The 140,020-nt window shown below is 46.8% G+C and overlaps 26 non-coding genes and 9 pseudogenes across 26 annotated transcripts; all 35 read left to right on the top strand.

Annotated features, from left to right (window-relative positions):
- The first annotated feature begins 20,625 nt into the window (after positions 1–20,625).
- On the top strand, positions 20,626–20,697 carry TRNAW-CCA (transfer RNA tryptophan (anticodon CCA)). The gene has a single exon. It is a non-coding gene; the product is annotated as a tRNA-Trp (tRNA).
- Positions 20,698–28,255: 7,558 nt separating this feature from the next.
- On the top strand, positions 28,256–29,540 carry LOC146183033 (uncharacterized; annotated as a pseudogene).
- Positions 29,541–37,912: 8,372 nt separating this feature from the next.
- Positions 37,913–37,984, top strand: TRNAW-CCA (transfer RNA tryptophan (anticodon CCA)). The gene has a single exon. It is a non-coding gene; the product is annotated as a tRNA-Trp (tRNA).
- A 275-nt stretch (positions 37,985–38,259) lies between these two features.
- TRNAW-CCA (transfer RNA tryptophan (anticodon CCA)) lies at positions 38,260–38,331 on the top strand. Its single transcript has one exon. It is a non-coding gene; the product is annotated as a tRNA-Trp (tRNA).
- Positions 38,332–38,606: 275 nt separating this feature from the next.
- Positions 38,607–38,678, top strand: TRNAW-CCA (transfer RNA tryptophan (anticodon CCA)). The gene has a single exon. It is a non-coding gene; the product is annotated as a tRNA-Trp (tRNA).
- Positions 38,679–38,953: 275 nt separating this feature from the next.
- Positions 38,954–39,025, top strand: TRNAW-CCA (transfer RNA tryptophan (anticodon CCA)). The gene has a single exon. It is a non-coding gene; the product is annotated as a tRNA-Trp (tRNA).
- A 275-nt stretch (positions 39,026–39,300) lies between these two features.
- Positions 39,301–39,372, top strand: TRNAW-CCA (transfer RNA tryptophan (anticodon CCA)). Its single transcript has one exon. It is a non-coding gene; the product is annotated as a tRNA-Trp (tRNA).
- A 275-nt stretch (positions 39,373–39,647) lies between these two features.
- TRNAW-CCA (transfer RNA tryptophan (anticodon CCA)) lies at positions 39,648–39,719 on the top strand. Its single transcript has one exon. It is a non-coding gene; the product is annotated as a tRNA-Trp (tRNA).
- Positions 39,720–39,994: 275 nt separating this feature from the next.
- On the top strand, positions 39,995–40,066 carry TRNAW-CCA (transfer RNA tryptophan (anticodon CCA)). Its single transcript has one exon. It is a non-coding gene; the product is annotated as a tRNA-Trp (tRNA).
- A 275-nt stretch (positions 40,067–40,341) lies between these two features.
- Positions 40,342–40,413, top strand: TRNAW-CCA (transfer RNA tryptophan (anticodon CCA)). Its single transcript has one exon. It is a non-coding gene; the product is annotated as a tRNA-Trp (tRNA).
- Positions 40,414–40,688: 275 nt separating this feature from the next.
- TRNAW-CCA (transfer RNA tryptophan (anticodon CCA)) lies at positions 40,689–40,760 on the top strand. The gene has a single exon. It is a non-coding gene; the product is annotated as a tRNA-Trp (tRNA).
- A 275-nt stretch (positions 40,761–41,035) lies between these two features.
- On the top strand, positions 41,036–41,107 carry TRNAW-CCA (transfer RNA tryptophan (anticodon CCA)). Its single transcript has one exon. It is a non-coding gene; the product is annotated as a tRNA-Trp (tRNA).
- A 275-nt stretch (positions 41,108–41,382) lies between these two features.
- On the top strand, positions 41,383–41,454 carry TRNAW-CCA (transfer RNA tryptophan (anticodon CCA)). The gene has a single exon. It is a non-coding gene; the product is annotated as a tRNA-Trp (tRNA).
- Positions 41,455–41,729: 275 nt separating this feature from the next.
- On the top strand, positions 41,730–41,801 carry TRNAW-CCA (transfer RNA tryptophan (anticodon CCA)). Its single transcript has one exon. It is a non-coding gene; the product is annotated as a tRNA-Trp (tRNA).
- Positions 41,802–42,076: 275 nt separating this feature from the next.
- TRNAW-CCA (transfer RNA tryptophan (anticodon CCA)) lies at positions 42,077–42,148 on the top strand. The gene has a single exon. It is a non-coding gene; the product is annotated as a tRNA-Trp (tRNA).
- A 2,248-nt stretch (positions 42,149–44,396) lies between these two features.
- On the top strand, positions 44,397–44,468 carry TRNAW-CCA (transfer RNA tryptophan (anticodon CCA)). Its single transcript has one exon. It is a non-coding gene; the product is annotated as a tRNA-Trp (tRNA).
- A 333-nt stretch (positions 44,469–44,801) lies between these two features.
- LOC146183018 (uncharacterized) lies at positions 44,802–46,083 on the top strand (annotated as a pseudogene).
- A 2,444-nt stretch (positions 46,084–48,527) lies between these two features.
- Positions 48,528–49,650, top strand: LOC146183017 (uncharacterized; annotated as a pseudogene).
- Positions 49,651–50,593: 943 nt separating this feature from the next.
- Positions 50,594–50,665, top strand: TRNAW-CCA (transfer RNA tryptophan (anticodon CCA)). Its single transcript has one exon. It is a non-coding gene; the product is annotated as a tRNA-Trp (tRNA).
- A 275-nt stretch (positions 50,666–50,940) lies between these two features.
- TRNAW-CCA (transfer RNA tryptophan (anticodon CCA)) lies at positions 50,941–51,012 on the top strand. Its single transcript has one exon. It is a non-coding gene; the product is annotated as a tRNA-Trp (tRNA).
- A 275-nt stretch (positions 51,013–51,287) lies between these two features.
- TRNAW-CCA (transfer RNA tryptophan (anticodon CCA)) lies at positions 51,288–51,359 on the top strand. Its single transcript has one exon. It is a non-coding gene; the product is annotated as a tRNA-Trp (tRNA).
- A 2,257-nt stretch (positions 51,360–53,616) lies between these two features.
- On the top strand, positions 53,617–53,688 carry TRNAW-CCA (transfer RNA tryptophan (anticodon CCA)). Its single transcript has one exon. It is a non-coding gene; the product is annotated as a tRNA-Trp (tRNA).
- A 333-nt stretch (positions 53,689–54,021) lies between these two features.
- On the top strand, positions 54,022–55,303 carry LOC146183012 (uncharacterized; annotated as a pseudogene).
- A 2,443-nt stretch (positions 55,304–57,746) lies between these two features.
- LOC146183011 (uncharacterized) lies at positions 57,747–58,869 on the top strand (annotated as a pseudogene).
- A 944-nt stretch (positions 58,870–59,813) lies between these two features.
- Positions 59,814–59,885, top strand: TRNAW-CCA (transfer RNA tryptophan (anticodon CCA)). The gene has a single exon. It is a non-coding gene; the product is annotated as a tRNA-Trp (tRNA).
- Positions 59,886–62,284: 2,399 nt separating this feature from the next.
- Positions 62,285–62,356, top strand: TRNAW-CCA (transfer RNA tryptophan (anticodon CCA)). The gene has a single exon. It is a non-coding gene; the product is annotated as a tRNA-Trp (tRNA).
- Positions 62,357–62,660: 304 nt separating this feature from the next.
- LOC146183008 (uncharacterized) lies at positions 62,661–63,879 on the top strand (annotated as a pseudogene).
- Positions 63,880–68,712: 4,833 nt separating this feature from the next.
- Positions 68,713–68,784, top strand: TRNAW-CCA (transfer RNA tryptophan (anticodon CCA)). Its single transcript has one exon. It is a non-coding gene; the product is annotated as a tRNA-Trp (tRNA).
- A 6,378-nt stretch (positions 68,785–75,162) lies between these two features.
- On the top strand, positions 75,163–76,203 carry LOC146183006 (uncharacterized; annotated as a pseudogene).
- Positions 76,204–76,284: 81 nt separating this feature from the next.
- Positions 76,285–76,356, top strand: TRNAC-ACA (transfer RNA cysteine (anticodon ACA)). Its single transcript has one exon. It is a non-coding gene; the product is annotated as a tRNA-Cys (tRNA).
- Positions 76,357–76,631: 275 nt separating this feature from the next.
- On the top strand, positions 76,632–78,142 carry LOC146183004 (uncharacterized; annotated as a pseudogene).
- Positions 78,143–81,932: 3,790 nt separating this feature from the next.
- TRNAW-CCA (transfer RNA tryptophan (anticodon CCA)) lies at positions 81,933–82,004 on the top strand. Its single transcript has one exon. It is a non-coding gene; the product is annotated as a tRNA-Trp (tRNA).
- A 276-nt stretch (positions 82,005–82,280) lies between these two features.
- TRNAW-CCA (transfer RNA tryptophan (anticodon CCA)) lies at positions 82,281–82,352 on the top strand. The gene has a single exon. It is a non-coding gene; the product is annotated as a tRNA-Trp (tRNA).
- Positions 82,353–82,622: 270 nt separating this feature from the next.
- TRNAW-CCA (transfer RNA tryptophan (anticodon CCA)) lies at positions 82,623–82,694 on the top strand. The gene has a single exon. It is a non-coding gene; the product is annotated as a tRNA-Trp (tRNA).
- A 267-nt stretch (positions 82,695–82,961) lies between these two features.
- Positions 82,962–92,297, top strand: LOC146183000 (uncharacterized; annotated as a pseudogene).
- Positions 92,298–140,020: the final 47,723 nt, after the last annotated feature.

Genomic DNA, 140,020 nt, shown 5'->3' with positions numbered 1-140,020 from the left:
CAAACCAAAACAGATGATAACAGCACATCAAGCGCGCAAAATAAAGTGTACTTACGGCGAGTGTCACTTACGAAAAGTGCACTCTACCGCTGATAAACAGCGTAACATAAGTGCACTTGCCAAAGTGTGCACTCAGGTCGGAGTGGGTTCGCAATACAGACTTCGAGGGCTGAGCGCGTAGCCTCGCTGGCAGAAATTTCTTCGTCACAAATGCATTATGTAATAAGATATGTATACAAGTTGATTTTACGTGTTTTGTTCATATTTTCATTTGATGAAATGTTTTATGATAGCGACGGGCAAAATATCAAATACCAAAACGTGATGTAACCGCCTACGCAACTTCCACATTATGAGTGGTGCGCTACTGCGGCTACGCCATTTTCAGTTAGGGGACGGTGGTTATTGTTCATGGTGTTCGTTGATAAGGGGTCTAGGAATCATGGCCCGGTGTCAAATTTTAAGCATTTTTTGAATGTTTTACTACTTTAAAGAGCAGTTCCCTGAACTTCGCACTTGGAGGTTCCAATTTCTTTTTTAAAACATGTTTTCCAGTTGCTAGTTTCGTACCAACGAGTGCTTATGCGAGTGCACTTCGCTTTCCCGTTTAGCACTGCGTAGCGTAAAGTTTCTTTCAAGCTGCGAAGTGTACTCCGGGGAAGTGCATTTTAGCCTGCACGCTTGACTAGGGTATTAATAACAGAGGAATGCAAAAAGCCAGGTGGTTTCAAAGATGACGTGAGGAATATAAAACAGCAATTACAGCTGATCGAAGAAGAACGTTGTCGAGGCGCGCTGGTGCGAGCTAGAACAAATGCACTAAAAGCGGGCGAAGTACCTACGTAGCGGGCTTTACGTTTGGAAAAAACGAACGCCCAACGAAACCACGTACGCGAGATAGAGCGGAACGGCGTTGTGGTGACAGATAACGACGACATTGGGCGAGAGTTCGTTGAGCATCACCAGGTGTTATTCGCGTTTCATGAAGCGGACTTAGACGGTTTCAAAAAGATGTGTGTGGGTCAGATGCCGCGACTGGCCGACGAGGTAAAAGAAATTTTGGAGCGGTCAATAACCGAAAGAGATGTGTGCCGAGCAATTGAAAACTTGAACGACGGAAAGTCGCCTGGGTCCAATGGCTTGAGTGCCGCGTTCTACAAGTTTTTCAAAGATAAGTTGTCTGCAGTGCTTACAGCTGTATTCAATGAGGTATACCAACTGAAAAAATTACCACCGTTATATAGTACATCACATATTGTTCTCATACCAAAAACTGACGATGCAGAAAGACTTCGCCTTGTAACAAGCTACAGGCCCATCTCTTTAACCAATGTTGACTATAAAATACTAATGAAAGTCTTAGCAACTAGGCACCAGATAGTGATTAAGGACATAGTAGGGTGCCACCAGACATGTGGAATCAAGGGAAGGTCTATAGTAAGCAACATACACAAGATGCGGCGCGTGCTTGAGTGCTGTGATGTCATGCAATCTGGCGTCGCGGTTTTGCAGCTCGACCTAGAGAAGGCCTTTGACTGTGTATCACATGTTATCCTTTTCGACATTCTTGACCATAATAATGTCGGTTCGGTTGTCAGAGAGGATGTGGCCATGGCGTACAGGAGTTGCTCAACGCGGCTTATTGTAAACAAGTCACTGGGGGCCCCCATTGCCGTGCAGCATGCTTTACGCCAAGGCTGCCCCCTCAGCCCACTTTTATTTTGTCTGTACATCGAAACACTATGCTTGACTATTATTAAAAATGATTCTGTTAACGGTTTTCGACTCCAACCTGCCGAAGTGAAGCTCTTAGCATATGCCGACGACGTCGCAGTGTGTTGTATTGACAAAGAAAGTATCATAGCAGTGGTCGAAGAGGTAAAATGTTTTCGGGACATCACAGGGAGCTTGATCAATTGGGAAAAATGCCTGGGATTTTGGCATAGAGAATGGGCGTCAACCCCAGACACATTTGCAGGCGTAACGTGTGTGAAGACCCCAGTGAAGTACCTGGGTGTCCCTCTGCAATTCTGCGAAAGCAATGATGACCTCTGGAGAAGCCAGATGCATGAAATACGTGAGAAAGCAGGCAGATGGAAGGGGGTTCCTCTCGTTTTTTGCCAAGACCTCTGTGTGTAATCTTTTTTTTTATAAGTAAATTATGGTATCTAATGCAGGTTCTGCATTGCTCGCGGCTAAATGGCTAAATGTGCAAAAGCTGCACAGTGTTTGCTACCTTTATTTGGGCATCGCAGTGGAAAAGTGCAGCCGAACAAATTTGTTAAGAAAGGTGGAGGACGGCGGTTTTGGTCTGGCGCACCTCTTTGTGCGACAGCTTATTAGCAGGTTTCTGTTTTTCCGGAACACAAAAGACTCTTTCTTACGAACTGTGTGCCAAATGAGATTAAGACGCGCGTTGTCAAACTTTGTGATCGGCACGAATGAAATGCCAGGGCCAATTAAGGGCTTTTTCAAGAAGGTGGTGATGAGCGTATGTTTCTTGTCAGTACGAATTTCTAACGATTATTTGTCTGCGGTGAAAAGGAAAACACTGTACAAAGATGTCTGCGACAGCATACTTCCTGTACCGATGTACAGAGCCATGCACACTGGAGGGCCGGGCCAGAATGTGTTAAAACGGGTGACGAAAATGCAGGTGACACCAGGCATGAAGTCCTTTTTTTTTAAACTTCATACTGAGACACTTCCAGTCAAAACATTCCTTTATTAACGAGGTTTTTTCTTGCCATAAGGAACTAATTGTCAAATCTGCAAGCTACCCGAAACTATAGATCATGTTTTTCACTGGTGGGAAGGAGTGTATTTCTGGAGTGTTATGCAGAGAACAGTGAAAAAGGATTTCCCGCTAGATCCACACGGGATCAGATATTTGACGATAGATAACGAAGGTGGTTTTCCTTTCGATCTTGTAATGTTGGCTGGCCTCCACTCTGTATGGCGCTCCCGCATGGCCGGCTTCTATTGTGATCCTGATCCAAGGCCTGCATGGTTGTATTTTCGGGAGAGCATTTCACGCTTCGTTGAGGTGCAGAAGACACTTGAGTGTGCGCCGCAGTGGCTGCCAAGGGTGGAAGCCTTGGCACGGCTAAAGGAATTTTAAGTGACAATGTCAGTACAAAACTGACAGCGTTTCCTTTTTGTTCCACGTCTTGCTTGTGTTTGTATATACTGTACTGTGATGTACTGAGTTGGTTGTGGGAGCCCGGCAATAAAGAAAAAAAACGGTGGCGCAACGGTAGCGCGTCTGACTCCAGATCAGAAGGTTGCGTGTTCGAATCACGTCCCGGTCACTACCTTTCTGCGCTCTACATTTTGTCTCAGATGCGGCATATCATAAAATCGGAGTGCTATACGAAGACCTGACACCTACTCCGCAGAGATAGGCAAAATGCCAAACTCGGTGGCGCAAATTATTATGCTCCTGGGTCTCCACGCTGTGTAGAAAGCTCGAATGCAGTTCGCACACGCTTACGTCGGTGTTCGCTCGGTTCGCGAACATTTCACTGAGGGCGTACTGCGCTTGAGAAATGTGTACAGCGCACGACCTGAAAAAAAGACTCGGTGGAGGGATTCCGCTTCCGGCCGCCACAGCGTACGGACGTGTAATGACGGGTTCCGCAGGAGCGGCTTCAGCGGCTATGTCTTGCCGCGGTAACAGGGCTATGGAGCAGGACTCTGACTACCAGGTTGTTCTGCCAAGTCTTCCAACAGGGCGTTTTGTGTTAGAGTTTTTTTGCACGCGGATATCAGGGCCCGCCCGTACCGGGTGGAAGATTTCCGTGACGCGTTGGCTCAGCATTCGCTGCTTCCTGACATTATCGCCATGGGGGCGTATCGCATGAGCCACGTCTGGGCCATCACCCTGAAAGACTCGGATGCTGTGAAGAAGATTGCAGGAGTGGGTGAGTTGTGTGTGAAGCAACGTCGCTGCCTCATTATTGATCCGGCGAACCAGGATGTGAGGCTGAAGCTCCACTGGTTGCTTCACAATGTTCCGGATGAAGATGTGCGTGTGGCCTTCGAGCCGTACGGAAAGGTTTCCGAAGTGGCCAGGGAGCGCTGGCGCGTGCATGGCATATCTGATAAGGGTTCGACTACAAGGATTGTCACCTTGAAGTTGAAAGCTGGGGTCAAACGGGACGACTTGCCGCACCAGCTGAACGTCGGTGGTGAGTTGGCGCTCTTCGTAGTACCTGGAAGGCCTCCGCTATGTCTCCGGTGTCGAAGTACCCGTCACATTCGCCGAGAGTGTAATCTTCCGCGTTGTAGTGCATGCCGTCGTTTTGGCCACGAAGAAGGGAAGTGTTCTCGCCGCTACGCGAGTGGTCCTGGGAACAGTGAAGATTCTTCCGAGCATCTGATGGATGAGGCGGACGCGGAAGAGGCCGCCAAAACAACCGGGCAACCGGCAAGGAATGATGGGCGTTGACACTTTTGATGGGAGTTGACACCTTTAACAAAGAGGGGGACGTCCACGGCCGCTGCGGCAGCGGATTCTGCACCAGTGGAGAATGGTTCTCAACTGGTCGCAAGTAACAGCGTGGCGGACGCCAGAGAACCTGCGCTCGAAAGCCAAACAGCGCGGAGTCTCTCAACTCCGACGTTATAGACTTCGATAAAAGAGTAAGCGGCCTACCCGTTGGGAAGCGGCCCCATGATGAGAGTGTCAGTGAGCATCTGCAGCCTGGTGGTGGCAGTGACGAGGCCCCATCGAAAGCACCGGGGCTTCGACGTTCGGCGTTGAAGCCTCGGCTGAACGTTTCGTCCGAGACGCGGCAGGCGGGGAAACCGCCTCCGTTGTTTACACGTGACCTGATGCATGTGAGTGCAGGTTGTGCGTTAGCCGTCATAGCCTGTTTTCGGCGGTGGCTCTTTGACTGTGTTTATGGAAGGTGGCAAGTGCGGTGTTCAGTCACGCCTCAATACGCCTTCAGACATCCCGTTGAGAGGCCGGATACGAGCGCGTGCGCTTCGGATCCTCGGAGAAGCAGAGCCACATGGACGATTGAGGTAAGCACCACATGGATCGGGCGCCTTTTTCCCTAGACGCATGGCAATTAAGCTAGATGTCCCATTACGTGTAGCAACCTTGAATGTTAGAGGGCTTGGAGCCCGAAGGCGGCAATTCCAGTTGAATCGCCTGCTGCTAGATAATGAAATCAACTTATTAGCCGTGCAAGAGTCGAAGATAGAATCTCAAGACCATGCAGACAGCATTGTATCTGTTTTTAATGCAAACTTTGATGTGTGTGTTTGTCGCTCTGTGGGGGCATCAGGCGGATGCCTTTTCATTCTCAATACTTTGGGTATAAGCGTACACTGCGTATTTGCATGCGAAAGCGGCCGACTCTTGGTTGTTGACTTTTTGTTCTCAAATTTATTTTGGCGTGCTGTCTGTATGTACGCCCCCAATGTTGAAAGTGATCGTCAAAACTTCTTTTATTCAGTCCAGCCGTACTTGAAATGTGACAAAATTGTGCTTGTATTGGGCGATTTTAACTGTGTGTCTGCTGTTACTGATCGAGTGAAGATTAGATCAGTGAAAGACAAGAGCGCTAAACTGTTGAATGTATTTGTGCATGACTATTGCTTGGAAAGCATTGGAGATGTGTTTTCTTCTGGAACCCGTCCGGAATACACACACTTTCAACGCGATAGTCTTGCGAGACTAGACAGGCTGTATGTATCTATTGAGCTCGTTCCAATTTGTACCCACTATAATGTAAAACCTATTTCGTTTAGTGACCATTGCCTCGTTAGTGCGACTTTTGGAATGAAGGTTAAGAAATCTGTTTTCAACTGGCATCTATGGAAACTGAACGAGAAAATTTTGGAGGATGAAGAGTTTGTTAAGGCAACCCCGAACAATTTAGAATGTTTGCTTAACGGGCTTGAAGAAAGCCATGCAGATAAGTGGGAAAGATTTAAAGAGCAGGTGAAGTTAAAAGCAATACAAAGGAGCAGTGTTATTCGCTACAAACAGAAAGAAACAGAAAAGGAACTTTATGGACAACTTGAGTGCCTGTTGTGCATGGAAAGCTGTGCGCCAGGAAAGTTCACTAAGCAAATAAGAGATGTGAAATCTCATTTCGAAAGAGTCGACGCTGAGAAGTACAGAGCCGCGGTTATACGCGCAAAAAGCGATAAACTGTGGGCTGGCGAGGCGCCGACACAGCGAGCGCTATCAGAAGAAAAAAGGTACGCTTGCAAGAAGGAAATCAGGCAAATAAGACATGAAGGGCAGATTCCGAAACATGCTATAGATATAAAGTGTGCGATAATGAAACATTTTGCTGAGCTTCTGAGTGATACGCGCGAACATAGTGAAGGGTTTCCAAAAGAATTTTTACGACTAATGCCAACGCTTGAAGATCGTATGAAAGAGAGCCTTGAAATGCCTATTACAATGCAAGAGATCCAAAAGGCCTTAGATGACCTCCCATGTGGGAAAGCCTCTGGACCAGATGGGCTGAGCGCCTCTTTTTACAAATCATTTAAAAAGTATGTTTCCAGCCTTATCTTGAAAGTGATAACTGAAGCCTATGAACGCAAACAAGTGCCATTATCATTTACTAAATCACACATCGTACTTATTGCAAAAAGTGATGATCCAGAGAAACGTCTGTCGGTGAAGTCCTATAGACCAATAAGCCTGACAAATGTTGATTACAGAATATTTATGAAAGTTTTAGCGAAAAGATTGCAGACTGTAATAGCCAAATTAGTCGGACCGCACCAAACCTGCGACATAAGAGGTCGCCGCATTGCCACAAATATACATGTGGCACTAACCTTAGTGGAATGTGTAGACACGCTTGGAAGTCAGGTTGCTATGATTCAGCTGGATTTGGAAAAAGCGTTCGATCGGGTATTGCATGACATCCTTTTCTCCGTTCTAGAGCTTTGTAACCTCGGCTCGGTAATTGTGGAAGGAGTGATAATGGCGTACGCAAACTGCTCGACGCGTATTATAGTGAATGGCGATCTCACTGACAGTCTCGCAGTGCGTTCTTCGGTGAGGCAAGGATGCCCACTCTTTCCTCTGCTTTTTGCAGCCTCTCTCGAACCATTATGCTTGGCCATTCTCAATAATGAATGCATCTCGGGTTTCAAGCTGCAGTCGGCGCAGGTGAAGCTACTTGCATACGCGGACGACCTTGCAGTATTTTGTACAAACAGAGAGAGTATTTTTGAAGTGGTTAACGTTGTCGAAACGTTTTGTGACCAGACTGGATGTCGGGTTAACTGGGAAAAAAGCTCCGGATTTTGGCACGGCTTATGGGATTCTGAACCGACTTCTTTCTCCCGATTGCTATGGTCTTCCTTGCCAACACAGTATCTGGGTGTGCCCCTACAATGTTATCGCGATCCTAGCTTACACTGGAAGGAAGACACAAATAGAGTTCGAGAGAAAGCGGAAGCATGGTAGGGAAGGCAACTGTCAATCTTTTCACGCGGGTTCATCTGCAATGTGTTTTCGATTTCAAAGATATGATATGTAATGAATGTTTTATGTGCGTCACGAACTGCCATTCAAAAAATTGATCGTGTGTTTGCGGTTTTTCTTTGCACTTCGACCTAGGAAAAAACGAGGCGAACAAATTTATTTCTTTCTTTAAAAAGCGGAAGAGTCCGATTGATTCATTTGTTTCTGCGCCAAGTGGTATCGCGCTTTTTTTTCTTCGCGACCAAAATGACACCTTTTTAAGAAAAGTCATGCAAGTGCCGCTGCAAAGGCTGTTTCCCTGATTTGTTGTCTCCTCAAGTGAAAACATGAGTGGTGCTGTCACAGGATATTTGCGCGAGGTAGTTATCTCTTACAAAGTGTTAGAAGTGCGTTTTTCCCCTGAATATTTGTACAGTGTTGGCAAGAAAAAGCTGTATAAGGACCTAGTGGAAATCATGCTGCCGGCGCCCTTTTATCGGGAGCCTTACACTGGAGGCCCAGGGCATGATATTTTAAAAGGAGTGAAGAGGATGCCAGTTAGACCGGCCGCCAAAACGTTCTTTTTTAAGTTGCACTCGAACACTCTACCCGTCAAAACCTGGCTTCATGTCCCTTGGACGACACACTGCCACCTTTGCAAGAAGCCAGAGACAATCGAACACATATTCTTAGACTGCTAGGATGCAGTATTTCATTGGGACGTGCTACAAAGAACAATTAAAAAAGAACTGCCACTAAACCCTTATGGCATCCGGTTTTTACCAGTGGAGAACCAAGACGTACCCTATGATTTAATAATGCTTCTACGCCTCCACAGCTTGTGGAAAACACGAATGCAAGTAAGGCATCAAGATATCAACATTCGCAGTGTGCGCGAAAATTTTGATGAAAGTGCTGTTTAGCTACGGGAATGTATCTGTGCGCTCCCTGACCCACCACCGTGGGCAGAAGTTCTGGATGACTTGGTAAAATTGAAGAAATTTTAACCTCGCACGCGTCGGCTCAAGAGCAGCTGAAGTGTTTTATTAAGTGTGACCATTTGTTGTTCATGTATACTTCGGAAATAAAAAAAAAAAGACTCGGAGGAGTAACGGTAGCGCGTCTGATTCCAGATTAGAAGGTTGCGTGTTCGAATCACGTCCGGGTCACTTTTGTTTTGCGTCATCCTTTCTGAGCTCTACATTTTGCCTCAGATGCGGCATAGCATAAAACCGGAGTGCTATACGGGGACCTGACACCTACTCCGCAGAGGTAGGCAAAAAGCCAAACTCGGTGGCGCAAATTATTATGCTCCTGGGCCTCCACGCTGTGTAGAAAAGTCGAATGCAGTTCGAACACGCTTACGTGTGTGTTCGCCCGGTTCACGAGAATTTCACTGAGGGCGTTCTGCGCTTGAGAAATGTGTACAGCGCACTGCCTTAAAAAAGGACTCGGTGGCGCAGGGAGTGCACTTCCGGCTTTGCTAGCGAGCGGACGTGTGTGAAGTGGGCTCCGTCGGAGCGGCTTCAGCGGCCCAACAGGGCCGCGGTAACAGGTCTTTTGCCGCTGTTTCTTCAGCAGGGGTGAATACCAGGTAGTTTTACCGAGGTTGCTTACAGGGCGTTTTGTTAAGAACACAGTGTTTTTGCACTGTGATATCAGGGCCCACCCTTACTGGGTGGAAGATTTTCGGTATACGCTCGCGGAATTATCGCTCCTACCGGAAGTCATCGCCATCGGACGCTACAGGATGAGCCATGTGTGGGCGGTTACTTTCAAGGATGATGGCTCCGTGAAAAAAAAAAGAATTGTCAGTTCTGGTGAGCTGGTGGTCCAAAAGTGTCGGTGTCTTGTAATCGACCGAGCTAACCAGGCTGTACGCATGAAAGTGCACTGGCTTTTACACAGTGTTCCGGACGAAGACGTCAAGGTCGCATTTGCAGCATTTGGCAAGGTCATCGACGTCGCCCGCGAGCGGTGGCGCGTGCATGGCATGGTGGACAAAGAGTCGACTACACGGCATGTGACCCTGAATCTGAAGCCGGGAGTTAAGCTCGACGACATCCCCCACCAGGTGAGCGTCGCCGGTGAGCTGGCCCTTGTGGTCGTGCCAGGGAGAGCTCCGCTCTGCCTACGCTGCCGCGGCACCGGCCACATTCGCCGGGAGTGCCGTATACCAAGGTGTGATGCCTGCCGACGGTTCGGTCACGAGGAGGGCCAGTGCGAGCGGGCCTACGCTAAAGTGACCGGGCCCGTGAACGCTCAGGACGCATCCTCCTTGCTCATGGACGAGACGGATATGGAAGAGACTTCTTCCGCGGCGACTGAGACAACTGCGGGTGAGAGGAAGACTGTCCTGGGGTGCCGCAGCAGGAGGAAACCGTGGTTGAGGCGGATGTCACCACACGTGAACCAGCGCCTCACCAGGATGTCGGGCCCAAGTCGGAGGGCGAGGCGAAATCTTCAGTCGATACTGAGGCTCCTTGCATTCCTCCAGATTCTGAGGGCATGGACATTCTTCCCGGTGCGGCTACCTTGGTGGCCGGAAAGCGCCCCCACGACGCTGTTGACAGCGGGACGCTTCAACAGGACCACAACGGGGGAGACGGACCGCCGTCCAAAACACCAGGTTTGAGGCGGTCTACCCTGAAGCCGCGGCCGAACATTTCGGTCGATACAAGGCAGGCGGGGAAACCGCCTCCATAGTTTCCTGTGCAAAGTGTCATTTTGGGCTAAGGGTATTGGGGTGTGGCGCGAGGGCAGACACCATTTTATAAGGCGTTTTTTTTTTCTTTTCGATATGGTGATCACAATAAGTGAAGCACTGCGTGTAGCAACTATTAACGTGAGATGCCTTGGAGGAAGAAGGCGGCAGTGTCAGCTTAGTCGCCTTCTTCTAGATAACGATCTACATGTAGTCGCCGTGCAAGAGTCGAAAATTGAGAGTCAGGTTGCTACAGACCGAATGGGGTCCGCTTTCCGTACGCATTTTGATGCATGTGTCTGTCATTCTGTAGGTGCCTCTCGTGGTTGTGTACTTTTTCTTCGCAATAATCTTGGTATTAAGGTACAGTCGATTTTCTCTTGTCAAAGCGGCCGTCTCCCTGTCGTTGATTTTTTGCACTGCGGCCTTGATTTCCGAGTTATTTGTGTGTATGCACCAAACGCAGAGACTGAGCGAAAATTATTTTTTGAAGGATTGGAGTCATATTTAAACAGTGACAAAGTGATAATCCTACTGGGCGATTTCAATTGCGTGTGCCAAGCTTCAGATCGCGCCAAAAAGTCATTTGTACGTGATAAAAGTGCTGATGTTTTGAAGGAAATCGTCCATGGCCATGATTTAGAAGATATTGGAAGTTTATTTACTAATGGCACTTATACGCAGTATACTCATTTTCAGGGCAACAGCCATGCTCGATTAGACATATTGTATGTCTCATCTGAACTTGTACCACTTTGCACCTTGTACGAAGTTAGACCTGTGGCTTTCAGTGATCATACCTAAGTGATTGCAACTTTTGAAAGAAAACAAAGCAAAAATCGGTTTAATTGGCATTTATGGAAACTTAATAATAAGTTGTTGGAGGACGAGAACTTTTTTAACGAAACAGATCAAGAATTAAATATATTACTTACAGTGAAACTGTCGAGCTTCGCTGCAAAATGGGAAGATTTTAAGCAGGGGGTAAAAATGAGAGCGATTGGAAAAAGCACGAAATTAAGATACGCAGAGAAGCAAAAAGAAGCAGAGCTTTGTAAACAGCTCGAATTTCTGACGTGTATAGAAAACGCCCAACCAGGCGCATGCTTTAATGAGATCAGGGGTGTCAAAGCCCAGCTTGAAAAAATGGACGTAGGTAAGTATAGTGCGGCAGTTATTCGGGCGCGGACGGAACACCTGTGGAACACCAACAAAGCGTGCGTTATCAGACGAAAAACGACACGCGTGCCGAAAGCAAATACAAGAAATAAGAACTAGCACAGGTATTTCGGCGGACAGTAGTGTAATCAAGAACGCAATCTGTGATTATTTCGCAGATATGCTGGGTCAGTCGCAAAAAACTGAACGGGACTTCTATAGTGAATTCCTTCCACTTATGCCGAGACTTGAGGAAGAAGTTAAAACACTGCTTGAGCGGCCAATTTCCGTGAAAGAAATTGAGGATGCAATAGATGCCCTGCTAGCGGGTAAAGCCCCCGGCCCTGACGGACTAGGTGCAGCTTTCTACAAAGTGTTCAAACCTGCAATCGCCCAGGCTCTGCTGAAGGTTGTTGACGAAAGCTATGAGAAAAAACATGTTCCGCTGTCTTTCCCAACATCCCACATAGTGCTAATTCCTAAAACCGATGATCCTGATAAGCGCCTGTTGGTGGGGTCCCGATAAACCTCACCAACGTCGACTAAAAGATTTTCATGAAGGTGCTAGCGAAAAGATTGCAGGGTGTTATAACAACGCTCGTAGGCGCGCACCAAACATGCGGCATAAAAGGGCGAAGTATCGCCACTAACATACACGCGGCACGATCCATACTAGAATGCTGCGACTCATTTGATGACCGAGTGGCATGATACAACTAGACCTGGCAAAAGCCTTTGACCGCGTTTCTCACGATGTGCTGTTTGCCGTATTAGATCATGCAAATGTCGGCCGAATAATAATAAAGGGCGTTAGAATGGCACACGAAAACTGTACCACAGCGATTGTTGTGAATGAAGAACTCACTGAAAGCCTCCAAGTGCGATCTTCTGTGAGGCAGGGTTGTCCACTGTCGCCATTGTTATTCGCAGCCTACCTTGAACCGCTTTGCTGGGCCATCCGGAATAATTAATGAATAACGGGCTTCACGCTACAATCAGTGCATGTGAAAATCCTGGCTTATGCCGACGACATCGCTGTCTTTTGTGCAAATAGAGAAAGTATTTGTGAGGTGACGAATGTAGTACAGACACTTTGCAGCTGCACAGGTGCCCAGATAAACTGGGAAAAAAGCTGCGGTTTCTGGCATGGTAGCTGGGAGGTCACACCCGCACACTATTCTCTGATGCACTGGTCAACCACTCCAGCATTGTATCTAGGAGTGCCCCTTGATTCTTACCGGGACCCAGATCCGTACTGGCATGACCAAGCATCGAGGACCAAGGAAAAAAGTGATGCGTGGCAAGGAAGGCAGTTATCCATGTTCTAGCGTGCCACTATATATAATCTGTTCCTTACTGCTAAATTGTGGTACGTGATGAATGTGCTTAGTGCTTCGAGGACAAACATACAAAAACTTCACCGTGTTTTTGCCATTTTCATTTGGGCGTCGACCTGGGAAAGGACGAGCCGAACAAATTTGTTTCTCTCCGTATAAAAAAGAGGGCTTGGTCTGGCGCATTTTTTTTTGCGGCAAATTGTTTCGCGTTTCATGTACCTTCGTGACCAAAATGATGTCTTCCTCAAACAGTAATCCAAGTTCGGCTTGGTCGACTCCTTCCAAATTTTCTTGTCAGTTCGTGTCTCAATGTAGGTGGTACAGTAAGAGGTTGCTTGCGAGAAGTGGTGCTCGCGTACAGATGCATGTGCGGTTTTCCATGGACTATTTGTGCAATGTTAAGCGGAAAGAATTGTATGCGGACCTAGTGGACACAATGCTTCCTGTACCGATATACCGTTTGTCGCACTGTCCAGGCCCAAGTGGTGATGTACTCAAGAGAGTTAAGAAGATGCCAATATCACCACCAGTCAAATCATTTTTCTTTAAACTCCACACTAGCACATTGTCAGTCAAAACATGGATGCACGCTGAAGGCCTTTTCGTCCATCGGTCAACAAACTGTTTCTTGTGTAACAGACCTGAGACGATAGAACAGGTGTTTTTGGACTTTTGGGATGACATTTTTTTTTCTGTGATGTGCTTCAGAGAACTTTAAAAAAACAGCTAACTCTAGATGCATATGGCATACGATTTTTACCTTTTCCTAATACAGAGGAGTTTCCCTTCGACACAATAATGCTCCTGGGCCTCCATAGCTTGTGGAAAACCAGAATGCAGTTTAAGAATGCAGATATACAAGTAAATGCTATACGGGAACATTTCATACACAATGTTGTGCGGTTCAGGGAAGTGCATATGACACTCCTCGAGCAGCCACAAAAGATTCATGTGCTTGACAGTTTGGTAAAACTGAAGAAGTTTCAACCTGTCATGTCACGCGAACGTTTGCTGGCGCGTTTTACTGTTCATCGTCTCGTTTTGAATGTCTAAGTCGGAAATAAAAAAAAAGTGTTCAGAAGCTGCACAGGGTGTTAGCTGTGTTTGAGTGGGGTTCAACGTGGGAACGCACGAGCCGCACGAACTTGTTTCGCTCAGTGTGCAGTGAGGGTTTGGGCCTTGTACATTTGTTCTTACGGCAAGTGGTGTCGAGGTTTACCTTTTTGCGCGACCAAAGGGAATGCTTTGTTCGTGCTATGATCCAAGTTTGGATGCAAAATGTTCTACCCGAATTCGTGGTTTGTTCCTATATGACACATGAAAGTAGTGTGCAGGGATATCTGCGCGAGGTCGTTGGAGCATTTCAGATATTGAAAGAACGATGCTCTATGCAATACCTCAGTAATATAAAACGGAGGAAGTTGTATGCGGACCTTATCGATACCGTGTTACCCATTTACCGATCACTCTACGGTGAGGGCCAGGGTGGTGAAGTCCTTTAGTGGGTGAAAAAGATGGCAGTGCGGCCTTTGGTAAAAATTTTCTTTTTTCACTTACATTGTGGTACACTGCCAGGTAAACCCTGGTTAGTGGAAAAAGGGCTTTTTGTCCCGTGGACCGCGGACTGCTTAATATGCCATAAGCCTGAAACTGTAGATCACATATTCTTGGATTGTTGGGATGCGGTATTCCTGCGGGATATCCTGCAGAGAACATTAAAGAAAGATCTTCCTGTAACGCCATACGGTATACGTTTTTTACCGATCCACAGCGAAGATAGTGTGCCATATGACTTGTTCATGGTGTTGGTTCTTCATGGCGTATGGAAGACACGAATGGGTGTTCATCACGCAGATGAAAATTTTCGGCCGGCTAGAGAGTACTTTGTTGAGAGTGTTGTATACCTCAAAGATGTGTACAAGGAGAAAGCTCAGAAGCCAGAATAGTACGCTCTGTTATGTGAACTTGTTGACCTCAAGCGCTTTTAATCTACGAGTGCTGTCTTCCTAAAGATAACACCTTTTATTGTCTGTATTTGTTTTCCTGCCCAGACGGCAATAAAAAAAAAGACTCTGTGGCGCAACGGTAGCGCGTCTGACTCTAGATCGGAAGGTTGCGTCTTCAAATCACATTCGGGTCACTTTTTTTTCGGCAACTTTTCTGCGCTCTACGTTTTGTCTGAGATGCGGCACATTATAAACTCGGAGCGCTATACGTGGACTTGCCACCTACTCCGCAGTGGTTGGCAAAAAAACCCAACTCTGTGGTACAAATTATTATCCTCCTGGGCCTAAAAGCTGTGTGAAAACTCGAATGCAGTTCGAACATGCTGACTTGGTTGTTCGCCCGGTCCGCACACATTTCAGTGAGCCCGTTGTGCGCTTGAGAAATGTATACAGCGCACTGCCTGAAAAGAAGACTCGGTGGCGCAACGGATCGGCCATACCATGCTGAGTGGATTCCACTTCCGGCCACCACTGTGAACGGACATGTTATCATGTGCTCCGTCGGAGCGGTGTTAGCGGCTCAGCCAAGCAGCTGAAACAGGATTGTTGCTGAAGATAACGACGCCGGCTACGAAGCTATCAGGCTGCCGCACCTCCCATCATGTATTTTTGCACGGCGAAGTTCGAGCGCGGTCGTATAGGGTCGAGGACTACAGGGGTGTCCTGGCCCGTTTAGAATTGCTTCCCGAGGTTGTGGCCTTGGGAGCATTTCAAATGAATCATGTGTGGGCAGTCACGTTTAAGAACTCGGAAGCCGCTAAGAAAGTGCTTGCTGCCGGGAGCCTGACTGTGAATGAGCACCAGTGTCTCGTGATTGACCCCAACAAGCAGGAGGTTCGTGTTAAAGTGCACTGGGTTCTTCACAACGCGACTGATTAAGAAGTGCGTGCAGCCTTCCTTCCGTACGGCGAGGTGCCCGAGCTGTCGAAGGAGCGCTGGCGTGTGCACGGCGTCACGGAAAAAGGGTCAACGACCCGTGTACTAAGCGTGAAGCTGAAATCAAACGTGACAGTTGAAGACATACCTCACCAACTGCCAATTGCCGGTGAACCTGCACTTTTGGTTGTAGCTGGGAGGCCTCAGGTCTGCCTCCGCTGCAAAGGGAAAGGCCACATTCGCCGCGTCTGTCGGGTACCTCAGTGCTCGCGCTGTCGCCGGTTTGGACACGCCGAAAGCGAGTGTGTACCTACGTACGCAACCAAGACCGGGTCTGGAAGGAGCATCGATATGACTGAGCACGTCATGGACGAGGCGGAGGCTGAGGAAGCATCAAGGGCAGCTGGAGGCAAAGCAGCAACCGTCCAGAAGAGCACGCAGCCTTCATGTGTTGAGCCTAGCGGCACAAGTCCGGCCGAGGCGCCTCCAGTGCACAACACGTCTCCGAGAAAAAGACAAGCCAAGAAAAGCAGCCGCTTACTCACAGAGCCCCTGCTAGCACACTTGACGTAATTCACGTCGGACACTACCCTAATAATGTCTCATTGGAAGAATCTGCTGCCTCAGCCACAAAACGCACTCACCTCGAAACTGAAAGATGACCGACTAACTGATGGAGCACCCGCGGAGGAGCCGCCCACCAAGGCGGTAATGACGCGACGGTCGCCCTTCAGGACAAGACCAAATATTCCACCAGACATAAGACCTGCTGTAGAGGCGCCTGAATAGCGCTTCTACAGATGTAATGCGCTGCCGTCGGTTTCCGGATCAGCGTGCCATGGTGGAGACGATATACCATTGAATGGAACTATGAGATTGACCGCCAAACTTTGGCCACGGACTGTGAAAGTGCAAGTGACAGTTGCGAGGCGGTGCGCTTTGTGGTGCTCCAACGCACGAAACCCCCTTCAGCGCCACGGTACCCTGAGGTGAGCACTGCGCGAGCAGTGGGTGCCTTTAAAAAGGAAGAACAAAAGATTCAACTGCCACTACGCGCATCCACGCTGAACCTGCGTGGACTGGCGGCGAGGAAGCGCCAGTGTCAGGTCAACCGCCTCATTTTAGAAAATGAATTGGATATAATTGCATTACAAGAACCTAAGGTTGAAAGCGAGGAACACACAGCTCGCATGGATGAAATTTTTCGGTCCCTATACAATATCTGCGTATGTCACGCGGTTGGAAAGTCCGGAGGTTGCGCGTTATTTGTGAGAAATAATCTTGCACTTAGTAATGAAACCATTGTCACATCCGAGAAGGGTCGGTTGCTAGTTATCGATTTTACCCTTTCTGGATGCTCTTGGAGAGGGATTTGTGTGTATGCCCGTAACAATTACAAGGAACGTGTTAGTTTTATTGTAAAGGTCATAGTGTTTATGAACTGTGAGAGAAGCGTCGTTTTGATGGGTGATTTTAACTGTGTTTGCATGCCAGAGGATCGACTGCCGATCAGCCCTGTGCGTGACCAGAGGGCGCAGTATTTCGATGCGATAATTCAAGAACACGACATGGAAGATCTGTTCTGTGTGTTGTTTCGTGGCTCGCAGCCATGTTATACGCACTTCCAACGCGGTAGCAATGCAAGACTAGATAGAGTATACGCAAGCATAGGATTTGTGACAATGTGTTCCAACTATGAAGTGAAACATGTTTCTTTCAGCGATCACAGCCTTGTTATTGTAAGCTTTGGGGATAAGCATAGTAGTACTCGTTTCAACTGGAAACTTTGGAAATTTAATGTTTAATTGCTGGAGGCTGAAACCTTCGTTAAACAAATTATAGACTTAACCAAAATGCCTTGCGCCAAATCAGCGAGCTGCGCAGATAAGTGGGAAAATTTAGGAACACAGTCAAGATGAAAGCGAGAGAACGAGGAACTATCCTTCATCAAAGAGAAAAGAAACGAATCAAAGAATTGGAGTGCAAATTAGACTTTTTGACAAGTATGGAAACAGTAGTGCCCGGTCTGTACATAAAAGAAATCTGAGAAGTCAAAAGCCAGCTAGAAGCTCTGGAGGCAGATAAGTACCGAGCGGCTGTGATAAGGGCGCGCGCCGAAAGGTTGTGGGCTGGTGAAGTGCCGAATAAGCGTGCATAGTGTGATGAAAGAAGATATGCCGCACAAAATGAAATTCAACAGATCCGCTACCGCAACAGAATAACGACCGACCGCGAAGAAATCGAGCGAGCGTTTGTTGAGCATTACAAAGGACTGATAGGGAATGACAGAACCGCAAGGGGGTGTATAAGGGACGAATTTTTGCACCTCATGCCTCGATTAGACGAAGAGAAACGTGCGCGCTTGGAACAGCCTATTAGCTTGGAGGAAGTTCAGAAGGCTATTGAGGACCTGCCACTTGGGAAAACACCAGGACCTGATGGGTTAGGCGCTGCTTTCTATAAAACATTCAGAAAATAAGTCAGCCCGCTGCTGTACGATATGATTGCAGAAGCATACAATGTAAAACAAATGCCACCTTCCTTCTCTACTGCCCACATTGTGCTTATCCCCAAAACATGTGACCGAGAAAAAATGCTGTCTTTGGGAGCCTGTCGCCCGATAACCCTCACAAATGTCGACTATAAGATCTATATGAAGATTCTTGGCAAAAGTTTACAGAGTGTCATCACGGACCTAGTTGGACCGCACCAAACGTGCGGAGTGAAAAGGCGTACCATCTGCACAAATGCACACATTGCTCGAAGTATTTTGGAGTGCTGTGATGTCTTCTGTGGCCGAGTTGCAATGATACAGCTAGACCTGTCGAAGGCGTTTGATCGCGTGGCGCAAAATGTAGGCAGCATAATACAAGACGCGCTTAAAATGGTTTACAGCAGCTGTACAGTTCAAATATACGTCAATAAAAACCTGTGTGAACCCATCCCTCTGCGGTCCTCCGTACGGCAGGGATGCCCACTTTAGCCATTGCTTTTTGCACTTTACCTTGAGCCCTTCTGTTTAAGTCTTATTAACAACGACCGAATCAATGCCTTCAGGTTTCATCATCTAATGTTAAAATTCTTGCGTATGCAGACGACATTCCTGTATTCTGCAATGACCGCGAGAGTGTACAAGAAAGTGTTGACGTCGCCAAGGGGTTTTGCCAGCGAACTGGGGCTCAGATCAATTGGGAAAAGAGTATGGGCTTTTGGCACAGAAGCTGGGCAATTACACCACCGTTGTTCGCGAATCCGCAGTGGACAAACATGCCGTCGAACTACTTGGGTGTGCCTCTCGAGCACTATAACAAGAGCGCAGATTACTGGAACGAGACAACGTCAAAAGTGAGCGAGAAAGCAAGGGCATGGCAAGGACGAGACTTGTCAATGTTTGCGAGAGCAACAGTGTGCAAAATTTTTTTTAATTGCCAAAGTGTGTTATGTTTTGCAGTTTCTGTCGATGTCGCGTGTAAATGTGCAAAAAATGCATAGGGTGTTTGCTGTGTTTATCTGGAACTCAAGTTGGGAGAAGGTCAGAAGAACCAATTTCTTTCGAACAGTTCAAAATGGTGGTCTGGGACTTGCGCATTTGTTTGTTCGCCAGATTGTGTCCCGTTTTCTGTTTATGAGGGATCAGAAGGACCCCTTCAAGCGCTCAATGATGCAGGTGCGTCTGAGCAGGGCTCTTCCTGATTTTATAGTGTCCACTGTGAGATTGTCAACTTGTGGCTCTAGAAGTTAATTGAAAGAGGTTGTTGACTCGGTGCAATTTCTCAAAGTTCGGTTTTCACAAGAGTATCTCAGCACTGTAAAGAGGAAACAACTGTACAAAGATCTTATAGATATAATCATGCCAGTGCCTCTGTATCGCATAATAAACTCTGGACGCCTAGGACAAGATGTTATTAAAAGATTTAAAAGGATGCCAGTTAAAGCAAGTACAAAAACATTCTTTTTCAAACTCCACTCAGGTACCTTGCCGGTTAAGACATGGCTATCTGACAAAGGCATTTTCGTACCATGGACAACGAACTGCTTGCTGTGCAAAAAGCCAGAAACCGTTGAACATGTGTTCATTGAATGTTGGGACGCGATCTTCTATTGGGATGTCCTACAACCTACACTAAAATAGGAACTACCTTTAACACCGATTGGAATCCGCTATTTACCAACAGACAGAGATGACACAGGTGTCCCTTAGGACATGATTATGCTCATCGGCCTCCATAGTTTATGGAAAACTTAAATCGTGGTACGCACTGCAGATATAAACGTTCGATCTACAAGGGAAAACTTTGTGGAAAGTGTATGGTATATACGTGATGCGTACCGAGCGCAGAAAGACCCACCCGCGTGGATGAGTGTGCTTGATGATTTAAGTCAAATCGAGTCATTTTAACTTGTGACCGGCTGAAGCAGCCGGATGATTTTAACAATGTATCGTGCTTGTCAAATTAAAAAGGTACTTGAAAAAAGACTCGGTGGCGCTATAGTAGCGCGTCTGGCTCCAGATCAGAAGGTTGCGTGTTCGAATCACGTTCGGGGCGCTTTTTGTGCGTCAACCTTTCTGCGCTCTACATTTTGCCTCAGATGCGGCAAATCATAAACTCATAGTGCTATACGTGGACGTGAAACCTACTCCGCAGTGGTTGGCAAAAAGCCCGACTCGGTGGTACAAATTATTATGCTCCTGGGCCTCCATGCAGTGTAGAAAATTAGAATGCAGTTCGAACACGGTGTCTTGGTTGTTCGCTCTGTTCCCGAACATTTCATTGAGGGCGTTGTGCGCTAGAGAAATGTGTACAGCGCACTGCCTGCAAAAATATAATGCTCCTGGGCCTCCACAGCTTGTGGAAAACCAGAATGCAGTTTAACAATGCAGATATACAAGTCAATCCTCTACGAGAACATTTCATACACAGTGTTGTACGGTTCAGGGAAGTGCATATGACACTCCCCGAGCAGCCACAATGGATTCATGTGCTTGACAGTTTGGCAAAACTGAAAAAGTTTTAACCCGCCGTGTCACGCGAAAGTGTGCTGGCACGTTTTATTGTTCACCGTATTGTTTTCAAGTCGGCAACAAAGAAAAAAAAAGGCTCCGTGGCGCAACGGTAGCGCGTCTGACTCCAGATCAGAAGGATGCGTGTTCGAATCACGTCCGGGTCACTTTTTGTTCGTCAACCTTTCTGCGCTCTACATTTTGCCTCAGATGCGGCAAATCATAAATTCGGAGTGCTATACGTGGACGTGACACCTACTCCGCAGTGGTTGGCAAAAAGCCCAACTCGGTTGTACAAATTATTATGCTCCTGGGCCTCCATGCTGTGCAGAAAACTCGAATGCAGTTCGAACACGGTGCCTTGATTGTTCGCCCTGTTCGCGAACATTTCATTCAGGGCGTTGTGCGCTTGAGAAATGTGTACAGCGTACTGCCTTAAAAAATGACTCGGTGTGTGGGTAATCTATCACCGTCGTTTAGCAACGCGCATACGGTCTTGGTTCCCAAGACTGATGAGCCAGCCATGTTTTAAAAGTTACAAGCTACCGATCACGTTAACAAATGTTGATTATAAAATTCTGATGAAGGTGTTAGCTAGGAGATTGCAGTACATTATAAAAGATAGTGTTGGACCTCATCAAACATGTGGAATAAAGACCAGAAGCCTATTTAATAATATTCATGTAGCGCGTACTGTGTTCGAGTGCTGCGATGCTCTAAGCAGGAGAGAGAACATGGTTCAAGTTGATTTCGAAAAAGCATTTCATCGTTTGTTTCGTGAAATATTGTACTGTTTGTTGGAACATATTGGTGTTGGTGCCGTTGTATTGAAATGAGTTAAAATGCATTATGCATGTTTATCTACACGCCTTATGATTAACAAAGTGTTATCTGAAAGAATTGATGTACGGGAATCTGAGCGGCAGGGATGTCCACTGTCTCCTCTCCTCTTTGCTATATATTTGGAACCGTTGTGTAGAATACTAATTGCTAACGAATACATCCGTGGTTTTATGCTGGGAGTATGTGAAGTGAAAATATTGGCATACGCTTTTTATGTGGCGCTTTTTGTGAATATCGCGAAAGCGTTTCGGAAGCTTTCAAAGTAACACAAAGAGTCTGGCACGGGGAATGGGAAGAGGAAGCGGAAGGTTTCTGTGGAGTAAGATGGGCTACAAAGACCGGAGTTTATTTGGGAGTCCCTTTGGACAAATACGGGGAAAATACAAAGTACTGGAACGAAAAAGCAGAAGAAATACGGGAAAGGACGAAAGGATAGATGGGACGTAACCTCTCTATTTTCGCCCGTGCGACTGTATGCAATACCTTTTTGATGGCGAGAATAATGTATTTACTGCAAGTATTGTATTGTGCTTGAAGCAATATACAAAGGTTCCATCGTGTATTTGCGGTCTTCATTTGGTCGTCCAACTGGGAACGAATTAGCAGAGATAATCTCTTTCGGCGAGTTAAAGACGGAGGGTTGTCTCTAATGCATCTACATGTGCGGCAGATGATTTTAAGATTTTGTTTCTTACGTGACCAAAAAGATGCATTCCTGAGAACCTTTATGCAAATCATGCTATCCAGTGCCATTCCAGAGTTTATAGTCTCTTCATGTTCTGCTCGGGGATACACTGTGTCACGCTTCCTGCGAGAAGTGGTGTGGTCGTTCAAGTTTTTGCGCGTGAGGTACTCTGTAGAGTATTTAGCGACGGTACCACCTAAGCGACTGTACAAGGATCTTATTTCACAATTGTTCCCAGCTCCATTGTGCAGAACCTTATACTGTCAAGGCCCAGGGAAAGATGTGCTCAAACGAGTTAAAAACATGACTGTTGCACCGGACATAAAAACATTCTTTTTTAAATTGCATACAGGAACCCTCCCAGTCAAAATATGGATGCAAGAAAACGGCCTTTATGTACCTTGGGGCTCAAACTGTCTACTATGTAGGAAACCTGAAACAGTTGAGCACGTGTTCCTGGATTGTTGGGATGCGGTGTTTTACTGGGATGTGCTACAAAGGAGAATTAAAAAAGACCTGCCATTGACGCCACGTGGAATTCGGTATTTGGCAACTGTTAAGGAGGATTTTCAGTATGACCTCATCATGCTATGGGGCTTTACAGTATTTGGAGGAGTAGGATGGCTTATAGACACTGTGATGTCGATGCACGATCTGTATGTGATTATTTTGTTGAACAAGTGTATAAACTAAACGAAATTTTGAAGCAGCAAGACGCTGCGGAGGAGGTCTTGAGTCTGATTGGCGAACTTGTGGTAATGAAAGTCCATTAGACACGGTTGTCAGCCAAGGAGCATGGCAACCACGATCTTTTACTTATGTATTTGTACCAATTCATGCAATAAAGAAAAAAAACTGGGTGGCGCAACGGTAGCGCGTCTGAATCCAGATCAGAAGGTTGCATGTTCGAATCACGTCCGGGACTCTTTTTGTGCGTCAACCTTTCGGCGCTCTACATTTTGCCTCAGACGCGGCAAATCATAAACTCGGAGTGCTATACATGGACGTGAAACCTACTCCGCAGTGGTTGGCAAAAATCCCAACTCTGTGGTACAAATTATTATGCTCCTGGGCATCCATGCTGTTTAGAAAACTGGAATGCAGTTCGAACACGGTGACTTGGTTGTTCGCCCTGTTCGCGAACATTTCATTGAGAGCGTTGTGCGCTTGAGAAATGTGTACAGCACACTGCCTGCAAAAACGACTCGTTGGAGGGATTCCACTTCCGGCCACCACAGTGAACGGACGTGTTTTCATGTGCTCCGTCGGAGCGGTGTTAGCGGCTAAGCCGAGCCGCGGAAACAGGTTTGCTGCTGAAGATAACGACACAGGTTACGAAGTTATGCTGCCCCACCACCCAACAGGTCGTATTGTTTTTAATACCTTATTTTAGCACGGTGATGTTCGAGCGCGGCCGTATAGGGTCGAGGACTACAGGGATGCCCTGGCCGGTTGGAATTGCTTCCCGAGGTTGTGGCTTTGGGAGCATTCAAATGAAACATGTGTGGGCAGTCACGTTTAAGAACACGGAAGCCGTTAAGAAAGTGCTTGCTGCCGGGAGCATGACAGTGAAGGAACACCGGTGTCTTGTGATTGACCCCAAGAAGCAAGAGGTTCGCGTTAAAGTGCACTGGGTCCTTCACAACGTGACTGATGAAGAAGTGCGTTCGGCCTTCCTTCCGTACGGCGAGGTGACCGAGTTGTCGAAGGAGCGCTGGCGTGTGCACGGCGTCACAGAAAAAGGTTCAACGACCCGTGTACTAAGCTTAAAACTCAAATCTAAAGTCACAGTTGAAGACATACCTCACCAACTGCGAATAGCCGGTGAACCTGCACTTTTGGTTGTAGCTGGGAGGCCCCCGCTCTGCCTCCGCTGCCAAGGGAAAGGCCACATTCGCCGCGACTGTCGGGTACCTCGGTGCTCGCGCTGTCGCCGGTTTGGACACGACGAAAGCGAGTGTGTACCTACGTACGCAACCAAGACCGGGCCTGGAAGGAACATCGATATGACTGAGCACGTCATGGACGAGGCGGAGGCAGAGGAAGCATCAAGGGCAGCTGGAGGCAAAGCAGCAACCGTCGAGAAGAGCACGCAGACTTCAAGTTTTGGGCCTAGCGGCACAAGTCCGACCGAGGCACCTCCAGTACCGCAACACGTCTCCGAGGAAAAGACGAGCCAAGAAAAGCAGCCACCTACTCTCAAAGCCCCTGCTAGCACACTTGACGAACCTCTCGTCGAACACCACCATAATGTCTCATTGGAAGAAGCTGCTGTCACAGCCACAAAACGTGCTTACCTCGAAACTGTGAAAGATGACCGACAAACTGATGGAGCACCCGCGGAGGAGCCGCCCACCAAGGCGGTAATGACGCGACGGTCGCCCTACAGGTCAAGACGAAATATTCCACCAGACATACGGCCTGCGGTAGAGGCGCCTGAATAGCGCTAGTACAGCTGTAATGCACTGCTGTCGGTTTCCGGATCAGCGTGCCATGGTGGAGACGATATACCATGGAAGGGAACTATGAGCGTGACCGTCAAACTTTGGCCATGGACTGTGAAAGTGCGTGTGATCATTGCGAGGCGGTGCGCTTTGTGGAGCTCCAACACGCGGAACCCCCTTCAGCGCCACGGTACCCTGAGGTGAGCACTGCGCGAGCAGTGGGTGCCTTTAAAAATGAGCAACAAAAGATTCAACTGCCACTACGCGTAGCCATGCTGAGCGTGCGTGGACTGGCGGCGAGGAAGCGCCAGTGTCAGGTCAACTGCCTCTTTTTAGAAAATGAATAGGATATAATCGCATTACAAGAAACTAAGATTGAGAGCGAGGAACACACAGATCGCCTGGTTGAAATTTTTCGGTCCCGATACAATGTCTGCGTGTGTCACGCGGTTGGAAAGTCCGGAGGTTGCGCGTTATTTTTGAGAAATAATCTTGGAATTGGGAATGAAACCATTGTCACATCCGAAGAGGGTCGGTTACTGGTTGTCGATTTTACCCTTTCTGGATGCTCTTGGAGAGTGATTTGTGTGCATGCTCCTAACAATTACAAGGAACGTGTTAGTTTTTTTGAAAACGTCAAAGTGTTTTTGAACTGCGAGAGAAGCGTCGTTTTGATGGGTGATTTTAACTGTTTTCATGTCAGAGGATCGAGTGCCGATCACCCCTGTGCGTGATCAAAGTGCGCAGTATCTCGACGCCATAATTCCAGAACACGACATGGAAGATCTGGGCTGGGTGTTGTTTCAAGGCTCGCAGCCATGTTTTACGCACTTCCAACGAGGTAGCAATGCAAGACTAGATAGAGTATACGCAAGCATAGGATTTGTGACAATGTGTTCCAGACATGAAGTGAAACATATTTCTTTCAGCGATCACAGCCTTGTTATTGTAAGCTTTGGGATTAAACATAGGACTCGTTTCAACTGGAAACTTTGGAAATTTATTGTTAAATTGCTGGAGGATGAAACCCTCGTTAAACAAATTATAGACTTAACCAAAATGCCTTGCGTCAAATCAGCAAGCTGCGTAGATAAGTGGGAAAATTTTCAGAACACAGTCTAGATGAAGGCGATAGAACGAGGAACTATCCTTCATCAAAGAGAAAAGAAACGAATCAAAGAATTGGAGTGCAAATTAGACGTTTTGACAAGTATGGAAACAGTAGTGCCCGGTTTGTACATAAAAGAAATACGAGAAGTTAAAAGCCAGCTTGAAGCTCTGGAGGCAGATAAGTACCGAGCGGCTGTGATAATGGCGCGCGCCGAAAAGTTGTGGGCGGATGAAGTGCCAATTAAGCGTGCATTGTGTAATGAAAGCAGATATGCAGCACAACATGAAATTCAACAGACCCGCTACCGCAACAAAATAACGTCCGACCGCGAAGAAATCGAGCGAGCGTTTGTTGAGCATTACAAAGGACTGATAGGGAATGACAGAAGCGCAAAGGGTAGTCTATGGGACGAATTTTTGCACCTCATGCCTCGATTAGACGAAGAGAAACGTGCGCGCTTAGAACAGCCTACTAGCTTAGAGGAAGTTCAGAAGGCTATTGAGGACCTGCCACTTGGGAAAACACTAGGATCCGATGGGTTAGGCGCTGCTTTCTATAAAACTTTCAGAGAAGAAGTCAGCCCGCTGCTATACGATATAATTGCAGAAGCATACAATGTAAAACAAATGCCACCTTCGTTTTCTACTGCACACATTGTGCTTATCCCCAAAACATGTGACCGAGAAAAAATGTTGTCTGTAGGGGCTTATGGCCTGATAACCCTCACAAATGTCGACTATAAGATCTATATGAAGATTCTTGGCAAACGTTTACAGAGTGTCATCACGGACCTAGTTGGACCGCACCGAACGTGCAGAGTGAAAGGGCGTACCATCTGCACAAATGCGCACATTGCTCGAAGTATCCTTGAGTGCTGTGATGTCTTCTGTGGCCGAGTTGCAATGATACAGCTAGACCGGTCGAAAGCGTTTGATCGCGTGGCGCGCGATGTCCTGTAATCAGTTTTGGAACATGTAAATGTGGGCAGCATAATCCAAGACGGGCTTAAAATTGTTTACAGCAGCTGTACAGTTCAAATATACGTCAATAAGAACCTGTGTGAACCCATTCCTCTGCGGTCCTCCGTACGGCAGGGATGCCCACTTTAGCCATTGCTTTTTGCACTTTACCTTGAGCCCTTCTGTTTAAGTCTTATTAACAACGACCGAATCAATGCGTTCAGGTTTCAGTCATCTAATGTTAAAATTCTTGCGTATGCAGACGACATTGCTGTATTCTGCAGTGACCGCGAGAGTGTACAAGAACGTGTTGACGTCGCCAAGCGGTTGTGCCAGCAAACTGGGGCTGAGATCAATTGGGAAAAGAGTGTGGGCTTTTGGCACGGAAGCTGGGGTATTGCACCACCGTTGTTCGAGAATCTGCAGTGGACAAACATGCCATCGAACTACTTGGGTGCGCCTCTCGAGCCCTATAACAAGAGCGCAGATTGCTGGAACGAGACGACGTCAAAAGTGAGCGAGAAAGCAAGCGCATGGCAAGAACGAGACATGTCGATGTTTGCGAGAGCAACAGTATGCAACATTTTTTTTAATTGCCAAAGTGTGGTATGTTTTGCAGTTTCTCTCTATGTCGCGTGTAAATGCGCAAAAAATGCATAGGGTGTTTGCTGTGTTTATTGGAATTCAAGTTGGGAGAGGGTCAGAGAAACAATTTGTTTCGAACAGTTCAAGATGGTGGTCTGGGTCTCGCGCATTTGTTTGCTCGCCAGGTTGTGTCCCGTTTTATGTTTATGAGGGATCAGAAGGACCCCTTCCTGCGCTCAATGATGCAGGTGTGTCTGAGCAGGGCTCTTATTTTATAGTGTCCACTGTGAGATCGTCAACTTGTGGCGCTAGAAGTTATTTGAAGGAAGTTGTTGACTCGGTGAAATTTCTCAAGATTCGGTTTTCACAAGAGTATCTCAGCACTGTAAAGAGGAAAAACTTGTACAAAGATCTTATAGATGTAATCATGCCAGTGCCTCTGTATTGTATAATAAACTGTGGAGGCCTAGGACAAGATGTTATTAAAAGAATTAAAAGGATGCCATTTAAAGCAAGTGCAAACACTTTCTTTTTCAAACTCCACTCAGGTACCTTGCCGGTTAAGACATGGCTATCTGACAAAGGCATTTTTGTGCCATGGACAACGAACTGCTTGCTGTGCAAAAATCCAGAAACCATTGAACATGTGTTCATTGAATGTTGGGACGCGATCTTCTATTGGGATGTCCTGCAACGTACACTAAAAAAGGAACTACCCTTAACACCGATTGGAATTCGCTATTTACCAACAGACAGAGATGACACAGGTGTCCCTTATGACATGATTATGCTCCTCGGCCTCCATAGTTTATGGAAAACTCAAATCGTGGTACGCACTGCAGATGTAAACGTTCAGTCTACAAGGGAAAACATTGTGGAAAGTGTATGTTATATACGTGATGCGTACCGAGCGCAGAAAGACCCACCCGCGTGGATGAGTGTGCTTGATGATTTAGGTCAAATCAAGTCATTTTAACTTGTGACCGGCTGAAGCAGCCCGGGTGCTTTTAACAATGTATCGTGCTTGTCAAATTAAAAAGGTACTTAAATAAAGACTCGGTGGCGCAACGATTCTACTTCCGGCCGCCGAGGCGAACGGACGTGCCATCATGTGCTCCGACGAAGCGGTAACAGCGGCCCTGCTGGGTCGCGGAAACAGGATTGCGGACTTACCGGACCAGGATTATCAAGTCATTTTGCCTCAACTGCCATCAGGTTGGAATGTTTTAAATACTGTTTTTCTGCATGCTGATGTGAGATGTCGGCCTTATCGCGTGGAAGACTTCCGTGATGCGTTGGATGGTCTGGATATGCTCCCCGAGGTGATCGTCTTGGGGGCGTACCAGATGAATCACGTCTGGGCGCTTACATTCAAGAGCGGAGACGGGATGAAGAAAATGTTGGCCTGCGTGATTTCAGGGTGAAGGAACGACGATGCGTCATCATCGATCCAATGAACCAGGACGTGAGGCTGAAGTTGCACTGGCTTGTCTACGGTGTCCACGACGACGACGTGCGATCTGCCCTTGCACCTTTTGGGAAGGTAACGGACATTTCGAAGGAAAAGTGGCGGGTCAGTGGCGTTGCGGACAAAGCATCAACGACCAGAGTAATTGGGCTCAAGCTGAAATCCGGTGTTTCGGTGGACGACCTCCCGCACCAGCTCCGCGTAGCAGGAGAGTTGGCTCTGGTGGTAGTGCCGGGCAGAGCTCCGCTTTGTCTCCGGTGCCGGACTGCGGGGCACATTAGACGCGAGTGTCGTGTTCCTCGTTGCACCCGATGCAGGCGCTTTGGTCATCGGGAAGACATGTGCGTTAAAACTTACGCGTTACGTGTTACTGGACCACTGCAACAAGAGGACGCTTCAGACCTCATTATGGATGAAGCCGACGCCGAGGAAGCAGCGAAAGGGAGGCTGGAATTGTCCACGCGATACCCTAACACGTCTTCCGAAAATTCTGAAGGCTCCACGCAGGCCGCAAGCCGTGACACGAAAAGCGAGACACCTGCTACACAGGTAAAGACGCCTTCGGAGGCTGCTGAGAAGTCCTCCGAGAGCACCTTGTCGGAGGGCCAGCCAGACGAACACACCCAGGACGGCGTGCAGCCACCTGGAGTTACGAAGGCTGCGTCTAGTAGTGACCGAAGAGCAGCGTCAGCCGCAGGCAATGGAAGTCAGCGGGAGCCGATGGAATTTACTGCGAACTCAAAAATAACGCACGGGGACAGCGTGGGAGCAGGAGACGGCCTTGACTACACTAACAACGAGGGACCGCCCCCAAAGCCGTCATGCCACGGCGACCTAGCTTCAGACCGAAGCCGAACATCTCCCTCGACCGGAATACTGTCGGGACACCGCCCTCGTAGCAAAGAGGGATTGTGAAGTTTGTGCATAAGGAACTTGACAAAGCCTTCAAGGTGGTTCGACCGAGAGGCAAGGCCTCTTCGCAGTGTCTACGGGCTCAACCAAAAAAGCCAGTGCACATGCTCAACTGCTTCCCAGACTGCCGAGGTAAGCGCCGTGAGGTCCTTTTGTTTTGCAATTAAATGGCAGTAAACCTCCAGTCTGCGTTACGTGTAGCCACATTAAACGTTCGCGGAATGGCAGCGAGGCGGCGGCAATATCAAGTTAGTCGGCTATTTCTTGAAAACGAATTGGACTTGGTCGCTATACAAGAAACGAAGGTAGAAAGCGAAGAACAAACGAACCGCATGGTGCAACCATTCAGAGATAGGTACAATGTATGTGTGTGTCATGCTGTTGGCAATTCGGCAGGGTGTGTTATTTTTATTCGCAACAGTCTGGGCATCGTCGAGGAGGCAGTCACTGTGTGCCCTTCTGGACGCCTGATTGTTGTTGACTTTTCCTTCTCTAATTTGAAATGGCGTATGATATGCGTCTATGCACCTAATAAGGAAGGGGAGCGTAGGTTGTTCTTCGAGCAGCTCGAACAGCATTTGAAGGGTGAAAGATGTGTTGTTATGGTGGGTGACTTCAATTGTGTATGTATGCCTGAAGATCGCGTAAAACTTCAGCCTGTGAAGGACCCTAGCGCGCACTTATTAAGGACGTTAACCACAGAGTATCATCTAGAAGACGTTGGTTGGCTTTTATCACCTAGTGGACAACGCCAGTACACACATTTCCAAAGAGAAAGTCATGCGAGGCTAGATCGTGCATACATTTCCCTAGAACTCGCGCCTCTGTGCCGAAGTTATGAAGTTAAGAACGTGTCTTTTACAGATCACAGCCTAGTAGTTTTTTGCATAGGAGCAAAGGAAAATAAATCTAAATTTAACTGGGAGCTTTGGAAATTTAATTCTAAACTTTTGGAGGATGAGAGCTATGTGAACGAAGTAAAGGAAATGTTCAACGCACTGTTCGCGACCAAATCAGGGGACTGGATGAGTGAGTGGGAAAGTTTTAAGAACAATATAAAAATGAAAGCAATAGAAAGAGCAACCATTTTACGACATGTCAGTAAAGAGAACGAGAAAGATCTGCACCGTCAACTAAGCTTGTTGCTGAACCTAGATAGCGGGACGCCTGGATTGTGGTCGAAGCAGATTAAAGAAGTTAAGAATAAACTTGAGCTTATCGATGAAGAAAGATATAGGGGAGCTATTGTGCGAGCACGAGCAGAGCGATTATGGGTTGGCGAGACACCGAACAAGCGCTCACTCGGTGACGAGAAAAGATACGCGGAAAAAAACAAAATTCAAAAGATACTTTACCATAACGAAGTTGCAACAGAATGCGAGGTTATCAAAGAAGCGTTTGCAGAGTACTATAGTGAGCTACTTGGGCGGGCTAAGCAAAGGAAAGAACAATTCGAAAGTCAGTTTTTGCAGACCATGCCCAGGCTTGAGGATGAAGTTAAAGCCAGGCTTGAGCAACCAATCAGTGTACTTGAAATTGAGCAGGCTATAGAAGAAATAAGCGCTGGAAAATCACCCGGTCCTGACGGATTAGGGGCTGCTTTTTACAAGAAATTCAAATCAGAAGCCAGCAGGGCATTGTACTGCGTAATAAAGGAAGCATACCACGTTAAACAAATGCCGCCATCTTTCAAAGCTTCACATATTGTCTTAATTCCTAAATCAGAAGACGCAGTTAAACTTCTATCGTAGGGTCCTATCGGCCTATAAGCCTCACAAATGTGGATTATAAATTGTTTATGAAAGTGTTGGCAAGGAGGGTGCAAGGTGTCATTAAACAGTTGGTAGGTCCACACCAAACGTGCGGCATTAAGGGCCGCACTATCTGTACGAATGTACACACAGCAAGATGCGTTTTAGAGTGTTGCGATGCAGACGGAAGACATGTAGCAATGATACAGCTTGACTTGTCAAAAGCATTTGACAACGTTTCACAAGACGTCCTTTTCACCATTTTAGAGCATGTAAATATCGGAAGTGTTATCGTAGATGGAGTCAAAATGGCATACGCTGGGTGCTCTACCCGTATTATTGTAATTAAAAGTCTTACTGACGCAATAGCCGTGCGATCGTCAGTGAGGCAAGGATGTCCATTGTCCCCTCTTCTATTTGCCTTGTATCTAGAGCCCTTTTGTTTAAGCCTGATTAATAATGAAAGAATCCGTGGATTCAAGCTACAAGCATCCGAAGTGAAAGTACTTGCGTACGCGGATGATATAGCCATTTTCTGTGTGAACCGACAAAGCGTAAGTGAGGCAGTAGAGGTTGCTGGCGGTTTTTGCACCGCAACTGGCTGTGAGATTAACTGGAAAAAATCGGCTGGCTTTTGGCATGGTAACTGGAACGAAAGACCAGAAACGTTTGCAAACATGCGATGGACATCGTTGCCTACGAAGTATCTGGGTATGCCACTTGATAGCTATCAAGATAGCGAACAGTACTGGCGTCAAGAGACAGAAAGGGTCAGGGAAAAGACGCAAGGCTGGCAAGGCCGTAATTTGTCCATGTTTGCCCGCGCGACTGTCTGCAATCTTTTCTTGATATCCAAGGTGTGGTTCGTACTCCGATTTTTGTTCATGAAACGCAAAAATATGCAAAAAATTCGCAGAGTGTTCGCGGTTTTCATTTGGGGGGCAAGTTGGGAACGTACTAGTAGGACGAATTTGTTTCATTCTGTTTGTAATGGTGGATTAGGCCTGTCTCACCTGCTTCTAAGACAAATTGTGTCGCGATTTATTTTTCTGCGGGACCATAAAGACTATTTTTTGCGCACAGTAATGCAAGTGCACTTCGGCAATGCCTTACCTGAATTTATTGTTTCATCATGAAAATGACGGTGGACGCGCAGTAACTGGGTTTTGGCGAGAAGTTGTACTTGCATTCCAAATCTTAAAGGCTCGATTTTCCCGTGAGTACTTAAGTTCAGTGCAAAGGAAAAAACTGTACAGAGACCTACTGGATACAATGTTGCCAACACCCAGGTACCGAACAATATACTGTGGAGGCCCAGGAAATGATGTTTTAAAGAGAGTTAAAAAGATGAATATTAAGCCCAGTATTAAAACCTTCTTCTTTAAACTTCATACAGGCACGCTCCCAGTTAAGACTTGGTTAGAGGAAAAGGGAATATTCGTTCCATGGACAACTAACTGTATATTATGCAAGAAACCAGAAACAATAGATCATGTATTTATTGATTTCTGGGATCCAGTCTTCTACTGGGACATCTTGCAACGGGCTCTGAAGAAAGACCTACCAATAACACCCTACGGAATCCGTTTTCTACCAATTGAAAACGATGGAGACATTCCTTATGACCTAATCATGGATCTGGGGCTCCACAGCATATGGCAAACAAGGATGGCTGTTAGGCACGCCGATGTAAACGTCCGTCCAGGCAGGGAGAATTTCATTGAAAGCATTATGTACTTACTAGATGTTTACCGTACATTGTCAGAACCTCCAGACTGGATTGGCGTCCTAGATGAACTTGTTCATTTTAAGAAGTTTTAAGCATTCACGCTGACCACGGCATGGTCACCGTGTTTTATCTGTAAATATTTGCAGTGTATCTGTCAAAGCAGGCAATAAAAAAAAAACTCGGTGGCGCAACAGTAGCGCCTCACCAAATACGCATTTCTGGAAGTACGGCACTACTAGTCGCACCGGGGCACCCGCCGTTATGTCTGAGATGCAATAGCCGAGGGCACATCAGGAGGGAGTGTAAAGTGCCTCGCTGTGCCATGTGCAAGCGATACGGCCATGAAGAAGCTATGTGCTCTAGGTCGTATGCCAATGTAGCAGGTATCAGAGCGGGCAACAAAGTCCAGGAAGAAAATCTCATGGACCAAGTGGACGCAGAGGAAGCAGCTGGTGGAGGGGGCGTACCACCTACTGTAGACAAGGATGCCGCACTTGCTTCTGAAACAGAAGGACCAGTTAATGCGCAAACAAAGACTATATCGGAAGCTTCTCCTGCGGCGGAAAACGCTGCGGACGAGAATGGTGGAAATAGGAGCGAAGCTCCTTGTGCATCGCCTGGGAAAACTCTGGAAAAAGAAGACGCCGTGATGTCAACCATGCCTACAGCAACGAGACGTCTTCACGCCGACAGCAGCAACGATTCGCACGCCAAAGGACACGAACCCAACGAGGAGCCACCAGTGAAAGCTCTGCCCAACCGAAGGCCATCTTTGAGAGTGGCACCCAAAATTCCGCCCGAGCCGAGACCCGAGCGAAAACCGTCGGTGATGCCTGCGACGTGATCCCCAGCCAAGTGAGTGTCGGAGCCGCCAACGAGCGATGGCTAAGGCAGGGACAGCTTCTCGCGGCGATTTAAAAAACGCCGTGTCTGTGAACTGTAGGCTGCAAAAGACTGTGCAAGGGGGAGAAATTGAGATTTCGATCCGGGGCTCCAAAGTCGAAGGTAACACCATGCGGTTCGGGAGCTCCTTGAGAAAAAAATGGCAGTGTGCATAGAAAGAAGTTTGCATGTGGCCACGCTGAATGTGCGCGGCTTGTCCACTCGGAGAAGACAATATCAACTAAGTCGGCTTTTCATGGAAAACAACCTCGACGTCATTGCTATTCAAGAGACAAAAGTTGAAAGTGAGGAAGCAACAAACCGCATGGTGGAACCTTTCAGAGCACATTAGAATGTGTGCATTTCGCACGCTACTGGCACAGCGCGTGGCTGTGGCCTTTTTGTTAAGAAGTCCTTGGAAGCAACCATTGAAAGTGTTTATACTTGTGGCAGTGGCCGTCTAATAGTGTGTGACTTTATACTGCAAAGTAACAAGTTTAGAGTCATTTGTTTATACGCTCCAAATAAGGAGGGTGAACGCAAAATGTTTTTCGAGTCAGTTGAGTGCCACCTAAACACAGATGAAATGATCATCGTAATGATGGGTGATTTTAATTGTGTGTGCCGATCCGAAGACCGAACTAGGCAGGCGCCTGTTCGAGATGCGAGTTCATTGTTTTTGAACGAGCTGGTTAACGACCGCGGACTAGAAGATGTAGGGTTATTTATGTCGAATTCAACATCACAATGGTTTACCCATCACCAGCGAGGCAGCCTCGCCAGACTGGATCGAATTTATGTATCTGCAAAAGTAGTACCTGTGTGCACCGAGTATGGTTTTAAAAACGTTTCTTTCAGTGACCACAGTTTGGTCATGGTGATGCTGGGTCCGAGAAAACCGCCCAAATTCAACTGGGATCTGTGGAAATTCAACGTACAGATTCTCGATGATGAATCATTTGTTAAAAAATTCAAAGAAAAATTGACGACTTGCTTGTTCGTAGGCAGGAAAGCTACAGCGAGGCATGGGAACTGTTTAAACAAGAGGCGAATATGATTGCGATCGAAAGTGCCGGTGTAATGAGTAAAAACAAAAGGAAGAAAGAAAATGAACTGCGTACTAAGTTGGATTTTTATTTAAGCGTCGAAGCATCGTCGCCAGGCCGATTCAGTACGGAAATCAAGGAAGTAAAGAGCGAATTAGAAATAATCGACGTAGACAGATACAGGGGAGCGGTAATCCGTGCGCGCGCAGAAACACTGTACATGGGTGAAGCTCCAACAAAACGGTCCTTATCAAACAAAAGAAGTTATGCAACGCGCAACGAAATAAGAGCGTTAACGTTCGGGGACAAGGTTGTGCGAGATAACCAGGCGATACAACGCGCTTTTGTGGATTATTACTGTGAATTACTTGGTCGGGAGAAACAACTGGAAGAAGGGTTTGAAACGCAATTCTTAAGGCTCATGCCGCAAATAGAAGATGAGATAAAAACAAGTTTGGAAGCGCCAATTACCGTTACAGAAGTAGTGTGTGCAATAGACGAATTACACTCAGGCAAAGCGCCGGGACCTGACGGGTTCGGCGCCGAGTTTTATAAAGCGTTTAAAGACGAGTTCGCTATAGTCCTACACCACGTAATAGAAGAAGCATACAGCATAAGGCAATTGCCTCCGTCTTTTAGACACAGTCATATGGTACTGTTTCCCAAATCGGACGATTGTACTACGCTGTTGTCAGTACGAGGATACCGACCGATAACTCTGGCAAATACAGACTATAAGATCCTTGCGAAAATATTAGGCAAAAGACTCCAACGCGTAATACAGAGGGTGGTAGGGACACACCAAACGTGTGGTGTCAGGGGGCGTTCTATTCAAACTAACATCCACGTGACTAGAACTATACTAGAGTGTTGTGATGCGTACTGTGAGAGGGTAGCAATGATACAGTTAGACTTAGAGAAAGCGTTCGATAAAGTCGCTCACAAAATCCTGTTCAGTATCTTGCAACATGTGAACGTCGGGAAGGTACTAATAGAAGGAATTAAGTTATGCTATACTAACATGTTCACCAGGATTGTAGTCAATAAGGCATTAACCACTCCATTTCAAGTAAAATCATCTGTTAAGCAAGGGTGTCCCTTGTCGCCTTTACTATTTGCCTTGTTTTTGGAGCCCTTTTGTTTAAGCATTATAACCAACAATGCTATCACCGGTTATCGATTTTCCTCAAGTGAAGTTAAGCTTTTAGCATACGCGGACGACATAGCTGTATTCTGCACTGATGAGACCAGTATCACTAACGCGGTAAGCGCAGCAACAAAGTTCCGCAGGATGACGGGAAGCAGCATTAACTGGGAAAAATCTATAGGAATCTGGCATGGGGAATGGGGTCCCACGCGAGTACGTTTTGAAAACATGAAATGGTCACGCTCGCCAACGAAGTATCTCGGTGTGCCCCTACAACACTATAAAGACACCTCGGAATATTGGAAACTGGAAGCAGAGCAGTTAAAGAAAAAACCGCGAAGTTTGGTGGGCGGGACCTATCCATCTTCGCGAGGTCAACTGCTTGTAACCTGTTTCTCGTAGCGAGAATTTGGTATGTTCTGCAAGTCATGTGTGCTTCGAGAGGGAGCATACAAAAGCTACATAGGGTGTTCGCAGTATTTATATGGAGGTCGACATGGGAGCGCACAAGCCGCACGAACCTTTTTCGTACAGTAAAAGGGGGCGGACTGGGTTTGGCTCACCTGTTCTTGAAACAAGTGGTTTCGAGGTTTCTGTTCGTGCGAGACCAAGGGGATGCTTTTTTAAGGACTGTGATTCAAACCCGATTGTGTGATCATGTGCCATCTTTTGTTGTGTCTTCAAATCGAGTTAAGAGATCAAGTGCGCGCGGATTTCTTCGAGAGGTTATTGGGTCCATTCAATTTCTCCAAGCACGATTTTCAGTAAAATACCTGGGTGACGTAACCCGAAGGCAATTGTACAAGGATGTTGTTGATGTATGCATGCCACAGCCAATGTATCGCTTGATGTATCCAAAAGGTAAAAGTGAAGATGTATTGAAGAGAGTAAAGCGGATGCCAGTTCGACCTTCGGTAAAAAGCTTTTTTTTTTTCAAGTACACACTGCAACTCTACCAGTGAAACCATGGCTCGAGCAGAAAGGTATTTTTGTTCCGTGGACAGTAAACTGTTTCCATTGTAGAAGACCAGAGACAATTGATCATATTTTTCTTGAGTGTTCTGATGCTGTTTTTCTGTGGGACATACTACAACGCACTTTAAAAAAGGACTTACCGCTAACACCGTATGGCATCCGCTTTCTCCCTACATCAAACGATGGAGGGGTGCCGCATGATATGATAATGGTACTATGCATGCACGGCATATGGCGCACTCGGATGGCGGTACATCACGCAGATCTAAACCCCAGGCCCGCCAGAGAGTACTTTATGGAAAGTGTACTGTACATTCGTGAAGTATGTAAATCGAGCACAGACCCACCAGAATGGTTGCCGGTGTTAGATGACCTTGTTAACTTGAAGCGTTTTTAAACACATGTGCTAGCCAAAGGTTGGCAAGCGCTTTTAACTACGATTGTGTGTATATGTAGACATCTATTGTATTGGCCGCAGATCAGGCAATAAATAAAAAAAAATCGGTGGCGCAACGGTAGCGCGTCTGACTCCAGATCAGAAGGTTGCGCGTTCGAATCACGTCCGGGTCACTTTTTGTGCGTCTTCCTTTCTGCGCTCTACATTTTGCCCGAGATGCGGCAAATCATAAACTCGGAGTGCTATACGCGGACGTGACACCTACTCCGCAGTGGTTGGCAAAAAGCCCAACTCGGTGGTACAAATTATTGTGCTCCTGGGCCTCCATGCTATGCAGAAAACTCGAATGCAGTTCGAACATGGTGACTTGGTTGTTCGCACTAATCGCGAACATTTCATTGAGGGCGTTGAGCGCTTGAGAAATGTGTACAGCGCTGCCTGAAAATATGGCTCGGTGGCGCAACGGTAGCGCGTCTGACTCCAGATCAGAAGGTTGCGTGTTCGAATCACGTCCGGGTCACTTTTTGTGCGTCTTCCTTTCTGCGCTCTACATTTTGCCCGAGATGCGGCAAATCATAAACTCGGAGTGCTATACGCGGACGTGACACCTACTCCGCAGTGGTTGGCAAAAGGCCCAACTCGGTGGTACAAATTATTATGCTCCTGGGCCTCCATGCTGTGTAGAAATCTCGAATGCAGTTCGAACACTGTGACTTGGTTGTTCGCACTATTCGCGAACATTTCATTGAGGGCGTTGTGCGCTTGAGAAATGTGTACAGCGCTGGCTGAAAATATGGCTCGGTGACGCAACGGTAGCGCGTCTGACTCCAGATCAGAAGGTTGCGCGTTCGAATCACGTCCGGGTCACTTTTTGTGCGTCTTCCTTTCTGCGCTCTACATTTTGCCCGAGATGCGGCAAATCATAAACTCGGAGTGCTATACGCGGACGTGACACCTACTCCGCAGTGGTTGGCAAAAGGCCCAACTCGGTGGTACAAATTATTATGCTCCTGGGCCTCCATGCTGTGTAGAAAACTCGAATGCAGTTCGAACACGGTGACTTGGTTGTTCGCACTATTCGCGAACATTTCATTGAGGGCGTTGTGCGCTTGAGAAATGTGTACAGCGCTGGCTGAAAATATGGCTCGGTGGCGCAACGGTAGCGCGTCTGACTCCAGATCAGAAGGTTGCGCGTTCGAATAACGTCCGGGTCACTTTTTGTGCGTCTTCCTTTCTGCGCTCTACATTTTGCCCGAGATGCGGCAAATCATAAACTCGGAGTGCTATACGCGGACGTGACACCTACTCCGCAGTGGTTGGCAAAAAGCCCAACTCGGTGGTACAAATTATTGTGCTCCTGGGCCTCCATGCTATGCAGAAAACTCGAATGCAGTTCGAACATGGTGACTTGGTTGTTCGCACTAATCGCGAACATTTCAATGAGGGCGTTGAGCGCTTGAGAAATGTGTACAGCGCTGCCTGAAAATATGGCTCGGTGGCGCAACGGTAGCGCGTCTGACTCCAGATCAGAAGGTTGCGTGTTCGAATCACGTCCGGGTCACTTTTTGTGCGTCTTCCTTTCTGCGCTCTACATTTTGCCCGAGATGCGGCAAATCATAAACTCGGAGTGCTATACGCGGACGTGACACCTACTCCGCAGTGGTTGGCAAAAGGCCCAACTCGGTGGTACAAATTATTATGCTCCTGGGCCTCCATGCTGTGTAGAAATCTCGAATGCAGTTCGAACACTGTGACTTGGTTGTTCGCACTATTCGCGAACATTTCATTGAGGGCGTTGTGCGCTTGAGAAATGTGTACAGCGCTGGCTGAAAATATGGCTCGGTGGCGCAACGGTAGCGCGTCTGACTCCAGATCAGAAGGTTGCGCGTTCGAATCACGTCCGGGTCACTTTTTGTGCGTCTTCCTTTCTGCGCTCTACATTTTGCCCGAGATGCGGCAAATCATAAACTCGGAGTGCTATACGCGGACGTGACACCTACTCCGCAGTGGTTGGCAAAAGGCCCAACTCGGTGGTACAAATTATTATGCTCCTGGGCCTCCATGCTGTGTAGAAAACTCGAATGCAGTTCGAACACGGTGACTTGGTTGTTCGCACTATTCGCGAACATTTCATTGAGGGCGTTGTGCGCTTGAGAAATGTGTACAGCGCTGCCTGAAAATATGGCTCGGTGGCGCAACGGTAGCGCGTCTGACTCCAGATCAGAAGGTTGCGCGTTCGAATCACGTCCGGGTCACTTTTTGTGCGTCTTCCTTTCTGCGCTCTACATTTTGCCCGAGATGCGGCAAATCATAAACTCGGAGTGCTATACGCGGACGTGACACCTACTCCGCAGTGGTTGGCAAAAGGCCCAACTCGGTGGTACAAATTATTATGCTCCTGGGCCTCCATGCTGTGTAGAAAACTCGAATGCAGTTCGAACACGGTGACTTGGTTGTTCGCACTATTCGCGAACATTTCATTGAGGGCGTTGAGCGCTTGAGAAATGTGTACAGCGCTGCCTGAAAATATGGCTCGGTGGCGCAACGGTAGCGCGTCTGACTCCAGATCAGAAGGTTGCGTGTTCGAATCACGTCCGGGTCACTTTTTGTGCGTCTTCCTTTCTGCGCTCTACATTTTGCCCGAGATGCGGCAAATCATAAACTCGGAGTGCTATACGCGGACGTGACACCTACTCCGCAGTGGTTGGCAAAAGGCCCAACTCGGTGGTACAAATTATTATGCTCCTGGGCCTCCATGCTGTGTAGAAAACTCGAATGCAGTTCGAACACGGTGACTTGGTTGTTCGCACTATTCGCGAACATTTCATTGAGGGCGTTGAGCGCTTGAGAAATGTGTACAGCGCTGCCTGAAAATATGGCTCGGTGGCGCAACGGTAGCGCGTCTGACTCCAGATCAGAAGGTTGCGTGTTCGAATCACGTCCGGGTCACTTTTTGTGCGTCTTCCTTTCTGCGCTCTACATTTTGCCCGAGATGCGGCAAATCATAAACTCGGAGTGCTATACGCGGACGTGACACCTACTCCGCAGTGGTTGGCAAAAGGCCCAGCTCGGTGGTACAAATTATTATGCTCCTGGGCCTCCATGCTGTGTAGAAAACTCGAATGCAGTTCGAACACGGTGACTTGGTTGTTCGCACTATTCGCGAACATTTCATTGAGGGCGTTGTGCGCTTGAGAAATGTGTACAGCGCTGCCTGAAAATATGGCTCGGTGGCGCAACGGTAGCGCGTCTGACTCCAGATCAGAAGGTTGCGTGTTCGAATCACGTCCGGGTCACTTTTTGTGCGTCTTCCTTTCTGCGCTCTACATTTTGCCCGAGATGCGGCAAATCATAAACTCGGAGTGCTATACGCGGACGTGACACCTACTCCGCAGTGGTTGGCAAAAGGCCCAACTCGGTGGTACAAATTATTATGCTCCTGGGCCTCCATGCTGTGTAGAAAACTCGAATGCAGTTCGAACACGGTGACTTGGTTGTTCGCACTATTCGCGAACATTTCATTGAGGGCGTTGAGCGCTTGAGAAATGTGTACAGCGCTGCCTGAAAATATGGCTCGGTGGCGCAACGGTAGCGCGTCTGACTCCAGATCAGAAGGTTGCGTGTTCGAATCACGTCCGGGTCACTTTTTGTGCGTCTTCCTTTCTGCGCTCTACATTTTGCCCGAGATGCGGCAAATCATAAACTCGGAGTGCTATACGCGGACGTGACACCTACTCCGCAGTGGTTGGCACAAGGCCCAACTCGGTGGTACAAATTATTATGCTCCTGGGCTTCCATGCTGTGTAGAAAACTCGAATGCAGTTCGAACACGGTGACTTGGTTGTTCGCACTATTCGCGAACATTTCATTGAGGGCGTTGTGCGCTTGAGAAATGTGTACAGCGCTGCCTGAAAATATGGCTCGGTGGCGCAACGGTAGCGCGTCTGACTCCAGATCAGAAGGTTGCGTGTTCGAATCACGTCCGGGTCACTTTTTGTGCGTCTTCCTTTCTGCGCTCTACATTTTGCCCGAGATGCCGCAAATCATAAACTCGGAGTGCTATACGCGGACGTGACACCTACTCCGCAGTGGTTGGCAAAAGGCCCAACTTGGTGGTACAAATTATTATGCTCCTGGGCCTCCATGCTGTGTAGAAAACTCGAATGCAGTTCGAACACGGTGGCTTGGTTGTTCGCACTATTCGCGAACATTTCATTGAGGGCGTTGTGCGCTTGAGAAATGTGTACAGCGCTGCCTGAAAATATGGCTCGGTGGCGCAACGGTAGCGCGTCTGACTCCAGATCAGAAGGTTGCGTGTTCGAATCACGTCCGGGTCACTTTGTGTGCGTCTTCCTTTCTGCGCTCTACATTTTGCCCGAGATGCCGCAAATCATAAACTCGGAGTGCCATACGCGGACGTGACACCTACTCCGCAGTGGTTGGCAAAAGGCCCAACTCGGTGGTACAAATTATTATGCTCCTGGGCCTCCATGCTGTGTAGAAAACTCGAATGCAGTTCGAACACGGTGACTTGGTTGTTCGCACTATTCGCGAACATTTCATTGAGGGCGTTGTGCGCTTGAGAAATGTGTACAGCGCTGCCTGAAAATATGGCTCGGTGGCGCAACGGTAGCGCGTCTGACTCCAGATCAGAAGGTTGCGTGTTCGAATCACGTCCGGGTCACTTTTTGTGCGTCTTCCTTTCTGTGCTCTACATTTTGCCCGAGATGCGGCAAATCATAAACTCGGAGGTCTATACGTGGACGTGACACCTAATCCGCAGTGGTTGGCAAAAAGCCCAACTCGGTGGTACAAATTATTATGCTCCTGGGACTCCATGCTGTGTAGAAAACTCGAATGCAGTTCGAACACTGTGACTTGGTTGTTCGCACTATTCGCGAACATTTCATTGAGGGCGTTGTGCGCTTGAGAAATGTGTACAGCGCGCTGCCTGAAAATATGACTTGGTGTGTGGGTTATCTGCCACCGTCGTTTACCAACGCGCATACGGTCTTGGTTCCCAAGACTGATGAGCCAGCCATGCGTTTAAAAGTTACAAACTATAGACCGATCACGTTAACAAATGTTGATTATAAAATGCTGATGAAGGTGTTAGCTAAGAGATTGCAATACATTATAAAAGATATTGTTGGAAGTCATCAAACATGTGGAATAAAGACCAGAAGCATATTTAATAATATTCATGTAGCGCGTACTGTGTTAGAGTGCTGCGATGCTCTAAACAGGAGAGTGGCCATGGTTCAAGTTGGTTTCGAAAAAGCATTTGATCGTTTGTCTCATGAAATATTGTACTGTTTGTTGGAACATATTGGTGTTGGTGCCGTTGTTTTGAAAGGAGTTAAAATCGCTTATGCATGTTGTTCTACACGCCTTATGATTAACAATGTGTTATCTGAAAGAATTGATGTAAGAGCATCTGTGCGGCAGGGATGTCCACTGTCTCCTCTCCTCTTTGCTATATAATTGGAACCATTGTGTAGAATGGTAATTGCTAACGAATACATCCGTGGTTTTAAGCTGGGAGTATGTGAAGTGAAAATATTGGCATACGCTGATGATGTGGCGCTTTTTTGTGAAGATCACGAAAGCGTTTCGGAAGCTTTGAAAGTAACACAAAGGTATAGGTATTGCAGGCAGGCTGGTAGTGCTGTTAATTTAAAGAAAAGTCTCGGAGTCTGGCACGGGGAATGGGAAGAGGAAGCGGAAAGTTTCTGTGGAGTAAGATGGGCTACAAAGCCCGGAGTTTATTTGGGAGTCCCTTTGGAAAAATACGGGGAAAATACGAATTACTGGAATGAAAAAGCAGAAGAAATACGGGAAGGGATGAAAGGATAGATGGGACGTAACTTCTCTCTTTTCGCCCGTGCGACTGTATGCAATACCTTTTTGATGGCGAGAATAATGTATTTACTTCAAGTATTGTATTGTGCTCGAAGCAATGTACATAGGTTCCATCGTGTATTTGCGGTCTTCATTTGGTCGTCCAACTGGATAATCTCTTTCGGCGAGTTAAAGACGGAGAGTTGTCTCTAATGCATCTATATGTGCGGCAGATGGTTTTAAGGTTTTGTTTCCTACGTGACCAAAAAGATGCATTCCTGAGAACCTTTATGCAAATCATGCTATCCAGTGCAATTCCAGCATTTATAGTCTCTTCATGCTCTGCTCGGGGATACACTGTGTCACGCTTCCTGCGAGAAGTGGTATGGTCGTTCATGTTTTTGCGCGTGAGGTACTCTGTAGAGTATTTGGCAACGGTACCACCTAAGCGACTGTACAAGGATCTTATTTCACAATTGTTCCCAGCTCCATTGTACAGAACCTTATACTGTCAAGGCCCCGGGAAAGATGTGCTAAAAACAACTGTTGCACCGGGCATAAAAACATTTTTTTCTAAATTGCATACAGGAACCCTCCCAGTCAAAACATGCATGGAAGAAAAGGGCCTTTATGTACCTTGGGGCTCAAACTGTCTACTATGTAGGAAACCTGAAACAGATGAGCACGTGTTCCTGGATTGTTGGGATGCGGTGTTTTACTGGGATGTGTTACAAAGGACAATTAATAAAGACCTGCCACTGACGCCACGTGGAATTCGGTACTTGGCAACTGTTAATGATGATTTTCAGTATGACCTCATTATGCTATTGGGCCTTCACAGTATTTGGAGGAGTAGGATGGCTTATAGACACTGTGATGTCGATGCACGATCTGTATGTGATTATTTTGTTGAACAAGTGTATAAACTAAAAGAAATTTTGAAATAGCAAGACGCTGCGGAGGAGGTCTTGAGTCTGATGGGCGAACTTGTGGTAAGGAAAGTCCATTAGACACGGTTGTCAGCCAAGGGGCATGGCAACCACGATCTTTTACTGATGTATTTGTACCAATTCATGCAATAAAGGAAAAAAAACTGGGTGGCGCAACGGTAGCGCGTCTGACTCCAGATCAGAAGGTTGCGTGTTCGAATCACGTCCGGGTCACTTTTTTTTCGTCAACCTTTCTGCGCTCTACAATTTGCCTCACATACCGCAAATCATTAACTCGGAGTGCTATACGTGGACCTGACACCTACTCCGCAGTGGTTGGCAAAAAGCCCAACTCGGTGGTACAAATTATCATGCTCCTGGGCCTCCATGCTGTTTAGAAAACTCGAATGCAGTTCGAACACGGTGACTTGGTTGTTCGCCCTGTTCGCGAACATTTCATTGAGGGCGTTGTGCGCTTGAGAAATGTGTACAGCGCACTGCCTGCAAAAATGATTCGGTGGCGCAGGATTTCACTTCCGGCCGCGCTAGCGAGCGGACGTGTTCAGCATGAGCTCCGTAGGAGCGGCTTCAGCGGCCCACCACAGCCGCGGTAACAGGATGTTTGACACTGATGAATCGGAATACCAAGTGCTCCTGCCTCAGCTACCAACAGGGCGAGTTGTTTTGAATACCATTTTCTTTGCATGCCGATGTGCGGGCAAGGCCATACCGAGTTGAAAACTTCCGTGATGCATTGGCGTGCCTGGGCTTGCTGTCGAAAGTTATCGCCCTGTGGGCGTACCAGATGAGTCATGTATGGGCAGTGACCTTCAGAAATGAAGACGGTGTGAAAAGGCTCTTGTCTAGGAAGGAGGTGACGGTGAAAGAACGCTGCTGCCTTGTGGTAGATCCTGCCAATCAAGCACTGCACATAAAATTACATTGGATGCTTCACAGCGTGCCGGACGATGACATACGAGCGGCGTTTTTGCCGTATGGCAAAGTGACGGAAGTGTCCCGGGAACGGTGGCGTGTTCAAGGCGTGCACGACAAAGCATCCTCGACTCGCCTGGTGACTATTATTCTGAAGACAGGTGTGACGGAGGAGGACCTACCACATCAGCTCCGTATTGCAGGTGAACTTGCTCTGGTTGTGGTGCCGGGCAGGGCCCCGTTATGCCTGCGCTGTCGCAATACGGGCCACATCCGACGCGAGTGTCGTGTTCCGCGCTGCGCCCTTTGTCATCGTTATGTACACGAAGAGGAACAGTGCGTGAAGACGTACGCTTCTGTAACACATAAAGTGGCAAAGAATGGTGTCACCGACCTGCTCATGGACGAAGCAGACGTCGAGGAAACCTGTAAAAGAGCAGGACCGAATAATGAAGATGCTAAGCCTCAAGAGCAAAAGTCTGGAGTACAGCGCGAAGTTAAGCCCAGTAATTCTCCAGGTGTCCCGACTTCTAAACTGGTGCCGCCTTCAACACACTCTGAGAGCGATGAAGGATCTTCAGCTTCAAAAGGCAATGAAATGGAGTCAAGCGATGATGGCGTAATGGATTCAAACTGGAGCCAGGCACAACAGGTACTGTCACGAAAAGGACGCATGAAGAGGCGGATATCCAGGATGGACAGCAAGGCCAACCGGCTAATGATGAACCCCCGGCAAAAGCAACGGGGGGACGTCGGGCGACATTACGCCCAAAACAGAACATCCCGCTGGACCGAAGACCCGCGGCGACGCCCACTTAGTGTACAGAATCGGTGCCGTCGAACGCGCCTAACCGCTCCTGAGTCAAAATGGAAGGATTCAAGGAAACTTCGAGATGCACCTTCAAGGTACAGTTGAGGACTTTGCCGGATGTTCTTTTTTCGTACCATGTCTTGAGTTTTTGCTACACGCACGATGTAGTTGTGGCAGTCATGTGTGTAATGACATCACACGATTTATAAGCATGCTTTAAAATGGCGAACAACTTCAATTACTCGATAAATGTAGCGACAATTAATGGCAGGGGATTGTCAACCAGGCGAAGGCAATATCAGCTTAGCCGCCTTTGCATGGAAAAAGAGCTTGACTTAATTGCGGTACAAGAGACAAAGATGGAAAAGCAAGAGCAGATCGATCGTATGGTGTCGCCTTTTAAAACCAATTACAACATTTGTGTATGTCATGCCGTCGGAAAATCTGCTGGCTGTGTTGTGTTGATACGTAAAAGTGTTGGAATTATAGAGGAAATGATTACTGAGTCTGAAACGAGACGCCTTATCGTCTTGGATTTTTCGCTAGCTGAAAAAGGGTGGCGCTTGATTTGTGTCTATGCTCCCAACAGTGTATGTGAGCGATGTTATTTTTTTGAAGACCTTAAGCAATATATGCAATGTGACAGGTACGTTATTTTGCTTGGAGATTTTGACTGCGTTTCTTGTGCCGAAGATCGGTCTAAACTGGTATATACAAGTAACCGAAGCGCTGACTTGCTCCTATCCTTAGTGGCTGACTATAACATGGAAGATTTAGGTCGCACGATAACGATCGGTGGGCGGCCACAATTTACGCACACCCAGCGAAATAGTCAAGCAAGGCTTGACAGAGTTTACTTATCGCTTCCGTTGGTGCCACACTGCAATAGTTATACGGTTATACCTGTTTCATTCTCCGATCATTGCCAAAGCAGCAGCGATTCAACTGGAACCTGTGGAAGTTCAACGCTAAACTACTCGATGATAAAGCTTTTGTTAACGGAGTAAAAGAAAAACTGGGGTGGCTAATGAATAATGAGCCAGAAAATTAGGGATTTGCCTGGGAAGAATTTAAAACTGAACTCAAAATGGCTGCGATTGAAAGAGGGAGCATCAAGCGTCGAAATGAAATGAAGAAAGAAAAAGAACTTCAACGCCAGCTGGAATTTTTTGTTAAACACAGTGTGTTCCGAACCGGAAAAAGTTTCAGCCGAAATAAGAACCGAAAGTGAACTGGAGGTTACAGACAACGAAAAATACAGGGCAGCTCTGATTCGAGCGCGGAGCGAACGCTTATGGCTTGGTGAAGCACCAAATAAACGATCTCTATGCGACGAGAAAAGGCATGCATCAAAAAACTAAATCAGACAGATCCGCTATCAAAACGAGGTGACGGGTGAACAAAAATTGATAGAGCAAGCTTTCGTGGATTATTAAAGCGAGTTATTTAGCAACGTTACCCGAGTCAGTGACGATGTCATGACGGAGTTTATGTCCGATATGCCAAAGATAGAAGATGACGACAAAGAACGCCTGGAGGAAGCGATAAGCGTGCGCGAAATTGAGGCTGCTATCGAGGAAATGCCTGCAGGCAAGTCACCGGCACCAGACGGACTTGGAGCCGCATTTTACAAGGCTTTCGCCAATGAGCTGGCATATATACTGCAGCGCCTGTTCTATGAGGCCTATAATAAAAGTCAGGTGCCACCGTTCTTTAGAACAGCCCATATCGTTCTGATCCCAAAAACAAACGACCGTGACAAGCTACTGTCAGTAACATCGTACAGGCCTATCAGCCTTACAAATACTGATTACAAAGTATTCATGAAGGTGCTGGCGAAGAGGGTGCAAAGCGTGATTAAACACCTTGTCGGGCTGCATCAGACGTCCGGTATCAAAGGGCGAACAATCTTTACTAATACGCACATCGCCAGAAATGTGTTAGAGTGCTGCGATGACATAGAAGGTCAAGTTGCTATGCTGCAACCCTACCTGGCGAAAGCATTTGATAGGGTTTCACATGAGATTCTGTTCAGCATATTAAGGTATGTGAATGTTGGCAGCACCATTTTAGATGGCGTAATGATGGCCTACAAAGATTGTGCAGCACAGCTCATAATAAATAAATCTCTTACAGAGAGAGTGCCTATACGATCTTCTGTAAGACAAGGATGCCCACTGTCACCCCTATTGTTGCTATTTATGTCGAACCTTTTTGTTTAGCAGTGATTCGTCAAACAGCCATAATAGGTTTTAAGATACACTCTACGGAGGTAAAATTACTGGCGTACGCTGACGACATAGCCGTATCCTGTCAAGATCGCCAGAGTGTGTTAGGGGCCGTCAATCTTGCTAAGAAGTTCTGTAAGCTCACTGGTTCAGAGTTAAACTGGGAAAGAAGTGTTGGTATATGGCATGGCAACTGGGACATTAAGCTAGATAGGTTTGCATGTATGAATTGGATAACCACACCAACGACGTATCTTGGTGTACCACTCGAACACTATCAGAATCCCGCAGAGTACTGGAGTGAGGCAGGCAACGGATAGAATGAGGGAGAAGATGGGAAATTGACAGGGTCGTGGCCTTTCAATGTTTGCGCGTGCTACTGTGTGCAATTTGTTTTGATAGCTAAAATATGGTACGTGCTGTAGGTGCTGTGTATGAGCCGTGCAAATGTACAGAAAATGCACCGATGTTTTGCTGTATTTATATGGGGCTCAACTTGGGAGAGAGTCAGCCGCACTAATCTTTTCCGCTCAGACCGCGATGGAGGCCTGGGCCTATCTCATTTGTTTATTAGGCAGATTTTGTCACGTTTCTTTTTTCTACGGGATCAAAGGGACAGTTTTTTGCGCACAGTTATGCAAGTTCGACTCGCGAGAGCGCTGCCTGAATTCATTAACCAGTGATATAAGGTGCCGTCGTGTGACTGGCTACTTTCATGAAGTTGTGGTTTCTTTCCGTATGCTGCATGATCGGTTCTCATGGAATTACCTGTGTTCTGTTACAAAAAAGAAATTGTATGCTGACTTGCTGGAAAACCTACTACCAGCTCCATTGTACAGAGTAATTTACTGTGAAGGCCCAGGAAGGGATGTGTTGAAGAGGGTCAAAAGAATGCCAGTTAGACCTCACATTAAATCCTTCTTTTTTAAGTTACACACGAACACCCTCCCCGTAAAAGCATGGCTACACCAGAAGGGCATATTCGTTCCATGGACAATTAATTGTCTATTGTGCAAAAAAGCGGAAACAATTGAACACGTTTTCAACGAGTGCTGGGACCCTGTCTTCCATTGGGACATATCACAACGAACTTTAATGAAACAGCTGCCCATTACACCCTACGGCATCCGGTTTCTCCCAGTGAAAAGTGATGAAATTCCCTATGACATTCTTATGCTCCTAGGCCTTCACAGTCTGTGGCAAAAAAGAATGGCAGTGCGTTACGCAGATCCAAATGTTCTCTCTGTACGCGAAAATATCATTCAGAGTATGGTATACATGAGAGAAGTGTACCAGGCATCACCCGAACCTCCTGAGTGGATCGATGTATTTGATGAGTTAGTGTGCCTGAAGAAATTTTAATTTGGTCTCGCCAACTGAAGACAGGTTGGCGTGTTTTATCTCTTGTAAACTGTGCATTCTCCGGCAACAAAGAAAGAAAAAGACTCGGGCACATCTGTTTCTGCGCCAGTTAGTCAATCGTTTCATGTTTTTGAGGAATGTGAAAAATCCATTTCTTCGTACGGTCTGTCAGTTACGCCTGGGTCAAGCTCTCCCGGGAATTGTCGTTTCTTCTGACCGCATGTCAGGAGGTGTCCACGGGTATCTAAGGGAAGTGGTCTTGGCGTACAGGTTCTTGATGGTGCGGTTTACTTTAGACTATTTGTGGAGTGTAAACCGGAAAAAACTGTATAAAGACTTGTGCGATGTGGTGCTTCCAGAACCGTTGTACAGAGCTGTGTACTCGTCTACCGGGGGCAAAAATGTTCTTAAAAGAGTGAAGAGGATGATGGTGCCGGCAGGGATGAAAACGTTCTTTTTTAAGCTGCACACTGGAACATTGGAGGTAAAGAAATGGAAGGAACAGAAAGGGCTTTTTGTACCCTGGGGTGTCCACTGCATAATATGCAGGAAAGAGGAGACGATTGAACACGTGTTTCTCGAATGCTGGGACGCCGTATTTTTATGGGACGTGCTCCAGAGGACACTTAAAAAGGAACTACCCATAAGCCCACATGGTATTCGATTCTTGCCAGTAGAAGCGAACAATGATACACCGTTGGATCTTTTGATGCTACTGGCTCTCCACAGCATATGGAAAAGCAGAATGGCTGTAGAGCATGGTGACGTCGATGCACGTTCAGCGAGACAGCTCTTTAGAAAGAGCATACGGGCATATGTGAATGAACAGAAAGCGTTAAAACTAGAGTCAGAATGGTTGGTTAGTTTAGAAGGGTTGTCACATATGAGGGATTTTTAATCCGACAACTTCAGCTAAGGAAGGCCGAAGCTTTAAGTCAATGCTTGATCTTTTATTATGTCATGTTATTGATGTCACATGTGTCTTTTTTGTGTACGTCCTCGGTCAGGAAATAAAGAAAAAAAAAGACTCGGTGGCGCAACGGTAGCGCGTCTGACTCCAGATCAGAAGGTTGCGCGTTCGAATCACGTCCGGGTCTCTTTTTGCGCGTCTTCCTTTCTGCGCTCTACATTTTGCCCGAGATGCGGCAAATCATAAACTCGGAGTGCTATACGCGGACGTGACACCTACTCCGCAGTGGTTGGCACAAGGCCCAACTCGGTGGTACAAATTATTATGCTCCTGGGCCTCCATGCTGTGTAGAAAACTCGAATGCAGTTCGAACACGGTGGCTTGGTTGTTCGCACTATTCGCGAACATTTCATTGAGGGCGTTGTGCGCTTGAGAAATGTGTACAGCGCTGCCTGAAAATATGGCTCGGTGGCGCAACGGTAGCGCGTCTGACTCCAGATCAGAAGGTTGCGTGTTCGAATCACGTCCGGGTCACTTTTTGTGCGTCTTCCTTTCTGTGCTCTACATTTTGCCCGAGATGCGGCAAATCATAAACTCGGAGGTCTATACGTGGACGTGACACCTACTCCGCAGTGGTTGGCAAAAGGCCCAACTCGGTGGTACAAATTATTATGCTCCTGGGCCTCCATGCTGTGTAGAAAACTCGAATGCAGTTCGAACACGATGACTTGGTTGTTCGCACTATTCGCGAACATTTCATTGAGGGCGTTGTGCGCTTGAGAAATGTGTACAGCGCTGCCTGAAAATATGGCTCGGTGGCGCAACGGTAGCGCGTCTGACTCCAGATCAGAAGGTTGCGTGTTCGAATCACGTCCGGGTCACTTTTTGTGCGTCTTCCTTTCTGCGCTCTACATTTTGCCCGAGATGCGGCAAATCATAAACTCGGAGTGCTATACGCGGACGTGACACCTACTCCGCAGTGGTTGGCAAAAGGCCCAACTCGGTGGTACAAATTATTATGCTCCTGGGCCTCCATGCTGTGTAGAAAACTCGAATGCAGTTCGAACACGGTGGCTTGGTTGTTCGCACTATTCGCGAACATTTCATTGAGGGCGTTGTGCGCTTGAGAAATGTGTACAGCGCGCTGCCTGAAAATATGACTTGGTGTGTGGGTTATCTGCCACCGTCGTTTACCAACGCGCATACGGTCTTGGTTCCCAAGACTGATGAGCCAGCCATGCGTTTAAAAGTTACAAGCTATAGACCGATCACGTTAACAAATGTTGATTATAAAATTCTGATGAAGGTGTTAGCTAAGAGATTGCAATACATTATAAAAGATATTGTTGGACCTCATCAAACATGTGGAATAAAGACCAGAAGCATATTTAATAATATTCATGTAGCGCGTACTGTGTTAGAGTGCTGCGATGCTCTAAACAGGAGAGTGGCCATGGTTCAAGTTGATTTCGAAAAAGCATTTGATCGTGTGTCTCATGAAATATTGTACTGTTTGTTGGAACATATTGGCGTTGGTGCCGTTGTATTGAAAGGAGTTAAAATCGCTTATGCATGTTGTTCTACACGCCTTATGATTAACAAAGTGTTATCTGAAAGAATTAATGTAAGAGCATCTGTGCGGCAGGGATGTCCACTGTCTCCTCTCCTCTTTGCTATATATTTGGAACCATTGTGTAGAATGGTAATTGCTAACGAATACATCCGTGGTTTTAAGCTGGGAGTATGTGAAGTGAAAATATTGGCATACGCTGATCTGATGATGTGGCGCTTTTTTGTGAAGATCGCGAAAGCGTTTTGGAAGCTTTGAAAGTAACACAAAGGTATAGGTATTGCAGGCAGGCTGGTAGTGCTGTTAATTTAAAGAAGAGTCTCGTAGTCTGGCACGGGGAATGGGAAGAGGAAGCGGAAAGTTTCTGTGGAGTAAGATGGGCTACAAAGCCCGGAGTTTATTTGGGAGTCCCTTTGGAAAAATACGGGGAAAATACGAATTACTGGAATGAAAAAGCAGAAGAAATACGGGAAGGGATGAAAGGATAGATGGGACGTAACTTCTCTCTTTTCGCCCGTGCGACTGTATGCAATACCTTTTTGATGGCGAGAATAATGTATTTACTTCAAGTATTGTATTGTGCTCGAAGCAATGTACATAGGTTCCATCGTGTATTTGCGGTCTTCATTTGGTCGTCCAACTGGATAATCTCTTTCGGCGAGTTAAAGACGGAGAGTTGTCTCTAATGCATCTATATGTGCGGCAGATGGTTTTAAGGTTTTGTTTCCTACGTGACCAAAAAGATGCATTCCTGAGAACCTTTATGCAAATCATGCTATCCAGTGCAATTCCAGCATTTATAGTCTCTTCATGCTCTGCTCGGGGATACACTGTGTCACGCTTCCTGCGAGAAGTGGTATGGTCGTTCATGTTTTTGCGCGTGAGGTACTCTGTAGAGTATTTGGCAACGGTACCACCTAAGCGACTGTACAAGGATCTTATTTCACAATTGTTCCCAGCTCCATTGTACAGAACCTTATACTGTCAAGGGCCCGGGAAAGATGTGCTAAAAACATAACTGTTGCACCGGGCATAAAAACATTTTTTTCTAAATTGCATACAGGAACCCTCCCAGTCAAAACATGCATGGAAGAAAAGGGCCTTTATGTACCTTGGGGCTCAAACTGTCTACTATGTAGGAAACCTGAAACAGTTGAGCACGTGTTCCTGGATTGTTGGGATGCGGTGTTTTACTGGGATATGTTACAAAGGACAATTAATAAAGACCTGCCACTGACGCCACGTGGAATTCGGTACTTGGCAACTGTTAATGATGATTTTCAGTATGACCTCATCATGCTATTGGGCCTTCACAGTATTTGGAGGAGTAGGATGGCTTATAGACACTGTGATGTCGATGCACGATCTGTATGTGATTATTTTGTTGAACAAGTGTATAAACTAAAAGAAATTTTGAAATAGCAAGACGCTGCGGAGGAGGTCCTGAGTCTGATGGGCGAACTTGTGGTAAGGAAAGTCCATTAGACACGGTTGTCAGCCAAGGGGCATGGCAACCACGATCTTTTACTGATGTATTTGTACCAATTCATGCAATAAAGGAAAAAAAAAACTGGGTGGCGCAACGGTAGCGCGTCTGACTCCAGCTCAGAAGGTTGTGTGTTCGAATCACGTCCGGGTCACTTTTTTTTCGTCAACCTTTCTGCGCTCTACAATTTGCCTCACATGCCGCAAATCATTAACTCGGAGTGCTATACGTGGACCTGACACCTACTCCGCAGTGGTTGGCAAAAAGCCCAACTCGGTGGTACAAACTATCATGCTCCTGGGCCTCCATGCTGTTTAGAAAACTCGAATGCAGTTCGAACACGGTGACTTGGTTGTTCGCCCTGTTCGCGAACATTTCATTGAGGGCGTTGTGCGCTTGAGAAATGTGTACAGCGCACTGCCTGCAAAAATGATTCGGTGGCGCAGGATTTCACTTCCGGCCGCGCTAGCGAGCGGACGTGTTCAGCATGAGCTCCGTAGGAGCGGCTTCAGCGGCCCACCACAGCCGCGGTAACAGGATGTTTGACACTGATGAATCGGAATACCAAGTGCTCCTGCCTCAGCTACCAACAGGGCGAGTTGTTTTGAATACCATTTTCTTTGCATGCCGATGTGCGGGCAAGGCCATACCGAGTTGAAAACTTCCGTGATGCATTGGCGGGCCTGGGCTTGCTGTCGGAAGTTATCGCCCTGTGGGCGTACCAGATGAGTCATGTATGGGCAGTGACCTTCAGAAATGAAGACGGTGTGAAAAGGCTCTTGTCTAGGAAGGAGGTGATGGTGAAAGAACGCTGCTGCCTTGTGGTAGATCCTGCCAATCAAGCACTGCACATAAAATTACATTGGATGCTTCACAGCGTGCCGGACGATGACATACGAGCGGCGTTTTTGCCGTATGGCAAAGTGACGGAAGTGTCCCGGGAACGGTGGCGTGTTCAAGGCGTGCACGACAAAGCATCCTCGACTCGCCTGGTGACTATTATTCTGAAGACAGGTGTGACGGAGGAGGACCTACCACATCAGCTCCGTATTGCAGGTGAACTTGCTCTGGTTGTGGTGCCGGGCAGGGCCCCGTTATGCCTGCGCTGTCGCAATACGGGCCACATCCGACGCGAGTGTCGTGTTCCGCGCTGCGCCCTTTGTCATCGTTATGTACACGAAGAGGAACAGTGCGTGAAGACGTACGCTTCTGTAACACATAAAGTGGCAAAGAATGGTGTCACCGACCTGCTCATGGACGAAGCAGACGTCGAGGAAACCTGTAAAAGAGCAGGACCGAATAATGAAGATGCTAAGCCTCAAGAGCAAAAGTCTGGAGTACAGCGCGAAGTTAAGCCCAGTAATTCTCCAGGTGTCCCGACTTCTAAACTGGTGCCGCCTTCAACACACTCTGAGAGCGATGAAGGATCTTCAGCTTCAAAAGGCAATGAAATGGAGGCAAGCGATGATGGCGTAATGGATTCAAACTGGAGCCAGGCACAACAGGTACTGTCACGAAAAGGACGCATGAAGAGGCGGATATCCAGGATGGACAGCAAGGCCAACCGGCTAATGATGAACCCCCGGCAAAAGCAACGGGGGGACGTCGGGCGACATTACGCCCAAAACAGAACATCCCGCTGGACCGAAGACCCGCGGCGACGCCCACTTAGTGTACAGAATCGGTGCCGTCGAAGGCGCCTAACCGCTCCTGAGTCAAAATGGAAGGATTCAAGGATACTTCGAGATGCACCTTCAAGGTACAGTTGAGGACTTTGCCGGATGTTCTTTTTTCGTACCATGTCTTGAGTTTTTGCTACACGCACGATGTAGTTGTGGCAGTCATGTGTGTAATGACATCACACGATTTATAAGCATGCTTTAAAATGGCGAACAACTTCAATTACTCGATAAATGTAGCGACAATTAATGGCAGGGGATTGTCAACCAGGCGAAGGCAATATCAGCTTAGCCGCCTTTGCATGGAAAAAGAGCTTGACTTAATTGCGGTACAAGAGAAAAAGATGGAAAAGCAAGAGCAGATCGATCGTATGGTGTCGCCTTTTAAAACCAATTACAACATTTGTGTATGTCATGCCGTCGGAAAATCTGCTGGCTGTGTTGTGTTGATACGTAAAAGTGTTGGAATTATAGAGGAAATGATTACTGAGTCTGAAACGAGACGCCTTATCGTCTTGGATTTTTCGCTAGCTGAAAAAGGGTGGCGCTTGATTTGTGTCTATGCTCCCAACAGTGTATGTGAGCGATGTTATTTTTTTGAAGACCTTAAGCAATATATGCAATGTGACAGGTACGTTATTTTGCTTGGAGATTTTGACTGCGTTTCTTGTGCCGAAGATCGGTCTAAACTGGTATATACAAGTAACCGAAGCGCTGACTTGCTCCTATCCTTAGTGGCTGACTATAACATGGAAGATTTAGGTCGCACGATAACGATCGGTGGGCGGCCACAATTTACGCACACCCAGCGAAATAGTCAAGCAAGGCTTGACAGAGTTTACTTATCGCTTCCGTTGGTGCCACACTGCAATAGTTATACGGTTATACCTGTTTCATTCTCCGATCATTGCCAAAGCAGCAGCGATTCAACTGGAACCTGTGGAAGTTCAACGCTAAACTACTCGATGATGAAGCTTTTGTTAACGGAGTAAAAGAAAAACTGGGGTGGCTAATGAATAATGAGCCAGAAAATTAGGGATTTGCCTGGGAAGAATTTAAAACTGAACTCAAAATGGCTGCGATTGAAAGAGGGAGCATCAAGCGTCGAAATGAAATGAAGAAAGAAAAAGAACTTCAACGCCAGCTGGAATTTTTGTTAAACACAGTGTGTTCCGAACCGGAAAAAGTTTCAGCCGAAATAAGAACCGAAAGTGAACTGGAGGTTACAGACAACGAAAAATACAGGGCAGCTCTGATTCGAGCGCGGAGCGAACGCTTATGGCTTGGTGAAGCACCAATTAAACGATCTCTATGCGACGAGAAAAGGCATGCATCAAAAAACGAAATCAGACAGATCCGCTATCAAAACGAGGTGACGGGTGAACAAAAATTGATAGAGCAAGCTTTCGTGGATTATTAAAGCGAGTTATTTAGCAACGTTACCCGAGTCAGTGACGATGTCATGACGGAGTTTATGTCCGATATGCCAAAGATAGAAGATGACGACAAAGAACGCCTGGAGGAAGCGATAAGCGTGCGCGAAATTGAGGCTGCTATCGAGGAAATGCCTGCAGGCAAGTCACCGGCACCAGACGGACTTGGAGCCGCATTTTACAAGGCTTTCGCCAATGAGCTGGCATATATACTGCAGCGCCTGTTCTATGAGGCCTATAATAAAAGTCAGGTGCCACCGTTCTTTAGAACAGCCCATATCGTTCTGATCCCAAAAACAAACGACCGTGGCAAGCTACTGTCAGTAACATCGTACAGGCCTATCAGCCTTACAAATACTGATTACAAAGTATTCATGAAGGTGCTGGCGAAGAGGGTGCAAAGCGTGATTAAACACCTTGTCGGGCCGCATCAGACGTCCGGTATCAAAGGGCGAACAATCTTTACTAATACGCACATCGCCAGAAATGTGTTAGAGTGCTGCGATGACATAGAAGGTCAAGTTGCTATGCTGCAACCCTACCTGGCGAAAGCATTTGATAGGGTTTCACATGAGATTCTGTTCAGCATATTAAGGTATGTGAATGTTGGCAGCACCATTTTAGATGGCGTAATGATGGCCTACAAAGATTGTGCAGCACAGCTCATAATAAATAAATGTCTTACAGAGAGAGTGCCTATACGATATTCTGTAAGACAAGGATGCCCACTGTCACCCCTATTGTTGCTATTTATGTCGAACCTTTTTGTTTAGCAGTGATTCGTCAAACAGCCATAATAGGTTTTAAGATACACTCTACAGAGGTAAAATTACTGGCGTACGCTGACGACATAGCCGTATCCTGTCAAGATCGCCAGATTGTGTTAGGGGCCGTCAATCTTGCTAAGAAGTTCTGTAAGCTCACTGGTTCAGAGTTAAACTGGGAAAGAAGTGTTGGTATATGGCATGGCAACTGGGACATTAAGCTAGATAGGTTTGCATGTATGAATTGGATAACCACACCAACGACGTATCTTGGTGTACCACTCGAACACTATCAGAATCCCGCAGAGTACTGGAGTGAGGCAGGCAACGGATAGAATGAGGGAGAAGATGGGAAATTGACAGGGTCGTGGCCTTTCAATGTTTGCGCGTGCTACTGTGTGCAATTTGTTTTGATAGCTAAAATATGGTACGTGCTGCAGGTGCTGTGTATGAGCCGTGCAAATGTACAGAAAATGCACCGATGTTTTGCTGTATTTATATGGGGCTCAACTTGGGAGAGAGTCAGCCGCACTAATCTTTTCCGCTCAGACCGCGATGGAGGCCTGGGCCTATCTCATTTGTTTATTAGGCAGATTTTGTCACGTTTCTTTTTTCTACGGGATCAAAGGGACAGTTTTTTGCGCACAGTTATGCAAGTTCGACTCGCGAGAGCGCTGCCTGAATTCATTAACCAGTGATATAAGGTGCCGTCGTGTGACTGGCTACTTTCATGAAGTTGTGGTTTCTTTCCGTATGCTGCATGATCGGTTCTCATTGAATTACCTGTGTTCTGTTACAAAAAAGAAATTGTATGCTGACTTGCTGGAAAACCTACTACCAGCTCCATTGTACAGAGTAATTTACTGTGAAGGCCCAGGAAGGGATGTGTTGAAGAGGGTCAAAAGAATGCCAGTTAGACCTCACATTAAATCCTTCTTTTTTAAGTTACACACGAACACCCTCCCCGTAAAAGCATGGCTACACCAGAAGGGCATATTCGTTCCATGGACAATTAATTGTCTATTGTGCAAAAAAGCGGAAACAATTGAACACGTTTTCAACGAGTGCTGGGACCCTGTCTTCCATTGGGACATATCACAACGAACTTTAATGAAACAGCTGCCCATTACACCCTACGGCATCCGGTTTCTCCCAGTGAAAAGTGATGAAATTCCCTATGACATTCTTATGCTCCTAGGCCTTCACAGTCTGTGGCAAAAAAGAATGGCAGTGCGTTACGCAGATCCAAATGTTCTCTCTGTACGCGAAAATATCATTCAGAGTATGGTATACATGAGAGAAGTGTACCAGGCATCACCCGAACCTCCTGAGTGGATCGATGTATTTGATGAGTTAGTGTGCCTGAAGAAATTTTAATTTGGTCTCGCCAACTGAAGACAGGTTGGCGTGTTTTATCTCTTGTAAACTGTGCATTCTCCGGCAACAAAGAAAGAAAAAGACTCGGGCACATCTGTTTCTGCGCCAGTTAGTCAATCGTTTCATGTTTTTGAGGAATGTGAAAAATCCATTTCTTCGTACGGTCTGTCAGTTACGCCTGGGTCAAGCTCTCCCGGGAATTGTCGTTTCTTCTGACCGCATGTCAGGAGGTGTCCACGGGTATCTAAGGGAAGTGGTCTTGGCGTACAGGTTCTTGATGGTGCGGTTTACTTTAGACTATTTGTGGAGTGTAAACCGGAAAAAACTGTATAAAGACTTGTGCGATGTGGTGCTTCCAGAACCGTTGTACAGAGCTGTGTACTCGTCTACCGGGGGCAAAAATGTTCTTAAAAGAGTGAAGAGGATGATGGTGCCGGCAGGGATGAAAACATTCTTTTTTAAGCTGCACACTGGAACATTGGAGGTAAAGAAATGGAAGGAACAGAAAGGGCTTTTTGTACCCTGGGGTGTCCACTGCATAATATGCAGGAAAGAGGAGACGATTGAACACGTGTTTCTCGAATGCTGGGACGCCGTATTTTTATGGGACGTGCTCCAGAGGACGCTTAAAAAGGAACTACCCATAAGCCCACATGGTATTCGATTCTTGCCAGTAGAAGCGAACAATGATACACCGTTGGATCTTTTGATGCTACTGGCTCTCCACAGCATATGGAAAAGCAGAATGGCTGTAGAGCATGGTGACGTCGATGCACGTTCAGCGAGACAGCTCTTTAGAAAGAGCATACGGGCATATGTGGATGAACAGAAAGCGTTAAAACTAGAGTCAGAATGGTTGGTTAGTTTAGAAGGGTTGTCACATATGAGGGATTTTTAATCCGACAACTTCAGCTAAGGAAGGCCGAAGCTTTAAGTCAATGCTTGATCTTTTATTATGTCATGTTATTGATGTCACATGTGTCTTTTTTGTGTACGTCCTCGGTCAGGAAATAAAGAAAAAAAAAAGACTCGGTGGCGCAACGGTAGCGCGTCTGACTCCAGATCAGAAGGTTGCGTGTTCGAATCACGTCCGGGTCACTTTTTGTGCGTCTTCCTTTCTGCGCTCTACATTTTGCCCGAGATGCGGCAAATCATAAACTCGGAGTGCTATACGCGGACGTGACACCTACTCCGCAGTGGTTGGCAAAAAGCCCAACTCGGTGGTACAAATTATTATGCTCCTGGGCCTCCATGCTGTGTAGAAAACTCGAATGCAGTTCGAACACTGTGACTTGGTTGTTCGCACTATTCGCGAACATTTCATTGAGGGCGTTGTGCGCTTGAGAAATGTGTACAGCGCTGCCTGAAAATATGGCTCGGTGGCGCAACGGTCGGCTTTTTATAAAGCGTTCAAGGAACAGCTATCTCCTTTGTTGTGTGCCTTATTTAATGAAGCGTATGAACTGAAGGCACTGCCTGCGTCTTTCGGATCGTCGCACACAGTACTTATTCCGAAAACTGACCAACCAGATAAGCTTAGGCAGTTGTCGTCTTACAGGCCCATTGCTCTGACAAACGTTGATTACAAGATTTATATGAAGGTGCTTGCTGGCAGACTACAAGCGGTTATATGCGAACTAGTGGGCCCTCACCAAACGTGCGGTATCAAATGGCGATCTATCTTTCAGAACATTCACAAAGCGAGAAGTGTGCTCGAATGCTGCGATGCAACTCATGCATGTGTTGCGTTACTGCAGTTGGACTTGGAGAACGCTTTTGATTGTGTGGCGCATACTATTCTGTTCAGTATATTAGACTATGTTAATGTTGGCTCTGTTATTCGAGAGGGAGTGGCTTTGGCGTACCGTAACTGCACTACGAGATTAATTGTCAATAAGTCACTGGGGGCCCCCATCAACGTACGACGTTCAGTGCGCCAAGGTTGCCGCCTCAGCCCTCTTTTGTTCGGCATTTATATTGAAAGTTTGTGTTTAAGCATCCTACAAAACAATGACATTGATGGTTTTCGACTGCAGGAGTCAGAAGTCAAATTGCTGGCTTACGCAGATGACGTTGCGGTATTTTGTGTGAATAAAGAGAGTAGAAAGAGGACAGTGGATGTGGTAAAACATTTTAGCAAAGTCACAGGGAGTAAAGTTAACTGGGGTAAGTGCCTGGGATTTTGGCACGGAGAATGGCAGCTGACCCCCGACACTTTCGCTAATGTATCGTGGGTTACAACGCCTGCAAAGTACTTGGGTGTGCCCTTGAAATTTTACAAGGAAAGCGAGCCATACTGGCTAGAGCAGGTCAAAGAAACCCGTGAAAAAGCGGAGAAATGGAAAAGCGCTCAATTATCAATATTTGCAAGAGCCGCAGTTTGCAACCTGTTTTTAATTAGTAAGTTATGGTATGTTATGCAATTGTTGCATTGCTCCCGTGTAAATGTGCAAAAATTGCATCGAGTTTTTGCGGTGTTTGGGCCTCGAGTTGGGAGAGGTGCAGTCGGACAAATTTGTTCCGGCAGGTGAAGCATGGGGGGCTTGGTCTGGGTCATTTGTTTGTGCGACAGATTGTCAACAGGTTTATGTTTTTTAGGGATGCCAGCGATCCATTCCTGCGCACAGTGTGTCAACAAAGACTTGGTCGAGCTTTGCCTGTTTTCGTAGTTTATACTCAAAGTATGTCGGGTTCTCTTTTTGGATTCTTTAGGGAAATTGTTTTCAGCGCGAAATTCTTAAGCGCACGGTTTTCGAAAGAGTATTTAAGTAATGTTAACAGGAGAACATTATACAAGGATGTTTGCGAAGTGGTCTTCCCGGTGCCCTTGTACCGAGCTTTATACTATGGAGGCACAGGAAGTAATGTATTAAAACGCGTAAAGAAAATGCAAGTTGCTCCGGGAGCTAAAACGTTTTTCTTTATGCTACATACCGGTACTTTGAGTGTAAAATCATTTATGGAGGAAAAGGGTATGTTCCTACCGTGGGGGGCCCAATGTCTCATCTGCAAACAGCCAGAGACAATAGATCACGTGTTTTTGCATTGCTGGGAGGGGGCATATTTGAGGGATGTTCTGCAAAGGACAATAAAAAAACAGTTGGCACTTGATTCCCATGGCATTAGGTATTTGCCATTGGATAACCACGATGATATGCCGTTAGACCAGGTTATGTTAATGTGCCTCCACAGTATATGGCGCGCACGAATGGCTGGTTATCACTGCGATCCAGATGCACGGCCAGCTCGCATGTATTTCCGTGAAAGTGTGCAGCGATGGCTCGACGTGCTTAAATTGCAACCATGTGCTCCTGAGTGGCTGTCAAAGCTGGAACCTTTGACGGTGCTCAAGGAATTTTAACATGACAATGCCTGCCCCTCAGTGGGTGTTAGGCAACGCTAACTACCTTAGTGTACATATATTATTCCTTTGTTCATGTTGTTTTGAGTTCCAATGCGGTGTATTTGTGTCAAAGCCAGGCAATAAAGAAAAAAAAAGCTCGGTGGCGCAACGGTAGCGCGTCTGACTCCAGATCAGAAGGTTGCGTGTTCGAATCACGTCCGGGTCACTTCTTGTGCGTCTTCCTTTCTGCGCTCTACATTTTGCCCGAGATGCGGCAAATCATAAACTCGGAGTGCTATACGTGGACGTGACACCTACTCCGCAGTGGTTGGCAAAAAGCCCAACTCGGTGGTACAAATTATTATGCTCCTGGGCCTCCATGCTGTGTAGAAAACTCGAATGCAGTTCGAACACGGTGACTTGGTTGTTCGCCCTGTTCGCGAACATTTCATTGAGGGCGTTGTGCACTTGAGAAATGTGTACAGCGCTGCCTGAAAACATGACTCGGTGGCGCAACGGGGATTGCACTTCCGGCTTCGCTAGCGAACGGACGTGTGCATCATGGGCTCCGTAGGAGCGGTTACAGCGGCCCAAATGGGTCGCGGAAACAGGTTTTCTTGCTCAGGTGACCAAGCTTACGAAGTTATTTTGCCCCGGCTTCCAACAGGTCGTATTGTATGTAATACTCTTTTTTTGCACGCCGATGTGAGAGCGAGACCATACAAGGTCGAGAATTTTCGCGACGCACTGGCTCAGTTGGGACTGCTCCCCGAGGTTATCGCCTTGGGGGCGTACCAAATGAATCACGTTTGGGCCATTACGTTCAAGAGTGACGATGGAATGAAGCAGCTGCTATCTTGCCATGAACTAGCCGTGAAAGACCGTCGGTGCATTGTTGTTGACCCTGGTGACCAGGACGTTAGAATGAAAATCCACTGGATTTTATACAACGTTCCCGATGAAGATGTGCGGACTGCCCTGGCTCCCTACGGCACAGTCACAGAAATTGCCAAGGAACGCTGGCGCGTACAAGGCGTGCTGGACAAAGGCTCCTCAACACGGTCAGTGTCCTTGAAGTTGAAGCCTGGTGTGACAATTGATGATTTGCCGCACTAGCTGCGCATTGCTGGAGAACAGGTCCTCATAGTCATTTCCGGCAGAGCTCCGCTTTGCCTGAGGTGCCATACCACAGGACATGTCCGACGAGAGTGCAAAGTTCCTCGTTGTACGCTATGCCGCCGCTTCGGACATCTTGAAACTGAATGTGTCAAGACCTATGCAAATGTCACAGGGTCTATAACAAGGCAAGACGCCTCGGAGCTCGTCATGGACGAGGTTGAAGCCGAGGAAGCTGCGAGTACCGAATCGAGCAAACCGCAGTCAAATGCCAAGGATACGGATGACACTGGGGGCGGGGCAGTAAAGTGTAGTGAAGACCGCGCCTCTGAGCCTGCTCAGGCAGGTGCAGCGGAGACTGGTGGGGCATCAGATCGAGAAGGCAGCCATGGCACTATAAGCATGAGAGAAAATGCCGCAGTTACCGAAGGAGGTATGGACTACGACCAATCATCCACGAACGTGGCACCAACAAAGAGGACCCATGACAAGGCCTGTGTTGAAGATTCGTGTCTTTCTACCCCAAGCGCCGACGAACCACCTCCCAAAACACCAGGACAGCGTCGGGCGACGCTTCGCCCGAAGCCCAACATCCCGCCGGACAGAAAGCCGGCGATGACTACACCGACGTAGGAAAAATGGCTCGCCCCGAATTGACTCAAGGACGAGGGGAGACTCACGACGGGTCTGCCAGCGAGTGTGTGCTGACGTTCAGTCAGTACACGCCGGACGACCCGCACACCTCTCGAGTGGACTCGACATTCGTAAGCGAGAACGTTTCCTGTATTCCTCATCTGTGTATAATACGGTAGAAGGTGAACACCGAGCGGGTTGGTTATCTTGTGTTTCTCAACGAAATGGCAGCTCAACCTGAAGCAACACTTTGATTTGCTACCCTTAATGTAAGAGGCCTTGCAGCGAGGCGACGTCAGTATCAACTGAGTCGCCTCATGCTGGACAACGATTTGGACGTGATAGCAGTGCAAGAGACTAAGATCGAAAGTGAAGCTCAGACAAACCGCATGGTCGAACCATTTAGAAATCGGTACAGTGTATGTGTATGCCATTCTGTTGGTACCGTCTTTGCCAAAAGTAACCAGGCTGCTGCGAAGGCTGGCGGAGCAAGTGCGCGGTCGTGTGGCGGCGTTGCGCTCCCTGTGGCTTATCGGTGCTCGTCAGCTCCGAGGGTACAACAGCTGACGTAACTTCACACCCTCACTCTCGCTCGTTGGATGATAAAAATTAGGCGCGTATGATGTGCGGGCTGCGGTTTCACGTGTGCGAAGCTTGGTTATGCCCAGCGAGGGCGCTCAGTATAGCGACGGGGCTATTCGCTCTTCTCGGCAACTGCCCTGCAGTAGATGTCGCGTTTCTTGCTATATAATTATACGTGCTTGTGTTCTGCAATCCGCTACTGAAACACACCAGCAGAATTGCGCTTTCCTGCGTGTTTGATGCGCATGTAAATAAAGAATGATAACGCACCTTGAAAATTCAACATGCTTTCTCCGAGGTGCCTTGCGTACTGCAATTTTACGGACCGTAACTCCGGTACAAAGTTATGGAAAAGCTTGTGAACCCTTCCAAGCCACCTTATCTCTCATTTAGGCTTGCGAAATTGTGCTAGTCCCTTGTGGAGGCTGTGTATAAATAAGATCAATGTTTGATTCTAACAAATTCTTGCATTTGCTTGTAGGCAAGTTTTGGTATAGGTAACAAACGATAATGAAAGCTTCCTCACGCTTAGCCATTATATGCACATGACTGCTTTCTCGTTCACGGAACCCTTATTTCAGAGCAGCATTGTCTGGCAAATCTAGCACATATTCGTCCTGAAACGAACAAGAGCTCACCGTGTCTACTATCACCTGCTTTTCTGTTTTCCGCAGTTGCCGAGAAGAGATAATAGCCCCGTCGCTATACTGAGCGCCCTCGCTGGGCACAAACAGGCTTCGCACGCGTGAAATTGCAGCCCACACATCATACGCGCCTAGTTTTTATCATCCAACGGGCGAGAGTGAGGGTGCAAAGTTACGTCAGCTGTTGTACCCTCGGAGCTGACGAGCACCGATAAGCCACAGCGAGTGCAACGCCGCCACACGGCCGCGCGCTTGCTCCGGCAGCCTTCGGAGCAGCCTGGTTACTTTTGGCAAAGACGGTACATCGGGAGGGTGTGCTATCTTCATCCGCAATTCTTTAGGTATTGTTGAAGAATCTGTTGTAGTGTGTAATACTGGACGTTTTGTTATGTGTGATTTTTCATATCTTGATTTACAGTGGCGCGTACTGTGTGTGTATGCCGCAAATAAGGAAAATGAGCGCAAAGCATTCTTTAAAAATATTGAACCTTATTTGAACTCTACCAGATATACGATCCTTCTTGGGGATTTCAATTGCGTGTGTATGCCCGAGGGCAGAGCTACTAACGCGATCATTCGGGATCAAAGTTCGCTGCTTTTGAGCTCAATCGTCCAAGAGCACAATCTTGAAGACGTTGGGAGTGCTATGTCAGAAGGAATCCGTCCTCAGTTCACGCACTTCCAACAAGCCAGCCACGCACGACTCGACAGAGCTTATGTGTCGGCTATCTTGGTGCCAATGATTAGTGAATACTTGGTTAAAAGCATCGCATTCAGCGACCATTGCATGGTGATGTTTACAGTAGGAACTAAGCCCAAGAGGTCTAATTTCAACTGGAACCTTTGGAAACTAAATGTAAAGCTGCTTAGTGATGAAAGTTTCGCGCGTACAGTACAAGAAAAACTTGATAGTTTGTTTATGGGCGGCAATAGGGACGTTATAGAGAAATGGGAGCGTTTCAAAGAAGAAATAAAAATGAGCGCAATCGAAAGAGCGTGTGCACTACGACATAACGAGAAAACGGTGGAAAAAGAACTTCAAAGCCAATTAAATTCATTTCTGCGGCTAGAAAACGCACAGCCAGGCCAGTTTGCATCAGAAATAAAAGAAACAAAAAATAGACTAGAATTGATAGATAAAGAAAAATACAAAGGTGCTATCATACGCGCACGCGCAGAGCGGTTGTGGCTAGGTGAGTCGCCAACAAAGCAGTCCCTATGTCACGAAAAACGATACGCCGTCAAGAATGAGATTAAAGAGATAGTCTACGAGGGAAAAATAACTCGCGATTTCAAGACTATTCAGCACGCGTTTGTTGAATATTATGAAGAACTTCTGGGTCACGAGGCAAACTTGCAAGAAGGCTTTGAGTCAGAATTTTTGTCGCTTTTGCCAATACTAGGGGATGAAGTTAAGCTTAACCTAGAGGCACCCATTAGCGTTATTGAAATCGAGCGTGCTATTGACGAGTTGAGCTCTGGAAAGGCACCGGGACCAGACGGGCTTGGCGCAGCTTTCTACAAAGCCTTCAAGAGTGATATGGCGTATGTGTTGCACCGAATAATTCAAGAAATGTATGAAACCCACATGATGCCTCCGTCTTTCCGAAAAACCCACATTGTTCTCATACCGAAGAGTGACGATCCCACCAGGCGACAATCAGTAAAAGCTTATAGGCCCATAAGTCTCACAAATGTAGACTATAAAATTTTCATGAAGGTTTTAGGACGAAGATTGCAGAATGTAATAAAGTCTATTGTTGGCCCGCACCAAACGTGCGGAATAAAAGGTCGAACGATACATACAAACATTCATGTAGCACGTAGTATACTAGAATGCTGTGATTTATTTGAGAAACCTGTAGCCATGTTGCAATTAGACATGGAAAAAGCCTTTGACCGCGTTAGTCACCATATCTTGTTTTCTATCCTTGAACATGTGAATGTTGGCCGCGTTCTTTTTGATGGTGTTAAAATGGCATATGCTGGTTGTACGGCAAACATCATTATTAATAAGCAACTCAGTGAAAGCATTACTGTTCGTTCTTCAGTTAGACAAGGATGCCCTTTGTCGCCGTTGTTGTTTGCCCTGTATCTCGAACCATTCTGTCTAAAAATTATGTCAAATGAGAATTTGCATGGCTTTGCGATATTGTCCACTGAAGTTAAAATCCTTTCTTACGCGGATGACATTGCAATCTTCTGCGCAGATAAAGATAGCGTAACAGAAGCAGTGAAAGAGGCGACTAGGTTTTGCAAAGTCTCAGGAAGCGTGATAAACTGGGAAAAGTGCTTCGGCTTTTGGCATGGTAGCTGGGAATCTGCGCCTATCATGCACGAAGGCTTTCAGTGGGCAATGTCACCTGTTAAATATTTGGGAGTTCCGCTAAACGATTATAAAGAACCAGCAAAGTACTGGGAAGCAGAAATTGAACTTGCGCGTGAAAATACGCGCAAATGGGGTGGCCGAGATTTTTCTATATTTACTAGAGCCACAGTATGCAACCTGTTTATAGTGGCCAAAGTTTGGTACGTGCTTCAGGTATTGTGTATGTCACGAACAAGTGTCCAGCGATTGCACCGAGTGTTTGCCGTGTTTATTTGGGGGTCGAGTTGGGAGAGGACAAGCCGCACAAATCTTTTTAGATCTGTGAAAAGCGGCGGCCTGGGTTTGACTCATTTGTTCGTTAGGCAACTTGTGTCGAGATTTATGTTCCTTCGGGACCAAAAAGACACTTTCTTGCGGACAGTAATGCAACTGTTGCTCGGTGAGGCACTGTCAGACTTCGTTGTATCATCCAGCCCTGTTAGACACATGAGGGTCAGAGGTTTTCTCTGGGAGGTTGTTCGAGCTTTTAAATTTTTGAAAGTTCGCTTTTCAGTGCAGTACCTTACTGAAGTATCGAGGAAAGAACTTTACAAAGCACTCATTGATACTGTGTTGCCTGTTCCTGTCTACCGGGCAATGTACAGTGTAGGTCAAGGTAAAAATGTGCTGAAAAGAGTAAAGAGGATGCCTGTGCGGGCCTCGGTTAAAACATTCTTTTTTCAGTTGCACAGTGGCACTCTACCAGTGAAGCCCTGGCTTCAAGAGAAGGGTATTTTTGTTCCATGGTCCGTAAATTGCCTAATTTGTAGAACACCGGAGACGATAGATCACATGTTCCTTCACTGTACAGACTCGGTATTTCATTGGGACATCTTACAACGAACGGTTAAAAAGTTGCTCCCGATATCGCCATACGGAATACGATTTCTACCTCTAGAGAGTGGGGACGACATACCATATGACATGTTCATGCTTCTCAGCCTACACAGTATTTGGAGAAATCGAATGGCTTTCAGGCATGCAGACGTGACTGTACTCCCCGTCAGGGAGTACTTTATCGAAAGCATGTCTTATATAAGAGATGTGCTTAGGGCCCAAAATGAGCCCCCCGAGTGGTTGTCAGTAATGGACGACCTTGTACAGCTTAAACGCTTTTAATCCTGTGGCGTGAGCGAGGCAGATTTCCGCTCGCGCCTTTTACTTCTCAAGTGATGTAGATGCTGTACAGATGTGTTTTGCTTTGTGTTATATTCCAATGTGGTAATAAAGAAAAAAAAAAACTCGGTGGCGCAACGGTAGCGCGTCTGACTCCAGATCAGAAGGTTGCGTGTTCGAATCACGTCCGGGTCACCTTTTGTGCGTCTTCCTTTCTGCGCTCTACATTTTGCCCGAGATGCGGCAAATCATAAACTCGGAGTGCTATACGTGGACCTGACACCTACTCCGCAGCGGTTGGCAAAAAGCCCAACTCGGTGGTACAAATTATTATGCTCCTGGGACTCCATGCTGTGTAGAAAACTCGAATGCAGTTCGAACACGGTGACTTGGTTGTTCGCCCTGTTCGCGAACATTTCATTGAGGGCGTTGTGCGCTTGAGAAATGTGTACAGCGCGCTGCCTGAAAATATGACTTGGTGTGTGGGTTATCTGCCACCGTCGTTTAGCAACGCGCATACGGTCTTGGTTCCCAAGACTGATGAGGCGGCCATGCGTTTAAAAGTTACAAGCTATAGACCGATCACGTTAACAAATGTTGATTATAAAATTCTGATGAAGGTGTTAGCTAAGAGATTGCAATACATTATAAAAGATATTGTTGGACCTCATCAAACATGTGGAATAAAGACCAGAAGCATATTTAATAATATTCATGTAGCGCGTACTGTGTTAGAGTGCTGCGATGCTCTAAACAGGAGAGTGGCCATGGTTCAAGTTGATTTCGAAAAAGCATTTGATCGTGTGTCTCATGAAATATTGTACTGTTTGTTGGAACATATTGGCGTTGGTGCCGTTGTATTGAAAGGAGTTAAAATCGCTTATGCATGTTGTTCTACACGCCTTATGATTAACAAAGTGTTATCTGAAAGAATTAATGTAAGAGCATCTGTGCGGCAGGGATGTCCACTGTCTCCTCTCCTCTTTGCTATATATTTGGAACCATTGTGTAGAATGGTAATTGCTAACGAATACATCCGTGGTTTTAAGCTGGGAGTATGTGAAGTGAAAATATTGGCATACGCTGATCTGATGATGTGGCGCTTTTTTGTGAAGATCGCGAAAGCGTTTCGGAAGCTTTGAAAGTAACACAAAGGTATAGGTATTGCAGGCAGACTGGTAGTACTGTTAATTTAAAGAAAAGTCTCGGAGTCTGGCACGGGGAATGGGAAGAGGAAGCGGAAAGTTTCTGTGGAGTAAGATGGGCTACAAAGCCCGGAGTTTATTTGGGAGTCCCTTTGGAAAAATACTTGGAAAATACGAATTACTGGAATGAAAAAGCAGAAGAAATACGGGAAAGGATGAAAGGATAGATGCGACGTAACCTCTCTCGTTTCGCCCGTGCGACTGTATGCAATACCTTTTTGATGGCGAGAATAATGTATTTACTTCAAGTATTGTATTGTGCCCGAAGCAATGTACAAAGGTTCCATCGTGTATTTGCGGTCTTCATTTGGTCGTCCAACTGGATAATCTCTTTCGGCGAGTTAAAGACGGAGGGTTGTCTCTAATGCATCTATATGTGCGGCAGATGGTTTTAAGGTTTTGTTTCCCACGTGACCAAAAAGATGCATTCCTGAGAACCTTTATGCAAATCATGCTATCCAGTGCAATTCCAGAGTTTATAGTCTCTTCATGCTCTGCTCGGGGATACACTGTGTCACGCTTCCTGCGAGAAGTGGTGTGGTCGTTCATTTTTTTGCTCGTGAGGTACTCTGTAGAGTATTTGGCAACGGTACCACCTAAGCGACTGTACAAGGATCTTATTTCACAATTGTTCCCAGCTCCATTGTACAGAACCTTATACTGTCAAGGGCCCGGGAAAGATGTGCTAAAAACATAACTGTTGCACCGGGCATAAAAACATTTTTTTCTAAATTGCATACAGGAACCCTCCCAGTCAAAACATGCATGGAAGAAAAGGGCCTTTATGTATCTTGGGGCTCAAACTGTCTACTATGTAGGAAACCTGAAACAGCTGAGCACGTGTTCCTGGATTGTTGGGATGCGGTGTTTTACTGGGATGTGTTACAAAGGACAATTAATAAAGACCTGCCACTGACGCCACATGGAATTCGCTACTTGGCAACTGTTAAGGATGATTTTCAGTATGACCTCATCATGCTATTGGGCCTTCACAGTATTTGGAGGAGTAGGATGGCTTATAGACACTGTGATGTCGATGCACGATCTGTATGTGATTATTTTGTTGAACAAGTGTATAAACTAAAAGAAATTTTGAAGCAGCAAGACGCTGCGGAGGAGGTCTTGAGTCTGATTGGAGAACTTGTGGTAAGGAAAGTGCATTAGACACGGTAGTCAGCCAAGGGGCATGGCAACCACGATCTTTTACTGATGTATTTGTACCAATTCATGCAATAAAGGAAAAAAAACTGGGTGGCGCAACGGTAGCGCGTCTCACTCCAGATCAGAAGGTTGCGTGTTCGAATCACGTCCGGGTCACTTTTTTTTCGTCAACCTTTCTGCGCTCTACAATTTGCCTCACATGCCGCAAATTATTAACTCGGAGTGCTATACGTAGACCTGACACCTACTCCGCAGTGGTTGGCAAAAAGCCCAACTCGGTGGTACAAATTATCATGCTCCTGGGCCTCCATGCTGTTTAGAAAACTCGAATGCGGTTCGAACTCGGTGACTTGGTTGTTCGCCCTGTTCGCGAACATTTCCTTGAGGGCGTTGTGCGCTTGAGAAATGTGTACAGCTCACTGCCTGCAAAAATGATTCGGTGGCGCAGGATTTCACTTCCGGCCGCGCTAGCGAGCGGACGTGTTCAGCATGAGCTCCGTAGGAGCGGCTTCAGCGGCCCACCACGGCCGCGGTAACAGGATGTTTGACACTGATGAATCGGAATACCAAGTGCTCCTGCCTCAGCTACCAACAGGGCGAGTTGTTTTGAATACCATTTCTTTTGCATGCGATGTGCGGGCAAGGCCATACCGAGTTGAAAACTTCCGTGATGCATTGGCGAGCCTGGGCTTTCTGTCGGAAGTTATCGCCCTGTGGGCGTACCAGATGAGTCATGTATGGGCAGTGACCTTCAGAAATGAAGACGGTGTGAAAAGGCTCTTGTCTAGGAAGGAGGTGACGGTGAAAGAACGCTGCTGCCTTGTGGTAGATCCTGCCAATCAAGCACTGCACATAAAATTACATTGGATGCTTCACAACGTGCCGGACGATGACATACGAGCGGCGTTTTTGCCGTATGGCAAAGTGACGGAAGTGTCCCGGGAACGGTGGCTTGTTCAAGGCGTGCACGACAAAGCATCCTCGACTCGCCTGGTGACTATTATTCTGAAGACAGGTGTGACGGAGGATGACCTACCACATCAGCTCCGTATTGCAGGTGAACTTGCTCTGGTTGTGGTGCCGGGCAGGGCCCCGTTATGCCTGCGCTGTCGCAATACCGGCCACATCCGACGCGAGTGTCGTGTTCCGCGCTGCGCCCTTTGTCATCGTTATGTACACGAAGAGGAACAGTGCGTGAAGACGTACGCTTCTGTAACACAAAGTGGCAAAGAATGGTGTCACCGACCTGCTCATGGACGAAGCAGACGTCGAGGATACCTGTAAAAGAGCAGGACCGAATAATGAAGATGCTAAGCCTCAAGAGCAAAAGTCTGGAGTACAACGCGAAGTTAAGCCCAGTAATTCTCCAGGTGTCCCGACTTCTAAACTGGTGCCGCCTTCAACACACTCTGAGAGCGATGAAGGATCTTCAGCTTCAAAAGGCAATGAAATGGAGGCAAGCGATGATGGCGTAATGGATTCAAACTTGTGCCAGGCACAACAGGTACTGTCATGAAAAGGACGCATGAAGAGGCGGATATCCAGGATGGACAGCAAGGCCAACCGGCTAATGATGAACCCCCGGCAAAAGCAACGGGGGGATGTCGAGCGACATTACGCCCAAAACAGAACATCCCGCTGGACCGAAGACCCGCGGCGACGCCCACTTAGTGTACAGAATCGGTGCCGTCGAAGGCGCCTAACCGCTCCTGAGTCAAAATGGAAGGATTCAAGGGAACTTCGAGATGCACCTTCAAGGTACAGTTGAGGACTTTGCCGGATGTTCTTTTTTCGTACCATGTCTTGAGTTTTTGCTACACGCACGATGTAGTTGTGGCAGTCATGTGTGTAATGACATCACACGATTTATAAGCATGCTTTTAAATGGCGAACAACTTCAATTACTCGATAAATGTAGCGACAATTAATGACAGGGGATTGTCAACGAGGCGAAGGCAATATCAGCTTAGCCGCCTTTGCATGGAAAAAGAGCTTGACTTAATTGCAGTACAAGAGACAAAGATGGAAAAGCAAGAGCAGATCGATCGTATGGTGTCGCCTTTTAAAACCAATTACAACATTTGTGTATGTCATGCCGTCGGAAAATCTGCTGGCTGTGTTGCGTTGATACGTAAAAGTGTTGGAATTATAGAGGAAATGATTACTGAGTCTGAAACGAGACGCCTTATCGTCTTGGATGTTTCGCTAGCTGAAAAAGGGTGGCGCTTGATTTGTGTCTATGCTCCCAACAGTGTATGTGAGCGATGTTATTTTTTTGAAGACCTTAAGCAATATATGCAATGTGACAGGTACGTTATTTTGCTTGGAGATTTTGACTGCGTTTCTTGTGCCGAAGATCGGTCTAAACTGGTATATACAAGTAACCGAAGCGCTGACTTGCTCCTATCCTTAGTGGCTGACTATAACATGGAAGATTTAGGTCGCACGATAACGATCGGTGGGCGGCCACAATTTACGCACACCCAGCGAAATAGTCAAGCAAGGCTTGACAGAGTTTACTTATCGCTTCCGTTCGTGCCACACTGCAATAGTTATACGGTTATACCTGTTTCATTCTCCGATCATTGCCAAAGCAGTAGCGATTCAACTGGAACCTGTGGAAGTTCAACGCTAAACTACTCGATGATGAAGCTTTTGTTAACGGAGTAAAAGAAAAACTGGGGTGGCTAATGAATAATGAGCCAGAAAATTACGGATTTGCCTGGGAAGAATTTAAAACTGAACTCAAAATGGCTGCGATTGAAAGAGGGAGCATCAAGCGTCGAAATGAAATGAAGAAAGAAAAAGAACTTCAACGCCAGCTGGAATTTTTGGTAAACACAGTGTGTTCCGAACCAGAAAAAGTTTCAGCTGAAATAAGAACCGAAAGTGAACTGGAGATTACAGACAACGAAAAATACAGGGCAGCTCTGATTCGAGCGCGGAGCGAACGCTTATGGCTTGGTGAAGCACCAAATAAACGATCTCTATGCGACGAGAAAAGGCATGCATCAAAAAACGAAATCAGACAGATCCGCTATCAAAACGAGGTGACGGGTGAACAAAAATTGATAGAGCAAGCTTTCGTGGATTATTAAAGCGAGTTATTTAGCAACGTTACCCGAGTCAGTGACGATGTCATGACGGAGTTATGTCCGATATGCCAAAGATAGAAGATGACGACAAAGAACGCCTGGAGGAAGCGATAAGCGTGCGCAAAATTGAGGCTGCTATCGAGGAAATGCCTGCAGGCAAGTCACCGGCACCAGACGGACTTGGAGCCGCATTTTACAAGGCTTTCGCCAATGAGCTGGCATATATACTGCAGCGCGTGTTCTATGAGGCCTATAATAAAAGTCAGGTGCCACCGTCCTTTAGAACAGCCCATATCGTTCTGATCCCAAAAACAAACGACCGTGACAAGCTACTGTCAGTAACATCGTACAGGCCTATCAGCCTTACAAATACTGATTACAAAGTATTCATGAATGTGCTGGCGAAGAGGGTGCAAAGCGTGAGTAAACACCTTGTCGGGCCGCATCAGACGTCCGGTAACCAAGGGCGAACAATCCTTACCAATACGCACATCGCCAGAAATGTGTTAGAGTGCTCCGATGACATGTAAGGTCAAGTTGCTATGCTGCAACTCTACCTGGCGAAAGCATTTGATAGGGTTTCACATGAGATTCTGTTCTGCATATTAAGGTATCTGAATGTTGGCAGCACCATTTTAGATGGCGTAATGATGGCCTGCAAAGATTGTGCAGCACAGCTCATAATAAATAAATCTCTTACAGAGAGAGTGCCTATACGATCTTCTGTAAGACAAGGATGCCCACTGTCACCCCTATTGTTGCTATTTATGTCGAACCTTTTTGTTTAGCAGTGATTCGTCAAACAGCCATAATAGGTTTTAAGATACACTCTACAGAGGTAAAATTACTGGCGTACGCTGACGACATAGCCGTATTCTGTCAAGATCGCCAGAGTGTGTTAGGGGCCGTCAATTTTGCTAAGTTCTGTAAGCTCACTGGTTCAGAGTTAAACTGGGAAAAAAGTGTTGGTATATGGCATGGCAACTGGGACATTAAGCTAGATAGGTTTGCATGTATGAATTGGATAACCACACCAACGACGTATCTTGGTGTACCCCTCGAACACTATCATAATCCCGCAGAGTACTGGAATGAGGCAGGCAACGGATAGAATGAGGGAGAAGATGGGAAATTGGCAGGGTCGTGGCCTTTCAATGTTTGCGCGTGCTACTGTGTGCAATTTGTTTTGATAGCTAAAATATGGTACGTGCTGCAGGTGCTGTGTATGAGCCGTGCAAATGTACAGAAAATGCACCGAGGTTTTACTGTATTTATATGGGGCTCAACTTGGGAGAGAGTCAGCCGCACTAATCTTTTCCGCTCAGACCGCGATGGAGGCCTGGGCCTATCTCATTTGTTTATTAGGCAGATTTTGTCACGTTTCTTTTTTCTACGGGATCAAAGGGACAGTTTTTTGCGCACAGTTATGCAAGTTCGACTCGCGAGAGCGCTGCCTGAATTCATTAACCAGTGATATAAGGTGCCGTCGCGTGACTGGCTAGTTTCATGAAGTTGTGGATTCTTTCCGTATGCTGCATGATCGGTTCTCATTGAATTACCTGTGTTCTGTTACAAAAAAGAAATTGTATGCTGACTTGCTGGAAAACCTACTACCAGCTCCATTGTACAGAGTAATTTACTGTGAAGGCCCAGGAAGGGATGTGTTGAAGAGGGTCAAAAGAATGCCAGTTAGACCTCACATTAAATCCTTCTTTTTTAAGTTACACACGAACACCCTCCCCATAAAAGCATGGCTACATCAGAAGAGCATATTCGTTCCATGGGCAATTAATTGTCTATTGTGCAAAAAAGCGGAAACAATTGAACACGTTTTCAACGAGTGCTGGGACCCTGTCTTCCATTGGGACATATCACAACGAACTTTAAAGAAACAGCTGCCCATTACACCCTACGGCATCCGGTTTCTCCCAGTGAAAAGTGATGAAATTCCCTATGACATGCTTATGCTCCTAGGCCTTCACAGTCTGTGGCAAAAAAGAATGGCAGTGCGTTACGCAGATCCAAATGTTCTCTCTGTACGCGAAAATATCGTTCAGAGTATGGTATACATGAGAGAAGTGTACCAGGCATCACCCGAGCCTCCTGAGTGGATCGATGTATTTGATGAGTTAGTGTGCCTGAAGAAATTTTAATTTGGTCTCGCCAACTGAAGACAGGTTGGCGTGTTTTATCTCTTGTAAACTGTGCATTCTCCGGCAACATATAAAGAAAAAGACTCTGTGGCGCAACGGTAGCGCGTCTGACTACAGATCAGAAGGTTGCGTGTTCGAATCACGTCCGGGTCACTTTTTGTGAGTCAACCTTTCTGCGCTCTACATTTTGCCTCAGATGCGGCAAAACATAAACTCGGTGTGCGATACGTGGACCTGACACCTACTCCGCAGAGGTTGGCAAAAAGCCCAACTCAGTGGTACAAATTATTATGCTCCTGGGCCTCCATGCTGTGCAGAAAACTCGAATGCAGTTCGAACACGGTGACTTGGTTGTTCGCCCTGTTCGCGACCATTTCATTGAGGGCGTTGTGCGCTTGCGAAATGTGTACAGCGCACTGCCTGAAAAAATGACTCGGTGGCGCAACGGTAGAGCGTCTGACTCAAAATCAGAAAGTTGCGTGTTCGAATTACGTCCGGGTCACTTTTTGTGCGTCAACCTTTCTGCACTCTAATTTTGCCTTAGATTCGGCAAATCATAAACTCGGAGTGCTATACGTGGACGTGACACCTACTCCGCAGTGATTGGCAAAACGCCCAACTCGGTGGTACAAATTATTATGCTCCTGGGCCTCCTTGCTGTGTAGAAAACTCGAATGCAGTTCGAACACGGTGACTTGGTTGTTCACCCTGTTCGCGATTGAGGGCGTGGTGCGCTTGAGAAATGTGTACAGCGCACTGCCTGAAAAATGACTCGGTGGCGCAGGGATTCCACTTCCGGCTTCGCTAGCGAGCGGACGTGTATTCATAGGCTCCCACGGAGCGTTGTCAGCGGCCCAGCAGGGCCACGGTAACAGGTTTTCGTCCTCTGAGAATGAGTACCAGGTTGTTTCGCCCATTCTGCCCACAGGTCGGTTCTTTTTAATATCCGTATTTTTGCATGCTGACATAGCGGCCCGGCCGTATAGGTTTGAGGATTTTCGAGACGCCCTCGCTCAGCTTTCTTTGCTCCCCGAAGTTATCGCTTTGGGGGCGTATCGAATGAGCCATGTGTGGGCCGTTACACTCAAGGATGCCGACGCAGTCAAGAAGGTGGTAAGCATTGGCTAACTACAAGTGAAGAAGAAGCGATGCCTCGTCATTGACCCGGCCAACAGGGATATACGCATGAAGGTGCACTGGCTCCTGCACAGTGTACCAGACGAGGACGTGCGTCTCGCCTTCGCTCTTTTCGGCAAGGTCAGTGACATCTCTCGGGAGCGGTGGCGTGTTCAAGGATTGACCGATAAAGGCTCTACCACAAGAAACGTAACCTTGAAGCTGAACGTCGGTGTGAAGGTTGACGATCTACCTCATCAACTGAGCGTGTCAGGTGAGCTAGCTCTTGTTGTTGTGCCGGGCAGGGCTCCACACTGCCTTCGCTGCCGAGCCACAGGCCATATTCGCCGTGAGTGCTGTATCCCGCGGTGCGGTGTCTGTCGTCGCTTCGGCCACGACGAAAGCCAATGTTCGCGAACCTATGCCAGCGTAACCGGACCCGCGGGCAGTGAGGATGTGTCTGACCTGCTCATGGACGAGGCAGCCGTGGAGGAAGCATCAGCTGCAGCAAGTGCACGAGCCACTGTGGCGACGCCGAATACACCCTTACCACAAGCCGGGGACAACACCGTATAAGAAGCCGTGGTTGAAGAACCGCAACAAGTGCCTTCACAAGAAGTCGTGGAGACGCCGAAGGGCACGGACGAAAAGCCTGCAGACAGCGCCGTGGCCGTCAGCCAAGCAGACGCCGACAGCATGGACACTATGTTTGGAGCGGCTAACCTCCCGGCCGGGAAGCGGCCGCATGATGCTACCGACAGCAAGAAATTGCATCAGGAAGGAACTGGTGGAGACGAACCACCAGCGAAAACGCCAGGACCAGGGATGCGGCGACCATCCTTCAAGCCGTGACCGAGCATTCCCGTCGAGGCTCGGCAGGCGGGTAAGCCGCCTCCGTAATTTTCTGCTGTCAGGGTCGTAAAAGGGTTGGGGGGGGGGATATTGGTGACAACAATGGCTGAAATAGTGTATAAATTAGTATTTGAACGGATGCAGGATAAAGGCGTTTACGTTCCTCTTAAATCCAAGGCAGAATTTTGGTTGGGAAGCGTGTGGTTCGCATGGTATCGCAAATGTACCAAAAGAGAAACATGTTTCATTGTGATGGGCACCATTCGTTCGTGTTGCCATGGCAAGCAGTCTTGAAACAGCGTTACGGGTGGCCACTCTAAACGTAAGAGGGCTTTGTGCAAGGAGACGGCAGTGCCAACTTAGTCGCGTTCTTCTTGACAATGACCTACGTGTAGTTGCCGTCCAGGAGACAAAAATTGAAAACGAAGACGCTACTGATCGAATGGTGTCCGATTTCCGTATGCAGTTTCATGTATGTGTATGTCATGCAGATGGTGGATCAGGTGGTTGTGCCCTATTCATAACATTGGGATTTGTGTGGAATCAGTGCTTTTTTTGTCAAAGTGGGCGCCTTTTAGTCGTTGATTTCACCTATTCTGGTCTGTCTTTCCGTGTCATTTGTGCCTATGCACCGAATGTTGAAACAGAGCGCCGATACTTCTTTGAGCGTTTTGATGCTTACATAAACTGTGACAGAGTGATAGTACTGTTGGGAGATTTCAACTGCGTGTGCTCAACTTGGGGTCGCGCTAAGCGTGCACGTGTCCGAGACAAAAGCGCAGAGGTGCTAAATGCAGTGGTACATGAATGCAATCTCGAAGACATAGGAAGCGTGCTGACCGGCGAAAATCGACCGCAGTACACTCATTTACAACGTGAAAGTCACGCGAGACTAGACAGAATATATGCATCACATGAGTTGGTGTCCTTATGTACTGCCTACGAAGTCACGCCCGTCCAGTTTAGTGATCATTGCTTGGTGATGGCAAATGTTTGGAGAAAGACTGAGGAATATTCGATTCAACTTAGACCTATGGAAATTAAATATGAGGCTGTTGGAGGATGAGGTCTTCGTTAACGCAGTAACGGAAGAATTCGAAAAGTTACTTGAAATGCAGCCCCCCTGTTTTGCAATCGAATGGGAGGCATTTAAACAGCGAGTTAAAATGAAAGCCATCGAAAGAAGCAGCCTCATAGCATACCAGCAAAGAGAGAACGGAACAAAACTTCAGCAAGAACTGGAGTTCTTGATAAGCATGGAAAACATTCAGCCTGGTAATTACACGAAAGAAATAAGGGAAGTTAAAAGCCAGCTGGAAGGCGTGGATGCGAAAAAATACAAAGCGGCAATTGTACGCGCTAGATCAGAGAAGCTCTGGGCAGGAGAAACGCCTACTAAGCGAGCGCTATTTGACGAAAAAAGATATGCATGTCAGAAAGAAATACGCCAGTTAGCAACTGGGAACGCAATCACATCGGATAACACCGTTATCAAGAAAGTGGTTGCCGATCATTTTAAGGATCTGTTTTGTTGCTCACGCGAGGTAAAAGACGGATTCCAGGAATTCCTTTCGCTTATGCCACGTCTGGACGAAACAGTCAAGAAGCAACTGGAGCAGCCAATTACTAAGGGCGAAATAGAATGCGCAATCGATGCCCTCGCCCTAGGTAAAGCACCCGGGCCTGACGGTCTAGGAGCGGCTTTTTACAAAGTTTTCGGAACGAACACAGCCCGCATGTTGCATAAGGTTCTGGATGAAGCTTACGAAATAAAAAGAGTGCCCTTGTCTTTTACAACTTCGCACATTGTGCTCATACCAAAGAGTGATGCGGATAAACGTTTGTTGGTAGGGTCCTATCGTCCGATCACTCTTACCAACATAGACTACAAGATTTTTATGAAAACTCTGGTCAAACGCTTGCAGTCAGTGATAACAACTTTAGTTGGACCGCACCAGACTTGTGGCATAAAAGGCAGAAGTATAGCAACTGATGTTCATGTTGCTCGAAGTATTCTTGAGTGTTGCGATGCATTTGTTGACCGCGTGGCTATGATGCAGCTCGACCTGGCGAAGGCGTTCGACCGTGTATCGCACGACGTTCTGCTATGCGTTTTGGAGCATTCGAACGTTGGTACGGTTATAACCGAGGGAGTGAGAATGGCCTACACGAACTGCTCAACGCCAGTCGTAGTAAACAGAGAACTCACTGGCAGCCTGCCAGTTTTGTCGTCCGTGAGGCAAGGATGTCCGCTGTCACCCTTGCTGTTCGCTGTTTTCCTCAAGCCGCTCTGTTTGGCCATTGCAAATAGCCAACTTTTAACAGGCTACAGACTGCAGGCGGCCCAGGTTAAAATCTTGGCTTACGCCGATGATATCGCCATTTTTTGCTCCGACAGAGACAGTATTCAGCATGTCACAACTGTTGTACAACAATTTTGTGAGTGCACCGGGGCCCAGATAAACTGGGAAAAGAGTCATGGCTTTTGGCATGGAGACTGGGAAGCCACGTCGGACAATTTTTGTCGGCTCAGTTGGTCATCTGTTCCAAAACGTTATCTTGGTGTACCGCTTGATGCCTATCGCGACCTAGAGCCATATTGGGCTAACCAAGCGTTGTTTGCAAAAGAAAAGGCTGACGCGTGGCAAGGAAGGCAACTGTCGATGTTTTCCCGAGCCACAATCTGCAATCTCTTCCTTGTATCTACGATCTGGTATGTAATGAATGTGTTGGATGCCATGAGGATCAGTGTACAAAAAATTCATCGTGTTTTTGCTGTGTTCATTTGGGCTTCGACATGGGAGAGAACAAGTCGAACCAATCTTTTCCTTCCTGCCAAGAAGGGAGGACTAGGGCTTGTGCGTTTATTTATGCGCCAGGTTGTATCGCGCTTTATTTATCTACGCGACCAAAACAATCCATTTCTCCGGACAGTGATTCAAGTCAGGCTCAACAGACTCCTTCCAGGGTTCGTGGTGTCATCATGTCAAAATATGTGCGGTGCCATGACTGGATATCTGCGTGAAGTTATGCTTGCTTATAGGTTGTTAAATGTGCGTTTCTCTCATGAGTATCTGTGCAATGTCGCCAAGAAGAAACTCTATAGAGACCTCACTGACATCTTGCTTCCCCAGCCATTGTACCGTTTGCCATACCGTGGAGGCCCCGGACAAGACGTCCTTAAAAGAGTTAAACGAATGCCGGTAATATCTTCATCAAAACTTTTTTCTTTAAATTGCACACTAACACGCTACCCGTTAAGACATGGCTTCATAGCAAAGGCATTTTCATACCCTGGACTACCAATTGTTTTTTATGCAAAAAGCCTGAAACAATAGAGCATGTCTTTCTTGACTTCTGGGACCCAATATTTCACTGGGATGTTTTACAGCGCACGCTTAAGAAACAGTTACCACTCGATTCATATGGAATAATATTCTTGCCGATAGAAACATCACAGAATATACCATATGATTTGATTATGCTTCTGGGCCTGCACTCAATATGGAAAACGAGGATGCCATTTGCACATACTTATCTTGTCATGCGTCCTGTTCGCGAGCATTTTGTTGAAAGTGTCGTTTCACTAAGAGAGTGTTACCGAGCACTCCCTGATCCACCAGAATGGATTACCTTGCTTGATGTTTTGGTGTCGCTGACACAATTTGATCCGTGTTTGCCGAAGCCTGGCTTACACGTTTTATGCACTGTATTTCTGATTTCACTTTCAAATGTCAAAGTCGCCAATAAAGAACAAAAAAGACTCGGTGGCGCAACGGTAGAGCGTCTGACTCCATATCAGAAGGTTGCGTGTTCGAATCACGTCCGGGTCACTTTTTGTGCGTCAACCTTTCTGCGCTCTACATTTTGCCTCAGATGCGGCAAATCATAAACTCGGAGTGCTATAGGTGGACGCGAAACCTACTCCGCAGTGGTTGGCAAAAGCCCAACTCTGTGGTACAAATTATTATGCTTCTGGGCCTCCATGCTGTGTAGAAACCTCGAATGCAGTTCGAACACGGTGACTTCGTTGTTCGCTGTGTTCGCGAACGTTTCATTGAGGGCGTTGTGTGCTCGAGAAATGTGTACAGCGCACTGCCGGAAAAAATGACTCGGTGGCGCAACGGTAGCGCGTCTGACTCCAGATCAGAAGGTTGCGTGTTCGAATCACGTCCGGGTCACTTTTTGTACAACCTTTCCGTGCTCTACATTTTGCCTCAGATGCGGCAAATCATAAGCTCGGAGTGCTATACGTGGACGTGACACCTACTCCGCAGTGGTTGGCAAAAAGCCCAAATCGGTGATACAAAAATATTATGCTCCTGGGCCTCCAAACAGTGTACAAAACTTGAATGCTGTTCTAACACGCCCAGTTCTAGCCCTGTTCGCGAACGTTTTATTGAGGGCGTTGTGCGCTTGCGAAATGTGTACAGCGCACTGCCTGAAAAAATGACTCGGTGGCGCAACGGTAGCGCGTCTGACTCCAGATCAGAAGGTTGCGTGTTCGAATCACGTCCGGGTCACTTTTTGTGCGTCAACCTTTCTGCGCTCTACATTTTGCCCGAGATGCGGCAAATCATAAACTCGGAGGGCTATACGTGGACCTGACACCTACTCTGCAGTGGCTGGCGAAAAGCCCAACTCGGTGGCGCAAATTATTATGCTCCTGGGCCTCCAAACAGTGTACAAAACTTGAATGCTGTTCTAACACGCCCAGTTCTAGCCCTGTTCGCGAACGTTTTATTGAGGGCGTTGTGCGCTTGACAAATGTGTACAGCGGACTGCCTGAAATAATGACTCGGTGGCGCAACGATATTCCACTTCCGGCCACCGAGCGTGACGGACATGTACTTCATGGACTCCCAAGGAGCGGATTCAGCGGCCCGTTTGGGCCGCGGTATCAGGAGTGCTAGCAACGCTGCCAAGGACTACCAAATGGTTCTGCCACATCTGCCATCAGGTTTGACTGTTTTACGCACCGTTTTTTTGCATGGAGATGTCTCAGCGAGGCCTTATCTGTGGAGCATTTTCGAGATGCCCTCGAACGTATTTCATTGCTGCCGGAAGTTGTCGCCCTTGGGGCTTATCAGATGAACCACCTGTGGGCGGTAACCTTCAAAGATGGAGAAGAGAAAAAGAAGATTCTGCAGGCTCCAGCATTCGACTTGAAGGAACGTCGGTGTGTCGTGATTGACCCGTGCAATCAGGCCGTACGTCTGAAACTGTACTGGTTGTTACACGGCGTGCGCGACGAAGACGTGCGAGTGGCCCTGTCTCCGTTCGGAAAAGTAACGGAACGCTGAAGCTACACGCAGGCGTCACCGTTGAGGATTTGCCGCACCAACTACGCGTTTCCGAAGACGTTGCTCTTGTCTACGTCCCGGGCAGGGCCCCGCCGTGCCTCCGCTGTCGCAGAACTGCCCAGGCAGCACCGGCCATCGGCCCAATATTGGGGATTGATTGCGGATTACTGGCCCACAAGTGGCCCAATGGTGCCATGAGCTGCCAATAATGTGCAGCCGTGCTATAACATAATCATTATTGGCCCAGTGAACTTCACCCATATCTGTTATTGGCATTCAACCGGCTAAACGCGGTCAATAATGCCCATGCATATTGAACAGCTTGCCATTATTGTATACACAATGAGACAACCTGGTCCTTATTGGCCAACCAGCTACAATGGTTTGCCAATATCTTCCACACCATGGTATAGCCTGGTAAATATTGTCCGGTCAATAACAACGGTTTTCATTGGTGAATTTATCTAGGCATACAGTGGTCAATAATGTCCAACCAACTTTGGTGGCTTCCTAATATTGTAATATCTTGGTTTCTACTGGTCGATATTGTCTAATGAGCCTTGATGGCTGGCCAGCATTGCACATATCATGGCATAGGTAGGGCAAAAATGTTCAGCCAATATGGCTATCTTGCCAACATTGAATATATATTGGCATGCATTGGTTAATATTGTTGTGACAGTCATGCTGGCATGCCAACAATGTATACAGATCAGCTTTTAGTGGTCAATATTGTTTGATGGACTGTGATGGTTAACCAGCATTGGACATATATTGTCCGGCCATTATGGTTGTCTTGTTAACATTGAATTATCTTGGCAGGCATTGGTCAATATTGCCCTACCAGCTTTGGTGACATCTCAAATTTCATATATCTAGGTTTATAAAGAAAGGTGTTAGGCAAGGAGACACAATCTCCCCAGTACTATAAACAGCTGGCTTAGAGGAAGTATTCAGAGACTTGGAATGGGTGCAGTTAGGGGATAAGGGTAGGTGGAGAATACCTCAGTAATCTGCGATTTGCTGATGACAGTGCCTTGCTAAGCAACTTGGGAGAAGAACTACAAATAATGATTGATGACCTAGACAGGAAACGTAGAAAGGTAGGCTTGAAAATCAATATGCAGAAGACTAAGGTAATGTTCAACAGCCTCGGGAAGGAACAGCAGTTAACATTAGGTAGCGAAGTACTACAAGTAGTAGGCGAATATGTCTACTTAGGACAGGTAGTAACCGCAGATCCGGACCATGAAAAGGAAATAACAAGAAGAATAAGATTGGGATGTAGCGCATTTGGCAAGCACTCGCAGATTATGTCTAGCAGCTTACCGGTATCGCTAAAGAGGAAATTATATAACAGTTGCATCTTACCTGTACTCACCTATGGCGCTCAAACGTGGAGGCTAACCAAGAGAGTTCTACTTAAGTTGAGGAAAACCCAGAGAGCTATGGAACGAAAAATGGTAGGGGTAACATTAAGAGATAGGAAGCGTGCAGAGTGGGTCAGAGAAATAACTCAAGTTACCGACATTCTAGTGGAAATTGAGAAGAAGAAATGGACATGGGCAGGACATGTAGTGCGAAGAGAGGATAACCGATGGTCGCTTATGGTAACAAACTGGATTCCAAGGGAAGGAAAGCGTAACAGGGGGCGGTACAAAGTTAGGTGGGCGGCTGAGATTGAGAAGTTCGCAGCGGTCAAGTGGATGCACTTAGCACAGAACCGGGTTAAGTGGAGAAATATGTGAGAGGCCTTCGCCCTGCAGTGGGTATAGTCAGGCTGATGATGATGGTTTATAGTGGTCAATATTGTGTAATGAGCTTTGATGGCTGGCCAGCATTGCACATACAATGGCATAAATTGGTTAATATTGTCCGGCCATTATGGCTGTCTTCTCAGCTATAAATAAATCTTGGCATATATGGGTAATAGTGACCCACCTGTCATGGCGGCCTGCCAACAATGTATACATATTGCATTATATTGTTCAATATTGTTCGATGGACTGTGATGGCTAGCCAGCATTGCATCCTAATGGCATAGGTTGGGCAATAATGTTCTGCCAATATGGATGCCTTGTCAACATGAAATATATCTTGACATAGATTGGTCAATATTGTCCCATCAGATTTGGTGGCATTCCAATATTGTATGTATCGTGGTTTCTAGTAGTCAATATTGTCTAACGAGCTTTGATGACTGGTCACCATTGCACATTTCAGGCTGCAGCGGCGCTAAATAAACAGTAGAAGCAGCTCTGACCGACACAGGCATTTTTCAATGTGCATGTATCCCAATATAACTGTTTTTGGACTAATTTCGTCTCAAGTAAATTTTTCGCTGGCCCGGACATCAGTTTACGTTCAACTGTAGAAGATATTCATACGTCATACGTAATTTGGGCCACCATATATATAATGTTTTTTGGGATTAACGTACAGATTGTCTTAAATTGTTTGACTGAGCTGACCACACAAAATGCACAGAAGCGCCCATCACGGAAAATGTAGAATATATTTTTCTGAATATATTTTCCGTGATTCACTAATTGTTGCGGATGACCTGCGATTATATTTGCCAATTTTAGTAGAGTACTCTTTTATTTACAATTTTAGGCACACTTAATTGCTATGTAAAATTGTGCATATAATACCTTCGAAACAATTCCTGCAGACTAAAGGGCCGGATGTCGATCACGCGTGGACGTAGCTAACACAGATAGTGTTCCAAACGTTAGCCAAGTGTTGAAAAATTCTGACAGCACGTGGAATCTACACTGCAGAAATTTGCGAATGCGAGATTAATGCTGCTGTATACGGTGCATCACGTATCATCGTTATCAACTAAACGCAGCGTCATTACCATTGATACTGTCATCATTGTCATTATCACTAATTGCAGCGTCATTCCCGTCGCTATCATACGGTAGACAAGGAGAATTACGTATGATGCTAGTTTCGCGATCCACGGTTTAGCGCAGTTGGTTAAAGCGCTAGCTAGGCTAGCAGTCTGATTCCCGGTGGAGACGATTTGTTTTTCTGATCTCGTCATATTAGGATGATTGACAGTGATAGACACATCAGTGCACAGATCCTGAACACATCTCGACGACAACTCTCGCGCATGGGATTTCGTTCCATGGGCCTATATATACGCATACGAGTGCACAAGCGTACGCACACGCTCGAGCACACATCTGACAAGCAGGCGTTTAATAGATGCGTGTCCGCGAAAAACCTCCTGCGCAGTCAAGAAACGCAAGGTATACTCAAATGCAAAGAACGCAACAGAACGTGTGAGTCGCTTGAACAAACACCAGTGGATACGTTTGGATAGTAAACGCAGAAACGATCGAATATATCCGGTGAATCCACATCCTCTAAACGTTTGTCCACGATTGGAAACACGCACGCGTAGCATTATTTCCGCCTTGTTTTGCGAGAGAATCCCTACATATGTTCAAGCGATAGCAGAGGTGGGAGAGATCGATCGCGCTAACCAATCAAACACTCACTGCATGATTCGCCATTACGCTAGCTGTTTCCGGCATTCAGCATCAGCACCGACTATACCACGCCTCAGTACTAGCTGGTCTTATAGACAGATATGTTGGGTTGCTTTCAAGGCCTTCGAGTTCTAATATCTACTAAACACAGATTTGCATCTTATTCCTGTACTCTTTAGCGCTCTGCTGTGGGCTTCAGCAATAGACAGATAAAGACTGAACGACTTTGGCCATCGGTGTAGCAGCGCATAAAATATTTCAGCTCAAAGAAAGAATACAAGCAACATACATTCTACGCTATGCCTAGCTAATTCACTTGACAAGAAAAGAAATCTGAACTGTACTGGAATGGTTCGTATTCTAATGCGACGTAAATCGCACACTGCCGAAACGTTGTGTACATGTGGAAGATAATAAAAAATCAAGAGCACTACATGTGGCAAGGCAAACGAAAGAAATAAAAATTTAAAACAATTACCTACAGTGCAATGAATGCGCGCTCATGTGTCGCCAGCATATATGGTAACAAAATTGAAATTGCATAATAACTATGCTCACTATGGAAGTTATTTTTGTTCGAAAGCTGCAATACGTGGCTCATAATGATGCATTTGACTACAGCTTTTGACAGCGTTCTCCTAAGCACTGATCAGAAACTATTCTTCAGGCATTCTATGCCTTATTATCCAACCATATAATCACTGCACCGAATGCGTTTCCCTCCAGAGAACTAAACAATTCTATCCCATCGTGTCAACCAGATAGCTAATGGCAATTCGTATATATTAAAAGTAATGCGAGTGCGTTATTTAAGCAGTTTTGAGGCATTTTTAGAGAATACTACTCTCGAAGAATCTAACACATGATTGAGAATTAGGTTTCCTCTGAAATATTCTGCCGCTTTGACAAGCGCAGCTTCCGCGGGCTGAAAGATGATTTTACCACGCTTCTTTCTGAGGACTACACCTTGTCCCAAGTTCGTAGATATAGTTTCAATGTTGACCCTTGCTTTCTTTCTATTCTTTCTTTACTGCCAATTTAGTTCTTCAGATTTTATTTCGTCGAGTATTTTATATCTCTTGCTGCTTTATATGCCCACGCTTAGTTCTATGCGGATTTTTTCTTGCTCTAAACGTCGGCCTGATTTGAAAAAAACTTAATAACATGGGAATTTTAACCTTGAAGTACCCGTAGTTATGGTCGTTTTCGCTTTTCGTTTCCTTAATAGGAATACAGCAAGTATACGGGCTGCTGCATCGCTCAGTTGCGCGTGATGACTTTTCAAGAGCACTCCGTCATGAACCTGTGTACCATCTTTAGTAAAAAAATTATGTCCATTTGTTCGAACCGAGAACGTTCCGTGAAAACTGAAGATTGTTTTACGTATATGATTATTACTGAAACACATAGGTAAAACACATTTCGCATTAAAAAAAAATGTAGCGAAATTATCACGCCACTCAAAACGTTACCGAGCCGGCAACCGAGGCGACCAAAGAGCTCCGAACGCACTCCTCGTTGTTTTAGCGAAGCCGAGGGCAAAACTCTGCGCATTCCTCCTCACATGCTTGGCGCAAAGAACATATGGTTTTCATTCCCTCGTCCTTTCGTCGCCTCTCCCCCCGAGGGCCTTGATTAAAGCAATTTTCCAAACCGCTTTCAACTTCACATCTTGTAGCCTTTTCTCCCCGTGAAGCCGTCATCGCGGAAGGGCAGCGACCTTCACTGCCCTTTCTTTCCTCTCGGCTAGGCATGCGTTGCTCACAATGCCCCCCCCCCCCCACCCCGTCTACTCCCCCGCACTCTTCCCTTCTTTCCCGCCAACTTCTTCTAGGATCTGTGGGATATTCTTGGGGAGGGGGGGGGGGGATACCGGACGCGGTTATGCCGGCTTAATGTCGTGGCGACACTCTTGGCGTCCGGGGGAAGAAGAGATGGGACGTGGGGAGGGGTGGGGTGGAGCCAACTTTCCTGGCTGGCAGCCTTCTGGGCTCGCGCGGTCCTACGGGACCTCTTTCATTTCTCTCACCGCCTTTCTAGCTTTATGCCTCCTCTTTCGACAGATCTCAAGCAAACAAAGAGAGAAAACACCACGACCCTTCTGCCCCCTTCCAACCGTGCCTCGAAACTCGAACAAGCGGTTGATTCAGAGGTGTCCAGCCGGCCACACAATCCCCACCCGCTCGAGCTGCTCGAGCTCCCGAAGCTTTGGACAGCAGAACCGAAAACCCAAGCCTTGTGAAAGTTCTAATTCGTTTTAATGACCACGCCTGAAAGAGGATATCTGTGAGTATCACCAGCATTTTAAGTTGTTTGTTCATAACTGAACTGAGCTTTCTGAGATTATTTCTTGCTTTGTCTCATTGTAAGATCGCTACTTTTTCTTACCAGGTGTAATGAAGCATCAGATCACTGAGATGTACTTTGCCTGGCTACATTCATTTTGGATTGTTGCAACTGAGGTCTGCGAATCTGCGCTAGCCTTACGGTAAGATACCTTTTTTTTTGCATGATTTGGTCCTGTATGTTGTCAGCCTTGATCATCATGTCAATAACCGATATGCTTGCAAGAACGGAAAGCCAATTATTTGGACCGCACCACGCTAGTCAATTCTGAACTGTATTTTCAGCGCACTATTTTGTATGCATAAACTCTGGTCACAAAGACAAAATTTGCGGCGCAGAGGTGGCCAATTTGTATTGCAAAAGAAAAATGTGGCCCTGTAAAACATTATGCATGTTTTGTGTGATTTTCAGGTTACAACTTCATTGCGCGTGTTGTGTGTCTGAAGTGATCAATTTCTTTTACATACTATATTCAAAACCCATGGTTAAGTTGAGCTTTCTGGAACATGATTTTTAGTTGCGAGCGAATATTTAATATTGTAATTTGCCGTTATGAATGAGCGTTTGGATGGTCTAAAAGACTTTTAGCTTATTCACGTGTTTGATCTTTCTCCTGCGCTAATCCCGAGTAGTAGAAGTGTCATAAAATAGCCAGCAGGTGCAGTTTTACTATCACTTGTAGAAAACTAAAAGCGTCCGGAAAGAAGATCTGCCGACGCACTTATTCTTACTGCTAAATTTGAATTTTTGCGGAAATAATAAAAAACCTTTCGTTCAAAAATGTACTTATCCACAATTATTGATTGTTATATCGCGCAGAAAAAAGGGGCTTGCCTGAAACATGGCACTTTATCTTCTACGTGCTAGAGCTTCTACTATCCGCGCGAAGAACTTTATGAAAAAAAATTCTGAAAAGGGGATTCTTATTTACAGTTGCTACCATAGTTCTTATAGTTTACCCCACGTACAAACTTGTTTCAACAACAAACGTGAAGCTAAGCTACGGATTTCTTTATTTTTCAATTTGAGTATATCATACAAACCCCAAAGCATCAGTGTAGTACGTTGTTTTGGCTGCAGCTTTGACAAATTTTAAAATGTTCTGTTTGCAGTAATGATGCGGTGTACACTATTTTAGCAGCCGCGGTCGGAGTGCGACTGCCATTTTTTGCGTCTTTTTTCTTTGTGGTTTCTTTTAGTTCTTGTGGCAATCTACCCTAACGAAAACTATTCAAAGGAAAGCTATTGATCTGAAGCATGCAGTTATGACGACGTCTTTCTTCTACAGGTGTTCGATCAGAAAGGCGCTACAAGTAGAAGGGGTCAAGCACTGACTACCGTTAACGAATAGATAACGGAATCATTTGTTTTATGTTTTCAGCATCAACAACACATTCACATGGGAAGCCGTGCACTGCCAGATGTCGAAACCAATGTAACCAAGTTAATATGGCCGGCCTCATCGAGTATGCAGCTTATTTCAACCTGAGTAAACCAGACAAGAAAGTTGCCTGAGGGCCAACAGGTGGTGCTTTATTTTGCATTTTTACTGCACGGTCTGGCTGTACTTCCACTTTCCAAAAGTTTTCTCTCTTAATGGGATTTATGAATGTTGCTTTTACTTCCAGGTGCCATCTGTGAAAGGAAATACATTGTTATGCACGCTGCTCAAGTCCATATCTCTAAAGGCTGCTGGGAGCTGCTGCCCCTATAACCGACCACATAAGAAGCTGCGATGAACTCAGCGGCTTCCTCCAACCTGGGGCCTGAGAACACCTTGCCAAGGGATTCAAAAAGAGGAGGAGCACTGAAGTCTAAGAGTTCTGCCTAAATTTTTACATGCCCTGTAACACACGCACAACTAATAAATTACCATGCAATGAACCTTTCAGCTGTATTATTTTCTGTGCATGGATATTCTCAGCATGTTTTATTTCAATAAAAAGCTACATGAAAAATATCAGCCCTGCATATGCAGGAGATGGCTTTGTAGTTGCCTATTAGCCATAGCACGAAATAGCAACTAGCCGTAGTACTGATTATTGAAACATTCAGCACTATAATGTGCCGCATTGCCAATTGCTGTGGCTGGATGCCAATAATGCAAAACCACTGGGCAAAATTGTATTGAAAATATTGGGTAGCCGATAAATCTGGCTGGATGCCAGTTGTAAATATCCAGTGAATAAGCATGGAAACAAAATATTGGGTGGCCAGTGAGCTTGGCGGGATAGCCGTGATACAACAACCAGTGGTAGAGCATCCGCCTCGCATTCGGGAGGTATGGGGTTCGATCCCCAGTGCCGCCGGGCACCCACCGGTTTCCAATGGGTACAAGATTTCCCCCGGCCTGGTGCTCGGCTCTTCTGGGGTGAAATGCTTGGGAAAAAGGGGCCATGAACCAGAATGTTGGTTCAAGCTTGAGCTTAAGTGAGCTTAAGTGGAAGATATTGAGTAGCCATTGAGTGCCATTGAATGCCAGTAAACAAGGTAGTATGCCAATACTGGTTTTGATAGGAGAGCCAATCAAATTGGTTGGCATATATCTTGGCTCTTTGTGCGCCCCAATCAGACGCCAATATTGACCAATATTGGGACAAATATATCCCAATATTGGACCAGTGGCGGACCATTGATGGCGTGCAGCTTGGGTGGGCATATACGCCGAGAGTGCCGCGTTCCACGTTGCGGGTTGTGTCGCCGCTTTTGACACAAGGAGACCCAGTGTGTGCGTAAATACGCGAATGTTGCAGGCCCGGCTCGGAAAGATGATGTGGCGGACCACTTGATGGATGCAGCCGATGCCATGGAAATGACGCTGGAAGACTCTGAAGAGACCACGTGCGAGGAAACGCCCCTAGAAAAAGCCGCGGCGGCGGAGTATCTTCCAGATAATACTGTAGAAGCACCGCCAATTGCTGCGGGCGCAACAACTGAGGGAGAAGCGAAGGGAGACAAACCTCTTGCCTAAACACACCAGTAAGTCCACAGGAGGCTTCCACGAGTGAACCTGGAGACGTTGACATGGCCGCGGCTTCCAGCATGCCTGCAAAGCGGGCACATGAGGAAGTCAACGAGTGTGAAGCTGGCAGGAATGCGAACGGCAACGGGGAGCCACCGCCGAAGGCCAACCTGGTTCGTCATCCGAGCTTCAAACCGAGGCCAAACGTCCCTCCAGACCGGAAGATTTCGTCATCAACGCCTCCGCCTTAGCGGGGGCGAGTTTCGCAAAGCTGCTGTGATGTCCCGGTCAGTGATCGGCACTAAAGACCGTTTGCGTCCTGTACTGTATACGGCAACTGGCATCGCTTCACGACACGGAAATTTTGGTGTTTTACTATGTTGCTCTGCATTATAAGTGTGAGTAGAATGCTCGGCGTCTTCTTTCTTTAAAATGGCTCGTCCTTTTCAAACTTGGCTACGCGTCGCAACGCTTAATGTGAGGGGCCTCTCAGCGCGCAGACGGCAACAACAGTTAAATGGGCTAATGCTAGGTAACGATATCGACTTACTTGAAATAAAACAAACAAAAATTGAAAATGAGGAGCAAACAGATCGAATGGTCGAAGTTTTTCGCAGCAGATACAACGTATGTGTAAGCCATGCGGTTCAAAAATCTGTCGGATGCATTATTTTAATCCGAAGGGCTATCAGCCAAGTTGAAGCAGTGATAACGTGTGGATTGGGTAGATTAGTAGTGTGTGATTTCATTTTTGACGAAACTCCATGGAGACCAGTGTGTCTTTACGCTCCGAATAAGCGTGCAGAACGTGAGTGCTTTTTTGAATACGTCGAATCGTACCTGTTTTGTGAGAGGCGTATATTATTGCTTGGTGACTTCAATTGTGTATGCAGATCAGAGGATAAGTCAACCAAAAACGTTATGCGTGTCACTAGCGCAGAGTTACTTTTGAGAATAGGTAATGTGTAAAGTGATATGGGAGTGTATGGGAGTGATATGGGAATGTGTAATAGGTAAAGTGATATGGGAGAGGCCTTCGCCCTGCAGTGGGTATAATCAGGCTGATGATGATGAATGAGAAAGAGTTAGAGGACGTTGGCAATGTGCTCATACCTGAAGGCCAAGAGAATTATACGCACTTTCAAGGTACTTCGTAAGCTAGACTTGATCGCATTTCCGTGCCTGTGGCGGCTATCCCAATGTGTTTCAGTTACAGGTGTGAGCATGTCAGCTTTAGTGACCCTTCTTTAGTTATGGTCACATTTGGCGGAAAGGAGAAAACCACCAAATTCAATTGGGAACTGTGGAAGTTTAATGATAAATTATTAGTTGATGAAACATTTGTTAATCAAGTAGAAGAACGTATTACAGACCTATTACTGGGTAATGTATGTGACTTTGTGCAAGCTTGGGAATTGTTTAAGGGTGACATTAAAGTAGCCGCAATAAACAGAGCAAGTGTCTTGCGGTTTAAGGAAAGAGAACACGAAAAATATCTGCGTGGCGAACTAGACTATATGCTAAGCGTAGAAAGCATCGATCCCGGAAAGTTTAAAAAAGAAATAAAAGAAACAAAGAGCAAACTGGAAGTGGTCGATGAAGACAGGTATCGCGGCGCGATAATAAGGGCGCGGGGCGAGAGGCTGTGGTGTGGGGAAACGCCCACTAAGCGGGTGCTCAGTGATGAAAAGCGGCACGTGGTGAACAAAGAGATAAACAAAATTTATTACCAAAATGAAGTTACTAGTGAAAAGGCACTAGTAGAACGAGCCTTTTTTGAATTTTACAGACTTGCTTAGCAAGAAGCCAAAGGACCTTGATTGCTTTGCCGAGAGCTTTTTACCACTCATGACCAGGTTGGATGATGACGTCAAGCAAATGCTGGAAAAACCTATAACAGCCTCGGAAATTGAAAGTGCCATAGATGAATTAAGTCTTCATAAGTCACCTGGACCTGACGGGCTTGGAGCAGCCTTGTATAAGTTATTCAAGGTAGAAATAGCTGTGTGTTTAGAAAGGGTGATAACTGAATGTTATGAGAAAGACTTTGTCCCACCATCTTTCCGCAAGTCCCATGTAGTACTGATTCCGAAAATCGAGGACGCGGCTGGATTGCTCTGTGTCGAAAACTACCGCCCAATAAGTTTAACAAATATGGACTATAAAGTATACATGAAGGTCCTAGCCAGAAGATTGCAGAATGTCATTACAACCCTTGTAGGACCTCATCAGACGTGCGGAATTAAAGGCAGGACAATATTCACCAATATTCACGTGGCGAGAAGCTTATTGGAATGTTGCGATGCCATACAAGATCGCGTAGCAATGTTACAACTGGACCTGCAGAAGGCCTTTGATCGAGTTGGGCATGATATCTTGTTTGCACTTTTGGAGCATGTAAATGTAGGGAGTGTAATCACAAATCGTGTTTAAAATGATTTAGAAAGACTGCGTTGCAAAATTAGTCATAAATAGTAAATTGAGTGAATGCATACCGGTGCTATCCTCTGTTCGACAAGGCTGTCCATTGTCGCCCCTTCTTTTTGCCTTATACTTGGAACATTTCTGTTTAAGGCTTCTCTCCAGCAAAGCTATTACAGGGTACACAATTTTCAATTTTGGAGTTAAGGTCCTAGCCTACGCTGATGACATCGCAGTGTTTTGTGCGGACCAAGACAGCGTTAAGGAAGTTGCCAAAGAAGCTGTGGAGTACTGTAAGCTACTGGCAGTGCATATAACTGGACTAAATGTTTAGGCTTCTGGTATGGAGACTGGGAGCACGCACCGGAACACTTGTGTAACATCAGATGGACGATAACACCGGGAAAATACCTTGGTGTACCACTTGATCAGCTTAAGAACACTAAAGAGTACTGGGAGGAAGAAACGCAGCGAGTTAAAAATCAAACGAACAAGTGGGGAGGACACAACTTTTCTATGTTCTCTAGAGCTGCTGTGTGTAACGTATTTTTGGTTGCCAAGATATTTTATGTTCTTCAAGCTTTATCGATGACAAGAGCGTCTGTACAGAAACTTCACCGTGTATTTGCAACGTTTATATGGGCATCCACATGGGAACGCACGAACCGGTGCAATCTGTTTCACGCAGTTCAGAATGGGGGCCTTAGGTTGACGCATCTGTTTCTCAAGCAAATTGTGACTAGATTTTCCTTTCTGCGTGAGCAAAGTGACACCTTTCTAAGGACTTTAATCCAAGTCAGATTACGCGAGTCACTTCCTGATTACATCATATCTGCTTTTTTCAAAACCGGTGGCATAAAGCCCCTTTTTGCGGGAAGTTATTTTATCTTTTCGCATCCTTAAGGCAAGGTTCTCAACTGAATATCTGTCAATTGTGCCGCGGAAGAAGTTGTATAAGGATCTGCGTGATGTGTTTTTGGCAGTGCCAGTGTACCGCGCTGTGTATAATGTAGGGTCTGAGCGTGACGTTTTGAAAAGAGTAAAACGTATGCCTGTCAGAGCTGGAGCAAAATCATTCTTTTTTCAATTGCATTCCGGCACTCTTCAAGTTAAACCATGGCTGCAGAACAAAGGGCTCTTTGTACCTTGGTCTATTAACTGTATTATTTGCAGGAAACCCGAGACCATTGAACACATCATCTTGGAGTGCCATGACTCAGTTTTCCTCTGGGGCATCTTGAAGCGAAGCTTAAAAAAGTAATTGCCAATAACGTCTTTCAGAATTCGATATCTGCCATGCGCTGACCCTGAAGGAGTGCCAAGTGACTTGCTGATGCTAATATGTATGCATAGCGTATAGAAAACGCGTATGGATGTCAGGCATAAGCGTACCGTTGTAAACCCCGCTCGACACTAATTCATCGAGAGCGTGGTATACCTGCGAGAAATTCTGCGTGCAAAAGACAGTTCTCCGGAACGGCTACCTGTACTGGACCAGCTGACTTCAGTAAAGCCCTTTTAAATCTAGCGCTTTAGGCAGAATGTGCCTAGGGCTTTTAGCATTCATTTTGTTTTGCTCTGTTTTTGTGTATTCAGAGTGTATGCTGTGTGTTTGAAAATTGGTAATTGTACTGTGATAGTCAGCACTTCAGCCATCGACATGCACCAGTGCGTTGTGCAACGAAGACAAAGAAGTACGCTGGGCTCGCCGTTGCAAGGTCCTCTCCTCACAGCTCTCCATCTGAGCGTCAATAAACGCCCTATTACAATTGGCGGAGGTGCCGGAAACGATCCCATCCAAACTGGAACTGCGAAGCCGTACACTACCCTCTACGACCGCCATGCAAGACGAGTCCACTTCGACGCTGCCGGCCGTTCCACCCACGATCATGTGTTCTGGCGTCGTGCGCCAGCGTGACCCTTGCCTCTTCAATGGCACGGCCGATCAAGATGTCGACGACTGGCTGTCATCATATGAAAGAGTAAGCAGCTACAACAAGTGGGATGACTCATACAAGCTCAGTAACATCATATTCTATCTGACGGACGTGGCGAACCTCTGGTTTCGCAACCATGAGGCTGACCTGTCATCTTGGTCGACATTTAAAAAGAATTTCGCGGAAGTGTTCGGCCGTCCGGCAGTGCGTAAGCTTCGTGCCGAACAAAGTTTACAAGATCGTGTTCAGCGGGCTGATGAGAACTTTACCAGCTACATAGAAGACATCGTTGATCTCTGCAAACGAGTCGACCCGGCCATGCCGGAAGCGAACAAAATCCGCTACATCCTCGAGGGCATTTCTGAGCACGCCTTCCAGATGCTGGTAGCGAAAGATCCCACCAGCGCTAGTGAACTCGTGAAGCTTTGCCAGAGCTACGACGAACTCCGCAAGCGGCGCGCTTCTAGGCGCCGCTCCAGTGTGTGCGACGAAGGCGTATCCGCATTAGCCCTGGGTGGTTCGCCAACTTCTGAAGGGAGCCCGCTGAATCAAAAGATCAAAGATTTTATTCGTGAAGAGGTCGCACGTCAAATCTCACTCCTTCCCCATTTTCAAGACTCGGGCCGCCTCGTTCCTGAACTGGCTCCGTCTCTGGCCCCTACTATACGCCGTGTCGTGAGAGAACACGTCGCTGATGTCTTGCCGTCCAACCCCGTGGTGCCGCCTGTGACGGCACCTCTCACGTATGCCCAAGTAACGGCTAGGCCACCACTTTCGCCCACGTCTGGCTCCTATGTGCAGGTCCCTGCCTACCGTTCATCGCCGCATGATGAGCCTTCGTTCCAAGCCCCACCCTCAAGGTTCCGCCCACATCCTATGAAACCTTGGCGTACTACGGACAACCTTCCGATTTGCTATGCCTGCGGTCGGCCGGGCCATGTTGCACGCCTTTGTCGCCAGCGCCTCCAACCTTCACAGCCTGACATTCGACTTTACCCGTACGATACCGACTCACGCTCGCAAATGATTTCGCCCGGTTCTCAATTTGTCTCACAAGATCGCCAAACTTATGCCACTCGTCGATCACATTTGTGCTGATAGCGCCTGTGCCGCGTCTGAAACATTGTCTGTCCGTGACGTCACTGGTCACATGTGTGCTTGCTATATAAGATGCTGTTCGCGTGAAATAAAGGGTTGTTGTTATCGTGCCGGGATCGGGGCAAGTCTCAGTTCCTTCCTGCCCGCTGCCCGGCCGCGCTCGGCGTCCGGCCAGGGACCGAACGCGACATGGTGTCAGAAGTGGGATCCTCTGGCGTTTGAGAGGCGTTGCCTTAACTTCGTCAACGGGCGCCATGTCAGAGGACAACGCAGCCAAGCCCTCTCACGGCATGTTCGCGGTTCCAGCTCCTCCAAGGTTTGACTTCGACCGGACGTCCGAATGGCCTTCTTGGATCCAACTCTTTGATGACTACCGCTTCGCCTCGGGCCTAAATGAGCGGAATGAAGAAGCGCAGGTCCGGACGCTACTTTATACGATGGGCAGGCAAGCAAGAGAAATCTTCTCTACTTTTTCATTACCTGAAGAAGAACAGAAGCAATACGAAGTCGTCAAAAAGAAGTTCGACGAGCACTTCGTCGCCGCAAGGAACCTTGTTTATGAGAGCGCGTGCTTTCACCGTCGCACTCAAGAACCTGGAGAGTCCGTCGACCAATTCGTTACCGCGTTGCACACGATGGCGGACCGGTGCGACTACAAGGAAAAGGAACGCATGATTCGCGACAGGTTCGTGGTCGGCCTCAGGGACGCTAAGCTCTCTGAGTCGCTTCAAATGGATGCGAATTTGACTCTCACCAGCGCTTTGGCAAAAGCGCGTTTAAAGGAGACCGTCCAACGACAGCAGCTGCAACTGCGAGAAACCGGCGACGAACCCTTGGTAACGGCGACCGGCAATCTTGACGCGGTCAGCAACCAAGGACAGCCCAGAAAGTATTCTTCAGGACAGCACTCGGACAGCTCGTCAAAGAACTATTCATCTGGAATACAAGGTCCGCGTCCCAGAGTCCAGTCCTACCGACCAGGCACCCCCGGGTCATGCCCCAACTGCGGTCAAGGAACGCACCCCAGAGCCTCGTGCCCGGCAAAAGCAGCCAAATGCAAATACTGCGGTTGTTCCGGACACTTCGCAGCGGTATGTCGAAAAAAGGCTGCACGTGATGGAAAGAAGGTACAGCTTTCTTCTCTCCATATGGAAAAGGCGGCGTTCTTCGTTGGCGTAGTGAACGGGGAGTACTCTAATTCTCGGTATGTACAGGTCGTCATTAACGGCACTCCGGCGTTCGCTAAAGTTGATTCCGGTGCCGAAGTTTCTGTTGTGCCCTCGACGTTTCCCGGTTTACCTACCAGGCTTGAAAAGTGCGACCTAACCCTAACAGGCCCGTCGAATGAGCCACTAAATGTTTTGGGAAAGTTTCATGCCACTATCCAGTGGAAACAAAACACTGTACAGCAAATTGTGTACGTGGTCTCACCATTACGCTCCGTACTTTTGGGTCTCCCAGCGCTTGAGGCTCTGGAAGTTATTAAATTTGCGGACTCGGTCAGTAGCGCAACAGCTGTCGAAGCTTCCTACCCGCAGCTTTTCAGTGGTCTAGGAGCGATAAAAGGAGAATACAAAATTAGACTAAAGCCGAACTCGACACCTTTTGCAATTCATGTTGCGCGTCGCATAGCCTTACCTTTGCGTGACCGAGTTAAACAAGAGCTCGAGCGTATGGAGCGAGATGGCGTGATCCGCAAAGTAGAAGAACCAACAGAATGGTGTGCAGGAATTGTGCCAGTACTCAAACCATCTGGAGCGGTTCGTATTTGCGTTGACTTGACTCAATTAAACAAAAGTGTACTTCGCGAACGCTATGTCATGCCGACTGTGGATGATAGCTTCGGTCTTTTAGGTGGTGCGTCTGTGTTTTCGAAGCTGGACGCCAACTCTGGCTTCTTTCAGATTAAGTTGTCGCCCGAATGCCAGTTGTTAACTACGTTCATAACGCCAGTTGGGCGATACTGTTTTCAAAGACTGCCGTTTGGAATAACGTCGGCACCCGAGATCTTTCAGAGGAAAATGTCGCAGATACTTGAAGGAATCCCAGGCGTGATAAACCTGATGGATGATGTGCTCATTTTTGGTAACGACAAGGCTCAACATGACGAACGCCTGCGTCTAACTTTAGATCGTCTCGCCAGTGCCGGTGTTACGCTAAACAAAGAAAAGTGTGCCTTTGGGGTAACTGAGATAAAATTTCTTGGCTGTGTGCTTAGTAAAGATGGCATCAAGCCGGATCCTGAAAAAGTTCGTGCTATCAAAGAACTGGCGACGCCAGCTAACGTGTCTGACGTTCGACGGCTGCTCGGTATGGCTAATCATCTGGCAAGATTCATACCAGATTTGGCTTCGAAAACGGCGCCTTTACGTCACTTGCTTTTGAAGGGTTCCGAATGGACGTGGGGACCAGCCCAAGAGCAAGCGCTGTCGTACGTCAAAGACGTTATCTCTTCGAAGCGCGTCATGGCTAACTATGATGTAAAGTACCCTACGATTCTTTCCGCTGACGCGTCATCATTCGGTTTGGGGGCCGTATTGATACAAGTTCAACCAAACAATGAAAAAAGACCTGTTGCATTTGCGTCACGCTCGCTGACGCCTGCCGAAACCAGATACTCTCAGATTGAGAAGGAAGCGTTGGCAATGACTTGGGCGGCAGAACGATTCGAAGGGTACATCAAAGGTCTTGAAATTGTGTTTGAAACCGACCACAAACCACTTGTAACATTGTTGGGAAAATCACCTTTAGATGTTTTGCCTCCTCGTATTCAGTGCTTTCGCATGAGACTTATGCGGTTCAGCTTTACGGTTGTGCATGTCCCGGGTAAGAGCCTCGTTACTGCAGATGTATTGTCTAGAGCCCCGATTCAGGGAAACCAAATTGATGCTCATGCGCTGAGTGTTGGCGAAGTCGCGAAATTCGTTTCGGGCTGTTTGACAAATGCCGTCGAGGCTAGCCTTTTTGAACGAGTCAAAGCTGAACAAGCAGCCGATGAAGTTTGTCAAGCTCTCACAAAATTCAGCCTGGAAGGCTGGCCCAAGTTCTCATCGCTGTCGATGGTGTTGCGTCCATACTGGCAGGAAAGAGCAACGCTGACAGTCGCTGAAGGCGTGCTACTCAAAGGTGTGCGGCTAGTGATTCCACAAAAATTACGCGCAGAGGTCTTGAGGCGCTTGCACGAGAGTCACCAAGGAATCGAGAAATGCAGAGCTCGAGCCAAAGAGTCCGTATGGTGGCCTGGATTGAGTTGCCAGCTGAGAGCGTTGGTAACTGATTGCCCAGTGTGCGCGGAACACAGGCAACAAAAGTCGGAACCAATGATTCCGACAACCACTCCACAGCGTCCTTGGCAAAAGCTAGGTGTTGATCTCTGCCATATTGAGGGAAAATGGTATTTGGTGGTAGTAGATTATTTTTCTAGATACCCAGAGGTAGCCTTGCTATCTTCGACAAAAAGTGTCACTGTCATTATGCACCTCAAAAGTTTCTTTGCAAGACATGGCATACCAGAGGTTGTCATCTCGGATAATGGAACACAATTTGTATCTCAGGAATTCCAGTCTTTTGCTCGCGACTATGGCTTCCGCACTGTGACGACGAGCCCCAGATACCCTCAGGCAAATGGGGAAGTAGAAAGGATGGTCCAAACAATTAAACGGCTGATTATAAAAGCTAAGGACCCCTATCTTTCGCTGCTAGCGTACATGGACACCCCAGGGCCACTGGGAAAAAGCCCTGCAGAGCTTCTGATGGGCAGGCGGCTACGCACAACAGTCCCTGTCCCTCCCAAGAGCCTTCTGCCCCAGAAGGTGAGCCTGAAAAAGTTCAGAGATCGCGATGTAACCATCCGACAGCGGCAGCGTAGGTACTTCAATAGTCGTCATAGGGCTCTTCCGCTGCCAGCCCTCAAACCAGGAGCGGAAGTATGGGTGACAGACTGCAAAGTGAAAGCGCGAGTCCTACGTCCTGCACAACGTCCGAGGTCGTATGTAGTTAGAACTTCTACGGGTGTAGTTCTAGAAAGAAACAGGAAATTCCTGGTGCGCTTTGTTTCCCAGCAGAATGACTGCGAGGAAGGAGGAGGTAGCTATGAGTTTCCGCAGGCATATGATAGTCGGGTAGAAATGGAACAGGAAACTAATCCATCTAAACCGAAGGCACCTGCCGATCCATCCGATACCCCCTTGCCACAAACTAGCCCTCCTGGATATAGAACACGATTTGGCCGTCATGTCCGACCGCCAGACCGATATGGGTTCAATGACTGACTGTTATTTTGTTTTGAGCATTGGTTGCATCCATTAAAAAGTGTTCATCCTTTGTTGGTGGCAGTGCTAAGTTTGTTGCAAATGCCAGTGTATCTTTTCAGAGAAAAGGGGAGATGTGCTGATAGCGCCTGTGCCGCGTCTGAAACATTGTTTGTCCGTGACGTCACTGGTCACATGTGTGCTTGCTATATAAGATGCTGTTCGCGTGAAATAAAGGGTTGTTGTTATCGTGCCGGGATCGGGGCAAGTCTCAGTTCCTTCCTGCCCGCTGCCCGGCCGCGCTCGGCGTCCGGCCAGGGACCGAACGCGACAACATTCTCCTCGGCGCCGATCGCTTTCTCCAATGCTGCGACGTCCTACCAGCACCGTTGAGGGAAACTAACAGTCGCAGTTCCGGGGGCAAGAACTGCGCTTGTTTCGAATTCCTCAAGTCCTCCGTGTCGTCCCGCTAATGTTATCAAAGTTTCTGTAGAAGGCGCCACAGTTCTCGCTCTCGTCGATACCGGTGCAGCCATCTCCGTCATCAGTGAAGTGCTCTGCCGTCGAATTCGCAAAGTGACCACTCCGATTTCCGACTTTTCGCTCCACACCGCCTCATCACAGCACATTCACCCCTCCGCATCTTGCACAGCCCGTGTGCTCATTCAAGACGTCTTGTACCCCATCGAGTTTGTTGTTCTGCCGAACTGCTCGCATGATATCATTCTTGGATACGATTTTCTATCGACTCATCAAGCCGTTATTGACTGTGCTTGTGCGCAAATTGCCTTCGCCCCCCTCTGTGATGCCCCCTTCTGTGATACCCCTCCCCGCACTGTAAAACTTCTCGTCGCCCATGACACCGACATTCATCCGTTCTCTGCTGCCCTCGTACCACTGTCTTGTGAGTGGGTAACTCCTTTGACTGCGATTTTTACACCTTCCAAAGCCGCCTCCCGTCATCCCTGCCTCCTTTTTCCGTTCGCAGTTCTCGAAATTCAAGACGGCAAGAGTGCACTTTACGCCTCGAACCCATTTTCTTGCCCAGCAGTTCTGCTCCGTGGCGAATGCATTGGACGTCTTGAAGAGCTTGATCCCGGTCATATCACCACTCTTGCTGACTCAACCCCCTCCTTCGACGTTAGTCTGTGCTCTTGCGATGTTGCGACCGCTTCGACGCCCTCCGACGTTTTCCAACATGCTATTGATGCTGATCTTCCACTTGCGCAACGTGATCAACTTGTCGCCCTCTTGCAGAACTTCGCTTCTTCATTAGACCTTCCTCAAACTGACTTGGGCCGCAAGTCTGTCGTAGAGCACACCATCGACACCGGTAAAACTGCACCTTTGCGCCAGCGCCCCTATCGCGTGTCGGCTTCGGAGCGCCAAGTAATTGCTGATCATGTGGACGACATGCTCCGTCGTGGTGTCATTCGGCCATCCCACAGTCCATGGGCGTCTCCAGTTGTGTTGGTACCTAAGAAAGATGGCTCCTTCCGGTTTTGTGTCGACTACCGCCGGCTCAACAAGATCACGCGCAAGGACGTCTATCCTCTGCCACGCATCGATGACTCACTGGACTGCTTGCAGGGCGCCGAGTTTTTCTCCTCGTTGGATTTACGATCTGGCTACTGGCAGGTGCCAATGGATGACGCTGACCGCTCTAAAACTGCCTTCATCACACCAGATGGATTATATTGTTACGGGGATGTACTTAATGTGACGGCACTGCGATGGGCTGAACTGGACGCAAGACTTCGGTAGCCGTGCAGAATCCGCTCTCTCAGCGTCGTGCCAGGGTCACGGGGGTGGGCTACGACGACAGTTGGAGTTGCGGAGGTTGATGGAGCCGCGTCGGTTGTCATCGTAACGGTTCCGATGTGACGGCCACTGCGGAGATCCAGCGTCAGATTGTGTCGAACCCGCGACCTCCACCAAGATGTTACGGGGATGTACTTAATGTGACGGCACTGCGATGGGCTGAACTGGACGCAAGACTTCGGTAGCCGTGCAGAATCCGCTCTCTCAGCGTCGTTCTCTTTTTCAGCGCTTCGTCGTGCCTGCGTTCCTTGATCGTCGTCTTTGTCAGTGAGCACATCACTTTGGTCTCGCGTTTCCCGGTAACAATATGAATTCAACGTCATGCCCTTTGGGCTTTGCAACGCCCCGGCCACATTTGAACGCCTCATGGACACTGTGCTTCGTGGATTCAAGTGGCGAACCTGTCTTTGCTATCTCGATGATATCGTAGTCTTTTCTACCGATTTTCAATCCCGCCTGCTCCGACTGAAGGACGTTCTCACTTGTCTCGCTACCGCCGGCCTCCAACTAAATCTGAAGAAGTGCCGCTTTGCTGCTCGCCGACTAACTATTCTAGGTCATGTCGTTTCTAAGTATGGCATTTTTCCCGATCCCACCAAACTTCGTGCAGTTGCCGAATTCCCACGCCCAAAATCACTGAAGCAGCTACGAAGTTTCATCGGCCTGTGCTCCTACTTTCGCCGCTTCACCTTAAATTTCGCCTCTATTATTGCTCCTCTCATCTAGCTCCTCTCCGGCAGCTCCGACCTGTGCGCATGGACACCTGCTTGTGATGACGCCTTCAACACTTTACGCCGTCTTTTGGTTTCGCCTCCCATCCTCCGCCACTTCAACCCGAATGCGCCAACTGAGATTCACACTGACGCTAGCGGTATCGGGATAGGCGCCGTTCTCACCCAACGCAAACCTGGTATCCGAGACTATGTGGTGGCGTACGCAAGCCGCACCTTGACCAAGGCAGAGTCCAATTATTCTGTTACGGAAAGAGAATGCTTGGCCATTATTTGGGCTATCGGCAAATTCCGTCCGTATGTCTATGGCCGACCATTTTATGTGGTCACTGATCATCACGCTCTATGCTGGCTAGCGTCCCTCAAGGACCCGTCCGGCCGCCTTGCTCACTGGGCTCTTCGCCTCCAAGAGTATGACATTCGTGTCATATTTCGCTCAGGCCTCAAGCATACTGACGCGGACGCTCTTTCGCGCTCACCGCTGCCTCCCTCTTCGTTGTCTGATGAGATCTGCGCCTACGATTTGTCTTCGCTTGCCACTATCGACATGGCCACGGAACAGCGGCGCGACCCGTGGATATCTACACTTCTGGACTTTCTTTCAAGTCACTCTCCAGGTCGTTTGTCTAGGGCGCTTGCCCGCCAAGCTCACCATTTTTCAATTCGTGACGGGCTGCTCTATCGCCGCAATTATCTTCACGACGGAAGGAAGTGGCTTTTAGTCATCCCCCGTCATCTCCGCGCCGAAATTTGTGCTGCTTTCCATACTGATCCCCAGTGCGCCCACGGCGGAGTGTTGAAAACCTACACGCGCTTGCGTCTACGCTTCTTCTGGCGTGGAATGTACCGCTTTGTCCGCCATTTTGTCCGCTCTTGCCAGTCTTGCCAACGCCGAAAAACTCCTCTCAAGTCTCCTGCTTCTTTGCAGCCGTTGCCCTGTCCTGCCCGTCCGTTTGATCGTGTCGGCATAGATCTATACGGTCCCCTTCCTACAACTTCAGCTGGCAACCGCTGGATTATCGTGGCAGTGGATCATCTGACCCGCTACACTGAGACATCATCATTGCCCTCTGCTTCCGCAGGCTACGTGGCTGCCTTTATTCTGAAAAACCTGGTTCTTCGCCATGGTTCCCCTCGCGAACTGCTCAGTGATCGCGGACGCGTTTTCTTATCAGACGCTCTTGAGGCTCTCCTGAAAGAATGCCGCATCATACACCGCACCGCTACCTCGTACCACCCTCAGACGAATGGACTGACAGAACGTTTCAACCGCACTCTCGGTGACATGCTGGCTATGTACGTGAACACTGACCATTCCAATTGGGACCAAGTTCTACCGTTTGTAACTTACGCATATAACACCGCGGCACAGACCACTACTGGATTCTCTCCATTCTTTCTCCTTTACGGGCGCGAGCCACCCTGTACTACGGACACACTTTTTCCCTACCGCCCTGACGTTTCCGAATCTTCCCCGCTATCCGATGCCGTCACGTACGCAGAAGAATGCCGTCAGCTCGCCCGCTCTCGCACAACAGAAAATCAGTGGCAACAAAAATACCTCCGTGATACCGGCGAAGCTTCGTCATATCTCCCGAACACTCTGGTGTGGCTCTGGGTGCCCTCCACAACCCCTGGCCTTTCAAAGAAATTTCTTGCTCGCTACCACGGGCCATATAGGGTCCTCCAGCAAACATCTGCAGTCAACTACGTAGTTGATCCCGTCACGCCCTCTGCGGACTTGCGTCGCCGTGGTCGTGAAACAGTTCACGTGAACCGATTGAAGCCATTCTATGACCCCGCTGTGCTTTCCGCGCCATAAGTCGCCAGGATGGCTCCTTTTTTTTACCCGGGGGGAAAATGTACTGTGGTAGTCAGCACTTCAGCCATCGACATGCACCAGTGCGTTGTGCGACGAAGACAAAGAAGTACGCTGGGCTCGCCGTTGCAAGGTCCTCTGCTCACAGCTCTCCATCTGAGCGTCAATAAACGCCCTATTACAGTAATAAAGAGAAAAAAAAAGACTCGGTGGCGCATTCCACTTCCGGCCGCGCTAGCGAGCGGACGTGTTCAGCATGAGCTCCGTAGGAGCGGCTTCAGCGGTAACAGGATGTTTGACTCTGATGAATCGGAATACCAAGTGCTCCTGCCTCAGCTACCAACAGTGCGAGTTGCTTTGAATACCATTTTTTTGCATGCTGATGTGCGAGCAAGGCCATACCGAGTTGAAAACTTCTGTGATGCATTGGCGAGCCTGGGCTTGCTGTCTGAAGTTATCGCCCTGGGGGCGTACCAGATGAGTCATGTATGGGCAGTGACCTTCAGAAATGAAGACGGTGCGAAAAGGCTGTTGTCTAGGACGGAGGTTACAGTGAAAGAACGCCGCTGACTTGCGGTCGATCCTGCCAATCAAGCTCTGCACATAAAGTTACATTGGATGCTTCACAGCGTGCCGGACGATGACATACGAGCGGCGATTTTGCCGTAAGGCAAAGAGACGGAAGTGACCCTGGAACGTTGGCGTGTTCAAGACGTGCACGACAAAGCATCCTCGACGCGCCTGGTGACTATTATTTTGAAGACAGGTGTGACGGAGGACGACCTACCACATCAGCTCCGCATTGCAGGTGAACTTGCTCTGGTTGTGGCGCCGGGCAGGGCCCCGTTATGCCTGCGCTGTCGCAATACGGGCCACATCCGACGCGAGTGTCGTGTTGCGCGCTGCGCTCTTTGTCATCGTTATGGACACGAAGAGGAACAGTGCGTGAAGACGTACGCTTCTGTAACACATAAAGTGGCAAAGGATGATGTCACTGACTTGCTCATGGACGAAGCAGACGTCGAGGAAACCTCTAAAGGAGCAGGACCGAATAATGAAGATACGAAGCCTCAAGAGTAAAAGTCCGGAGCACAGCACGAAGCTAAGCCCAGTAATTCTCCAGGTGCCCCGACTTCTAAACTGGTGCCGCCTTCAACACACTCTGAGAGCGATGAAGGAACTTCAGCTTCAAAAGTCAATGAAATGGAGGCAAGCGATGATGGCGTAATGGATTCAAACTGGAGCCAGGCACAACAGGTACTGTCACGAAAAGGACGCATGAAGAGGTGGATATCCAGGATGGACAGCAAGGCCAACCGGCTAATGATGAACCCCCGGCAAAAACAATGGGGGGACGTCGGGCGACAATACGCCCAAAACAGAACATCCCGCTGGACCGAACCTCGGCGGCGACGCCCACTTAGTGTACAGAATCGGCGCCGTCGAAGGCGCCTAACCGCTCCTGAGTCAAAATGGAAGGATTCAAGGGAACTTCGAGATGCACCTTCAAGGTACAGTCGAGGACTTTGCCGGATGTTCTTTTTTCGTACCATGTCTTGAGTTTTTACTGCGCGCACGATGTAGTTGTTGCAGTCATGTTTGTAATGACGTCACACGATTCTATAAGTATGCTTTAAATGGCGAACAACTTCAATTACTTGATAAATGTAGCGACAATTAATGTCAGGGGCTTGTCAGCGAGGTGAAGGCAATATCAACTTAGCCGCCTTTGCATGGAAAAGGAGCTTGACTTAACTGCGGTACAAGAGACAAAGGTGGAAAAGCAAGAGCAGACCGATCGTATGGTGTCACCTTTAAAAACCAATTACAACATCTGTGTATGTCATGCCGTCGGAAAATCTGCTCGCTGTGTTGTGTTGATATGCAAAAGTGTTAAAATTATAGAGGAAATGATTACTGTGTCTGAAACGGGACGCCTTATCGTCTTGGATTTTTCGCTAGCTGAAAAAGGGTGGCGCTTGATTTGTGTCTATGCTCCCAACAGTGTATGTGAGCAATGTTATTTTTTTGAAGACCTTAAGCCATATATGCAATGTGACAGGTACGTTATTTTTCTTGGAGATTTTAACTGTGTTTGTTGTGCCGATGATCAGTCTAAACTGGTATATACAAGTGACCGAAGCGCTGACTTGCTCCTATACTTAGTGGCTGACTATAACATGGAAGATTTAGGTCGCACGATAACGATCGGTGGGCGGCCACAATTCACGCACACCCAGCGAAATAGTCATGCAAGGCTCGACAGAGCTTACGTATCGCCTCCGTTGGTGCCACACTGCAATAGTTATACGATTATACCGGTTTCATTTTCCGATCATTGTCTTGTAAGTTTCACCATTGGCGATAAGCCAAAGCAGCAGCGATTCAACTGGAACCTGTGGAAGTTCAGCGCTAAACTACTCGATGATGAAGCTTTTGTTAACGGAGTCAAGGAAAAACTGGGGTGGCTAAAGAATATTGAGCCAGAAAATTACGGATTTGCCTGGGAAGAATTTAAAACTGAACTCAAAATGGCTGCGTTTGAAAGAGGGAGCATCAAGCGTCGAAATTAAATGAAGAAAGATAAAGAACTTCAATGCCAGCTGGAATTTTTGGTAAACACAGTGAGTTCCGAACCGGAAAAAGTGGCAGCCAAAATAAGACGAACGAAAAGTGAACTGGAGGTTATAGACAATGAAAAATACAGGGCAGCTATGATTCGAGCGCGGAGCGAACGCTTATGGCTTGGTGAAGCACCAAATAAACGATCTCTAAGCGACGAGAAAAGGCATGCATCAAAAAACGAAATCAGACAGATCCGCTATCAAAACGAGGTGACGGGTGAACAAAACTGATAGAACAAGCTTTCGTGGATTATTATAGGGAGTTATTTAGCAACGTTACTCGAGTCAGTGACGATTTCATGACGGAGTTTATGTCCGATATGCCAAAGATTGAAGATGACGACAAAGAACGCCTGGAGGAAGCGATAAGCGTGCGCGAAATTGAGGCTGCTATCGAGGAAATGCCTGCAGGCAAGTCACCGGCACCAGACGGACTAGGAGCAGCATTTTACAAGGCTTTCGCCAATGAGCTGGCATATATACGGCAGCGCGTGTTCTATGAGGCCTATAATAAAAGTCAGGTGCCACCGTCCTTTAGAACAGCCCATATCGTCCTGATCCCAAAAACGAATGACCGTGACAAGCTACTGTCAGTAACATCGTACAGGCCCATCAGTCTTACAAATACTGATTGCAAAGTATTTATGATGGTGCTGGCGAAGAGGGTGCAAAGCGTGATTAAACACCTTGTCGGGCCGCATCAGACGTGCGGTATCAAAGGGCGAACAATCCTTACCAATACGCACATCGCCAGAAATGTGTTAAGAGTGCTGCGATGACATGGAAGGTCAAGTGGCTATGCTGCAACTCGACCTGGCGAAAGCATTTGATAGGGCTTCACATGAGATTCTGTTCAGCATATTAAGGCATGTGAATGTTGCCACCACCATTTTAGATGGCGTAATGATGGCCTACAGAGATTGTGCAGCACAGCTCATAATAAATAAATCTCTTACAGAGAGAGTGCCTATACGATCTTCTGTAAGACAAGGATGCCCACTGTCACCCCTATTGTTTGCTATTTATGTCGAACCTTTTTGTTTAGCAGTGATTCGTCAAGCAGCCATAATAGGTTTTAAGAAATACTCTACAGAGGTAAAATTACTAGCGTACGCTGACGACATAGCCGTATTCTGTCAAGATCGCCAGAGTGTGTTAGGGGCCGTCAATCTTGCTGAGAAGTTCTGTAAGCTCACTGGTTCAGAGTTAAACTGGGAAAAAAGTGTTGGTATATGGCATGGCAACTGGGACATTAAGATAGATAGGTTTGCATGTATGAATTGGATAACCACACCAACGACGTATCTTGATGTACCACTCGAGCACTATCAGAATCCCGCAGAGTATTGGAGTGAGGCGACGGATAGAATGAGGGAGAAGATGGGAAATTGGCAGGGTCGTGGCCTTTCAATGTTTGCGCGTGCTACTGTGTGCAATTTGTTTTGATAGCTAAAATATGGTACGTGCTGCAGGTGCTGTGTATGAGCCGTGCAAATGTACAGAAAATGCACCGAGTTTTTGCTGTATTTATATGGGGCTCAACTTGGGAGAGAGTCAGCCGCACTAATCTTTTCCGCTTAGTCCGCGATGGACGCCTGGGCCATTCTCATTTGTTTATTAGGCAGATTGTGTCACGTTTCTTTTTTCTACGGGATAAAAGGGACAGTTTTTTGCGCACAGTTATGCAAGTTCGACTCGCGAGAGCGCTTCCTGAATTCATTAACAAGTGATATAAGATGCCGTCGCGTGACTGGCTACTTTCATGAAGTTGTGGTTTCTTTCCGTATGCTGCCTACTCGGTTCTCATTGAATTTCCCGTGTTCTGTTACAAAAAAGAAATTATATACTGACTTGCTGGAAAACCTACTACCAGCTCCATTGTACAGAGTAATTTACTGTGAAGGCCCAGGAAGGGATGTGTTGAAAAGGGTCAAAAGAATGCCAGTTAGACCTCACATTAAATCCTTCATTTTTAAGTTACACACGATGACCCTCCCCGTAAAAGCATGGCTACACCAGAAGGGCATATTCGTTCCATGGACAATTAATTGTCTATTGTGCAAAATGCGGAAACAATTGAACACGTTTTCATCTAGTGCTGGGACCCTGTCTTCCATTGGGACATATTACAACGAACTTTAAAGAAAAAGCTGCCCATTACACCCTACGGCATCCGGTTTCTCCCATTGAAAAGTGATGAAATTCCCTATGACATGCTTATGCTCCTAGGCCTTCACAGTCTGTGGCAAAAAAGAACGGCAGTGCGTCACGCAGATCCAAATGTTCTCTCTGTACGCGAAAATTTCATTCTGATTATGGTATACATGAGACAAGTTTACCAGGCATTACCCGAACCTCCTGGGTGGATCGGTGTATTTGATGAGCTAGTGTGCCTGAGGAAATTTTAATTTGGTCTCGCCAACTGAAGATAGGGTGGCGTGTTTTATCTCTTGTAAACAGTGCATTGTCCGGTAATAAAGGAAAAAAAAGACTCGGTGGCGCAACGGTAGTGCGTTTGACTGCAGTTTAGAAGGTTGCGAGTTCGAATCACGTCCGGGTCACTTTTTGTGCGTCAATCTTTCCGCGCTCTACAGTTTGCCTGAGATGCGGCAAATCAAACTCGGAGTGCTATACGTGGACGTGAAACCGACTCCGCAGTGGTTGGCAAAAAGCCCAACTCGGTGGTACAAATTATTATGCTCCTGGGCCTCCATGCTGTGTAGAATACTCGAATGCAGTTCGAACACGGTGGCTTGGTTGTTCGCCCTGTTCGCGAACATTTCATTTAGGGGTTGTGCGCTTGAGAAATGTGTACAGCGCACTGCCTGAAAAAAAGACTCGGTGGCGCAACGCGATTCCACTTCCGGCCACCGAGCGTGACGGACGTGTTTACCATGGGCTCCCAAGGAGCAGATTCAGCGGCGCAGCGGGGCCGTGGTATCAGGAGTACGGAAAGGCCTGCCAAGGATTATGAACTGGTTCTACCGCATCTGCCTTCACCCGCCGGGGTGGCGCAGTGGTTACGGCGCTCGGCTACTGTTCCCAAGGACGCGGGATCGAATCCCGGCCTCGGCGGCAGCTTTGCGATGGAGGCGAAAAGCAAGGCGCCCGTGTGCTGTGCGATGTCAGCGCACGTTAAAGAACCCCAGGTGGTCGAAATTTCCGGAGTCCTCCACTACGGCGTCTCTCATAGCCTGAGTTGCTTTGGGACGTTAAACCCCACAAACCAAACAAACCAACCAGCATCTGCCTTCAGGTTCAAGTGTTTTGCATGCTGTTTTTTTTTTTGCACGGCGACATAAAAGCCAGGCCGTACAGGGTGAAGCACTTTCGAGACTCCCTCGCTCGTCTTTCACTGCTGCCGGAAGTGGTTGCCCTCGGGGAATATCAAATGAATCATGTGTGGCCGGTAACGTTTAAAGGTGAAGAGGCGAAAGCGAATATTCTGCAAGCTGAAACTTTTGAAGCGAAGGAGCACCGATGCGTGATCATTGACCCCTGTAACCAAGTCGTCAGGTTAAAACTTTTCTGGCTGCTTCACGGCGTGCACGACGATGATGTGCGAGCGGTGTAGGCGGCTTTTGGAAAAGTGACTGAAATATCAAGATACAAGTGTAAAGTGCAAGGGTGTATCGACAAGGCTTCAACGACTCGAACGGTATTGCTGAAGCTCAAAGTGGGCGTTACTATTGAGGACCTGCCGCATCAGCATCGGGTCGCTGAGGACGTCGCGCTTGTCCACGTCCCAGGCAGAGCCCCGCTTTGCATCCGGTGCCGCGGGAAAGGTCATATACGTCGTGAGTGTCGTGTGCCGCGCTGCGGGCTGTGTCGTCGCTACGGCCATGATGAGTCCCAGTGTGTGCGCACGTATGCCAACGTTGCAGGCCCCGTGCCGAGTGAAGTGGTAGGCGAACACTTGATCGACGCAGTGGACGCCGAGGAAGCTAGCAGTGGAATCACTGAGGATGCAGAACAGAAAGAACGATCCTCTGAGAAGGCTCCAGCTCTGATAGAACACTGTGAATCAGATTTGATAGTTCCGTGGTCGAATGTTACTGTGACCGTGACACCCCCGAAAGAAAACGACAATGCCAGTGCTGCAAGCCCAGCTTCGACTACCCAGCACAGTGAGGAACAGGGAGACACTGAAGCCGTCATGCATGCTGCTTCTACTTTGCCAGCAAAGGGTGTGCACGAAGACAATTTCAACGAGGGATAAACGCAAGAAAGAGCAGAAAACGGATAGCCTCCACTGAAGGCGCCCCCGCTTCGCCGGCCGGTCTTGAAGCCAAGGCCAAACGTGCCTCCAGACCGCTAAGTTGTGACTTCTTTGCCTCCCCCATAGCGGGTGTACCCTTTTTGGGACGAGACGTTAAAATCCCGGTCCATGATCAGAAGCAGCGCTTCGAACGATGGACGGACTCGCCAAAACGGAAGAATGATCATCCCATGCAACACTTCAACCGCAATGCTGTCTTTCTGCAGTAGAGATGTGAGTGAAATATTTCGCGATTTATAATTTCTTGAGATGGCGATCAAATTCTCCACTAGCTTGCGAGTAGCCACGCTAAATGTGAGAGGACTGTCAACACGTATAAGACAACAGCAGCTGGACCGCCTCCTGCTGGAAAATGAAATTGATGTACTAGCAGTTCAAGAGAGCAAAATGGAAAGCGAACAACAAACAGAGAAAATGGCTGAACTACATCGTTCTAGATATAGTGTTTGCGTTTGTCATGCGGTTGGAAGATCGGCGGGATGCGCCATTTTCATCTGAAATTTCATAGAGTGTGTACAGTCTGTGTTCTCGTGTGAGAGTGTGTTGCGAATTTGCAGGGTCGCAGCGGAGCACCAGAGCAAGATGACCAGCCTGGCAAGCTTCTCATTCTGAACAGCCCGTGCCGTGCTTGCGCTCCGAGCACGCGCTGTACATCTTTATTTCCCTCTAACACGGGCTGGTAGCGCTGATCTCAACGCCTCCACTTTATAGCGTCGGCGGGCGCAACGGCGAAATGTACGCGCCGACAGGGCAGAGATGGGGGTGCCACGGCGGTAAGCAGGTCTGCAGATAAGCCGGGAAGATCTGAGGGGAGCTCCTGGGAAGGTGCCTCGAGGTACGCGTGTTTGAGGCTATCTAGAGAGGCGACCGCTTCACGACCATCCAGCAGGATTGTCGCTGACTTTGTCGTCCTGTTGAGGATGCGGTACGGGCCGTCGTATGAGGGGGTAAGAGGCGCCTTACAGATTCTCGCCTGCGAAACACATGCGTCGAGGAAGCAAGGTCTTGGTGCACAAAGACTTGATCGGCAGATGAGCTAGGCGGCACTGGGCGCAGATGCTCAAGACAACCTTGTAGGCGATAAAGGTATTGTAGAGGCTGGTACGAGGGAGCCGAAGGTACGAACAAGTCTCCGGGAAGCCAAAGGGATGCACCGAATACGAATTCGGCTGCCAAACAGCCAACGTCACGACGCAGGACGGCACGTAGGCCTAGGAGCACCATACGGAGGTGGTCGACCGAGTGATCGCGATCCCGGCGCACAGTGAGGGCAGCCTTGAGCTGGCGATGGAGCCGCTCGACCATGCCATTGGCACAGGGATGGTATGATGTGGTGCGGCAGTGTTTAGTGCCGAGTAGTCGTTTGAGCGAAGTGAAGAGGGCACATTCGGCCGCGATCCGTGGTAACAATGCCGGGGCAGCCGAAGCGGCAAACCCACGCTGAAACGAAAGCTCTGGCAACTGTTTGCGCAGTAATGACCGGAATTGGCACGCCTTCGGGCCAACGGGTGATTGGGTCAATCATCGTCAGAATATACTTGTAGCCCTAAGAAGGGGAAGCGGTTAAATCAGATCAAGATGAATATGGCCAAACTGCGATCCAGGCGGCAGGAAAGACTGAGAGGGAGTCTTGGTATGGCGTGTCACTTTGGTGGACTGGCAAGCAAGGCACGAGCGGGCCCACTGGCGAATGTCAGTGTTCATGTTCGGCCAGACGTACCGTTGAGTAACGAGGCACTGCGTGGCTCGAATGCTAGGATGGCAGATGTCGTGGAGGGAATGAAAAATGGCACGACGAAAGGCCTCCGGGTTTACCGGGTTGCGATAGAGCCGATGATATGTCGCGCCAGAGCGATCCGGGTACAAACGGATGAGGCACGAGATACAGATGGAGGGCTCGGGGGGCACGCAGGGCTAGCAGCTCAGGGTCTTCAAGCTGCGCCCGGGCCAGAGATTGCCAGTCCACAGCAGGTGAAGACACGACGATGGTGGTAATGCGTGAAAGTGCGTCAGCTGCCTCGTTGTCGGTGCCTTTGATATGTCGAATATCGGTTGTGAACTCCGATATGTAGGCCAGCTGACCAGGTTCACGGGCGACGTACTTTGAAGAGTTCGTACGGAACACATACACCAGAGACTTATCGTCCGTGAGAATGTAAAATGGCTGGCCCTCCAAGAAGTGGCGATAGTGCTGGATGGTAGAGTAGACGGCATGATGCTCACGGCGAAATACGCTGTAGTGTGTCTCGGCAGGCTGGAGCTTCCGAGAAAAGAAACCCAGTGGGTGCCACTCGGAGTCCATCTGCTGCTGGAGAACCGTACCAATGGTCACGCTAGAAGCATCCACCATGATGCGAGTGGGCGCGGAAGTCCTAGGGTGGATGAGGACGACTGAATCGGCGAGGGCTTGTTTTGCAGCCGTGAAAGCGGCCTGAGCTTCGGGAGACCAGGAAAACGCGGAGGATGAGGACTTGGTGGGGATAAGGTCCGTCAGGGGGTGAAGAAGCTCGGCGCAGTGCGGAATAAAGCGCCGTGAAAAATTTACTAGGCCCAGGAACTCACGGAGCTTGCGTTGGGTAGTGGGTGCTGGAAACTCCTTAACAGCCTGGACGTGAGAAGGCAATGGACGAATTCTCAGCGCTGAGATGTGGTGGCCCAAGATCTCGAGCTCAGAAGAGCCGAAAACACATTTCTAGGCATTGACGACCAAAGCAAACTCTTGGAGGCATTGAAAGAGTTCCCGGAGGTGACGCTCGTGATCCTGCGGAGAACGACTCGCGACGAGGATGTCGTCGATGTAGGCAAATACCACCGGGAGTCCACGCGTAACTTCAGCAATAAATCGTTGGAAAGTTTGAGCTGCGTTGCGTAGCTCAAATGGCGTGGGCACGTACTCAAACAGTCCGAAGGGTGTAGTGATGGCCGTCTTTGGAATATCAGCCGGCTCAACAAGGATTTGGTGATACGCCTTGACAAAGTCCACTTTACTAAAGATCTTGCAGCTTTCCAGATGTCCAGTGAAGTCTTGGTGTGTGGAATGGGATAGCTGTCGTAGACTGGGTGAGCATTGAGAGCCCGGTAGTCGGCGCACGAACGCCAGTCACCCGGCTCTTTCTTGGGAACCAGATGGAGTGGTGAGGCCCAAGCGCTGGATGAAGGGCAAATAATACCCAGCTAGAGCATGTGGTCGAATTCCCGTTTTGCAATAGCCAGACGCTCACCGAAAAGGCGGCGCGGACGAGCTGTGACAGGTAGACAATGCGCGACAATATGGTGGGTTATACCGTGCTTGGTTGGCTGATGGAGATTACAAGGCCTCGTGAACTCGGGAAAGTCTGCGAGGACTTGGGCGTACAGGCATGACGGAATCAGAATTCGGATGCCAGTGGAAGCGACAGCCGGTATAACGCCAGTGATGGAAAGGCGCGTCTTCCTGTCGATGAGACGATGGCGACGCAGACTGACGTCCAGATCAAAATGCGTCAGGACGTCGAATCCGAGGATGGGTTGACGTCCATCAGCGACGATGAAGACCCATCGAAATGTGCGCCGCAGGTCCATGTCCAGAGTGAGGGATCGGAGACCATACGTTGCGATGGAGGATGAGGTGGCCGCACGGAGAATAGGTCCAAGTGACTTGGAAGCACAGCCGGCCTTGGAGGACGGCGGTACTCTGACTGCGCCACCAGTGTTGACGAGGAAGCGCAGGCCAGAAATGCGGTCCATGACGACTAAAGGGCGGCCAGGTTGAAGAGCGAGGTCACACGCCGCCATCAGTGAACTTGCTCCGCGTTTCCCGACCAGTTGCATGGTGGAGTGCACTGGCGGGCGCGGTGCTGGAAAGTTTGGTGATACCAGCAGAGACGCGGACTGCGAGGACAGGACAAGTTCGCAGCGCTCGGCGAAGACGAACGGCGGTGAGGTGTTAGGAGAAACCATGCTGAGCATGAGAGGACGTCCGAAGGGCATCGATAGCAGGGGCCAGCTGACTGATACGGGCCTCTAACCGTGAAATGACGGAGGTCTCCGGTAGGGAAGAGAGGGCAGCGACGGTAGAAGTCGCGTCGTGGACTTGATTAGCGAGCTGGGCGAGGCGGCCAAGGGTCAAGTCCCCCGCAGCAGCCAAGATGAGGCGGGTGGACTGCGGCAAGTGTTGAAGGAAGAGCAGCCTCAACAGTGCGCCATTCGAGTCGGCGTTGCTTTCGCCCAGGAGCTGCCGCATGCTAGTGAGTAGCTGGGAGGGGCGGCGGTCTCCAAGCTCTTCGTAGGTGAGCAGCTGCTGGAGGCGCGCACTCTCGGACGCCGTACTGCGGTCCAGAAGGCCCTGCTTTAGTCGCTGGTACGGGGCATCGCCCAAGGGTCCAGCGATAATGTCCGCCACCTCTTGAACCACTTGAGGAGGCAGATTGGAAAGTAAATGACTAAACTGAGATGCCTCCGAGGTGATGTGGTGCAGATGGAAGATGGCTTCCACTTGGGCGAACCAGATGAGCGGACACTTGGGCCAGAATGTTGGTAGGCGGAGATGGAGAGCTGCGATGTCCCATTGGCGCAAGGTAACATCAGGCGGAAGGTTGCCTGAGGGCGGTATGTTGCTGGGGTCTGTCATTTCTTATGCCGGAGTCACCACTGTTGCGAATTTGCAGGGTCACAGCGGAGCACCAGAGCAAGATGACCAGCGTGACAGGCTTCTCATTCTGAACAGCCCGTGCCATGCTCGCGCTCCGAGCACGCGCTGTACATCTTTATTTTCCTCTAATACTGGCTGGTAACGCTGATCTAAGCGCCTCCGCTTTGTAGCGTCAGTGGGCGCTATAGGTGGACGGCTTTTGATATGTGATTTCAGTTTTTCTGGATTGGACTGGAGAGCAATTTGCGTTTATGCGCCCACTGGAAAGTTTGAGCACGAAGAGTTTTTTCAATATATGAAATACCCCGCCGATGTGGCGCAGGGGATTCTGCTTCCGGCCACGCCAGTGAACGGACGCAGGATGCCGGGCTCCTCAGGAGCGGCTTCAGAGGCCATGTCAGGTCGCGGTAACAGGTTTTTTGCACCGGAGAATGAGTATGTGATCCTGCCCAGCCTGCCAACAGGTCGTATTGTTTTTAATACCGTTTTTCTTCACGCTGATGTCTGTGCCCGACCATATTGTGTCGAAGATTTGCGCGATGCATCGGCCGATCGTAAGCTGCTCCCCGATTTAACCGCCTTGGGGGCGTATCGGATGAGCTACGTTTAGGCTGTGACCTTCGACAATGCGGAAGCTGTCAAGAAGATCCTCTCTGTTGGTGAACTGAAAGTGAAGGAGGGTCGTTGTTTGATTAGAGACCCTGCAAACCAAGACGTCAGAATGGAGCTGCACCAGTTGCTTCCAGGTGTGCCTGACGAAAATGTGCGAAAGGATTTTCCCCAAATGGGAAAGTGACTGATATTAAGGCCGAGCGTTGGCGTGTTTATGGAATGACCGACAAAGGTTCGACAACGCACCTGGTGTCCCTGACTTTGAAGCCAGGTGTCAAGGTCGAAGACTTGCCCATCAGGTTAGCGTCGCTGGTGAACTGGCTCTCGTCGTGGTACCAAGCAGGGCTCCCCTCCGCTTGCGCTGCCGTGGCAAGGGCCACGTCCGACGCGAATGCCGAGTACCGAAGTGTGGGGCGTGCCGCCGTTTTGGTCATGAGGAGAGCCAGTGCACGCGGACATACGCCAGCGTCACCGGGCACGCTTCAGCAGAAGAAACATCCGAGCTGCTAATGGATGAGGTTGACGCAGAAGATGCAGCGAGAGAATAGGGGGACAGCAGCATGGTGAAGCTAGTCTCTCGCCCAAAGTGTGATGAAGAGCTGAGCGGAAAGTTTGAGCCTGCTGATATCCCTCAGGAAAGTGCACCCAAAGAGAAGGCGAACAAGGCGCAAGACGCCAACAACCCTTTTGACGAAGCATCAAAGGTGATGAAATCTGCGAGGAGGAGGCTATGGTCGTTGTAGCCGCCAGCGGCAGCCAGGCTGGAAAGCGACCGCGAGAACACAACGCTGACGACAAGCAGACTCCGGAAGAAATTCCGATGAACCACCGACGACAGCTCCTGGTGTTAGACGTCCGTCTTTCAAGCCGCGGCCGAACATTCCGCCCGACCCGCGGCAGGCGGCCAAGCCGCCACCCCATAGTGCTTGCTACCTGAGAATTCTGGGAGGCTCCGTTTTTAAGCGGAGCGACATCGAACTGCTGGCACACATCATTTTCAAGTTGCCCAGCCAACGCAACTGTAAACTGCTGTACGTTGTGTGGAGTTTTTTTTTTGTAACTAGCCTTACTGTTTACAATGGTCAACAATATGCGTGATCTTTTTCTCAATGAAAATGAATGCATTACAAAAAGTAGCGTTACGTATATCAATGTTGAACGTGAGAGGTCTAGCTTCAAAGCGCCGACAATACCAAGTTAGTCGTCTTCTTGAAAACGATATTGATATCGCAGCTATACAAGAAACCAAAGTTGAATCTCAAAAGCAAACTGAGCTCGTGTTGCGGCCTTTTCGAACGCGTTATAATATATGCGTGAGTCATGCAGTAGGTACATCCGGGGGTGTTTTACTTTTAATTCGAAATTCTATTAACATTGAAGAAGAGTGTTTAAAGATAGACGCAATTGGTCGTCTGATAGTATGTGATGTTTTGTTTTGCCAGATGAAATGGACAATAATCTGTGCGTATGCCCCTAACAAGCCGCAAGAGCATCGAGGTTTCTTTGAGGAACTTGTGCCTCATGTTAATTCTGAAAGATATTTGTTCTACTTGGTGATTTCAATTGTGTTTGTGTGCTCGAAGATAGGGCTAGAAGGCATGCTGTGCGTCACCACAGAGCTCTTTACCTGAATGCGATGGTTGAAGAGCACAGTTTGAAAGACGTAGGTTTGATGTCAAATTACAGTTTGCCGCAATACACCCATTTTCAGCGCGATTCATGCGCTAGACTTAACAGAACATACATATATCTCGGACTCGCTCCATTGTGTAGCACTTATAAGGTGAAACACGTTTCATTAAGTGATTTAAGTGATCACCGTCTGGTAATATTTACACTTCGAACAAAACCAATGAAATCGCACTGCAACTGGCACCTGTGGAAGATTAATAACAAACTACTTGACGATGACACCTTCGTTACTAAGACGCAAGATGACATTAAGGAAGTCACGACAGGTGCGGCACAATGCTATATATACGCGTGGGAGTGTTTCAAAGAAACGGCTAAAATAACCGCTATTGAACGTAGTACGATGAAACAGCATGAACAAAAGGAGGGAGGAAAACAACTGCAATGCCAGCTAGACTTCTTACCGAGCCAAGAATGCGCACAGCCTGGACTACGCAGTAAAGAAATCAAAGATGTTAGGCGGCAGTTAGAAGCGCTAGACCAAGATAGGTACAAAGGGGCAGTAATACGGTCGCGTGCGGAAAAGCTTTGGGTGAGTGAAATGGCAACAAAGCGGGCGTTAGCGGACGAAAAGAGCTATGCGATGAAAAACGATATCGCGAAGATACGGGTGGGAAATTCAATAACCCGAGATAAGGAAATGATTAAACGGGCGTTCGTTGACCATTACCGCGACTTATTTGGAAGCAACAAACAAGTGGAAGGATTCGAGAACACTTCCTTGTCACTGATGCCGAAACTCGTTGATGGTAGAAAATCAGCACTGGAACATTCCATTAGTGTCCAAGAAATTGAAAAGGCCATAGGTGATCTCAGTCCTGGAAAGACACCCGGGCCAGACGGATTAAGCGCGATGTTTGATAAATCCTTCCGAAAAGATGCGGCAGAAGCATTACACAGAGTGTTAATGGAAGCTTACGGAAAGAAAGAGCTGCCACCGTCTTTCCGACAGTCGCATATAGGTTTGATCCCCAAAAGCAGTGACCGGGAGAAACAACTGTCAGTCTCATCTTAGAGGCCTATAATTTTAACAAACGTGGATTATAAAATATATATGAAAGTGCTAGCTAGTCGATTGAAAACTGTGATTAAAGACAATGTGGGGCCTCATAAGACGTGCGGAATTGAAGGACGGTCAATAACGGCCAACATACATATTATGTGGAGCATTTTAGAATGTTGCGATGTGTGTTCCCTGGAAGAGCAGCAGTGCCACAAGTTGATATAGAGAAAGCTTTTGATCGCGTCACGCACAACGTGCTCTTCAATTTATTGAAATACGGTAACTTAGGCGCAGTTATTTTAGATAATGTGAGAATGGCATACAACGGATGTACTGCCAGTGTTGTGGTCAACAAAGAAATCAGTGGCCGTATCAAAATAAATCTTCTGTGAGGCAAGGCTGCCCCTTGTCGCCCTTGCTTTTTGCTGTACACCTTGAACCTTTTTGCTTGAAAGTGCATTACAATGAAAAAATAAGAGGTTTCCGGCTAATGACATCTGTAGTGAAAGTGCTTGCATATACCGATGGTATTGCTATCATTTGTGAAGATAAAGAATGTGTCAAGGAGGCTCTTGATGATACCACTTCATACTGTCGATGCAGCGGTAGTGTTATAAACTGGAGCAAGTGCTTAGGTTACTGGCATGGCATATGGGAAAGCACTCCGGCCTTCTTTCACAATGCCCAATGGGAAGATATGCCTACAAAGTACCTTGGCGTGCCACTTCAGAACTACAGCGACACGGCGCAGCATTGGCAAGATGAAATCGAGCAAGTACGCTCAAAAACAACACAATGGGGTGGCAGAGACTTTTCAATTTTTGCTCGCTTAACAATGTGCAATTTTTTACTTTTTGCAAAAATATGGTATGTGCTCCTGGCGCTGTTGATGACTAGATATGTGTTCAGAAACTGCACAGAATGTTAGCCGTGTTTGTGTGGGGTTCAACGTGGAAACGCACGAGCCGCACGAACATGTTTCACTCAGTGCGCAAGGGGGGGGTTTGTTCTTAAGGTGAGTTGTTTCAAGGCTTATTTTTCTTCGTGACCAAAAGGATTGCTTCCTTCGTACTATGATGTAAGTTAGGCTTCAAAATGTTCTACCCGAATTCGTGCTTTGTTCCAATATGACACATCAAAGTAGCGTGCAGGGGTATCTTCCTGAGGTCGTCGGGGCATTTCAGATTGTGATAGTGTGATTCTCTATGCAATACCTCAGTGATGTAAAACTGAGGCAGTTGTATGCGGAACTTGTCGATATGATGTTACCAGTTCCCATTTATTGAACACTCTACGGTAAGGGACAGAGCGGTGAAGTCCTTAAGAGGGTGAAAAAGATGGCTGTGCGGCCTTCGGTAAAAACCTACTCCGCAGTTGTTGGCAAAAGGCCCGTCTAGGTGGAGCAAATCATTATGCTCCGGGGCTCCACACAGTGTGGAAAACTCGAATGCAATTCGAACACGCTGACTTTGTTGTTCGCCCGGTTCGCGAATATTTCACTGAGGGCGTTATGCGCTTGAGAAATGTGTACAACGCACTGCCTGACCCTCCGGAATAGTTATCTGTACTTGATGAATTGTTGTCGCTCAAAACAATTTAAAGTCGTGTTACCCGACAAATTACCCGACAAATATATAAAGCCCCACTTTATCCAATCCATACATCATGCATTCTTAGACTAAAAGTACCATGTCGTATTCGGGATTCAAGGTTTCGGTGGGTTCAAATTTCATCTTATCCTCTTACCTCTAACCGGAGGCCCACGCTGGCAGGTCCTGTCATGTCATGTGTTATCGTGACATCACATGACCCGTCTCCCTCAGCATGCAACAGATATCACCGCTGAGTGCTGTGCGACCTATACCTCTGTCAAAAAAGAAGCAAATGAGAACATCAGAGACAGCATCATTTAAAGACTTCCTGAGTGTACTCGTGTATTGTCCACGTTAAACTCTAAACATGCTGTCATCCCCTTATTAAGAAGCATCCTACACAATATAACAAAGGCCACTACTACACAGCGTCGTACAATAAAATTCTGGTGGGTCCCAAGTCTCGGGATGAACGGTAATGTGAGGACAGATGGTTGCGCTACACGATCCTGAAATATGAAAATAAAACACATTCACATGCCACATAGAGACTGCATTAGGTCACTGCATTAAAAACTGAGAAGCAAATGACTGGCGGCTTGGGAAAAAGAAGCAATGAACTTCGCTCTGTGAAACCGTTTTTAGGAGAATAGGAATCGTGCCGCCGTCAGGAAAGTTTTGTCCAAGTAATTTTATGTCGTCTACGAATATGACATACACACAAAAACATACCTGTGTGTGAAATGTGTTGAGATCAGCTCATGGTTAATTACATTTTAATATCATGCTCATATCTTAAAGGACTCAGGAAAAGGTATCCCATGCTCATATCTTGAAGGGTTAAGGAAAAAAGTATTTTACAAAGAACACACTCCATTTCGTCCAGCACTGCTTTTAGGAGAACAAGCACTCGATTTTTCTCTTGTATTTATGTTTCTTAAAAGAGCAATTGTTCTGAATCAAATATGAGTATCATAAATCTAAGTACGCCATATAAATATTATGTAACTTGTGTAATTACGTTTGGTGGATCATAGCCATAGTTGCTTATGCGGCATAGAACCGCATATAACTAACAAAGCATTTGTTCTTTACGACATTGCTGTATTTCAAAGATTTGCTGCCTTGCACACCCTTCAAGCTGCAGAAAAAATCAACCTGCGGTTCTCTACAACAGTGGACAGCGGCATTTGTACAACCTCATGTGAGCAACATCACGGATGAAGGCAAATAAATGCAGTGACATAAATTCGCCACCATTCGCTGGGCGGCTTTTCTCCCTACTGCAGCGTCCTTAGCGGAGCGATAGGCTTTCCTTCCTCCGCATGCGTCCTTAGTTTAAATCTTTAGAGTCGCTCTTCTTACTGAGCCAGCGAGGCGAAAGAAGATGCCAGAAGAAGAAGACGAAAAGGAAGCGCGAGTTCGTGAGCGAGGACGGGGTCGGCAAATGCGAAGGCAATAAATGCAGTCTTTCTAGACACCGTCCCACACCGTGACCCTTCTCTAAACACTTAGTATGGCACGCATACAGCACCTGTCACATTTCCTCTTCCAGTCACTGTAATGATGGTAATGCTCTGGCGTCAGAGATAACAAACCTCGTTTTTCAGCTGATGCTTGAGACAGAACTTCAGCTTTAGGCCTGATTTTGATTTCATTGATCTATCCACTTTTGCGGTTGTTCTCAAGACCAGTGTTTCTTGCATGTAAATTAAACGCCGGCTATGACGACCAAGTTTTGAGGAAGAAAAGTCATCTGTCCGCTCGGATATCGGTGCACGTTAGAGAACTTGATATGGTTGCAATTTTTCTAGAGCTATCTGATAGCATGTTCCCCCTAGCCCATGTACCCCAAATGCCGTGTCGGGCCAGACTCTATTTGTGGTGCGATTTGTAATTATTCAGTTCGTGTTTGCAATTTGGTTGCAATCAGTAATGCGCATTCTAAATTCGCGTGCCATAAGAGAAAAGATAAAAGTTCGCTCAAAGACATGCTGCCGGTTCTTTTATTGAAGATGTCATCATCGGGCTTTGGGCTTTCGTGCTGTTGTGTCTCGTTGTGTTACGCCTCGTTATGTTGTGTGATGTGTCTCGGCAGCAGCTTCAAGAATGTCACAGCGAAGCAGATCGCGATGACATATTCTGATGGCTGCAGTTATAGCAAACGCACTCTATCTTACACTGCTGCCTACTTTGTCACCTTCTAGTCTGTGACATGACCTGGTGTCACTGAGTGAACCTCTCGATTGTAGACATGACATCGATGATTCACTGAAGAAGATTAAGTGGAGCTTTTCGAGATGGGTTAACAAAGCAGGGAAGAAGGTGAAGGTTTTGCCATGATGGAGATAGAGAGAAACCTAGCCCATTCTGTATTGATATTTTTTACTTTTACTGTAAATTTTGTGCCAAGAAAGTGTGTATGACAAATGCAGTATTTTTGGCACTGCGATGAACTTGCCTTCTTTATTGCTTTACCATTTACCGCATGAAGAGATACGTGCAAGTTTGATCTAAGAAGGGTGTGGACCTTGCGAAATACATTAGACTGGAAATATGAGGCATGCTTTCCTGATGTGAGGATCCTCGACTGAAGAACAGCAGATGCCTGGAAACTGATTACATTCCTTTCTACTTGACCTGCAAAATATCCTGAAAGAAATGTCTTGCTTAGCAAGTGGGAAATAGGACACTGCATCTGATGGCAGTGTTGTTCATACTTTCTCATACAGGTCTAGAAACAGGTGACTATAACATAAGTACTGATGTGAGACTTACCTATTGTTCCTTGAGTTGCTTCTGGTTTATGGTGCGTTATTATTCATAATGCTTTGCCACTTTGTGTGTGCCTTGTTGGAACTACTGTACTAGGCTTTGCTTTCAAGGAAAAAGATATATGATCATAAGTAGTATAATAAATATCCTAATGCTTTAAACTCATGCTGGCGTCATTATCAGAGAGGCCTGGCAAATTTACTGACTTTACTTTCCCCACTGGTCTCGCATTCGCCCGTTATTCAAAAGTATTATTAGGAACTTATGTGCAGCGTTTTTTACATGTAAATGCTTTGTAGGGGAAAATGTGTCTCATGGTCATTGCACTATGCACTTTTTGAGGATTGCCAGCCTTCTATCAAGCGTGTCAACTTTGACTGAGCGCCCTTGGCGTTTTTTTGTGCACATGCCCGATGCCTCATCATTACAATATCAGTGCTGATGGTGTCGCTTCAGCGCTTTGTTTGACAAATTGGAGCATAATTTGCAGCTAAGAGCCATTATCCAAATGCTTGTCGCCTTGGTAGGTGCATGCTGAATGAAGTGCCGGACAGGCCCTAAAGCAAAGCTCAGTATCACTTTAAGGCAAACATGAAGCTCCTTTTCAGTCTTGGTCTCCAGTGGCATTGAGCCGTAGTGAGCCTTCGGAGCATTTTAAATGGGTGATCAACAGTGGTGGCATTTTTCTCTTAGACTGAATATCATGGGCTTAGTCCTGGCCATGCTGAAATTTCATTGCAGACAATGTGCAGAAGTGCTTTGTTGTGACATTTTGGTATTTGCTTTGCCATATCAAAATCAGCCCTCCATACCTGCTGTATCTCTTCGGCCAAATGTTATTTTTACAGGTTGAAATGAGGGGGGGGGGGAGGGGGGGTATCTATAATAGCGCTCGCAGTGCCATAACTTAGCACCGAGAAATCATTTTGTGGCCTAATCTGTCTTTTAATAAATTATTGTTAAATTATATCTGCTTGTAACAGATTCTTGTGACAAGTGTTTTTTTCTATTTTGGTAACATTCGTCTTCCCACTGTGTTTCAAGCAATGCATGAGTCTTTATTCCTAAATCAGCTCAAGCAGAACATTTTGTCGAACTAGTTGGTGCATGTCAAGAAATAAAGAAGAACCAATACAGAAATGCAGACAAGACAGTGGCATGGACGAGCACTTACCTGTGTCACTCTTGTTTTCATCTATGTTGGCGCTTCTTTATTTCTTGAAGCAGCTGTTGGTCAGCATCATTAAAAGGTAACAGACATCCACTTATTAAGGCACTGCAGAAGCTTCAATGAGGACGAGCCAAAAAAAATGATTGTGTTCTTCGATTCCTTCTCAAGTGCTCTTAGGTGCTGCAGTTTTTTCGTCTTATTCATTACAGCAGGCTTTCTTGAATTTAATATATCTTGGTGCTTCCTGTTGTAACCCCACCCTCTGATGCTTTTTCACATTTCATTCTATGCCTCCCTGAGCTTTTTTGGTCAACTTCTTTCGTTTTTGATATGTCTGAGATTCACCCGTTTCGTACATGTGCACCTCCTTCAGTCATACTACTAAGACAGCCTTGCTTAAGATGACATTGAAGTTAAGAAGACACATCCTGTGGGATCTGTGCATGGCAAGTTTTTCGTCTCCACTAGTAGTCACACTCCACCTTTCATATCAACTGAGATTGCATTGAGTTTTGTGCTCCAAATGAAAAAAAAATAATAAAAACCATGGTATATGCTTATATGACATGCCACCACTTTGAGGTGTGCAGCGTATGCTCCTGGGAAGCTTCCTTCTCATCAACAAACACCCTCTGATGAATTAAAACACTATTACTTCATGAGGAAAAGCTTTTTAGCATGGAAAATGACTAGAGCTGATGCTTGTCGCCTGTGTTGTTTTCTGACACAGCACAGTAGGTATGCATTGAGATGCGGTTTCGAGACCCAGACGGGCTCCATTGACGAGGTCACACTCACGCCAATTTGCTTCCAGACTGGAGCTTCGGCCGCATGCTGAGTGTCACCTTACTCGGAGCTCAGCAAAAATATTCTCAGCTTGGCCATACACTTTCAGGTAGCATTTAGCACAGCGGTAAAATTTATTGGCAATATTTGCTTTATGCTGTTTGAGCGGAGTGCTTACCTGATGTGATTCGGTCAGAATTATTTATAAATCTTGATTGTGTATAGTATTACAATTGAGTACCTAACCCAACTTTGGTAATATACTGGCATTGAGAATTTGTTCAGCGGAGCTTCCTCTGGCAAATTCACCACCTTGTTTGAGGCATTTTAAAAGCTTTGTAAGGGGCGTATCATCGACACACGTCTATCTGCTGCATTCCTGTGCCTGTGATTGCCCCCAATAACATGATTTTTTATGTATAGAATGGTAGTGATGCTGGGCCAATGCAAGCATCTTTTTGGTGATTTAGAACATTTCCTTCTTTTCTACCAGAAGGTTGCAAACCAAAAGGAGCATGAAAACAATGATGTAGCCAATGGGTGCTGGCTTTCAAATTTATCTTGAAATAAGTTCCCACGGTATATATGCGGATGAAACCACCGGTTGGAAATTAACGTGTGCGCAAGAGGGTTGTACTCAGTACACATTAAGCGAAATGTGATAAGCAATTGTAAGAAACTAAAAAGAACCAAATTCACAAAAACATCTTCCTCGTGCCAAAATTTTTCTCAAACATGAGATGCTGATTTTCACCTATTGCAGTAATACGCTACGTTTCCATGTACAGCCCTCTTTTGGCATTTCAATGCATGTTTGTGACAACACCAATGCATGTTTGTGACAACACCATTTCTGTGTATGTGTCCTTTTTCTATATTACCAATGCTGATTTCCAATTTTTAAAGAGGGTAAGCATGTTCAAATGGTGTTCGACTAAGCAGCGCTAGCTTTGAGCCATTTCCGAGCATTGCTACTGCCAATTTTCTGTAGCCAAGACCAAGTTCATTTTGATGGTTCAACTTTATAATAGTGCTCGGGCAGCTTGCCTTAGGTAAGCTGGAGGTGTGGTCGAGGATCTAATTTTTTCTTATAATTTCGCCCCAGGGAAACCAGGCACCAGTGCAACAATATGTTTGTACCTACTGGAAACTGCGTATTACCTGGCAGCCCTAGGTGTCCAACCTTCCAGTGAAACCTACTCACGCCACTTAGAAACTTTTGGGCTGTTTCAGTTGAACCCCTTCTTTTACTGCTTAGATTGAATGCAACAGTGTTGCTGCTCATCGCAGATTGCCAATTTTGTGGATGCATGAGGTTGTGTGCCTGCGTGCTAGACACTTTCCGTGCATCAGATAGGTCTGGTGGTGTTAAAAGGCTACTGATTAGAATCTGGACAGTTTCAACAAACAGACCCATTCCTTAAATGTAAGGCATTAATGATAGCGTCTGCTAAATAGTAGAGCCACGTGAATTTCAAAAATCAGTAAAAAATATCAAAAGCATGTCGCACTTCCTTTCAGATAGCCAAACTGCCTCAACCTCTATGCTGGCGTATGACTCTCTGTGGCGACATCACTCTAAAAAGGCATGCAATTGTCCGTGTCTCTGACTGATGGCTAGCATTCTATACTGACATGAACCAGACCTTGTGCCGTGTCATCTGTCAGCCTCGTTAGCACTTTTCTGACATGAAGAAGGTGCTTAGTTGCTTACAGCATTCCATGTATGCTTCAGCATATCCTGTATGCTGTACCACATGCACGACCACATGCTTGGAAGATACGCAACAAGAAAAAACAGAGAGAAAGGGTAATTTGTTCATTATTTCAAAATCTGCACATTCACGTCTCTTGCAGTGGCTGCCAAACGCATGCTAATGATGCAATTCTGTAAGTTCTTTAAAACTAACATCGATATGTTTATTAATCAATCCTTTCTTTTACATCAATTCAGTACTGGGAGCATGATCAAGCATGCAATGTATTGAATTCAATTTAACTGTGCTGTCTGTTGCAATGTGTCCGTAGCACCAGAGGGCAGAGTCTATCGCATTTCTCAAGAGCGATCGCGCACTGTGGTATGGAAGAAATAACCTGAAATTCTAAAGGAGCTACTGGCTTTTACTGATAATACTTGCTCTCGCAGGCAGACGCAAATACTTGTGAACAGCACAGACACAAGCTTCCTGCCAAATGGAAAAAATTATCGATAACAGTTCACTTAATTTGCTCTACAGGAAAACCCCTCGAGCGCTTCAGAGAAATGTGATCGACTCAGTACACTGCCATTTGGGATAGCAGATGCATATAAGCATTTACATTGATTCATCTTCAGGACAAATTCAAAACATACACTCTTGCTTATCATTCTCTTCTTGACAAAAATTCTGGAATTTCGTTGATGTTCAGAACGACATATGTTGCTACAAGCATCAGCTGTATCGGGGTGTTATGTCAAGCTTGTTAGGGGTTTTTAGCCACTACTGATGTTCGACAAGCACACTCTCAAAAATGGGCAAAGAAGAGGCGGGCATCTGTTTCACTTGCTTTGTGCTGCCATTTGCTGGAGTATGTTGTATGTGTGTATTATGAAGGGCCTCGCTTCCTATGACCCATGACCATAATTAGCTAAGGTGTTTACCTAGGGCGCAATACCTTACAGTGACATCAGTCGCCACTGTACGCCGCTACAACAGCCGCGGCCAAAACGCTAGCGCAGTCGTAGGTACTCAGGTAAACAATATAATGATGGGCTCATTATCGGCAAGGAGCATGCTAGCATCTTCTAAATCGCAACCTAAAAACAATCTGGCACTACGGTCCAAACGACACACAGGCGCGAGCGATCGGCAGCCTCATTGAGGGTGGTCAGCGCAGGAAGAACAGCAGCCAAGACACGCACGGCGCCGCACAATCACGGGCCTACAGTGTTCAAGCAGCCTAGGACAGGCGCTATGGAGCGCATTGCTCAACGATACTAACGGCGCAAACAGCACAGGCAACCGCGGCGGAGGTCCGCGCTCGCGCTATTTTGTTTATTCCAGCTGTTGTCATCACCTCAGCACGCTTGATATTTTGTTGACAGCACTTTTTTATATACCTTCCCAGTCGTATTTTTTTATTCATGTTAAATTTCATATTTGAAATGTTTCTTGAGCAGTAAGGCCGCCTTAAAAGCGAAAATAAAATTCCGCCGAAAGCGCGTCATAGCACTGCGCAACCAATAGGGCGCTGTCGCGCTGTGCCGGCTGCATTTGGAGAAGGCGCGTCCGGGTCACTCTTTCTTCCTTCAACGTCTCTGCGCTCTACATTTTCCCTTAGATGCGGCAGATTATAACCTCGGAGGACTATGCGGGTTTCTCAGCTCCACAGTGGTCGGCGGAAAGAACTGTCTCGGTAGTGGCTTAGCCTGGTTAAGCCTGGTAATTGCGAAAGCAATAGCTATGTCTACGCCTAGGTTCAGCTGGTGGTGTAGCTGGTTATGGTCCTTGTGGTTATGCTTATGGTTATGCAGTGATTCACTCTGGCCACGGCATATGGTTCAACTATTGCTTGTTGCGGGGTGCTACCTGGTTATTCTATGTATAACTAGTAGCGAGGCAAGCAGTGCCGTGGCTGCAACGATATACTTGGTTGTGGGTGAGGTTAAGGCAGAATGTACAACTGCCGCTCCGGCACCAGCTGCAGCGGCATTATTTACGCCAGTAGAAATGAAAGCCCCCCTGGAGACTGCGTTCGTTCCACCTGCCGCTAGGCCCCCTTCTATAGTATTCAACGTTGCACCCCCGGTGGTAGCTGCGTAGGAGCGGGAGTTAGGCCGCGGTTGGTAGCTATCGCCTCGCGAGTTGACGGCGCAAGTTGGGGCCCCTGTTTTTGAGTAGCTGTGCTTGGCGACGCACCAAAGGTCACGCTAAAGGTCAATGGTAGCTACCGCCTCGCTACGCGAAGAGCTGAAAAGTGAAAGTAGCATTGCTTTCGCAATAAAAAGCCAACTCGGTGGCGCAACGGTAGCACGTCTGACTGCAGATCAGAAGGTTGCGTGTTCAAGTCACCTTCGGTTGAGTACTTTTGTTTCAACCTCTCTGCACTCTACATTTTGTCTTAGATGCGGCAGATCATAACCTCGGAGTGCTATGCGTGGGCCTCACACCAACTCCGCAGCAGTTGGCAGAAAGCTCGACGCGATGGCGCAACGGTAGCACGTGTGACTCCAGGTCAGAAGGTTGGGTGCTCAAATCCGGTCCGGGTCACTGCTTTTAATGTCTCATACCGTCGTGGACAAAGTGTGTCCAGTTCCTGCGGTGTTCTGACTGGCCGAGGCGGGATACGTCCCTGCCATCTGCAATGTCACACTTCAACGCGCGCCAAGGAGCGCCACGCGACAGGAGTGATGGTGTACAGCCCAAACTCACACTTGCCGGAGAAAGTGTATACTGCGCCATTCCTTTCCTGCAAACCAATTATAATTATACGTAGCACTGCAACGAATGCCGACAATAGGCTAACAATTAGAGGCAAATTATACGATAGGAAGGGTGGGCTTTCACCATTCTCCTCTCAAGAGACATCTAAGAGGCCCTCTAATTTTCTTGCGAACCTTATCGAGCACGTAGTTTCAATGTGCGCGAGTTTAGAACCTTTTAACTTGCTGTAAAATTTATTTCCTTCAAATAAACAACACATCGGCAGCAGTGCACGCACGTTGCGGTGGACTGATCAACGTATTTTTTCACAGGCCTTTGTCGAACCACATTTGGAAGCCCTACCACTGTAATCAGCCCTGCCCTAATCTACCGCTACATCACCGGCAAATACGTCCAAGCCTGCGCAGTTGGAGCCCACCCGAGCGACGACTGGCTATAAAAGCCCACCGCTGTGGAATTGCTGTTCAGTTCGGCAGCAGTGCACGCACGTTGCGGTGGGCTGATCAACGTATTTTTTCACAGGCCTTTGTCGAACCACATTTGGAAGCCCTACCACTGTAATCAGCCCTGCCCTAATCTACCGCTACATCACCGGCGAATACGTCCAAGCCTGCGCAGTTGGAGCCCACCCGAGCGACGACTGGCTATAAAAGCCCACCGCTGTGGAATTGCTGTTCAGTTCGGCAGCAGTGCACGCACGTTGCGGTGGACTGATCAACGTATTTTTTCACAGGCCTTTGTCGAACCACATTTGGAAGCCCTACCACTGTAATCAGCCCTGCCCTAATCTACCGCTACATCACCGGCGAATACGTCCAAGCCTCCGCAGTTGGAGCCCACCCGAGCGACGACTGGCTATAAAAGCCCACCGCTGTGGAATTGCTGTTCAGTTCGGCAGCAGTGCACGCACGTTGCGGTGGACTGATCAACGTATTTTTTCACAGGTGAGCACAAACAATCATTGATTAGCTCTTTTAACTAGTAGAATGCGTTGCACTGCTGCCGAACAAAGCGAAAGATTTCTTTCATTGTGAAGTGTTTATTTTCTGTCGCATTTTTTCTGCACCTGTCAAGCATGGGAGGCAAAGCTGAAATAGAGAAGTTGCTAGTAGATTTTCGCAGAGAGATGCGTGCAGACATCAGGGAACTTAAGGAGAGCATACGTTTTTGCAGGGACATCTGTGATGAGGTCAAGGAAATAGGAAGTGACATTAAGGCCCTCAGATCAGAAATACAGGCACTCACTGCGCAAAATGAAAGGCTGAAAGCCGAAAACCAAAGGCTTGAAAATCGACTTAATGAGCTTGAGCAGTATAATCGAGGCAATAATTTGGAAATCAAAGGTGTTCCAGAAGAACACGACTCGACTGCCATTGTAAAAAAAATCGGTGAACTGGTGGGCGAGACCATACACGACGCAGACATAGATATCTGCCACAGAGTGCCGACAATGAATGGAAGTGATAAGAACATTGTCGTCCGTTTTGTAAGTCGCGCAAAGAGGAATGCACTGCTTGCCAAGACTAAGAAAAAGAAAATTGCCACAGATGACCTTGACATTTCCACAGATGACTCTGACGAGTCAAGTAGTCCGATTTATGTTAACGAGCATTTGACAAGGGAGAACAAACAACTTCTTGGCGCTACTGTCGCAAACAAAAAGCAAGCTAAATGGAAGTTTGTCTGGACAAGCGGGGGCAAAATCTTTGCGCGCAAGGATGAATCGTCCAATATCATTCATGTTGCTACGAAGAATGACATTGCCCTTATTCACTGACTGTAACCGCAGTTAAATCAACTCCACTGGTTAATTCATGCTGCACGTGTCAATGGATGACTCTACAGAATGTGTTTCACTTGCTGAAAGGGTCAGCCTTTTTAAACCATGCTTTTCTCTGTTTTATTTGAATTTGAGAAGCATACGGAACAAACAGGATGACTTGATTACTTATCTGGATGAACTAGAGGTGAATTTTGACGCATTGTTGTTTTGTGAGACCTGGTTAGATAGAACCGATTCTTCCCCTCAAATTTGTAATTACTCGTGCATGAGGTTGGATCGAAACGGAAAAGGTGGCGGTGTCGCCATTTACTTGCGGCACCAGTACGCAAGTGAGTTAATTGATGGCATTACGGATTCAAATCCTGACGTTGAGTTCTTAGGGATTGATACAAATAAATTTATACTTCTTGTGGTGTACAGACCGCCAACCGGTTATAAGCGACGTTTTTTGGAAAAGTTTGAGGAGGTGCTTGAATACTGTAAATCTTGTCAAAAGCCATTCTTTATCATGGGTGACATCAACATCAATACAATTTCTGATGACACTCATTCACGTGATTTTAATAATCTTATTGCATCGTACGGTTGTGTAAATACTGTAACCGAACCAACTCGAATTACTCCCAGCTGCTCTACATCCATTGATGTTTGTGTAACGAACCATGTTGCCTCAGAGTTCATCTCTGGCATGCTTTCGTCCGACATTAGTGATCATCTACCTCTTTTCTACGTCACGCATCCCCTATCGCAAAAGACAAATAATGACAATTATTTCCAGCATAGAAATATCAATGAGCTGTCACTCAACACATTTAAAGCTCTAATTCAACAGGTGGATTGGTGTCCAGTATACTTAGAGATTGAAGCAGATAAAGCATACGAAGCGTTCTTAAATATATTCATGAATTGCTATGACTCTGCGTTTCCTCTACAAAAAGCAAAAAAGCGCAAAAAGAAAATAAAGAAACCATGGATAGATAACGCATTATTTAAACGAATAACAGCTAAGAATAAAATGTTCCACAGATTTCTTGCTACTAAAGACGTAAACCTATTTGCGGAGTACAAGAAATTTCGAAACAAATTAAACGCTGATATAAAGAAATCGAAGTTAAAATATTATGAAGAAATGTTTTCGAAAATAAAAAGTAATCCTGCAAAAATATGGAAACAGGTAAACGCCCTCGTCGGCAAAAACCTAAATTCCCCCCCATTGCAACAAATGTTTTTAAACAGCAATGTATACAGTGGCAAACAGTTAGCAGATGAAATGAATAAGTACTTTATCAATACAGCAATGCGCCCCCAACACCCAGCCGACAACAGAAGCAATGTATGTTCACAAATTAGGTCTATAGTACTAAGTGCTGTTACGCCAGCGGAAACTGAAAAACTAATACAGCAGTTAAAGCCAAATGCGGCAAGTGGTTATGATGACATACAAGCCTCGACCGTGAAGTATGTTTCGTCTGAGATTAGCCCTGTATTGTCACATTTAATAAATGTATCTATTTCAACTGGCATATTTCCAGATCAGCTTAAAATAGCTAAAGTGGTACCTATACACAAAGGAGGAACGCGGAATGAGTTCACAAATTACAGACCAATTTCAGTCTTACCGGTATTTTCAAAGGTATACGAAAAGGCTATAAATAATCGTTTGACTGGGTTCATCCAGAAACGCCAGATAATCTCACCCTTTCAGTTCGGGTTTCAAAAGAACAAGACGCCCGAAGAGGCCCTGCTTAAAGCAAAATCATTAATTATAAAAAATATTGAAACAAGAATGCACACTCTGGGAATCTTTCTTGATTTAAGAAAGGCCTTCGATTCAGTTAACCATGAAACTTTGCTTTATAAGCTCCACAGGTATGGAATACGAGGCGTTTCATCAGACCTCATTAAAAGCTATTTATCAGACAGACACCAATTCGTAAATCTCAATGGAGAGCGCTCGGAAAATCTAGAAATAAAACTTGGAGTACCCCAAGGTTCCATACTAGGTCCCACACTATTTTTGTTGTATATAAATGATATAACTGAGGTTAAACACACACCTGAAATAACCATCTTTGCTGATGACACTAGTATATTTTTCACGGGCAAAAATGTGCAGGGGATCGAAAAGGAAGCCAATCTTTACCTATCCCAGCTGTCTATCTGGCTCGAGAACAATAGTTTGCAGCTGAACACGCACAAAACAAAGTTTATACCATTCAAACCAGTTAACAAAGTTTCTAAAGAAAACATTACACTTAAATACAGAATGGAATATATTGATCAGGTGTCTACACAAAAATTTTTAGGTGTCTGGTTTAACGAAGATTTATCCTGGACTCCGCATATTAATCACCTTCTAACCGATCTTTCCCGTGCCGTAGGTTGTATTAGCCGTATAGCTCCTCTTATCCCTCTCTGGCTTAAAAAAACTTTGTATTACACATTATTTTACTCGCGTCTACTTTATGCAATATTAGTCTGGGGTACCACGACGAAAGGAAATTACGATAGGCTGCTTGTACTGCAGAAGCGCATTCTACGTCTATTTGAAAACTACAAATGTAAAATAAGTGACTTGCCAACCCAGCCACTCTTCCTAAAATATGATTTATTACCAGCCAACAAGGTATATTACTTTAAACTGATGCAAATCATCCATAAAAGAAAGCTGTACACAAGGTACACAGATATATCTCCACATTACAGATTTCGAACCCTTGTACATAAAACAAAAAAAGCCAGAACCAATTATGGCAAACAGTATCTTGAATATCAAGCAGTAAAATTACTAAACCTTCATGAACACAAGATTGATCTTACGTTACCATTTAATTCCTTCAAATCAGCATATAAAGCATTCCTAAAGACCACGGAATATATTTATTGAATATAGGTGCACCCATCTGAATCCAAATGATCAGTTTTCGTTTTTCTTGGTGATTTTTTTTTCCTTACAGTCTATGTCGTCATGTTATTTCCTGTCAAATACAGGTCCATATTTTTATTGCATTTTTGTTCTCATCTTCGCGCTGTCACATATTCTCTTATGTGTTTGTTTCGCTCCAAAGTGGTGTTATACTGTAAACTGCATTGTGTGTTCCTATGTAACTTGTATATCTATTTTTGTTTTTTTAATTTGCTGTATTGTTAATCAGGACATTTCCCTTTGTATGCGTCGTAACGTGTTGCCTGTTGCGAGCTGCACATGGGAGACGAGGCCTTGTCAGGTTACACGCCTTTTGCCTCGTCTTCCACTTTCACTTGAAAGGAAAATAAAGTGAACTGAACTGAACTGAATCATTTAGCCGTACTGGTAAATGAACTAGCGTTTCATGTCCTTGTAATATCGCATCAGTCGCGCGTATAAAACTTCCAGAAGCGGAAATTACGCTCCAGTCGACTTTAGAATCTGCGGGGGGGGGGGGGGGGGGGGGGGGGAACGGACTCAGCAAAGTTCACACGGCGGCAAAAATCGTTTCAGAGAGCAGCAAGACAACATTAGTTAACGAATGATCCGGTAAGCGCAGCTGCCTAATTCCGGTATGGATGCCCATAGCCGTGATGGCAATTTGAGCAAACAAATATTATCGCCGCCTTCGAGATCATCGCTACGCTACGTGGGGTCCATGTCTGAGGCAATAACTTCGGGGGCCATATTGATTTGTGCCCGCAATCACCTATCGTTTTTCTACGCCGGCCATACCAATATATATATATATATATATATATATATATATATATATATATATATATATATATATATATATATATATACATACAAACAGAAAAACAGGAATAAACGTTAGTTTTACAGACACAGCGTAGTATTCTCGGAAGAAAATTGTATAACACGAGAGGGGGAAACCGCTGTTTCTGCCATTTAAAAATAGAAGTAAGTTTGCAGTCATCTTCACTTGCGCACTAAGATCTTGTCATCTATTATTTTTTACTCTGTTGATCTCTATAACTTTTGCTTTCATAGAAATCCGTTTTGTTATTGCAGTTGATTGAGTAAATACTTTTGCAGCGACGTGCTGCAAAAATGTTACCATTGAACTTTACATATCGGCATGATGCCTTCAGTTGTTTGCACTGAAACAATTTCTCTTTATTATGCGGGTTACGCTCTTAATTTCGAACAATATGAGGAGCCCTAGATTGCTAGGTGTTCCTCCACAACGTGTCAATGTCGCCCGAAATTTAAAAACAGCAAAAAGGCGCAAATTTGATTCCAGTTTGAAAAGAAGCATCACCTTCGATTTTTATTAAGATCCCTCTAAGAGTCCTCACTACCTCACAAATATTATGGAATAAAAATGTGTTGCTTCATATTGAGTTAAATTATAAAAATAGATATATAACCCAGTGCCTGTCCTGAAAATTGCTGATATTTTGCCCAACATTCTGGCACGACTCATTAAAGAGTTGTCACTGAAACTTTTTATCTATATTATCCAGGCTTTGTTCTTCATATCTGGAAAGATTTTAAGCTCTATATTTGTCTGTTTTCTCCACATAATTTTGAATTCGGTCGCAATTCAAGAATATGCGAAAGTGGACAATTTTGATTCGAATTTAAAAAAAGTGCCTTGACATCGATTGTTATAGAAATCAACTAAAAAAATCCTAAGTACTTTATAAACATCATTCACTAACATTTATTGCAATATGCAGACTAAATTTAGAAATAAATATAAAACAACGCATTTTTGTATTCTATAGGAGAGCTTAGCACTTCCCCTTAAGACATAGTCGTAAAACTTTGGACTTAGTTATTTTTTAAATTTAGTTACAGTTTGTCCTATGTAATTTCCAAAGCCATGTCAATGCCTGTAAAGTCATTTCCTGCTTAAAATGGAACGATAGCTTAAAATGGAATAAAAATGCTTTTTCTTGCATTTTCATGGAAGAACGCAAGTAACCTTTGAAATTTCTCTCCGTTCCGTAATCTCTTTTATTGCGGGTTGCAGTGCTATTCAATCCAGTCTTTAATAATACTATTTCATTTCTCGGTTATGACTAAAATTCGCAGCACTGCGTTTTTGAAGACGATTTTTGTAATGTAAGCAAAAACCTTGACAGCGTGATAGTTTTGCTAGAATTAAATATTAATGGAAGCAGCATGCATGAGTCGAAATGACGAGCATTCTTGTCGACAGAGCTACTTAGCCCAGAAAAAAGGAAAAGGCGAGCCAGCACCTGCAAAGCGTAACCTGCAGCTTAGGTGGAGGGTAAGCTCGCTCCGTGTTGGTTCAGGTTCTCTCAGAGCCAGATAGATCTATAGAAAATAATACTCGTCATCTCTGCTCATTCATGCTGCCGCCATAAAGAAATATGGAATTCTATCATGCTGTAAAGCACTTTGCTTAGGATTGTACTTTTGTGCGCATTATAAAAATGGACTTCGAAAATAGAGTATTGTTAATTTGTTTCATAACCGACAAATGATATAATAAATGTAAGAACTAGATTGAATGTCATTGTACCTCGCAATAAAAAGAAATAAAGGACCGCGAAAAAGTTATTCATTGACTCCCATTTTCCCATGGAATTGCCAGAAATAGCAAATTTATGCCATTTTAAGTATCTTCAGCCCTGCCAGCAAGCATAAAAATACTTTATAAGCATCGAGCAGGCTTTGAAACTTGCATAAGATAATATGTAGCTGAATCCAGCAAGTTATAAACCTAAGTTTTTACGCCTACTACTTAAGGAGAACCCATCAGCATTTCTAGAGATTTAAAAGATGCGTTCAGTTTTAAATTTATTTTTATACTTTCAGTTAACTTAAAGCGGTACACTTTAGGGCCTGATATTTATAATGTAATTGGTTGCTTTTAGAAAATTTCAATGGAAATCGAAATTTTATAGTTTTGAATTTTTGTTGCTTTCGAAATATTATGGAGGAAGCACGGACTATTCTAGATTCAATTTTTTTCAGCAACTAAGAACAAGGCCTGGAATATCGAGACAAAACGTTTAAATGGCAGCACTTTATTTAGACTGCCGGAATGTAGGGCTAAATATAGGCAATTTTAAGGCAGGCGCTCAGTTTTATATTTATTCATATAATTTTAAACAATATAAAGCAACAGTTTTTAATGCATCATATTTGTGAGGTAATGAGAATTCTTGAGAGGAATTTTAATAAACATCGAACATGATGCTTCTTTTTCAACTTGAATGAAATTTGCGCCTTGTTTTCATGTTTTAAAATTTCGGCGATTTCGATGGTTTGTGGAGAACACACCCATCCATCTAGAGCTCCAAATTTTCTTTGAAGT

This window comes from Amblyomma maculatum, chromosome 7 (genome assembly GCF_055883805.1).
Source record: "Amblyomma maculatum isolate TAMU_Amacu chromosome 7, ASM5588380v1, whole genome shotgun sequence".
Lineage (NCBI taxonomy): Eukaryota > Metazoa > Arthropoda > Arachnida > Ixodida > Ixodidae > Amblyomma > Amblyomma maculatum.
The sequence above is the reverse complement of the archived record's forward strand: the minus strand, read 5'-3'. Positions and strand labels throughout refer to the sequence as shown.